Below are 144,179 nucleotides of genomic sequence, written 5' to 3' on the forward strand. Positions count from 1 at the left end.
ACAAAACACACTTTTCTCATGATGACCCGTAGTATAAGTGTCATTAGGCCCATAGGATCATTAAAAGACCTTAGAGGTCAACAAGTAAATCCCCTTCATTTTGCAAATGAGAAAATTGAAGACCAGGAAAGTGAAAAGACCTCTCAGGGTCACCCAAAGGATCATGTATCTAGAGAGCTAAGAAAATCACTGGAGGCCATCAAGTCCAGCCCCTTGATTTTACAGAGGAGGAAACTGAGGCACAGAGATGAAATTGCTTGCCTCAGATCACAAGCTACTAAGACAGGATTTGAATTGAGGTCTTTCAGACTCCAAGTACAATGCCCTATCCATTATGCCACTGCCTCAAGGAAATGGAGGCTCAGGGAGGACAAATGTCTTCACCCACAGTCCCCAAGGCAGTAAATATCAGTGCCAGCATTTAACTCCCGATCTCCTGACTCTAAGAAAAGCATACTTTCCCCTCCACCAGGCTGTCTCTTTATAAACATTCTCTAGCATGATAAGGGCATATTACCATTTGTAGTGTCAGCATTAAGCACTTTCTTGGGGAACAACAAAAACCAAACCAAACCAAAAAGAAAATGAATGGAAACCTCTTAAGAGGGGGAAAAGAAGCCTCCTCAAATTCTTGACTTTTTTATTTGTTTTCTTTTGCTTTAGAATGAAATCTTCAGAGATCTACCACCCAATCTGTATAGCCAAGGCTGGTTTGTAGCCGATCAATCAATTTTGACCTTCAGTTCAGACCTAAACTTTTTTCTACTCCATTCAAGCCATTTGAAAAATACTAAGAGAAAAGCAGTTCCTCAGGGAAGGAGAAGATAATGTATCTGCAGAGAACGGACTCTTTGTAGGTTTGCAAGGGGAGGCAGGGACGTAACAAATTGCACCTGTTCAAACCCATCAATTCAAAACAAGCATCTGGGAAACTTGACAAGAGCCTCGAATGCCCCTTATGTTCTGATAACTGCAAGGAGAAAGTATAATGTATAGAAAAGCATGCCCGTTGGATGAATTGAACCATAGGGTTAGTCTCTCCCTAGTGCTTAGAGGTTAACATCATCTTTGCTCAAAAGACTATTCTGAGCTCAATGGGAAGAAGAAATGGGAAGGACATTCAAGGATATACATGTTCCTGCATAGCTCCAGCTACCCAGGAGGGACACCCTTCCTAGATGAGTAGGGAGAAGTGCTGGAAGGGATTTCTGAGGTCGTCTAGTCTCGCCCCCTTTTTTGCAGATCAGGAAACTGAGGCCTAGAGAAGGAAAGGAACTTGCCCAAGGTCATAAAGAAGATCATAGATTTAGAGCTGGAAGGGTCCTCACGGGCCACCTAATCCCACCCATTTCAGACATGCCCTTCCTCTGGGCAAACGGCGTGTTACTATTATCACTCTTACGCTCCACCATGGTCACATATCTCTACTTTGCCACCAGGTACCACCATGGGCATTCAGCCTGGGCTGCATTGTCATGGCAAGGTCCCAGAGAATGTCTTTGTTGGTTCATCAGAGGCAGAAATAGAAGGGGTCATAGAGATCATCTATTCCAAGTCCCAATTTTGTACAGAGGAGAATAAAGATGCCTAGAGTGGGAAAGAGACTTGCCCAAGGTCACACATGGAGTAAAAAGCAGCACACCTAAAATAATGAAGGGAATAAGTGGCAAAGTCAACATTAAAACCTAGGTCCTCTTATCCCAATGCCATGACACTATCCACTGCACAACACTGCCTCAAGAATATGATTTAAGAAGGCCTCAGTGATCTGAGCTCACATCCTCTGACTGACAAGTCCAAGGCTCATATGCATAACAGACTTGTTATAAAATGTATATGAGATATCTTTAAAACATTTTGAAAACTTGAAAGTGCTATAGAAATGAGGGGGGGGGGGTAGACAGTATGATCTCTAAGGTCCCTTTCTGCCCTTAATCTATGATCATGAACTCTTAAGCAAATATAAGAAAATCCTGTTCTTATTTCTTTTCTTGGATCTTTCCACTTGGCATTGGCAACTTGGAACTTGGTTCCTTTTCTCATCAGGCCTCCTGATTCTCAATCTTGCTCCCATCTCATCCCCCCATCCCCATTTTCTCCCCCACCCTGGTGGGGATAAAGAAAAGAGGGCAAGTGGGATGGAAAAGGCCACAGCTAGATCCTTTCATATAGCTCTCTGCTGCCTTCTATTGACAGTGGTAGAAATACCAAGTCTTGACTAAAGGCAGTATGATAAGCTGTTGGAAGCCTCTCCTTGTGTCTTTCCATAATCTGTCAATCATAGGATGCAACACAGAATAGACCTTAGAGATCACCTAGATCACAGGCCTAATACTTAGGACCCAAGTCAATGGGGAACGGAATTCAGTTGCTATAGAAATATGATTCATTACTATTTTTATCCAAAGCCCATATACCTGCCCTGAATGAGCTAGTATTATTACAGGAACAACATAAAAAGGCAAAAAAACAGGAGGCAGTATATAAGAAAGAAGCCCAGCATAAGATGCATAAAAGGAAGTCCAAAGAAGGGGTGAGTTTATGAAGTCTAGTTGTTGGCCAATGTGTGGACCCACCTCTCCCTATTTAGTGTCCTGCTGAGAGGAAAGAATGGCCAAGGTGACTTGACAAGTCCTGGCTCTCTCATTTGCTGAGGGATTTCTCATCATACCAGGATCCAGAAGAGGTCCCCAAATTCAGAAGGCATTTGCCCAACGGAAGTGTAAGAAAAACAAGCTGGCATATGGGGCAGGTTCCACCGCGTAGATGCACTTGAGACAGTTTGCTCCTGCAGTATTCCCAGCTTCGTTCCCACTGTACATTGGTGACTGAGTTGCTAAATTCATCCAAGACCCTTCTTGAACTCAGAAAAAAAGCCTCAGGCAACAAATTTCACCTTCTTGCTAACGCAACATGAACCCTTCAAATGTGCCCTTTTAAAAACATTTCCTGTCTTTTCTCCTTGTGCCAGACACTAGGAGCAAAAAGGGGCTGGGGGATGGCTGGGGAAAGTGTTCTCTATGATAACTACAAATTTACTGAGAAGGGGCTGATCCCTACCCACTCCCCCTTCCCAGGCAAATGAATCGCCTGGGGCTACCCAATCTTTGTCAATTCCAGACTCTTGATTGACTTATGGATCTCCCCCAAGAAAACCATCCTCTCCCAATGATTCTCCACCTTACTTCTTATGTAAAGGGGTCCACCTATTCTAAGTAGTTTCTATTTAGTTAAGTAGTGTCTATACTTAACTCAGGAGCAGTTCTATGGTTTCTTTTGTCAAAGGTTCATTTACATTAAGTAGTTAAGTAGTTTCTGTAGTGACTCTGGAGGAGCCTTTTGGTTCCCTTTTGTTCTCTTACCCCATAAAAACCCTGTCCTCTGTTCTCATCTTTGGGTATTCCTAACTTCTTGCTTTGCCACACCAGGAGCTATAGTTCCTCTGCCCTGATTAAAGACCTTATTTTCTCCTATATTGTGTTATGGAGCCCATACACCAGAAGTTTTCTTAGGTAAATCAAAAGAACCTTCTCCTTGAGAAACTAAATCAAAGGACAGACACACCTAACCAGTGTGTGGCTGCTGCGTTTGTGTCTTGAAGGGGAGAGAGATGGCTTGAGAGATCCACAGCTGCCCCTCACCCCACTTCCCCCAGCCATCACCAGTGGGGGATGGTCCTCGCCCAATAAGGGAACTTTCCATAGTCAGAGGATCACCTCATCAGACCACTATCAGTCCTCTATAAAAGTATCTGTCTGTCTTCTACTCCAGGAGATAGGTATCTCAGAGAGCCATGCCTCTGTGCTATGCCTTTTCCCCACAAGAAGTCCAAGTACTTCTCTCTTGGTTTCCTTTCCCTAGCATCTAAATAAATTATTATTTTATTCTAATTGGATTTGTGTGTGCAAGAGGGTGCAATTCTTTAAAGAGGAATTCCTAAGAATCCCTATCCCAAACCCCCATCCAATTTCCCTGTAACACAATTGGCACCCAATATTGCAGGGTATGGGGAAATTCCTCTTTCCTCTTACCACACAAGACCTGAAGTTGGAACCTCCCTTTTGGGTTTCTTTTCTCCCTTTCCCACCTGACTTGACCTCTCATTTGAGTCACAGAGAGGTAGAGGCGGTCAGCTTTTGCAGTGACAGTAATGGGCAGCCTAGATATCTCCCTTGCCAAAAGCTCGGCCAGATGTCCAATCCACACTAGGACCCTCAGACTCCATGTTTCTGGGTAAGAACTTTCACGTTTGTGTGTCTATCCCTTGCCAGCGTTTGGCTCTTCCACGAGATGGGCAGCTGGTGTCTCCCTCCCTTGAGAAAGCTCAACCTAAAGTCTGAACCACATTCAGACCATTCTCCTTAGATAGGACAATACTTGGGGACACCCATGGGGCAGAAAGGGAGTGTTCTGAAAGGTTCATCTGGGGTGCATCCTAAGAGATTGGACTAAATTAGAACTTACAAATTTAAAAAAGAAATGCATGATCTATTATTGTAACACTGTGTGGCCAAAATATCAGTTGGAATCCCAAGAAAATTGGCCTTTACGTGGAACTTTTAATTATAATTCCATTTTGCAACTAGACAAGTTTAGCAGGCATGAAGGGAGATGGACAGAAGTCCCATATGTACTAGCCTTTATGACCTTAAGGGGCCAGGCAAAACTAACCGAGGCTAAGGAGGCTACCGACAACCCTAAGAAGCCTTCTTCTTCACAGGACCGCAATGATTTCTTAAATGACTTCCTCCTGCTGTTAGGAAATCACCAAAAGCAATTAGCTAACCTTTCTGACACACCCTCCTCCTCTGGGACCCCATCCCCTCGTGCTCCTCAGCCTCATTCCCTGCCTGTTCCTCCCTTCACCCCTTCTTCCCTGACTGCTTCTGTCCCTATGGGTCAACCACTGTCATACCACTCCATGACTGGGACTTCTCTTTGCCCTTCTCCTGTGCCCTTCACAGCCAAGCTTCTGACACACTTGGAGTGGACATCAGTACTCTTCTATATGCCCCACCCAACAGCTGTCTCCACAATTCATACAGCTGTACCCCTGTCACAATCTGGGGGGGCTCCAATACGTTCCCTATTCTCCTATTTTGTTCCGTTCAGCAACTGCTCCCATCTGCTTTCCCTAATCTGCAGTTGCCTATTTCTTCAACCCTGCTCAGTTTGAAGCAGTTACAGAAGAAGAATCTTCGCCCCTTTTCCTTATATAGAGAGAGAAGTGGGGATTGTTATAGGGCAAACCAAAGAACCTTCTTGAGAAACTAAACCAAAGGACAGACACACCTAAAGAGATAAATGGCACCAGATTGGGATTGAGCTAGCTCCAGGACCACCACCCTTCATTCCAGTCTCCTCCACTCCCAAGATCAGGTGTGACTGCTGCCTTTGTGGCATGAGGACAGAGATGGCTTGAGAGATCCAGAGCTGCCCCTCACCCAACTTCCCCCAGCCACCACCAGTGGGGGGTGGTCCTCCCCAATAAGTGAACTTTCTACAGTCAGATAATCACCCCCATCAGTCCTCTATAAGAGGATTTCCCTGTCTCCTGTTTGAGGAGATAGGTATCTCAGAGAGCCATGCCTCTGTGCCATGCCTTCTCCCCATGAGAAGAAGTCCAAGGATTTCTCTCTTGGTTTCCTTTCCCTAGAACCTAAATAAACTATTAGTCTAATTGGATTTGTGTGCAAGGGGGTATAATTATTATTTTTTTTTTTTAGTGAGGCAATTGGGGTTAAGTGACTTGCCTAGGGTCACACAGCTAGTAAGTGTTAAGTGTCTGAGGCCGGATTTGAACTCAGGTACTCCTGACTCCAGGGCCGGTGCTCTATCCACTGCGCCATCTAGCTGCCCCAGTATAATTATTTAAAGAGGAATTCCTAAGAACCCCTATCTCAAACCCTCACCCCATTTCCCCCATAAGAGATTATTTCCTTAATTTCCAGCTTAACATCTATTATTTGCTGTGGAAACAGTGTTTGAAGGCTCCCAGATCCTTGCAAACCCTGCAACTCAACTCTGTTTCAATGACCCAACAGAATCACTCAGAATTGCAGTCTGAAATGACCTCAGCGACCATCTAGTCAAGTTGACATTAGAACCAGAGTCCTCTGTACAACTCTCTTGACTAATAGGAATCCATTGTGATGTGGATCCCACTGCTTCACAGGACAGGCCACCCCACTTTGGGACAGTTCTAGTTATTGGTTATCTTTTCCTTAGCAACGAGGGTAGATTTGCTTCTTCACAACTCCCACCCATTGCTCCTAGTTCTACCCTGTGGGGCCAATAAGTGCAAGGCTAATGTTTTCTTCCTACCATAGTCCTCCAAATACTTGAAGACAGTGATCTTGAACACCCTGTCTTCTCTTCTCCAGACTGAATAGCCCTAGTTCCTCCAAATAATAAGATACATAGATACATGCATACATATATACATATATGAGATAGCCATGAATGCATGAATATATACATGTATGAGGGAAGGACGGAGGGAGAGGGAGGGACAGAGAGAGAAAGGGAGAAAGAGAGAAAGGGAGAAAGGGAGAAAGAGAGAAAGGGAGAAAGAGAGAAAGGGAGAAAGAGAGAAAAGGAGAAAGAGAGAAAAGGAGAAAGAGAGAAAAGGAGAAAGAGAAAAAGAAAAAGAATGGAGGAGAGGGGAAGAGGGGGAGGGGGAGGGGGAAGGAGAGAACAAGCTTTTATTGAGCTAAGATCTAGGGATACAAATAAAAGCAAGCAAGGCAGTCCCTCCCTTCATTGAGCTTATATTTTAATGGGAGACAATACCACATAAAGAGGAGCTATAAGGAGTGTAAACCTGGTATGAAGATGACTTCAGATAATCCAGGCCAAGCTTCTCATGGGCAACTTTGTCTCCAGGCCTCTTTCACCAACCCAGTCTGCCATTTCTGGATTCATTCCAATTTGTCCAGATCTTTCCTAAACTTTGCTATCCTGAGTGAATAAGATGGTACAGTTGATCTCTGACCAGGGCAGAGGCCAGACAGCAGGACTGTTGCCTCCTACATCCTGGACACCAAGCTTCTAGTAAGGAAGATCGCAGCAAAAGCACCACTTTCTCTTGGTTGGCTATTTTACCTTTCACCAGTGTTCTTCCAACACCGATCTATGGAAGTCATTAAATTTGTCAGTGTGCTTAGCTACTCACCCACAGATAACCCAGAATCATAGGTGATGGGCTCCTTTTGAATGCTAAAGGTCCGGCAAACAAGGGAAGCTTCCAAGCAACTTCTCCAAAGTTCCTGGGCCCACATAGCTGGGGGAAAAAAACACCTACTGGAAACAGGGCCTAAGATGGCCCTGTCTGACCTCTCAAGATTCTATTCCATCTGGAGATTTTTATATCAGGGGACACTGCCTTCCAGGTCCCCAGGGCAGTTGGGGTATGGCTCACTTTGACTTATGTATCTCATCTCAAGTGATACTTCATTAAAGCTGTCTTCCTCCTCAGATGACATTATATTTGCTTAAGAGCCCATGATCGGGGCATCTAGGTGGCACAGTGGATAGAGCACCAGCCCTGGATTCAGGAGGACCTGAGTTCAAATCCAGTCTCAGACCCTTGACACTTACTAGCTGCTAGCTGTGTGACCCTGAGCAAGTCACTTAACCCCAATTGCCTCACCAAAAAAAAAAAAAAGCCCATTGTTGTTTGTCCTTCATTCTCAAAGAGGACCATCACATCAGGAGGGGATGTCATGACTTTCAGTGAATTGGATTTAAGTGAGGGAAGGCTGTGCAAGGTCACCAGCCTCACTCTCTCCTCTGGAGCCATCTGAGTACAGTGGCAAGGTATATATCAGGACAACTGGAGATGGCCCCGGATGTTTAAAGCAATTTGGTTTAAGTGACTTGCCAGGGTCACACACTTAGTAAGTGTCTGAGGTGAGATTTGAACTCAGGTCCTCATGACTCTAGAGCCAGTGCTCTATCTACCGTGCCACCTAGCTTCCCCCAGAGCCCACAATGAGTGTAAAAGGGACCTTAGAGTCTTTCTAGTCCAACTTTTTCATTTTAAGACATGGAAATTGAGTCTCAGGAAAATGAAGGGACTTGCTCAAAATCACACAAAGGATCATTGATCTGTCACTGGAAGAGACCTCAGAGACCATCTAGTTCCACCCTTTTCATTTTACAGAGAAAGAAACTGAGAGCCAGAGAGGCTAAGTGCTTTTCCCAAGGTCACACAGGTAGTTAAGTGGCAGAGCTAGGATTCAAATGCTGGTCATTGGTCTTCAAGTCTCATTATCTTTACATTATACCATGCTGCCTAAATCATTGAAAGATTTTGTGTCGAGTCGAGTTCGACAGTTCTTCCTTCCCCTTTCCATGTATTGATTTCTCTATCACCTTCACAGTTAGTCTCCCATTTTCAGCCCTAGTAGAAAAAGATGGTACCTTTAGGAGGGAGTTTGTGTCGTTAACATCGATGTATCCTTTTGATTTATGCTCTGGAGAGTCTGTGTACCCTGAATGAGGAGCAAAAGTCTCACCTGGCTCCAGATTTTGCTCCCTCCCAGACTTGGCATTTTAGACAAATCTTTTTTCCTTTTCATCCTGGAAAGGGGAGTGACATCCCTTGCTTCATTTCAGTGCCTGGGAGGGATCAAAGCTCCCCCTGAAAAGAGGGGCCTTTGAGCTGCTAGCAAGGAGATGATTGATACATGGGGAAAATCTTCATTCTGTCAAAGCAGAACAGTCTTTGAAGAAGAAACAGAAAAAAACCCCACCTGGTCCCTGTCACAGCAAGGGGGTGAGCCCCCACTCAAAGAGAAAAGCCACCTTTCACCTCCAGCAGGACACAAGAGGTTCCAGAACAAGCCAGCATGAAATCAGTCCATCACAATATGGTTCTGTGTTTCCCAGAATAATTTAAGAGCTCCCAAATTCCATTTGAAATCGAATGTTGTGCATTTTAAAGCCAGACTCCTGACATTTGAAAATTCACTTTCTGGTTCATTCATATGTATTTGGGGGTCTTTTAAAAATGCACATTTGGATGCCACATGTAAATCTGTATCTGGAGACTTTTTTTTTATTTTTTGAGGAAAAAGTTGAGCTTGATACCTGACCAGGTTTACCCTCACAGCTCATCTGAGGTCTCAGTGAGCATTTGCGGAGTTGAACCTTTGCCAGGCCCTCAGCTGTTGCGTTTCCTAGTTTATTCCACCTGCTAAAACTGACATTTAGTTGGAAATAACTCACGTTCTTAGGAACAGACTTCATTCAGTCCCTTAAACTTCCTGCTTCCTCTTTGCCAGATATACAACTGAGCCCAAAGGTCCCCTTGGAGCCCACGCTCTGGGAACAGGAAGAGAGAGAAGGCTTTGCTATAAAAAGTATGATGGTGGCCGATGAGCATTTGCAAATGAATCCTAATCCACTTTGTAGGAATTACAAGATCATTGATTGAGCTAGAACGGGCCATGAAGGCCATTGAGTTCAGCCTCCTCTCCTCATTTAACAGAAGAGGAAACTGAGGTCCAGATATATCAGGTGATTTTTCCCAAGGTCACACTCATAGTAAGAAGCAGAATGGAGACTTGAACTCACTTCCTTTGATTCCAAATACATTGCTCTTTCCATTGTACTAGACTGTTTATCAGCCTCCATTAATCATGTAGATTTCCTCCATCCTTCCTCCAATGACAGTGACCCCACACACAGCATATCTTAACATATATCCACTTTCTGTATTCACTCTTCATCTGCAGCTCTGCCTGGTTTCAACTCCATGGAATAAGGTCTCCTGGAATGGGGTCCTCCCTGGTGTCTTTCCCCCCTCCCCCTTTCCAGCTATATGTGGTGTGTTGTCTTCTCTTCCCTCTCCCTTTAGAATCCTTGAGGTCAAGAACTAGCTTTCTCAGTATTTAGTACAGAGCCTAGCACATAGTGGCCACTTAATAAATGTTTATTGAATTGAATTGCTTACTATGCCCTTGGGTGTTGCTAAAACTGAAAAAACCCTCCTCAGTTTGTGACCAGTCTTCTGATAATAAGCCCCCTCTAGTTCAGATAAACTGGCTCCTAGCCACAGTCTCTTCCCCCAGACCACAAGCTGATAAACTTGTACACTCGGGTAAGACCTGATAGAACTTGGGACTCCACTGGCAGAGACTTTGAGAAGCCAGGGTTAACTCCCTTCCTTGAGGAGGCTTAGGGCATGAACATCTGTCAAGGCATTTTCCGAGAACAGCTCAGAAATAGAGACCTTGACACAAGTACCTGGTAAGGTTTCTTCAGGACACTAGCAAATCCACATAAGATTTAGAGCAAGTACATTCATTTCTTGTGATAAAATGCTGTTGTTGGTTTTTTAGGTGAGGCATGGGAACGGTGGTCATCTGGTCTGTCTCTATTGCGGAGAGGAGGTACAGACTGATACAAAACAGACATATCAGCTAATGGCCACTTTAGCAAAGAATTCACAGAGTTCATTTACAAAGGAAATGCTCCCACTGCATCTAAACTTATTATATTCAGAGGGTTCTAGACCTAGACTAAAAGGGAATTTAAATACCATTGAGTCTATCTTTTTCATTTTACAAATAAGGAAACTGAGGCCTAGGGAAGGGAAGTGACTTGCCCATGGTCACACATAGGATCATAGGTTTAGAGCTGGAAGGGAGTTCAGAGGCCAATCCAGTCCAATCAATAAATAAACATTTATTAAGCATCTACTATGTGCCAGGCACTCTGCTAAGGGCTGGGGATACAAAGAAAAGAAAAAAAAAACAGCCCCTGCCCTCAATGAGCTTACAGTCTAGTAGACAGAGCAGTGGACTTAGAGGCAAGAATACCAGAGCTCACATTCCACTTCAGAAACTTACTAATTCTCGGATTGTGGAGGACATTTGTGACCTCTCTGTGCCTCATTTTCCTCATCTGGTGGACTAAAATTCCAGCTTCTACAGGAAGCCTTCTCTAACCCTTCATTCCAGTGCCTTCCTTCTGCTTTGGACAGATCTGTTTTCACGTTGTCTCCCCTATTAGATTGGAAACTAGGCCATGCTGCCTCTCGACTGTGTTTCAGTCCTTCAGCGCAGATTGATTTTTTGCTGTTGCAAATGAATACTCAGAGTACGTGGAGGCCAGGGGTTCTTAAGCTTGGTTGTGTGCCCTGGCCCTCTTTGGCCATCAGTCTGCTAAAGCCTTTGGATCTTGTCTCAGAATAATATTCTTACTGCATAAAATACATAGGATTACAAAGAAAGCCAGTCATATTGAAACACGGTTATACACTATTGTATTTTCAATACAGTTAAAATATGTTTTTTAAAATAAGTTTACCAAACCCAGGTTAAGAATACCTGATTCCTAGTCCAATCAGTGACTGTGCAAGACTTTATAACACACTAGATAAAGAGTCATCTGTCCTTTGCTTGGATATCACTGGTGAGCCAGAATTCACCCATTCTTCTTTTATAGGAAGGTTCTCCTAATATTGGATTGAAATATACCTCTCTATAACTACCCCCCATTCTTCCCAGTTCTTCCTCTAGAGCTATACAGACCAAGTATAATCCCCTTTCCATAAGATAGCTCTTCAAATACTTAAAGATAGTCATCATGTTGCCTCCTAAGTCTTCTCTTCTTCAGGTTAAACATCTCCAGTTCTTTTCTCATAGTATCAAGGCCCTTTCTCCATCCTGCTGGTTCTCTCCATCTTATCAAGGTCTTTCTCAAAATGTGGTACTCAGAACATTTTTAAAATAGTCTTTATTGATATCCTTTGTTTTTTACATCTCTTAGGTTCCGGGGCAACTAGGTGGCACAGTGAATAAAGCACCAGCGCTGGATTCAGGAGTACCTGAGTTCAAATCCGGCCCCAGACACTTGACACTTACTAGCTGTGTGACCCTGGACAAGTAACTTGACCCTCATAGCACAGCAAAAAAAAAAAACCAACAAGACAAAACAAAACTGATCAACACAGACATCTCTTAGGTTTCCCTCCATATTTCTTCCCTTTTCTACTTCTAGAGCACCCTCCTTCATAATAAAGAATTTTCAAAATAAAACAAAGAAAAGGAAAAGAAAAACTGCAAAACCAATCCCTACATTAAATGCAATCTCTACATTATATACAATGTTCTATTATCTCCCTTATCCTTCCCCCAGACACACACACACACACACACACACACACACACACACACACACCTACCTTTAAAAAGGAGTAATATGAGGTATTTTCTTATAACTTTCTTTGGGGCCAAGTTTATTATCTGCAATTTCATAACATTGATTCTTGACTATATTATGGTCATTCCTTTCATTCATGTTGTAGTCATTGTGTGGATTGATTCTTTGGTTCTGTTGACTTCACTCTGTATCAGTTCTTGTAGGTCTTTCCATATTTCTCAGTATTCATCATACCCATCATTTCTTATAGCACAGTAATATCCCATTAAATTCATGAGCCACAACTTGTTGAGCCATTCCCTAATCAATGATCATCTTCTCCATTTCCAATTCTTGGCTGTCATACAAAGTGCTGTTGTAACTATGTTAGTCTACACAGAGACTTTTTTATCAGTTACTTCCTTGAGGTATGTGACCAGCTGTGCAATCTCTGGATCAATGGGTATGGCCATCTTAGCCATTTTATTTGCATAAAGCTAAAATCACATTAAATTTACACAAATTCATCATACATACAACTTTTTCAAGAACACCTCCAGAAGTGAGGTACATCTATCTGGGAGATTTAGAATGACCTGGCTCCTCTAGCAGCCAGAATTCCATGAATCCCCTTTCCCATGTCCACTTTCACGGCTCAACAGCATTGAGGTGCAACCAGAATTGATGCATGGAACCCATCCATGCCGATCTGCCATCCTCTTGAAAACCACCTAGTTGGTTTTCATTATTTTCCCCCAATGTTTCCAAGTAATTAATCCTCACTCTGGATTAACGACCTCTAAAATTTCCATACGGCTCGATTGTTCCCTCATTAAGCATTCTGCTGCTCTTGGAAAAACCAAGTTGGAGTTCAGGCGCCTGAGTATGAATACACTGGGCTTGGCAGAAACAAAGCTCTGAGGCTTTATCTCACAATGAGCACTTCTGGCCTCCCTGGAAGTCAATATAGCTTTTTATGCCAATATGTACAAAATTCATAATTTGGGGAACATTATTCCCTGGTTGGGAGATTTGATTTTTCACAGACAAAAGCACACAGGCCAATTAAAGGACCTGGAAGCACCTGTTGAGAAAAATAAGATTTGGGCTTTGTGTTTCCACCCTGACCTCAGGGAAAATCATTGCACATTTCGTGCTCTCCTTGATTTGCTTAAATGTTGTTTTCTAATGGCTTTGCCAGTACTTATGCTATTTTTCTTCTCAGAGCTCTGGAAAGTGAATTATTTTCCACTCACCCATACAGGATGGACAGGGTAATTGCTACCAAGCAGGTTAGGCCAGTGTCTGTACGGTCAGGTTTCAAAAGCAGAGGTTCTGATCATATCATATCACTCCTCTATTCAAAAACTGTCAGTGGCTCCCTATTGCCTGCCAAATAAAGTCCAAATGCCTCATTGTGGCATTCAAAGCTCCAACCTACCTTTCTAGCCTTAACCCATACAATTCAGTTTCACATACTCCATGTGCCCTCATGCTGTACTTTCCCATCTCTGTGTCTTTGCTCAGGGGGTAACCAATCTGTACGATGGACTGCTTCACAACATCCCCATCTGTTGACATCTTTTCCTTCATTCAAGGCCCAATTCAGGTTTCTGCTCAATTAATCTATTCTGACCACCTGCTCCTGGTGTACGCTGAATGTTGTTTTCCGGTCACTTCTTCAGTAACAAGGCTAGTCATTATAATTGTGCAGCATTGGAATCTTTGTTGTTGTTGTTCTATTTTTTATTGACCCCATTTTATATGTGAGGAAACTGAGGTTCAGAGAGGAGAAATGACTTGTTCAAGGTCATACATCTAGTACAAATATCTGACACTTCTATAGCCCTTTAAGGTTTACTAAACACATGCCAGTGAGGTATAGTGTAACAATTATTCTGTCCATTTTATAGATGAAGATACCATCACTTGAAGAAATTAGCGGAGTGATATACTAATATAGGAATATAGTGATAATAATAATATAGTGATATACTAATAAGGAATGGAGCTGGGATCAAACCGGATCTCCTGGGATCAAACCTGATTCCAAGTCCAGAAGAGCAGAAGGGTTATTCTGAATGTCAGTGGTCAGAATTTCTCATTTGAAGGAGTAGATACTTTTCCTAGAATTTTCCTATACTTATTTCAAGATACTAGATTCACTCTTGTCATGACTTTTGTTGTCAAATTAAGAGACAGCTTGGCATAATAGAAAGTGAGCTAGTCTTAGACTCAGGAGTCTTGGATATGAGTCTTGCCTCATAGATCTCAAACTGAAAGCAATCTCAGAAGTAATTTAGACCAGCCCCTTTATTCTACATCAGAAGAAACTGAGGCCCAGCCGGGTGAAGTCATTTCCCTAAGGTCACACAGCGAGGACATCACAAAGGAAAGATATGAACCCAGAACCTGAGCCCAAATCTAGCACTTTTTCCATTCTACTATGTTGTCTAATCTCAGTTTTCTCAACTGTAAAGGGCAAAGAATAACTTTTGTCCTATCTACCTCGTATGATTTTTGTGAGGAAAAATCTATTTTAACAAAAATCTATTTTAACTTTTAAAGCAGCACTTCTTTAAAAAGAAGAGGTATCATAAAAGAAAAAGAAGATATATACCTGACTCCAAGGAGTTTGGAATCAAATTCTCAATCATTTTCACCCTAGGGGTACTGGAAGCACAAATAGGTTTAATGTCTTGCCCTTGGTCACACAGTGGCCAATCTTTAGTGAAGGAGCTGGAACAAGAGCCCTCAGCCACTGGATTGCTTACTCTTCCTCTTCTCCATTTCCAAAAGTATCTGATCTGTTTACGCTCTGAACTTTATGTATGTATAGCCTCACTTCTTCCATCTGATGGCTACACTGTTTCATCCTCACAGAACACCATAATCACAAAGGTGAAAGGGACCTCAGCAGTATAAGACCATACCCAAGCAGGAACCCACTCTGTAATATCCTGAGCAAGTGGTTATCCACCCTTTGCTTCAACACTTCCAGTGAAGGGAAGATGAGGGAGCAGGGGAACTCACTTCCTTCTAAGGCAGATCCTTCTGCTTTGGGATGGCTCTCATTGGTAAGAAATCATTCCCTACTTTGAGCTGAAATCTTCCTTTTTGTGACTTCCATCCATTTTTCCTAGGTCTGCTCCCTGAAGCCAAGCAGAATAAAGTTAATCCCTCTTATATATAGTAACCCTCCTAATACTTGAAAAGAACAATCACATTGCTCATAAGTCTTCTCTTCTCCAAGATAAACATCCCCAGTTACTTAAACCACTTCTCATACTCTGTGACCTCTAGGTCTCTCACCATCTTGGTTACCCTCTAGCATATCAACATCCTTCCAAAAGTACAGCATTCAGAACTAATATTACAAAAGACAGAAGGGCTATCCTGGCCCTCTCATTGTGGACAGTACTGACATGGAATATTGATTTATTCAGCCTACCTCTAGCACAGGCTTTGGTCAATGTTGGGGTCAATGGGATATTATTTTTAAAGTTGGGTTGAGCTCCCAGGGAATTCTTTTATTCATGAAGCACATCTTACCTTGTACAAGCTTTTAAAGGAAGAAATTAGATTATTAGAACATGTTGCCCTTTATATTTTCTAGTTATAGTGAGCGTTTAGACACTTAGGAAGTTGCAAATTCAGAGAAGCCATTGTGGAAGTCAAAAAAATTGTGCAAGATTTTAAACCACTAGGTATGGATTCCCCAAGGATAAGGAAATTCTGCATGGAATGATGTAGAGCATTTTATAGACACAGCAGAGGGGCTTAGAAAGGAAGTATACCTACTTTACAATAGAATGTAAGCTCCCTGAGGGAAAGGGCTACTTTTCATTGCCTTTTTCCTCCCCTAGGACCTTACACAGAGCCTAGCCCAAAGGAAGTATTTAATAAACATGTTTTCCATCACACTGGATTCCTACTGCAGATTTATTCCTACAGTGGCATTTTGTCTGGTCTCTCTACATCCAGGTTCAGTGTCCCCCAGTTGACCCTGTAAGGACGACCACAGTCATGTTCCTGATGGACTGATGATTAAGTCACATCCCCACTCAAGAATTCAAACCCTCCCTCAGAGACTTACTGATTGTGTTAGCCTGGACAAGTCACTAAACCTGGCTCTGCCTCTGTTTCCTTATCAGTAAAATGAGGGGATTGAAAATAATGGCTTTACCTAATTTCCTTATTGAGAGGTAGCATGGCAAAGGAGAAAGAGCAGAACTTGGAAGCAGGAGAACTGTGTTTAGAGTTCAGCTCTGTCACTTAATACCTGTAGGACCTTGAATATGTCATTTAACCTCTCTGGACCACAGTTTTCTCATCTGTAAATCAGTCAGTCAATAAGCATTTATTAAATCCCTTCTATGTGCCAGGCACTGTGCTAAGAGCTAGGGGAAGAAAAAGAGGCCCTGCTCTCAAGAAACTGTAAAATGAAGAGATTGGACTAGATAACCTTTGAGATCCCTTCCAGTCAAGGATCTGGGACCCCACAGACATCTATGCTCAAGGCACCATCCTAGGTACTAAAGATGCAAAATCAAAACAAAAAGTTCTCTCGGGCCCCCAAGGAGAACATGCCCTCCAATAATGCTTGCAGGAATGTCTTATCAGGCTTCTTATGAGAATCTGGAATGAGAAAAAAGTGCAGATGTTGCCTTGTAACTATAAAGCTTTGGAAACGCCAGCTTTTGCTTTCTTCTTTTCATCCCTTCCTTGTTCTGACTCTCTGGTCCTCTTGGATACAGGATATATAGTTGGCTATTGACTACCCAGTACACACTGACTCTCAAAGCCTTGTCTGTATTGTGTCCAAGGCTGTGGAGAACAAGGTTTGCCCTAACTGGAACCCCACACAGCCCTTTGTTTTGTACCTTTTTGATTTAGTAGAAAGATTACTACTATATTTGGAGTGTGAATACCTAGGTCTGAAGGCTGACTCTGCTATGTACTAAATGGGGGAGTATACCTCCCCTTACTGTGTCTCTTAGAAGAAGCATAAAGCAGAAAGATCTATGCGCACCAATGGGATTTGCCACTGTGACAGATGACAACCAGCACAAAGTCCAAGTTGAAAGGAGACTTCCTGTGGATGGTAAAGTCTTCCAAATGCTCATGTCCGTATATGATATTGTACTGATTTCATCAAGCCTGAGGGCATTGTGGAGTCTCCTAAAAGAAATCTGTAGTTACTCAAAGGGTCTGACCTCACTATCTACATAAGAAATACCAAGTGGATGAAGAATATCTATTGCCCAGATAACAATATGTAGTTGAATAGACAATCTATTGAGTTTGTCCATCAGAATATTTAGACAGTACAAATAGAGAAGAAGTTGGGCACAGAGTTGAAGATGATGAGAGGAGTGGGCTGAATTGTCTTTGGGAACTCACATTAATAACCCCAAGCTTCCCATGACACCAAAGGCCCTTCTTTTAAAATCCACCATTCTACTGCTATTTTTCTGATAACAAGGTATAAAATACAAAATTCTCTGAAGAATTAAGAATAAACATCACACAGAGGACAATGGAAAGGCACATGATGGGGGTGAGTACCTGCAGAATATAGCCAACCAGGAATTCCAAAGCAGAACAAGCATAAATGATGTCATCAAGAAATTGAATGAAAGAAAAAAATAAGGACAGGTCATATGACAAGGGTGAAGGAGGACAGGTAGACAGTCAGCATGCTTTACTTGTACCTTTGTGATATCCACAGAAAGTAGAGAAGGTCTCTAGCACAGAGGTATCACACATGTGACCTCACATTCCTACGGCCCAATCTAGATTAAAATGGAATTGGGAACTAATTAACAAAATAAATAAAATGAAATAAAACATGGATAATATCACATTGTAAAACTAAAGTCAACATGCAGCCTGCAGGGATCCTTATATATAGGTTAGTGGCTCATGTCTCTACTTGATTAGGACCTCCTGTGATGAACTTACAGAAGGACATGGACAAGAGTATTGGGCTAGGCAGGAATGGATGCATCACTGGATGAAACTCCTGAATTCATAAGAACATAGATACATTCGGATATTATTATTGTTGTCACTCTAATTAAATACGAGATTTAATTACAACACTAAACACACTAAATACTAGTTCTCTTTGATTATCTCCAGTTTCTCCTATAGAGATCTTGTTTGGACATGACTGTTTGCATATTGTCTTCTCCATTAGACTAGAAACTCCTTGAGGTGGAAGGCGAGGCTTTCCCCAGAGCTTAGCCAAGTGAGTGTCTGGCAGAGTAGGTGCTTCATAAATGCTTTCTGACTTGCTAACTTGACTTGATAAGATACTGTCATTTGTGAGAGACTGGAGAGCCTTTCCAGAGGGGGTGGGGGGAGAGATCTCGAAAAGCAGGAACTATATTTTATCTAAACATCCCCCAGTGCCTACCATAGTGCCCTGCTGCTCACATTAGAGGCTAAATAAATGTTAGCTGAATTGAATGGATCCTCTTGCAACACAAAAACTGGGCCTTCTTTGAGACACTTCCCTCCTTCTTCACTACATGTATTTGTGTAGTGAATTAGACTATTTCCCAGTGAGGACAAGCTGGGCACGCAGGAGGCTAGCTCTTAAGCTACACCCTCCACACATTTTAAAATATATGGTAGCAAACCCCATAAGTCTTAGAGGGAAAGAACAGGGCATAAAAGTCACTCTCTGCTCTCAGGGACCTTCTGAGTAAGTGCTTCTTTAGACAACAGCCTTGTATATAAATTATATAGCCTTACACAGAGCCAGCCCCAAATCAGCAGGCCGGATGGCAGCTTTGTATGCATAACCTATCCTTCCCCAAAACACTAGCTGTTCGTTTGCAATGCCTCTTGTTGGTTTAATTACGTCCCTCAGTAGGTGGCCACAAAATCAGAATGGAAAAGAACACCACAAACCAGCACAACATTACAGAGGGGCAGGAGTAATATTTGCCAGGAGTTGGTTTTTACATAATCCAACTTGGAACATTCTGGTTAATAATATGCAACTTGGCATACCTCGCTAACAATCAGAAGAATAACAAGGATGAAATGATCGGTCATTTCTTGCTTCAGCTTGTACAGAGAGGTATAACTATTGTCAAAGAGATAATCTGGCTCCTGCCTCCCTTTCAGTTCTGAGGTTCTATGAGTCTTCTGTTGGTATGACTGAAGACTCTTCTCTAGCCTATACGAATAATTAGTAAATTCATTGTTTTTCTCTTTACATTTCTATTCCCAAAGCTAATTTTTTTTTTGTTTGCTGGCTCTGGTTTGGTGAAGGCCATTAACAATGTAAGTGTGTTTTCATTTCCACAGATGCCATTTGACTTTTACAGCAAAGAGGTCAAGCTCAACAAATATTCTTATGCACCAACACCTTTCATCAAAGCAGAGGGCATTGGTCCAGCAAACACAGGCTTCATCTGTAGAGCAGAAGTGTAAACAGGAGTGTGATTACTTGGCTAATTGTTCTTCTCCTGGCTTTGGGCATTAGCCAGTGCTTGGTTTTTAGACTGAAATACACCCAGCTGTACCTCCACACACATAAAGGTGGCCTCGTCTAGGTGGATGGGACAAGGATATTCATGTTCAAGGATGGTGTGAAAAACTGGTTGGCAAATTTCTCAGTGTAGGATACTGGTTACTTTCATATCTTCACACATTAAATTAAGATTTGATTCTTTTAAACTGTTGAACTAATGTGAAGTCAGTCCCTTTAACAATTTATAGCGTACACAACAGTCTTTTCAGCTAAATTATGCCACCACCGTCACCCAAATTATGACCCACAGGCAAGATTTAAATCAAGACAACTTTGGAATTGAAAGTCTGTTCCACTGAAGTGTCAAACTGCCAGTGTGAGTGTTCAGAAAGCAAAAGTTGCTTATCACCACCCAGCTGTCTTGGAGACCAGCGTGATCCATAATTGTATTTTGAGGTGATAAAACAGAAGCTCTGGAAATGAATGGAGCCAGCCTAAGGGGCGAGGTGAGCAGGTCAAGCAGAAATGCAAACCCAGCCTGGCTGGCCCTCTCTTACCAGCAAGGAGGATTCTCAGCCAGAGTCCTGGGTGCTTGGCTTCCTTCAATGGTTTAGCAGGCTGACAGGGTGTCCTGACATCTCAGCTGGGGCTTGAAGTCTCCTGGGTTCAAAAGAAAAAAAACGGTTTGAAGCCAGGCAGCCATCTGTAGGATAGCAAAGGAGGAAAAGATGAAGGAAGATAAAAAAGGGCTACAATGGTTGAGTCTCAGCATTGGAGATTTCGTTCTTAGGAGGAGGGTGGGGAAGTAGGTCATTTGTATAAACTCTTTTCTCTGGTCCCTTTGGCCTCCTCTCTTCTCCTTACTTTAAATTCTGTACTGCTACTTCCTATCTATGTGACCTTCAAAAGGTCATTTAGTATCCCACCCATCCCTCTCCTCTGACTCAATTTCCTCATCTGTAAAATGAGGGTGTAGAAATCAGTGTTCTTTTAAGTTCCTTTCTAGCTCTCACTTCTATCTTTGTTCCCTCTTTCTCTGTCTGCTTCTTTCCCTTTTTTTCTCACTGCCCCCGTCCCTCTCCAAAGAACATAGAACATATGGCTAGGAGTTCTTTGGGCCTGCTGGCTGTACTTATCCAAACAGAGGAAGACTAGAAAACCACAGTTGAGAAGGGATAACTATGTGGCCTAACAAGGTGACCCTAAACCGAGGAAATGGAAACAAGACAGGAATGCCCCATAGGGGCCTCTGCCTGGCACGTTCAGCATCATTCAGTTGCCTTGTTGGGGTGTCTCATTTCCCTCCTGTGGCCAGAGGGGGTGAAAAAGGTATCAGTTATAGATGGGTCAGTAGAAACAAACCAAAAAGCAAAGATCAAAGTGTTGAGACATAGCCCCAACAAGGACAAGTTCAGAGAAAAGGAGTGGTTTTGTCGAAAGAAGTGGTTCGGCTGAGTATGTCTACACAGAAAAATAGGAAATATCCAGAGAATTCACTAATCGATTCAGTTAAGAGTGACTAAATTTTGTCTATTGAATCAGAATTCATTGTGGCACAGTGAAAAGCACTGGAGTTAGAGTCTAGAGGACCTAGGTTCAAATCTCAGCTCTCTTTTTTTTTTCTTGGTCCCTAGGTAAACTTGAAAAAATAACATTTTCCTCGATGGACCTCATTGGTCAAACAAGAGCTTTGGTCTTGATGTCCCCAGGGCTCTCCTGTTGCTCTAAATCTCTGATTTCATGTCCTGGGTTTGAGCCCTGACTGCTGATTTTGAGTTGTGGAATCTTGGGGGAAGTTAATTCCGTGTGGGCTTTCGTCCTTATAAAGGAAATGGGGTTTGCCTAGATAATCTCAAAGGTCCCGTCTATGATCTTAGATTGGATGGATCTCAGCACATAGATAGATCCATGTCACACTGTATTTAAAAAAGAGAATTCTCCAGTATCAAAGGTGGTAAGAGATTCACGTTGAGACTGCTAGTCTCCTTCCCTCTTTCCATCTGCTCTTTAAAAAAGGGTCACGAAGCATCTATTTACTATAGTGTTTATTATATCATCACTGTGTGCCTTATCCCCGGATCAGACTTTAAGCCACTTGCCAGGAAGGAATGGGTCTTATCTAAAATTTGTTTTTACCCCATGCCTAGCATCAAGCTCTGTACATAGTAGGCGATTAATTGTACCTCCTCTGATACATCATGGTCATGTGGAGGTGAACTCTTTTTTGAGGCAATCAGGGTTAAGTAACTTGCTTAGGGTCACACAGCTCATAAGTATCTGAGGCTACATTGGAACTCGGATCCTCCTGACTCCAGGCTGCTGCTTTATCCACTGCACCACCAAGTTGTCCCTATGGAGGTGAACTCTTGAAGGCTATGCCAACAGTTTGTCCTACTGCACTGGAAAGGGTTCAGGTAAGGGTCCAATAATATCACCTGGCCAGCCTAGCCAAATTCAGAGAGGTTCACCACCAGATTAGCCAAACGATGATCATTTTTTTCAGCCATAGCAACTCTCAAACTCATCTGCCTTCCCTTACCATACCTTACTATGGTAAGGCTGAAATTATCATTGGTAAAAGGAATGTCCACATCTGAGAAGACATATATTCTTAAATTAGTAAGTATTGTTATCTGCATGGTCTAGTTCATAGTCTGGTTCTGTCTGCTGGATAGTGGAGAGGGTCTCCTCTTAAGCTAGTAGGACCATTAAGAGGTGGGATTACCTCCTTTCCCATACTCACAAGTACAGGGGTGCTGCAGTAAGTCAAGGACCAGGGTGGATACGACTGTGGAAAACATTTCAGTGGACCCCAAGATGTCATTTTCCCTGTTTCTGAGAGGAGGGTCCTTCAGGAAAAATCAATAAAACTCAATAATCTAAGGATCAAGAGGATTTTTTTTATTAGAAATTTTTTTTTTAAATCCTGACTCACTTTAGAGCTGATTAATAAGAAGGACATCAAAAATGGGGATAAGAAGAAGGCCAACTTCATAGGATCATTGTTGGAAGCAAATGAGATGTTTCGGGCCAAGAAGGCTGCCTGAACAAGAGGTAGATGGACTAGCTCCCACATCCCTACTCTAGCCAAACCATGAGGTTCAAACCAAACCAAATGATACTTAGTAAATCCGATTAAAATCTACAAGTGACTTATTCCACCCCAAGTGAAATGGGTAACCTGTAAGTGTCCATGTCCAGAGGAAACAAAAGTGGATGGCTACCTCAAGAAATCCCTGTGGTGGGACTCTCTGAAACTCTGAGTATGTCAGTGGACAGCAACCAGAAAGGCACTGCAGTGCTCAGATATACACTCCAGGCCCAAAGTCTCCTAGGCCCCTAACATTCTGTCCTGAGTCACCCAAAAGGGCTTTGAATATCCAGCACTCTGTACCTCAAAGATCCAAGGGACCCTAAGCCTAGAAGGTTGAGGTCAGTGTAAGAATCCAGATAATCCAGGAAGAGACCAAATGGGGGCTGATCAACCCACTCAAAAATACAGCAGGCTGTGGAGCCTGGCCAGGGCACAAAACTCCAATTTAGGAACTGCCTGTAAATCAAAGAAAATATCAACCAGTATAGATCAAGAGAGCCCCAAAAAGGAGTGAGAAGATAAAATGGACCTTTAATGATAGAAGATTTATAGGAATTTTTGATGAAAAGACCAGAGCTCAGTAGGAGAAATACAAATATGATAGTCCAGAAAAAGCTAGAAAGATAAATTTATTTAAGCAATTGGAAGGAGCTGTATGATGAAGTAGTGCTAACATTCTAACGGGAGAAAACTCCATTGTCCAGAATTTTAGTATCTTCAAAGGGAATTGAATGAGGTTAAACAAGAAAAATATAGGTGCTGGGAGTGGACTGGTTCTATTCTGATAGTTTCAAGGGCATAACAAGAAGGGAGGGCAAAAGGAATACACTAATATAGAAAGGAGGAAGGAAGGGGTAAAATTTGGTATTTCTCATAACTGGGGTACACGAAAAGAGTATAAAATATGGAGGAAAGGCTTTTCTCTGAAATAGACAAAGGATAGTTACACACAGAGATTGAAATATACATGCATACATATGTACATATATACACACATACATATATACATATCCCACCCTATTGTTTCCTTGTTGAGATAAGTGAGAGGATAATACTGGGGGTAAGAGGAAATGAGTCACAAGCAAAACAAATTTCCCAGTTCCAAAGTGAGAATAAAAAAAGGAAGGGACAAAAAGAAAAGAACTAGAATCTAACAGGGTTGCCACTGATGGCTTCTTAGACAACTGGGGAATGGCTGAACAAACTGTGGTGGGGATATCTTTGTTCCATAAGTAATTATTAAGACAATATCAGAGAATCCTGGGTAGTATGAATTGAGGTAGAGTGAAGGAAACAGAACCAGATGAACAATTTTGACTATAACACTATAAGGAAAACAACTTTGGAAGACTTCAGAACTCTTAGCAATGCAATGACCAACTATGATTCCAGAAAGGTGACGATGAAGCCTGTTACCTCCAAATAGAAAAATGTTGGACTCAAGATATAGGAAGAGAGGTCTACCTTTAGACATAGCCACTGTGTCTATTTGTTTTGTTTGGCTATGCTTATTTGTTACAAGGGGCTTTTACAAGAATTACAAGAATTCTCTTTCTTTCTTCCTTTCTTTCTTGTGTTTTATTGGGAATATATTTGGGAGAGGTTAGCAATAGTTATGCCAAAAAAGGCCAATGAAACAATTTTAAAATGCATAGAATAGAACAGAAAAAAAGTTTCGATAGAAACATAGACAAGTCAGCTAGTTTTGAAAGCAACATGTAGAATTTATTTTATATATTGATCTAGATCAATATTTAAAGCAGCAGCAAGAAGAGGTTCACTGTTTCATATGGGATCTTCCTGTTGCAGCACTCAGCTTTGTCTATGAAAATGCTCATTTAATTTTAGAATACAATAAAAGACAAAAAAGACTCAAAAGAGATGATATGAGAAAGGTGTCATAAAACTGAAAACCCTATAGAACTATGAGGTAGTTTTACATCTTATTTTCATCCTTCCACTAAATTACTCCTTTGATTCCTCACCATGGCTCAGAAGTGATCCTGGGGTTTTGAGGAGTATGGCAGAGAAGTCCGACCTTTGACAAGCCCCACCAGGCTACAAAGGCTTTGAGTACAATCTGGCAATGGCTCAGCCCATGTGTCTATCCTCTGAAAACCAGTCTCATTAAGTATGGAGAAGCAAGGGGATTCACTGGGAGAGGAACCACAACTCATGAAGACCTTTTACTAATATATGGAGGGGGTTGGGATCTTCTTCCTTGAAAGACTGAAAATAACAACAAAACATTCTAATCCTGACCATCTGGTCACTTGGACCAGAAGCCTTGAAGGGCTTATCTCCTTGATCTCCAAAACTTTGGCCCTGCAACCATGTCATTCTATTTGTCGAGTGCCTCCCACAGCCCATTATATCCCCAGTCACATTTCAATCTTCTCTCCAGTCATCTATGCACCTGACATACTGCATATTCCCTTCATCTCCTTCCATCCCTAACCATTTTCTACTTCTAGACTCATTATCAATTCAATGCTGCCATTACTACTCAAAGGGATATGTAAATTTCCTTCCCTGTGACTCCACTAACTATTCCTGAAACTTTCCAAACCAAAATGGGGGTCACTGAATTATAGGGTCATAGATTCAGAGCTGAAAAAGATAACAAGAACTGTCTTTGCTTTTGCCTGTATATCAAGCACTTACACAGTGCCTGGCACATAATGGTGCTTAATAAATGCTTATTCATTCATTCATTCAGTCAGTCATTCAGTCTCCTCAGCAAAGGAGGCCCAGCAAGAAGTTTCCTGTTATTGCAGCTGTATCCTACTGGTTAGCTTTTCACTTCTTGGGCTTTAAAGAAATCTGCAGGAAGGCATGTAGGTGTCCATTAGTGGCTGAACAAATTGTGCTATATGGCTGTAATGGAATATTATTGCACTGTGAGAAAGATTAAATATGAGGAATTCAAATTGAGAAGACCTGTATGAATTGATTCAAAGCAAAGTAAGCAGGACCACAGAATAATTTCTACAGTAGGACCATAGGACCATATTCTCATAGAGGCAGAGCTAGAAGGGACCTCAGACACCATCTAGTCCAACCCCTCATTTTACAGAGGACAAAACTGAGTCTCAGGGAGGGTAAAGGGAAAAGACTTGCCCCTGCTAACACATAGAACCACAGATCTGAAGATTAGATGCAAAAGACCTCAGAGGACATCTAGTCTAACCCCACCACCAATTTACCAGGGGAGAAAAGTAAGGCCCAATAAAGTAACTGCCAGAGGTCCCACAGGGAATAACATTAAAGGCAGGATTTGAATGTCCAGAGCCAATGTTCAATAATATTATAAAGCCAAATAACACTGATCGATGCAGTGAGCACACATGATTTCAGAGACCTGATGGGGAAGCATGCCTCAAGGGTCTCCATGAAAAAGTGATCGATAGGTGTAGAAGGAGTCATGCATTATCCCAGGGAGCCAATGTGTTGGCCTGTTTTGTTTAACTCTATTTCTTTTATTTGTTACAAAAAATGGTTATGAGTAAGGAGTCATTGAGGATAGACAATAATATGGAAAAGAACATTAATATAACATTAAAAATAAGAAATCTCTGGATGGAAGAAGAGGGAGGAGAGCTTTCTTGGGTCACCAGCGGATTAAAAAAAAATTTGTCATCTCTGGGACACTAAGATGGATTTCTCAGTGAAACCAATTCTTTTTAATTCCAAACCGTTCGAGTGACTTTGGGCCTCTGCAAGACACCATAATAATCATCCCTGTAATCGTGTTTTCCTTTCATACCCTATTAGCACCATCTAAGGAAAGGAAATAAGACTCATCGAAAGGTGTTACACAATCTGTACACAATTGTGAGTTGCTTTCAATATGTTGTGACAGATGAGGCCCAACACGTCTCAGCTCTACCCAACCTCATTCTCAGGAAAATGGCTGTGAAATGAAACATGACAAGGGGAAAGGAGCAAAGCAAAAAAAGATGCAGATAATTACTAGGCGGCTCCTTTCGGCTTTCTGTGTTTACAGACAATCCCAGAGCGGGAGAGCTGGAGCAAGAAGAAGGGTGGCTCACCTGCAACCAAGGGGACCCACTGGGAGCTGCTAAGCTCTGGTATAGGCTCCCTGGTTTACTGTTAGCAACAGGGACCATGACCTTCAGGAAATTCCTCTTCTCCTTCCTTCCCCCCACATGCACGTTAGGTGTCAACCCCACTCCTAGCCTATTTGCCATTTCCCAGACATGACACTCTAGCCTCTATGCCTTTGCATAAGCTGGGCTTATCCCCTTGCCTGGGATGCTCTACCCCTGCTCAATTCTACCTCTGGAAACCCTTAACTCCTTTCAAGGCTCAGTTCAGGCACAACCTCATATAACATGGCTTTCCTAATTTACCCCAATGCATCCCACTAATTTTGGAAAATATTTTGTATTACTGATATGATACTATTTTCCTTCATTGGAATATAAGCTTCTTAAGGGCAGGGTCTATTTTGTCTTTGTATTCCCAGTGCCTGGAGAGGAGGGAAAGAAGGAAGGAGAGAAAGAGTTTGTCAAACACTCAATGTTTCAAGCTCATTTAGTGGATATTTAATGGATGCTTGTTAAAATGAATTAAATGAAATTCCGTATTGAAGAATATTGTTTCTCAATTAATATAGAGGGACACCTGGGGGATATACAGAAACTGAATGCAACTATAGACAACTTGGCCCTTGAGGTATGTACAATAGAAAATACTGAGGCTTCAAAGGACCTTAGAACACTCAACATGTTATAGGGAAGAGCCCTTAGAACATGAAATGGCAGAGATGGGCCAGTGAAACCAATTCTTTTAGACCTTAGAGACCACATAGTCCAAGAGCACTGAATCTGGAGTCAGAGGACCCACATTTCAATCCTGTTTCTGCCACCTTGGAGATACCACTTAACCTTCCTAGGCCTCAATTTCCCCATCTGTTAAGCAAGAAAGTTGAACTAGCTGATCTTGAAGGTCCCTTCAAGCTCTCCATTCCCGGATTGTATCACAAAGCCTCATTTCCCCTACAATGTGGTCAGCAGCTTCTACTCACCAGGCAAATGCCATTTTTAATTACTTTAACCAGCCTTCAGAGATTCAAGGGAAGGAGAACTGGGATCTGCCCTAGCCCCAGTGAAAATGTCAATGCCATAGCCTTGAAGAAGTCATAATTCATAGAGTAAATCAATTATGAAGAGACCTGAGACTGGGCGAGGGGAGAAAGAGAGATACTAACTCATGGGAAGTTCTGGGTGATAAGGTCTGTGATACTTAGTCCTTGATAATCTGGTTGTCACAATATACATTTAATTCTACCAAGGAATTACTGGCTTGGACATACCTAGTTCATCATAGATATACAGAATGTCAGAGCTCCAAGGGATCTCTGAAAGCTTCTAGTCTGGAGCCTGGAATCAGGAAAGTCTTGAGTTCAAATTCAGACTTAGACACTTACTATCTGTGTGGCCCTGGGCAAATGACAACTTCTGTTTGACTAACCAATTTCTATTATACAATATGTAAGACAATGGCATGGATACGACTTGTAGAATCATAGAACATAAAAGTTAATCTAGTTCAACTTTCTAATTTTATTTAAAAAAGAAACTTAGGTAATATGAGCTGCACTAGAAGATACAATAATAATAAGCAAAGCCATAATTTGATCTCAGGTCTGTTGACTTGAAATTGGGTGCTCTTTCTACTATACCCAGTGGTATGCTAGTAAATGTTTAACAATCAGCTTTCTGGGGGGGAAATGTAAACATCTTACTTTTAAGTTTAATCTGCATTATTAAGGTTTTCTCCATCCCATTCTTAAATTTAGACAATCAACAAAATGACAGATCAAGCCTTGATTTGTAGCATTTTCTGACTTCTGTGGTATAAATACTCACACTGAATATTTAACAATCAGCTCTCTCAAGCCAGTCTGAGTTAGAGGGAGGGCAGGAGGAACTTGGAACAGAGCTGGAAAAGATCTTAGAACAAAGAATGCCAGAGATTGGAGGGACCTTAGAGAATATTGAGTCCAAACTCCTCATTTTGCAGATTGGAGAACTAAGGTCAAACAAAAGAAGAGACTTTCCCAAGGTCAGATATCAGGTTGATAACAGAGTTGCTTAAAGAAAAAAATACTAAATTGTCTGAAAATAATTTATTTTAAAATCACCTATCCTTATCTGAATCAAAGTACCTATTTTCTTTGTTAAACAGTGTTGGGATGATAGTTTAAATTCTTTCTTGCACCTGGAATAACTACTGCTTCTCCAATAATTAATATTTGCCATGGGCAAATTCTTTGATTATTAACCCTCAGATTTTCACCTTCTGCTCTGATTGGAAGGCGCATTTCTGATATAATACCACTGTGATTTTTTTTTTTGCAATGATCACAAAACTTCAGACTGTCATTAAGAGCCATAGCAAATCATCAACAGGGAACTAGAGTGATGCTTGATACCTCACAACAATACCAACACATTTGATCCCTTGGCATTCAACTTGAAATTCACAGAAAGAATGTTCTGATCATCACGAAGCCCAGTTATGACTCCAGAGGACTCTTAATGAAACAGGCCACCCACCTCCTAATAGAGAAAAGCAATGGACTTCAAATACAAATTGAGACATAATGGTTTTGGAAGTGACCATGCAAGAACTTGTTTTCTTGATTATGCACATTTCTTACAAGGTTTTTGTTTCCTTTTCTTGGGGACGGTGCTTTCTCAGCTGGAGGAGGGGTTGAAAGGAGAGGAAATAAATTTTCCTTTCAACAATTAAATTTTAAAAAAAGAAAATACTAATGGTAGTGACTCAAGAATCTCTGATTAATTAATCAAAAGACATTTATTAAGGGGGCTACTCCTTTCCAGGCACTGTAATCACTCTGATAAGTACCAAGAGAAGGATTTTAGACAATGCCATTGGAACATAAATATGAAGGAGATAGAGAAAAGGGAGGAAGCAGAGTCTTGGCATATTAGAATTCAAATCCTTAATTGTTTGGGGGCAGTTTGGTATATCGGAAAGAGAACTGGATTGGAAGTCAGAGAATCTGGGTTTGAATCCCAGCATTGCTACCTAGGATCATAGATCCAAAGATGGGAGAGAACCCAGAGCCATTAGTCTAAATGAGAAACTGAGTGAGGCCCAGAGAAGTTAAACAACTTGTCCTAGGTCACACAAGCAGTAAGTGGCAGAATCAGGATTTGAATTCTAGGTCCTTTCATTTGGACAAGCCTGTTGTCTTTGGGCCTCAGTTCCTTCTTCTGCAACATGAAGAGGTCAGACTAGATGATCTCGAAGGTCTCTCCCTGCTCAGGCATCCTGTGGTTCTACAAGCAATACGTTCTCCCAAAGAACGGGAGAATAAAAGAAATAGTAAAGAAGAGTCACAGAATAGAGGCCTAGTTCAAGGGGGATGGAAGCCCCCAGATAAAACTCCAGTTTGACCCTCTCTCCCTCTATGGACTTTTCATGTCCTGCAGGGAAAGGAGTGTGCTCCTATCTAGTCTTAGATATGCACTCAGGGTGGGGGGTCTAAGTCACATTTCCTCTGTGCTACATATGTCTTTGTCTAGTAATAATGACGTTCATAATGATGATGATCACTAGGACATGATGCAGAATACAGATTGAGAATCTGTGACTTTGAGAGGTGATGGCAGTCCAAAACATAAGGACATGCAAGAAAGGTTTAAACCAGTCATTCCTAACCTATGGTCCATGGATTGCCAAGGGTCGATCTGGGGTGAAAGGGGTCCATGAACTCGGATGGAATCTTGAATGCTTTCCATGCCTCTCATATCACACTATCGGGCAGTTAGCTGCCTATTCCACCAATGTGTATGTTCAGCCATTAGGACAGACCTTCCTAGTTCAGAACCAGAAAAACCTCCAGGGATTACAGTAGACACCTGGTTCAGCTCAGCCAAGAGACCCTCCTTGCCTGCTTCCATGGCAACAGTCCTCTGGCAGGATGTTAGAGGACTGTCTTTAAAGGCTGTAAGAGTTTTTTTTCACCTTGTATTTGTTTCTCCCCTTGCCTAAAAGTTGTCCAGTGACGAGAAATGCCCACATCTCTTAGTTTCTTAGTACAAAACCCCAAACTCTTTGGCATTTTGCAGGAAGATACCTGGGTTTGGCCAAAAGTTTGCTGGATTGTTTTTGTTCTGTGACCTCACCTTTTGCAAGAGATGTGTTCCTAAAGAGTTGCACCTGTAGAGGATTTGTGTCAATCAAATCATATTGTCAGGGAACTGTTGGAATTGAATCCTTCCAATCAATTTAACAAACATTTATTAAGCAGTATGATTAAAGGACCCAGAGGAAGGACCCCAGCTGGGCAGATGAATTCTCTGCTGGAGATTTATAGACAGATATAAGCATAGATCACACTGGTTGAGAAGACAGAGATGGATTGGGATACGGCTTTATGGAGAGAGAAGCCAACCCAAATGATATGATAATATTAAACTAGTGCCATAGTGTGATGAGGAATAAAGCCCCTACCCTCCAGAAGTTTCCCATCCAATATGGAGGCTAAGCTCTGTACACAAACAACTGTAGTTAGAATGGGATAAGTACCTGCGAGAGGGCAAATAGAGGAGGATGATAGATTCCAGGAGGGCAAGGACACTTCTAGCATCAGGGTTCAGGAAAGGATTCTTAAAGGTGACAGCTTATGTGGTCCTTAAAGGAAGAAACAAATTTCACCATAGAGATATTTGGATGGGAGGAGTCTATACCAGGCACTGGAGACAAGAGTAAAGGCACAGAGGTGGAAGAAGGCAGGATGGGATTGGAGGAGAAATCATGCTGAAATGGACACGGAGTCCAAATCACAGAATTGCTGAGTCAAAAAGGACCTAGGCAGTGATTTCATTTAATCTGAACCTAAAATAGACTCCCATCTATAATCGGCCAGACAAGGGATATTGATATGGAAAGATACCCTCCATATATTCCTAGAGTATTTCTAGTGAAGCACAGTTGTGCTGGAGATATCTCAGAGTAGCCAATTGTTAAATTTGGCAGTGTGAGAATTTTTATCTTGGAAATCATCAAAGGCAACAAATCTGAGCTTGATTTATTGCTTTGTCAATTGTCTAGACTTAAAGTGATAGAGGAATTGGTCATTATTCAGATAAAACTTAAAACTGTATTCTGTATACAATTTTTTTTTCCTGGAGAGCTACTTGTTAAACATTTGCCATCAAAAGCATAAGGGAGGGAGAATTTACTATCTCTTGAGGCAGCCTCTTCCACTTTGGGATAGCCATAAATTTTAAGAAGTTTTTCCTTTCATCAAACCTAAATCTGCCTTTTTGTAATTTCAATTCTTTCTCCTACTTCTGTCCTCTGGGGCCAAAGCAGAACAAAGCCAATCCCTCTTCCACCTGACAGCCCTTAAAATACTCCAAGAAAACTATCATTGCATTGCCCAGACTTCCTAAAAGTCTTTTCTTCTCTAGGCTAAAACCCCCCATTTCCCTCAACCAATTCTGATATGGCCTGGACTCAAGGCCCATCACTCTTTTGAATGCTATCAAGCTTGTCAATAATCATTCTAAAATGACCACCCAGAAGTGTACACAGTCCTCAGAGAGAAGACTGATGCCATTACCTGCTTAGTCTTTCATAGATGACTTTACTCTCTTAAATATGTCAAAAATGGAAAAGGAACTATATGCACAAACATTTATAACAGCTCTTTTTATGGTAGCAAAGAATTGGAAACTATCAACTGAGGAATGGCTGACAAAGTTGTGGTATATGATTATGATGGAATAATAATGTGCTGTAAAAAGTAACAAGCAGGATGGTTTCAGAAAAACATGGGAAGACTTATATGAACTGATGTAGTCAAATGAGTAGAACCAGGAGAACACTGTACACAGTAACAGCAATTTTCTAAGGATGATCAACAGTGAAAAACTTAGTTACTCTGACTCAAGACAATTCCGTTTATTGTTTTTTGTTGTTATTGTTGTTGTTTGTTTGTTTGTTTGTTTGCAGGGCAATGAGGGTTAAGTGACTTGCCCAGGGTCACACAGCTAGTAAGTGTCAAGTGTCTGAGGTCAAATTTGAACTCGGGTCCTCCTGAATCCAGGGCTGGTACTTTATCCACTGCGCCACCTAGCTGCCTCAACCCAAGACAATTCTGAAGGACTCATGATGAAAAATTCTGTCCACCTTCAGAGAGAGAACTGATGAATTTAAGGTGCAAATTGAAGTACAGTTTTTTTCACTTTTTTCTTGTTATTTAATTTTGCAACATGGCTAATATGAAAATATGTTTTATATGATTTCACATGTATAATTGATATATTGCTTGCCTTCTCAAAACACATTTATTAAGTCCTTACACTATATACAGGGTGGGCCAAAAGTCACAGTGTTTTAATAACTTTTTGAAAATTATTTTTCTTTATTTTTCACCATTGCTTGCCTTCTCAATGGGTGGGGGAGAGGCTGGAGGGAAGGATAAAATTTTGAACTCAATTTTTAAAAAATAAATGTTATAAATAAATAATAAAATGGGGAAAATTCAGATGCCCAAGTTTGCATTAGTTTTTTAAAAAATCAGCTACTACTTTTTGTGGTAGCAAAGAATTGGAAATTGAGGGGATGCCCATCAATTGGAGAATGGCTGAACAAGTTGTGGTATATGAATGCAATGGGATACTATTGTGCTGTAAGGAATGATAAGAAAATGGATTTCAGAAAAACCTGGAAGGACTCATAAATTGATGCTAAGTGAAATGAGCAGAACCAAGAGAACATTGTACACAGTATCAACAACATTTTGTGATGATCAGCTGTGATAGACTTAACTCTTCCCAGCAATACAATGATCTAAGACAATGCCAAAAGACTCATAGTAGAAAATGCTCTCCGCATTCAGAAAAAGAACTATGGGTTCTGAATGCAGACTGAAGCATACTATTTTCACTTTTGTTGTTGCTTTTTGGTTATTGTTCTCATTTATTCTTTCTTGCATTTTTTTTTCCTTTTGTTCTGCTTAATGTGGAAATATGTTTAACATGATAGTAATGTATAACCTATATCAGATTGCTTGCTGGCCTCGGTAGGGGCAAGGGAAGGGAGGGTGGGAGAAAAATTTGGAACTCAAAAAATATCTTTACATGAAATTGAGAAAAAATTAAAAATTAAAATAAAAAAAAATAATGTAAGAGGGAAAAAAGGATTGGTGGATAGGATTACCTTAGCCTATCAAATGAGATAATTTGTAAAACCTTAAAAAAATTCAGCTGCTATATCATAATGTTAGCTTGGATTAAGTTTGCAGTACCTTGAGCCCCTCCACAATTAGTTCTGTCTAGTCATGAATCTTCTACCTTGTACTCATGAAGTTAATTTTTTGTTCCTGTCTCTGCTACCAAACCAACCAATTAATCAATATACATTTATTAAATGCAACCTAATGTCAGGCACAGTGATAAGGACAAGGCAAAAAACCACCCCCTGTTCTCAAGGAGTTCACAGTCTAATGTGAAAGAAAACATGTAACTATGACCAAATAAGATATAGACAGAACAAATTAGAGATAATCAACAGAGGGAAGGTAGTAGTATTTAATATTATAACTATTATTTATTATATTGTTATAAACAAATCTTGTCTTTGGCACTAGGGATACAAATAAGGGCAAGATACAGCCGTTGCCCTCAAGGAGCTCACATTCACATAAAAAAACCCAGCACATACATAAAAAATATATGCTGTGGATTTGGACAGGGACAAGTCTCCAAAGCCCTTTTGAACAAAGTTAGATTTGATTTGAGTCTTAAAAGAAGCCAGGGGGTGCAGATAGGGCAGGGGATTGTTTGTCCTTCATTCTCAAAGAGGACCATGACATCAGAGTGATGTCATGACCGGCACTGAATTGGATTTAAGTGAGGGAGGGCTGTGCAAGGTCACCAGCCTTATTCTCTCCTCCAGAGCCATCTGGGTCCAGTGGCAAGATATATGACTAGAGATGGCCCTGGATGTTTAAGGCAACTGGGGTTAAGTGACTTGCCCAGGGTCACACAGCTAGTAAGTGTCCGAGGTGAGACTTAAACTCAGGTCCTTCCAATTCCAGGGCCAGTGCTCTATCCACTGCACCACCTAGCTGCCAGGGGCAGGGGATGGCAAAAAGAAAGGCCTAGAATCAAGAGATGTGCAAGGAACAGCAAGAAGGCCAGTGTTACTGGTTACATACTCTGTAGAAGGTGCAAGAAGACTGAAAAGATGGGAAGGGAGGCAGGCAATGAAAGGCTTGGATGCCAATCAGAGGATTTTATATTTAATTCTGGAGTTAATAGGGGACACAAGTGTTTATTGAGTAGGGAAGTCACATGGTCAGGCCTATATGTTAGCGAAACAACTTTAGCAGCTGAAAGGAGGATGGATTGGAGGGAGGCAGGGACACCAACCAACAGGCTATTACAGTGGTCTAAGTGTGAGGTGATGAGGCTTGCACCAGAATGGCTGCTATTTGGGTGGATATACATGTGGGATGTCATTGAAGGCAGAAAAGACAAGACCTGGATAGGTGGAGTGAGTGCAAGTGGGGAGTCAAGGATGACACTGAGGTGGCAAGCCTAGATGACTTGGAGAATGCTTGCTAACCCTCCTAACTCTGTATCATCTGCAAATCTTATATGCATGTTGTCTATGCCTTCATCTAAGTTACTGAGCAAAAGGTGGAACAGAAGCACAGATCCCTGAGCCCCTCCACTAGAGACTTCCTTCCAGATGAACATCAGACTCCTTGGATCTGACTAATTGACCAGTTCTAAATCTACTGAGTTATACTGTTATCTAACCTGTAGCTTTCCATTAAATAGCATGAGTGATTTTGTCACATGCTTTGTTAAAATATAAACTTGGAAGGATGTCTTGAGTGAAGTGTCTCAGGGAGAAGTCAGTCCATTATAATAATAGCATTCCCTTAACCTATCAGCCTAGTAACCCTGTCCAAAAAAGGAAATTAGATTAGTCTAACGTGATCTGCTCTTGATGAAGACATGCTGGGTTTTTGTGACCACTGTTTCCTTTCACAGATGTTCATTTGACTGTCTCTCTCTTTTCCCATTATAGCTAAAGCAAAGCAAAATGAAGCAAATGAATGACCAAGCCACAAAACCCGTTTTTGTTGTCCTTAGCTTTCCTTGACAGGCTTAGTTTATTCTAAGCTTTAGCACTCCTCACACAACTCTTATAAGACCATGCTGTGGGAGGATCAATAACCGCCATGGAGGCTAGACTAGTTTTTCTGTTTGCTTGTTTGTTTCTTTTCTGGTATTCTCTCCCCTCCTCCCCAAAGGTAGAGAAGCTATCGCTGAGACTTGATTTGTCTAGGGGGCTAAGATCATTGATGTGGCTTCCCAGTCACGTAGGGCATAGAATGCCAACGCATGAAGAGTTAATGCCCCTCAGCTTTGTCAGATGCTCCACTGTCATGGAGTTACCATGCCCAATACACTCTGCTGGGCAGACACATTTCTCTGTGGATACCAGAGGAATCATGTATACATGAACCTTGCTTAGTACCCTTTCCATGCTCTGTCCTCCTTTGATTAACTGTTGGTTGATCTACCAGTTCCCAAATATGAAAAACCAGATTTGCTTGAATCAGGGCCAATCTATAAGATATGACATACATGGTCCTCTTCATTCTCCATTACCTACCCTTGTTTCCATCTTGGAGATCAATCTTTTTTTTTTTTTTTTTTGAGACTGGGTAGCCCTATCTTAACCAGGCCAGAAGTGCAGGGACTGCTCATAAGCTGATCCCACTGCTAACTAGCACATTAGGGTTAGACCTTCCCCAACATGAGCCTGTTTGAGCCTCCTTAGGGAGCCTAGTAGCACCCCATTCTGGGGGAGAGAGGGCTCACCATATCAGGGCAAAAATTTGTGCAAACACCTGGTGATCTTAGGCCAAATGCAGCTCAGAATTCCTCAGCTCAAGTGATCCATCAGCCTCAGACTCCCCAGCAATGGGATTATAGGTGTGTGCCATCATGCATGGCTATAAAAGTCTTTTAAAACTCTAAGTTGCTTGGTGCATTCTCTGTGCATTTATATCACTCTTTAGATACATATGCGAACATGCACACACCACACTTTTTTTTTCTTAATTAGAATTGTTTGTCTTTGCATTTTCAGGATTTCATTCTGTAGAGCTTCTCCTGCATCCTGGGCTGACTTCTCCCTGAGACACTGCACTCAAGACTTCCTTCCAAGTGGACATCAAACTCCTTGAATCTGATCAATCATCCACATTTGAATCTACTGAGTTATACTGTTATCTAGCCTGCAGATTTCCATGAAATAGCATGACTGATTTTTTTCCTTTTGTAGGTTTTTGTCCATGGATTCCTACCCATCTCAAAAATGCCTTGAAATCTATTCTCCTGAAATTGAGGATTCACATCAGATTATGCCATCTTGCCTCCCAGATGGAGCTATCATTTCCCCCCAAGATTCCTGTCTTTTCTACTCCAGTTGGTGATAATCATATCCAGAAGAGAAGTTCCATTACATTGTTAATTCTTTCACCTTTTAGTGGCACATCAACAAATTATTAGGCAATCTGTTTTTGGAAAAGAGAGAGCACCAATGCATGTCCATATAATTGAAGTCTCCTACACTATAATATCATTCTTCTGGGACAAGCTTGTAATCAATTTCCCAAACTCCTCTTTTAGTTTCATTGGTGAGAGTGGATCATCTAGAACTGATCTTTGTTCAAGGACCAGGTCATTTTACCCACCCAATAGTTTCAACCTTCAAACTGCCTTGGAAGTCAAAGCTGGAACTAACAAGGAGTGGGGGCCAAGACTGCTACATATGCCAAAATCCTAGTGTGTACGTTTCCTGGGGGTGGGGTCATTTCCTCCAGACCAATTAGCCAACTCTCTGCTTGTATATCTCACTTGGCTTCTGTCCTGCCACCTCCCCAGGTTCAATGGCTGTTATGCCCTCTTTCATCTGCCTTCCCAATGGAATAGTGCCAATATCAGGACTTGGGTTTGGTCTAAATGAGGGTAGGAATCGGTTTATTCCCAGGGTTTTGGTAGGGTAGATCACTTTACTTTGAAGCTAATCTATAATCAATCTCATGTCTAAGTCCTTATCAGCAATCATTTGTTGACAATTCATATTCATATTACTTTGCCTGTAACTCAGCCTAATCCCTTTAAGTAACAAACCTAATGGGGACAGTCCAGGACCCTGAATGTGAGAGCCTTGGGAATAGTAACATTAAATAATGACATTAAAGAAGAGGTCTTACCATCTGTTTTGCTGCTGTACCCTTTGGACCATGGGACCTTTTCATCTGACTTGCAGCTGAAACCTCTAATATATGTTGTCTCTCCTGCCAGAATATTAGCTCCTTAACAACAGAGCCTGTCTTCCTTTTCTGTGTATATCCCCAATGCTTAGCACAGTGCTCTGCACAGAAGAGCTCAATAAATACTCTATTTGTTCATTCACTCCTTCACTTTGCTACAAGTTTTAAAGGAAGAATGTGAGTTGGCTTAGATGGGTACTTTGGGCTATTCCAAGGGGTGGGTAAAATGTTGCCTTTTCCCAGAATGCAGATGAAAGTGAAAAGAAGATGGGTTAGGACCAGAATGGAGATGTTAAACAAATGACCATCTCCTCCTAAGTCTGGTCTAAACACAGTGCCTTCACTATTTTGAAATGTTACAGATTTTCCAAAATAGTTTACATGCTCATATTGAAATGGAAATCCAGAAATGCATCTTGAAGCCAAATCCAAATGGTATTTTGATTGATGACCTGGGCCTCCATTCTCTTCCATTACTGCAGATAATTATGTACCGACTATATACTGATATCTTGTGGGAAGTCCCCAAACAGCTGGAAGGTCCCCCCAAAGCCTGCCATCTAATTAACACCCTGCTGTTTCTTCTTGCACTCCGCATAATCTAGCAATCCTGAACAAGAAAAAAGTTTGGGGCAAAAATTAGAGTGACCTAATTGATTAAGCAAAATCTTCAAGGAATTGAGGTAATCTAGGGAATCCAGTTTTCTGCTGAACCTTTAAATGGTTAATCTTAAAATCCTTCTGTTTTCTCCCTTTATCATTGCAAAACTTTCAAAAATGGCCACTTCCTTGCTTCAGTAAAGTGACACACTCCATAAGTTGCTTTTGCTATTTGTAGCAAATTCCTGCTACAGATTAGAATATGAGCAAATAACTTACATGTTGGGTCTCAGTTTCCTCCTCTGTCAAATAAGGGAATCGGACGAGATGGCCTCTCAGATCCCTTCTAATTCTAGGTATGTGGTCATAGAATGCCAGAGCTAGAAAAAGCTTTACAATCTTCCAGGCCAGGAGTTCTTATCCTTTTTCTTCATCATGGACCCTTTGGGCAATCTAGTGAAGCCTATGCATCCCTTCTTAGAATAACGTTTTGAATATATAAGATTACAAAGGAAATCAATCCTACTGAAATACAGTTGTTAAAGTAATTTAAAAGAAACAAAAACAGTTGATGGACTTGAAGTCAAGAACCCTCGAATTAATCCAACTTCTCTAGGCCAAACTGAGGCCCAGGGAGGGTTTGCTCAAGGTCATAGAAGCAGGAGGCATGAGAGGCAGGATTTGAACTCAGACCCCCTGACCCCAGAGCCAGTGCTCTTTCTAATGTGCCATCTTGCCTCCCAAACTTGCATCATGTATTTGAACCAAGATTATTAGTGTCTAAGCTCAATGCTCTATCATATCACAATATGACAAATACATTGACTCAATTCATTTCTGTGAAGAGCTAGCTTTCCCGTTGCAGAGATCAAATACCTTAGGGAAGGTAACCTGAGCCAGCCATGTTTACAATGGGAGAATAAGGAAGGAGCATGGAGAAGGCACTCTTGGCAATGGGTGCCAAGTACAGGAGGGTTGAAGAGAAAAACAGTCAAGAGCTTCATGACTTTCCCAGGGCCCAAGAGCCTAATTTTACTGCCTTCTTTTTTTTTTAATTCTAATAACTATATTTTGCATTCCAAATTCTCTCTTTCCAACCCCTCTCCCATCCATTAAGAAGTCAAGCAATATGATATATGTTATACATGTGAAGTCATGCAAAACATATTTCCATATTAACCATGTTGCAAGGGGAGCAAGAAAAATAAAAGTGGAAAAAATATGCTTCAATCTGCACTCAGAATTCATCAGAGGTGGATAGCATTTTTCATCACGAGTCATTTGGAATTATTGTGGATCATTGTATCAATCAGAATAGCAAAGTTTTTCACAGTTAATGAGTGTTACACCATTACTGTTACTTTGTACGATGTTCTCCTGGTTCTGCTTACAACACTTAGCATAAGTTCATATAAACCTTTTCAGGTTTTTCCTGCCTGTCACTTCTTATAGCACAATAATATTCCATCACATTCATATACCACAAATTGTTCAGTCATTCCCCAATTGATGGGCATCCCCTCAGTTTCCAATTATTTGCCACCACAAAAAGAGCTACTGTAAGTATTTTTGTACAACATATGAGTCCTTTTCCTTTTATCTCTTTTGCAGTACAGACCTATTAGCTGTATCACTGGGTCAAAGGGTATGCCGAGTTTTATAGCCCTTTGGGTATAGTTCCAAATGGTTCTTTAGAATGGATGGACCCAGTTCACAAATCTACCAACACTGCATGAGTGTACATGTTTTTTCAGTGTCCTATCCAGAATGTCATTTTCCTTTTCTGTCATGTTAGTCAGTCAGATAGGTGTGAGGTAGTACCTCAGAGTTGTTTTCTCCAACTATTAGTGATTTAGAACTTTTTTTCATGACTTTTGACAGCTTTGATCTCTTTTGAAAACTTCCTGTAAATATCCTTTGGCCATTTATCAATTAGGGAATGAGCCATTGCCTTCTACTCCTGTGGAAACTTCTTGGGAACTTTCCTTGTCTGGGTTTCTAGTCCTCCCCCTGCCACAGATTTGGGTGTAGGGCAAAGATTTATTATTACTAGCTAAGGGCCTGAATTTCAAGCCCTGGAGAGTATGGATTCCATATAAATTCACTTAGCAAACTTTGTGCAATGTAGATAGTAGATGTTTGATAAATGATTGCTGATTGATTGATTCCCATTGTGCAGCAATGGAAATTTACTCACAAGAGTTAAACAGAATGAGAAATTATTCCTTTAGACAGTTAATTTCTTATTCAGGATCATAAACTGCTTTTAAAACAATCCCACTCTTAAAGGTCAACTAGAATTAGCTTTATTTCATAGATGGAGATCCATGTATATTTTGTCCTAATTTTAATACTCTTAAAAGAGCAGAGAGAGTAGAGGAAAGAAAGGGGTTTTTCCCTTTATTTTCCTGAACTTTTCCTCTAGGGCCTTATCTTGTGTGGAGATAACCCTGAGCCCTCAAAGGTTATGTCAGTGGGGCACAGACATCACCAGAGCCTACAAAGTTAGAAAAGCTTTGGGGGGCTCCATATGTTTCTTCCAAAACTCCATGCCTCTTCTGGACTTCTTTGTTTCTGTCAAAAGCATCACCATCCTTCCAGTGATCCGGGGTCTCAACCTTAATGCCATTCTCAATTTCTCAATCACACTTAACCCCTTTTCATATCCAATCAGCTGCTAAATGCTGTCTTTTCGGCTTCTGCATCACTCCTTGCATCTGTCCTCTTCTCTCTACTCACACTTCCACCACTTTGTTTCAGACTCACACCATTGCTAACATAGGTGATTGCAACAGCCTCCTGACTCAAGTCACTTCTCTTGGCAATCCATCCTCCATAGGGCTGCCAAAGAGGTTCTTCTAAAGCATAATTCTGGCCATGTTTCTCTTCTGCTCAATGAATTCCAATGACTTTCTACTGGCTCCAGGATCAAATACAAACTCCTCTATCTAGCATCAGAAGCTCTTCACAACCTGCCTCTAAGCAACTTTTGTTGGTATACTACATATTACCCACCGTCAGTCACCCTCTCTACCATCTAGATCTCTTTTGAAAACTTCCTGTAAATATCCTTTGGCCATTTATCAATTAGGGAATCTCTCTGTTCTTCATATTCCATCTCCCACTTCCATACCTTTGTCCCCCACACCTGAAAGGCCCCCTCTCCTTACCTTTGCCCCTCAAAATCCCTTGCTTCCCTTCACAGGTAAGCCCAAGCACCACTTCCTATAAGAGTCCTTACAGCAGCTCCCCAGCTGCTAGTGCACTGCCTCCAGATTGCCTCACATTTACTTTGCAGATAATTTGATATACTCGCATGGCCACACACTGCTTCCCCCCAAATCACGGAAGTTCCCCAAGGGAAGAAACTTTTATTTTTGCCTTTGTATATTCATGTCCTCAGATAAAGACCTGGTCTCAAAGCCAGGAAGTGGTAGATTTAAAGTCCCACTTCTGACACACTAGCTATGTGACACTGGCCCCCAGTCTCTCAACACCCCAGCAATTCTCAAATATTTTATTTTTTCCAATTACATATAATGACAATTTAACATTTGTTTTTTATAATCTTGAGTTCCAGATTCTCAACTTCCCTCCCCTCTCACCGAGGAGGCAAGTGATTTGATATAGGTTAGATATGCACAGTCACGCCAAACCTATTTCCATACCCAACAATTCTCTATGCCTTGGAGCTGCAGTGAAATCACAGTTCCAGTACCAATCCCTATCATCAGCACCTAACACAGTACCTAGTACATAGTAGGCCCTTAATAAATGCCTTTTGATTGATTAGTGGGCTGGGGCAGGTGGCGAACCCACAGTCTGAAGACTAGCCTAGTTCCAGGGTAGACAATTTCTTTTCTTTTCTTTTTTTTTTTTGCGGGGCAATGAGGGTTAAGTGACTTGCCTAGGGTCACACAGCTAGTTTCAAGTGTCTGAGGCCGGATTTGAACTCAGATTCTCCTGAATCCAGAGATGGTGCTTTATCCACTGTGCCACCTAGCTGCCCCCAGGGCAGACAATTTCATTAGCAGGCCCAGCCAAGAGAGATGAGCACAATCCAAGGTGGAACAGGGGAGCCTGGGACAAACGTGCTCACAGATCTTAGAAGAGCTGAAGTTCTCATTGTGTTTCTCGGAACATGCCTCTAGCTTACAGCTTCCTCACACCTTTGTCGCCCCATCACCAGCTCCCTTCAGGGCGAGGGCTGCCTTCTTCCCTTGGTGTCAGAACATAACCAGGGAACAGCACTTCAGCAGCGGAAGAGTTCTGTCTGCCTCTGTGCTCCCCTGGGGCTGTGGGGGGAGAATGGGTTCTGGTGGGATTAGGTGGAGGGCAGTGGCCACCTGAGGCAGGTTGGCATGGCAACTCCCATGTGTTTTCCAGGCTCTCTTAGAAACTTCCCTTCTGAGTGAGCTTCCCCAGCTAGAAATTTCCCCTCATGTCCAAAGCAGGCCCAGCAACTCTCAGCAGAACAATGCCATTTTCCAGGGCACACATTTTCTGGGGTTTTACAAGAAACCCCCACGAGAGGTTATTTTTCTCACTCTGAACTCTAGCCAAAGCTGAATTTGGCATTAATACACAGAATAATGGAGTTCTCCATGGTCTGTCTCTCTGTGTCTGTGATTCTCTCCATTTGGCTAGTGCACTCCCCCCCGCCATTCTCTTTCCTCTCAACATGTCTCCCCTTCTCTCTCTCCCCTTCTCTCCCTTTGTATCTGCTTCTCTCTTCCATTCTCTTTCTTTCCTCCCCTACCTCTCTCAATCTTTCTCTCCTTCTCTCTCTCCCTTTCTTTCCCCATCTTTCTCCCCCATTTTCTTTCTTCCTCCCTCCTCCTCTCCCCTTCCTTCCCTCCCTCCTCCTTTCCCCCTCCTTCTCCCCTTCCCCCTCTCCCTTTCATTTCCCTCCCTCTCAGAAGGGGCTCATGCATATGTGTCAGTCTGCCTCTCATTCTGTCTCTATGTCATTGTTGTCTTTGAAATCAGAAGAATTGCATTAGAATCATGTCTCAATCACACTATCTAACCATAACAAGGCATTTCCCCTCTCTGAACTCCGATTTCCTCATCTGTAAAATGAAAAGATTCAACCCGATGACCCCTAAGTTCCCTTCCATCTCTATACCTACTGATCTGCATTGCTGTGTCTTGTCATCCCTGTCTTTCTGTTTTTCCATGCATGTTTGAGCATTTCTCCCTATTCTCCTATGCCTAGTCATCTTGCAATCCGTCCTTATCTTTCAGTGTGTCACCATGTTTACATTCTGGTCTCTTTGGGTCTCAGTGGTTCTCATTTCTGTGCAGGCCTCGGTGTATCTTTCTGCAGTTCTTGGTCAGCCTCTATTTCTCTGTGTGTGTTTCTCTTTGTACTTGTGTTAGTCTGTTTGTACACCAGGCTCCCTGTCACTCTGGGTGCGGATCTGCATGTGTTCATTTGCGTGCTTGTTCATTTCTCAGCATCTCTTTGTATGTGTGTCTGTGTGTTTCTCAGATCCTTTCCATCTTAATCTCTCTTTTTCTTCTGCTCTAGTCCTATGATGTCACCTTTGTAGGGAACTCCCACTGTGGAAAGTCACTCCATCACTGCAGATCAAAAGACCATAGGATCAAAACTAGCAGGGACATTCTAGTCTAACTCTCTCATTTTTACAGATGAAGAAACTGAGGCCCAAACGGCTTAAATAACTTGCTCGAGATCACCCAGGTAGTGACAGAAGTAGGATTCAAAACCACTTACTCTGCTTCCAAATGCAGGGCTCTTTCCAATGCTCCTCTCTGCACAAACTCATCTGTGCTTTCAGCCTTAGAGAGCCAATTGAGGCCCAGAGACATTAAGCAATTTATCCACAGTCACACAGTCAATTTGTGTCAGAGGCAGGTCCTGAGTCCAGATATTCTTGACTCCAAAGACAACTGTGACTCCACTATGCCATGCTGACTCTTTCCTAATGCTCCCCAATTCTCTCTTTGGCCCCCTCTCCACCCCAAAACAGAATTTTTAGAGGTCAGCATTTTGGAGTAATAGCCTCCTTTTCCTTTGAGGTCAAATCCAGATGCTCAATAATACTCATTGTTTTTGCTATGATCCTGTAGGAATTGATTAAGCTTTCCCAGAACCAGTTTAGCCAAGCAATCATAGCAATGAAGTACCTCATGTATCAAAACAACATGCTACATGTTATGGGAGGACACAGTGAACCTCTTCTGCAATGAGCTTATATGATCCTAGCTGGTGGTGGAGAGCATCCTCATTTAGGAAATGTTGCAAGATCAACATGCCACAGGAATATGACAGCTAATGCCAAGTAGCATCTCTGTAGACTAAGTAAGCAAATACTAGAAGGCTGTCAAATAGACGAACAGGTCAATGGGGTCAGTTGTAGAAGGCTTCCTAGGGGGAATGACTTTTGAGCTGAGTTCTTAAGGAAGGAGGCAAGCAGTGTAGACCACTGAACCCAACCTCTCAGTGCAGAAGTCCCTTCCATGGCAATCTTAACAGGCAGCCATCTAACCATTTCTTAAAGACCTTTTAGTGTTGGAGAGCTTACTATCTCCTGAGGCATATCTCTAATTGTTACCAATAAACCAGCTCCTTATATTGTATTAAATTCTACTTCCATGAAGCTTCCCTTGATGAGTCCTAGTTCTGCACTCGTGGAGCTAAAAAGAGTCTAATCCCTCTTTTGTATGACAAGCATTTAAATTTTTGAAGATAGTTACAGGGTAGAAGGACAAGAGAAGATAAAAAGTACATAGAAAGTTGGCATTGAGGACAGCCAGGTGGTACAGTGGATAAAGCACAGGCCCTGGATTCAGGAGGACCTGAGTTCAAATCTGGCCTCAGACATTTGACACTTACTAGCTGTGTGATCCTGGGCAAGTCACGTAACGCTCATTGCCCTGCAAACAATTTAAAAAATTTTAAAATAAATAAAGTTGGCCTCAAAGTCAGGAAAACCTAGGTTCAAACCTCAGCCCTGACACATACTGGCTGTGTGACACTTTCAGTAATCTAGAGGCAGCTAAGTACTGAAATGGATAGAGTGTTGGGCTGGGCTTGGAGTCAGGAAGACCTGAGTTCAATTCCAGTCTCAGATCCTTACACTGCTGGATAAATCACCTGATCTCTGTTTATTCGATTTCCTCAACTATAAAATGGGGCTAAGAACAACACCCACCTCCTAGGGTTGTTGTGAGGATCAAATGAGATCACATTTGTAAAGTGCTTAGCACAGTACCTGGCACATAGTAGGTCCTTTATAAATGCTTGTTTCCTTTCTCTCTAAGGTTATTAGTTTCCTTCCCTATGCTAAAGATATCCTGCATCTAATGTCCTTTCCTACAAGCTAAACATCAACGGAAAATAGGAATCATAAAGCTGGAGGTGAAAGGAGCCTTATAAGGTTATCTAGTCCTTTTATAGATGAGAAAACTGAGACCCAGAGAAGGGAAGTAACTGTCCCAAGGTCACAGAGGTAGTAAGTGGTAGAGTTAGGGTTTGAACCCAGGTCCAGTGGCCTCAAGTTTAGCAGTTCAAGTTGAGTGCTCTAGTCACTGGTGCTGGAAGCAACCTTAGAAATTATCTACTTCAACTCCTTTATTTGACAGAGAAGGAAACTGAGGCCTAAAGAGGCCAAAGGTGGAATTGCTAGGCAGTGCCAGAATCGAGCCTTAATCCTAGATCTCTAGACTCCTGAGACAATGTAGATAGCTTTTTCTAGGAGTTTCACTGTGAAAGGGAGAAGAGATGTGGGAAGGTAACTTGAGAGGGTTCAGGGACAAGTGAATGGGGCTTTTGTGGGAGGAAGCAATCAAGGTTAAGTGACTTGCCCAGGGTCACACAGCTAGAAAGTCTCAAGTGTCTGAGGCTAGATTTAAACTGTGGTCTAGGACCAGTGCTTTATCTGCTATGCTACCTATATGCCCCAGTGGTTTTTAAGGATAAGGGAAATCTAGGCATTGTTGTAGTACACAAGGAATAAAAAAGCAAACTAGTGGTTAAAGAGAGAGGGAAGATTGGAGGGGAGAAGGATGATCCAAGGATCAAGGCTAGGAAAAGACAGGAAGGGACAGGAATAAGGGAATAAGTAGAATGGGTGGTCTTGGCAAGTATAAAAATTCCAAGAGATTCTAAACAGAGGAGAGAATGAGAGACAATGCTAAGGAAGTTGAAGACCAATGAGGGGACGTTTTCCTCTGTGTGCCAAGCATCCAGTGTGCCAAGAGGAGGGAACAGCAGACATCATGAACAGTTACAGGAAGGACTTTGATATAGTCATGGATGTCTAATTATTAATCAGGGTTCCAGGCCATAGGGATCACAGAATTAGTGTTAGAAGGAAACTTACAGGTCATCTAGTCTCAGCTCCTCATTTGATTTGATGAAACCCAGGCCCTCAGGAATAAAACAAATAATCCAAGGTTGCACAAGAGTAAGTGGCATAAGTGTGATTTGAACCCAGATCTTTTGACTCCAAATCCAGGGCACTTTCTTTAGCACAATATGTCAGGAGATTTTCCCTCACCTTTATGGAGGACCACCTGGCTTTCCCCCTACCTGTCACAGGGCTCTGCCACCAGAGAAAGAATCTTGGGCTATGTGGACTACAGAATTGACCTGCAGCTCAATCTCATGCTTTTATGTATCACTGAGGACAGCAATCACACTGAAAAATGTAACCATGGATTGGGATTTGGTGTTGTTTCATCTTGTTCCAGCATGGAAAGTCCTCTAAGGTCCCTTTCTTCCTAAAAATGGGTGATTCTTTACTTCTCTAGACACGGACAGAGATTAGACCTATGATTTTATTACTATATAGAAGTCCCAGATGAGGAAATTCCTTCTACCCATGCAGGTTGGCAAGTTCTCTTCAACTTAGTCTTAAAAAGTTGCCTAGAACACTGATAGGCAAAGAGAATTGCTCATTAGGTATCAGGAGTAAGACTTGAACCTACATCTACCTGGCTTCAAGGCTGCCTCCCTATTCCCTACATAGCACCACTGCTCAATACCTTCTCTTGAACCTGTTCATTTTCAGGTGTCTTTCCACCTAAATGCAGCAAGCTGCAAACATTCCCAAGACACGACTGAAGAAGTAACTAGAGCTCGGACTTCCTACTTCCACTTTCAAGAACATAGACAGGGTACATCTTTTATAGAAAATATACCAAGTTCCCAGCCTCCTCAGTGGGGACTTTCTCTTCCATTCTATGCACTTGAAGACCTCAAAATCCAAATTCATTATTAAGTCAACCCTATCAGAGGAGACCAGGTGTGAGCCACTTGCTTATAGGGAAGACACACTCCTTTGCACACTCAACCCCCAATTCCATTTCTAAGTTCACCTTCATTCTAATTTAATTAATCACAAATGCATCATGTTTGACTTTGGCAGGCCCATTTAGAGGGCGGCAACTATCTTGGAGGGGGGGGGCGGGGAGAGGTGGAAGACGGCACCATTAATGACTTTCTTAAAAAGGAAAATTCGTTTGAAGAGTAATTGTTTTTTACACAGCTATTACTTTCTGCTTTTAAATCTTAATGTCTCATCTGGATGAGCCCCTTATCACTAGCCAACAGGGGGAAGGCAGTGTTTGTATTGGTATTTGCATTTATATGGTATTTTCATACACTGTATCTCTCGCTCTGACAGAGCCATGAATCACAGACCTGTAGCATCCTCTCCACATGCATGGCAGAAGGCAGCTCTCTTCCACATGCTCTACCGTGGTGAACTAATTCATCTTTCTTAGTTTTAATTCATAAGGAAGGGCATGTGCCCAAAAAAGCATTGTGGATATGCATTCTAAATAAGGTAGTATGGTATGATAATAGGCATGCCCAGACCCTAGAACCTAGGCTGGGTAAGGAAAGGGAAGGGCTGATGGAAATGTTCCCTTGGGTCACGCCCAGCTTACAACATGTATATGTATCATGGTAGCAGCATCTTCTGTTGTACTGGACCAGGGCCCTTTCATCTCTTACCATTCTGTGCATATTGTTTCATTGCCTCTGCCCTCTCCATTCGGCAAGACTCCATGTGTCCATATGTGTTCTGGTCCTTGTGTCCTGATATGAAATGGCCACTAATTTAAGTAGGAAAAGCACTGGATTTGGAGTCATGTAATCATAAATTTAGAACTGGAAGGGAATTAGATCTCACCAAGTGAGACAGATGAATACAGTAGAAAGAGTATGGACCATGGAGTCAGAAGACCTGGTTTTAAACCCCAGCTCTACCACTTAATGCCTATGTGACCCTGAACATGGGGCAAGTAGGTAATACAGTAGATAAAGTGCTGGACCTGGAGTCAGGAATACCCGAGTTTAAATCCGGCCTCTAACACTTACTAGCTGTATGACCCTGGGCAAGTTGCTTTACCCTGTTTGCCTCAGTTTCCTCACTTGGAAAAGGAGCTGGAGAAGGAATGGCAAACCTCTTCTATCTCTGTCAAGAAAACCCCAAATGGGGTCACAAAGAATCAGACATGACTGAAATGACTGAACAAGACAACTCTGGACAAATCAGTTAACCTGTCAGGGCCTCAATTCCCTTATCTGTGAATTTGGAACTTGAGGGGATTGGCCCACGTTACCTATGAGATCCCTTATCTACTATCGTGGTCTAAATACCCTGATCTTCTAGACCACTCGATATAAATGTATTAAGCACTTCCTATGTGCCTGGCACTGTGCTAGATGTGGAAGATATAGAAACAGAAATTAACAGCTTCTTCCCCCAAGGAAATCACATTCTATTTCTGAGGAAACCAAGATGCCCAGAGAGAAGTGACCTAGCCAGTCACTTAGAGAGTGTATTGTAGTTCAGCTGGTGTTTGAACCAGGGCCTTTGTTTTTAATCCCACCTCTGCAGCCAACTACTTCGGCAAGTCATTTCTTCTCCCCAGGCTTCCATTTCCTCATTGGTATTCCTCATTGTCCTTAAATCCAATGACTTACTCCTTCCCTTCACCTCAGTCACACATAGGGATAGCCACAGGTTGGATCTTATCATTACTAACAAGCATTCCACTTCCCTAATGAAAGACACTGGCATTCCCCATTTGACCAAACCTCCTACCAAGTCATCTCTCCTATGCCTCACCTCTCCTAAACCCAATCTTTACCCTCATGGAGACTTCTGATTTCTCCATACCTTGGCTCTTTTTCAGACTCCTACCCTTGATCTGATTTCACTTCTCTACTCTTCCAATCTTGTCCCTATGATTATCCAATTCAACTCTATACCATCTTCTGGTTCCCTTGTCATGTTGCTATTCATCCCATGCCAAACCTCAACCCTGGATTACTCCCAGCATCCACCTCCTTTATTACCACTAACAAGCTACTGAGCAGAGCTGAAGGAAGGCATATAACTATGATTACTGATAGATTCATATTATCTAATTAATATGAGCCCTCACTGCTTCAAAGTGATATGTTTATTCTTCTATAATTGATGCCCAATCTCCCCTCAAAAGCTTTTCCAAACCTTCCCTTCCATGTCAAGCCCACCTCATGTCTCTCAGCTGATAATCTTACTTCTTATTTTACTGAGAAAGCTGAGGCCATTCAATATGAACTGTCTCTTCGTCTCGCAACCCCCTGATGTCACCTCTCCCATTGTCTCTTCCTTTCCCAATTTCTGACAGTGAGGTATCTTTCTCTTTGCCAATGTCAACCCACCCCATATATTTCCTTGTTCCCATCTCCTCCCAACTCCAGTATCATTCCCTCCCTCTCTAATCCACCACCACTCCCCATCTATTGGGTCTTTCCTACTGCCATCAAACATATCCAAGTCCCCTCCCAACCCCACCCTTAAAAAAACTTCACTAGAGGACTCCTTGCCAAGATATCCATCTGAAAAAGAGGCAGGCCACCAAGCTCCTACCAAATAATGATCAAGAAATGCAAAAAGAAACTACAGTAAATTACTTTTTCCACCTCCAAACTGCCAATAAAGTTAGATAATGTGCCAGAAAAGCCAGCACAAGCACAGAATAGTCTTGCAGCATGAGCAGAGATGGCCAGGGACATTCATAGTCCACAAGGCTTTGTATCCAAGGTCACCGAGATTGAACAGCTTCCTTGAGAAAGCCCCAGAGTGGGGACAATGGAAGCCCAAGAAACTGCAACAGGCAATATACCACAGTGCTATAACACTCAAAATGAGATGGCTCAAGTCCAGGGGTTCTCCCTAATACTCTTTTCTAAGATGCCAGAGAAGGCCTTGAAGATTCAAAGTTTTGCTTTTCAAAGATCCAAGAGACAACTAGGTAGCACATTGGAGAGAGTGATGGACCTAGAATCAGGAAGACCTTACTCCAAATTTGACCTTAGACACTAACTAGCTATGTACAGACCCCAGACAAGTTATTTAACCTCTTTCTCCTTCAGTTTTCTCATCTGTAAAACTGAGATAATAACATCACCTACTATCCAAGGTTGCTCTGAGGATCACATGAGATAATATTTGTAAAGTGCTTAGCACACTGACACTTTTCCTTCCTTCTTTCCAAGGGAGCTAAATTCTAAAAGATATCAGTACAAGAACACAGAACATTCTTGGAGACACCAAACTCAGCAGTATACCCTGCCCAAGTGCCTAGCAAGGGGCAGATCATAGCCCTGACAGGAACTAAAGCTGGAGAAATGTGTAATAAACTAAAAATACTATCTAGTATCAAAACTTGTGGCATATTTAACTCCTTACCAATTTCAAGTAGCAACTCAAAGAAAAAAATGAATTTTCTACAAAGACTACATAAATACCTAGAAGAAATGAAGCAAGAACATAAAAAACTCCTGAGGAAAGAATAAGGAGAATAATTAACTTAGAAGAGAAAGTAATAAATAACACAAGAAATGGAATCCCTGAAAACTAGAATATACCAACCTATCTATAGTCACATAAGAATGCTCTGAATCGCTATTGATTAAAGAAATGCAAACAGATTGACATTTGCTAAGATGACAGAAAAGCAAATGTAAGAGGGGACGTGGAAAAATTGGGACACTAATGCACTGTTGGTGGAGTTGTGAACGAATCCAAACATTCTGAAGAATGATTTAGAATTATGCCCAAAGGGTAAAAGAATTGTACATAATCTTTGATCCAACAATACCATACTAGGTCTGTATCCCAAAGAGATCAAAAAAAAAAGGAAAAGGAAAAGGACCTACATGTAGAAGAATATTTATAACAGCTCTTTTTGTGATGGCAAAGAATTAAAAATCGAAGGAATGCCCAGCATTTGGGGAATGGCTGAACAAATTGTGGTATGTGATTGTGATGGAATACTATTGTATTATAAGAAAGGATGAGCAAGATGTTTTCAGAAAAACATGGAAGGACTTACATGAAGTGATGCAAAGTGAAGTTAGCAAAACCAGGAGAACATTGTACACAGTAACAGCAACATTGTGCAATGATCAACTATGAATAACTTAACTAATTTCAGCAAGACAATTCCAAAAGATTTATGACAAAAAATGCTATTCACCTCCAGAGAGAAAACTGATAGAGTATGAATGCTTAAATTTTTTCTTTATTTTTATGGGGGAGGGTTGTATGTGCTTTCTTTTACAACATGACTAATATGGAAATATGTTTTACATGACTATACATGTATAACCTATATCAAATTGCTTGCCTAAAGGGAGGGAGGGAGAGAATTTGGAACTCAATATTTTTAATGTAAAAATTGTTTTACATGTAATTGGGAAAAATAAAATATTTAAAGGAGAAAAAAGAGTGTGTGGGGGGGAGAAAGTGGTGATAGACACAAGGTATAGAAAGAGGCATATATTTTGAAATATGACTACTGCATAGATTTGTCTTGTTCAACTATGGATACTTTTTAAAAAATATTTCTTTTTTGATTTTTTGTTACTTTTTTAGTTCTGAGTTATCTCCCCTCCTCCCTCCCAACCCTGCATTAGAGAGGGCCAACATTTGATATAGACATATATGTAAAACCATACAATACTTACTTCCACACATCAGTTCTTTTTTTGTAAGTGGATAGCATTTTCCTTCATAAGTCCTTCATAGTTTATCTGAAGATTCATATTACTCATAATAGCTTAGTCTCTCACAGTTACTCTTTGAATAAAATTGTTGTTACTGTATACAATGTTCTCTTGGTTCTGCTCATTTCACTCTGCATTGTTTCATTCAAATCTTTACATGTGTTTCTAAAAATCAATCTGCTTGTCATTTCTTAAAGCGCAATAGTATTCCATAACAATCATATACCACAACTTATTCAGCCATTCCCCAATTGATGGGCATTTCCTCAGTTTTCAATTCTCTGCCACCACAAAGAAGATATAGGCTCATTTCCTTTTTCCCCTGATCATCTTAAGAAACAGAACTACTAGTCTATCACATAGTTTATAACTCTTTGGCCATAATTACATATTGCTCTCCAAAATGGTTGGATCAGTTTATAGTTCCACCAATAGTGTATTAAATTTTTCCATATCCGCTTAAACAATTTTCTCCTTCTATCATTTAGCCAATCTGATATGCATTTCTCTAATCAATAATGATTTAGAGCATTTTTTCATATAGCTTCTTCTAAAAACTGCCTGTTCATAGTCTTTGGCTATTTATCATGTTTTTATAAATTTGACTTAGTTCTCTTTATTTGAGATATGAAGCCTTGATCTGAGAAACTGTCTAAAAATGTTTCCCATCTAATCTTAGCTACATTGGTTTTATCTGTATGAAAAAAAAATTTTAACTTAATTTAATCAAACTTATTTATTTTGTATCCCATAATTTTCTCTATCTCTTATTTATTCATAAATTCTTCTCCTATCCATAAATCTGTTAGGTCATGTATCCATTTTGACTTTATCTAGGTAAAAATTGTAAGATATTAGCCTATACCTAGTTTCTGCCAGACTACATTCTAGTTTTCCCAGCAATTTTTACCAAATAATCAGCTCTTATACCCAAACTTAGATCTTTACATTTATCAAACACAAGATTACTATAATCATTTATTAATGTGTATTGTATGCCTACTCTATTCCACTGATCCACTATTATTTTCCTTGGCCAGTGCCAGATAGTTTTGATAATCACCACCTTATAAAATAGTTAAAGAGCTGATACTACTAGACTTCCTTCCTTTACACTTTTTATTAATTCTTTTGATATTCTTGACCTGTTGTCCTTTCAAATAAATGTTATTATTTTTTCTAGCTCAATAAAATACATTTTTGGTAGTTTAACTGGGATAACATTGAATAAGTAGATTAGTTTGGGTAGAATTGTCATTTTTATTATACAGTCTTAGCCAACCCAAGAACAATTAATATTATTAGATGTAATTTTTATTGCATTGTGATATGAAAAGGATGCATTTAATATTTCTGCTTTTCTATATTTGTTTATAAGGTTTTATATCCTAATAGATTACTGCTTTTGCCACATCCCACAAGTTTTGGTATGTTGTCTCATTATTATCATTCTCTTTAATAAAAGTATTTGTTTCTATGATTTTACTCATTTTAGTATCCAATTAGTTTTTAATCTGTTTCCATGGTTAATTTTTACTTTTGTCATTTATTTTTTTTGGTTACATTTACCTAGTTGTGAGAGAAGGTTAAAGTCCCCCACTTTTATAGTAATGATAACATTCTTAAGAGTTACAAGTATCTTTTTCCTATATAAGAAGTAAACAGTTTAACCTTATAAAATCCCTTATAATTAGTGTCCAATGTTTACCTTCTTATGTTTCTCCTGATACTTTTTTTTCTCAGTCAGATTTTCTGTTCAGTTATGGTCTTTTCCTCAAGAATGCCTGAAAGGCTTTCTTTCAGGTGATCGGTGGATTTTTTTCAATGTCTATTTTACCCTCTAGTTCTAGAATTTCAATGCATTATTCCTTAATTTCTTAAAGCATAATGTCTAGCCTCTTTTTTTAAATCATGACTTTAGGTAGTCCAACAATTCTTATATTATCTCTGTTTTCTAGGTCACTTTTTAAAAAATGAGATATTTCCTGTTCTCTTCAATTTTTCATACTTTTGATTTTGTTTTATTATTTATTGATGTCTTATGAAGTCATTAGTTTCCCCTTTCCCAATTCTAATTTTTAAGGAGTTATTTTCTTGGGTGAGTTGTTGTTTTTTTTCGGGGGGGAGGGCTCTTTTTCCAATTATTTGACTTTTTTCATAATTTTCTTGTGGTTTTTTTTTTTTTACATTTCTCATTCCTTTTTCCAATTTTCCCTCTACCTCTCTTATTTGATTTTTAAAGTCTTTTAAAAGTTCTTCCAAAAACGATTTTGGAGCTTGTGACCATTTAAAAATTTCCATTTAAAATTTTTCTTTTAAGTAAAAGTAGCTGTTTTAATTTCCCTATATTCTTCCAATTTTGAATCGAGGTCTTCTCTATTACTACAGGAGCCATTCATGCTTATTCATTTCTTTCTTATTTTTAGCTATTAACTTTGTGTTAGAGTGGGGCTCTAGTCCTGAGGTGTGAGAGCTAACGCCTCAGGCTTCTTTCAGCTTTCTCCCGAGCTGTTGTTTTCCGAGCTCTATCTGGGGGCCTTCGACGTCTTGGTTCTTCCAGTGTCCTAAAATGCAGGCCCAGTCGTTGTCAGCGCTCCTCGGCCTCCCTCATGCCTTGGTCCGTAATTGGCCTCGGGCACTCCTCTCTGCCCAGCCTCGGCCAGGGCCTACGGGCACAGCAAAGACTCTTGCTCCCTATGGTCTTTACAAAAGAAGACAGCCTCAACTCACCCTCTGCTACGGAACTGAAACCGTGCACTCTGCTCCCCTCAGAGTGACCACAGCCAGCTTCTCCCGCCTCTTTGGGCCGCTACACAACGGGCGCATGCTCACTCCTGCCCCCGGCCACAGGCTGGGTCCGTGTGGTCAGTACGCTTGCGCCAAGCGGCCCGCGCCAGCCCAGGACCCGGCTCAATCTTCTCCTGATTAGCCACCTGATTCTCATACAGTCCCAGGAGGGAAAGTTCCAGAAGCTGAGGCTGGGGGGGGGGGGGGCGCCCCAGGGCCTGTTGTTTGTTGATTCACGGGAATCTGCACTTCAATCAGCTCACCAGGAGGTCAGATCTTTATTCATATTCTCCAAAGTTGCCTTAGATTGGACCACTGCTTTACTTTTACTTTTAATTATTTCCGCCGCTCTAACATTCACTTTGAGACATTAATTTAAGCTGTTGCGGGTGGGAGAGTTTAGAAAAAAAAACCGGTAAATTTCCTGCCTTATTCTACCGTCTTCCCACAATTCCTATAGTTGTGGGTGTTTTTTTAACATGTGTTATTTTTTTTCCTTTCTTGCGCTAGTTTAATGGGGGGGGGGGAGGAGAGTTTTTGCAAAAGCAATATCCAATAAACACTCTGATCCTTTTTCTAAATGCGCGGAAAAGAGCAAAATCAAGTTCAGAAAGGAGCACAAGTAGGACAGTTTTGAAAGTCATGTAGAACTCTTGATACACTTTTTTTAAAAAAGCAAGCAGTGAGGGGCAGCTAGGTGGCGCAGTGGATAAAAGCACCGGCCCTGGATTCAGGAGGACCTGAGTTCAAATCCGGCCTCAGACACTTGACACTTACTAGCTGTGTGATCCTGGGCAAGTCACTTAACCCCCATTGCCCCGCGCAAAAAAAAAAAAAAAAAAAAAAAAAGCAAGGAGTGAGAAAAGGATATTTATGGGTTTATATAGAATCCTCTTTGGGGTTCTTCTGTGTATATGAAAATTCTCTCTTTTTTTTTTTTTGGTGTTGAATTTCAGGAAAAAAAATAAGCAAATAACCTTCATTAGACCCTGCTGGACCCTAAAACCATCTAACTATATCTCACCTCCTCACCTCCCTTTCTATAGTCAAACTCCTAGAAGTTGTCTCTAGTCACTTCCACTAACTCTCCTCTCATACACCCTTTAACCCTTTCCAATCTGGCCTCTTACCTCATCAATCAACTGAAACTACTGTCTGCAGTTACCAATGATCTCTTAATTGCTGGATCAGATGGTCTCTGTTCAGTATTCATTATTCTTGGCCTCCCTGCTGCATTTAACACTGTTGTGCATCCTTTTCCTGGATATTCTGTGACACTTTTCTCTCCTAGTTTTCCCTCCTAGCTCTCTGACCGCTCCTCAGTGTCCTTTGCTGGTTCATACATTGCCTAAACTGTAGGTGTTTCCCCCAGGGCTCTGTCCTGGGCCCTCATCATATTTCTCTACATTTTCTCTCATCTCCTTCCTCAGTCTTCTTGGGTTTCACCAACTTCTCTATGTAGATGACTCCTATCTCTATGCATACAGTCAAAGTTTCTCCTTAGAGAGTCTGTCCCACATCAACAATTGCCTATTGGGTATCCCAGACCCATCTTCAACACGTGTCCAAAATGAAACTCATTTTCTTTTTTCCTCTCTTCCCAAGTTCCCTGTTTTCACTGAGACATCATCTTACTTTCATTCTCCCAGATTCATCATCTTGGCCTTATCCTGGACCCCTCACTCTGCTTCACTTCACATATCCAATCAGTTGCTAACTCTTGTCATTTCTATCTCCATAACATCTTTCACTTTCCACCCCTTCTGTTCACACACCATCACCTACCATAACCCTCATCACCTCTAATGTAAGGTATTGACACAGCCTCCTAATTGGTCTCCCTGCCTCAAGTCTCCCTCCACTCCAATCTACCCTCTACCCTGCTGCCAAAGTGATTTTCCTAAAGCAAAAATCTAACCACATCACTCCCCTACTCAGGAAACTCCGAAGGCTCCCTATTGCCTCTAGAATAAAAAACTCCTTTGTTTTGTTTTCAAAGCCCTTTACAACCTTGCCTCGACCTATCTTTCCAACATAATTGTATATTACTCCCTCAACACACACACACACACACACACACACACACACACACACACACACACACACACACACACACACACACACACACACACATATCCCTCCACACTTTTGCACAGGCTGTGCCTTATTCCTATAATGAACTCTCTCCTTTCTCCTTCCTCCTCCCTCCTTTCCTCATAGAACTTTCTCCCTTTCTTTCAAGATACACCTCAAACACCACCTTCTGCACGAAGCGTTTGATGATCCCCCAACTGCTTGTGCCCTCCCTCTCAAACTACGTTGTATTTAACTGCTCGGCATTTCTTTGTGTTTATTATTTTATATTCATCCTGGATAAACTTATAAACGTCTTTGTTCTAAGACCTTGCTAGTAGGGACTGTTTTATTCCTTTCATTTGTGTTTAGAGCCCTAGCATCTAGAATAGTATCAAGCACATAGTAGGTACTATAAATATTTGTTGATCTGTAAAATGATGGTAGGGAGAGGAAACTAGATAATATCTAGTGTAAATTCCCATTCCTCTGTGAGTAAGAGGAGCAAAAACTTGCTTTCTAGCTTTAGAGACAGAGGCAGCCTGGGAAATAGGCTGATTCATCAGCAAGAGGCAGCAACTAAGAGCTGAACTCCAGCTCTAGGGCCTCTGTGGTAGATTTTTGGCCTCCAGGAAAGGATGTAAAATTAACTAGGTAAACAGCAACTTCATTCCTAATCCAGCTGGCCCCCTCCTCCCTGTCAGCACTAAACCCCGTCACTGCCTTCCCATCCAGAGGCACTATTAGCAATACCTGAGTGATCCAACTCCATCGCTGGAGCCTGGCCGGGAGGGGGGAGCTCTCCTGGCAAGATGGGGTGGACACAAACTTCCAGCGACTTGTTCAGGAGAGGCAACCCAGAAGGGACCACTAGGTTCAGTAAGTGTCGCAGAAATCGGAGGCCGTGATGGCAGAAAGGTCCAGCTGGAAGAGATAATGGGCTCTGTGGCAGGCCTGGGAAGTTCTTCAGTCTTTACTTTTAGCCAATTAAAATTAATTCCTTCAGCCTCCCAGCCTGGAAATCCCAAGTTCCCAGACATGTCAAGTTGTGGTTCAATTCAGAGACAGAGGCAATTCCTCAAGAAACCCAGGCCTGACACAATCAAATAAGCCTTGTCAAAGTCCAGCTAATCAAACTCTCCCCCCTCCCCCCAACTTAATCACATCAGCTTCTGAAGCTCAAACGAGACAGGATCCCATCAGGGGATTGGAGGCTCAGTCGATGCTGCCTCTTATTCAAATGAGCTCCCCCGGATTTGGGGAAAGCCAAGCGAGTTAATTAACCCAGCTGGTTGTAAGGCTGCTACAAGGAAGTTCACAACCCCTTTCTGAGCCTGGGTCATAGATGCCCGAGGCCATTTCTACCCACATCCCACCTCCATCAAAACTCTGGGTTGTATTTGGGGAGAGAAGAGTGAAAGCTGAAGTGCAAAAACAAAACAAAACCAGGGCGGAGAATAAAGAAGGACAAAGCTGAAAAATGAAGTTGGAAGGGGTGGGGCAAGAGAAGAGATAGGAATCAAGGGAGTGAAAGGAAATGGTGGGGAGCAGATGAGAACTCCTCCCCCACTGAACTGAATTTTTGAAGAAGCTGCCCAGAAGCAGTGTAACTTCTCTGCCCCCCAACATACTTTCTGCCGCGGTGCCCTTTGGCAATAAAATGCAACCCAAAGTGGGGCAAAAATGCTTCCAAGGGGGCTATTTTAAAGTGTAGTGAATGGAGTGCTGGGCTCGGGGGTCAGGAAGACCTCAGTTCAGATGCCATCCCAGACGTTTACTGGCTGTGTGACCCTGGGTAAGTCATTTAACCTGTTTGCCTCAGTTTCCTCATATGTAAAATGGGGGTAATAATAATAGCATCTGCGTCCCAGACTTGTTCCAAGGATTGACTGAGATAATATCTGCAGTGCTATCTAAATGTCAGCTATGATTAAAAAAAAATAAAATTGAAGGGGGCAGCTAGGTGGTGTAGTAGATAAAGCACCAGCCCTGGATTCAGGAGGACCCGAGTTCAAATACAGACTCAGATACTTGACATTTACTAGCCGTGTGGCCCTGGGCAAGTCACTTAATCCTCATTGCCCTGAAAAAAAATTGTATTATGTTTTTTATATCACCTATGTATGTATCTCCTCCAATCCCTGTCAGGGAGTCAAGTCTTATAGCAAAGAATTTAAAAGTTCAGCAAAACTAACCAGCACATTAAAAGTGTCCGGCTTTATCTGCAGTGTTCCACACCCCTAGGTCTCCCCTACCCCCATTTTCCAAATAAAGAATAAAGGGGGTTTTCCTATATCTTCTTCCGCCAAGCTTGGACATTCTCGTTTCTGTTCTTTTGTTGTTAATAGGAATGACTTTTTTTTAGAAGACAGCATCTGTTAGGAATGCCCTATACTCCAAAATACCCTGATTTAGAAACCAAAAAAAAAAAAAATCTAGAAGCAAGCTCAGCTGGCCCAATTCAGAGAAATATCATTAGATTGATTATCACTGTATAAACAGGCTTTCAAAGAAGTCTTAAGGGACAGAAATGGGGAGAGAAACATATGTGATTCTAGAGATTTCAGGAGAGAGACATAGGAATAGAGGACACAGTCCAGGGCATGGAGACAAAAGGACTTTGGACTCTGCTGGCACGGAGGGGAAGCCAGATCTTCAACTTGTCCTTAATTTCCAGCTTACCTCCCTAGACACTTTGGAGGGAGATTTTTCCAGTTGGGTGAGACTAGGGATTCTCTCTTGGTAAGAAATGAAATTTTATCTCACTTCCAGCTAAAGAGCCCATTCATGTGAGTGTGTTTTCTCGGGCGTATTCTCTGAGCGGTATTACATCTCCTATTTCTGTTTGTTACTTTGCTTGGATAAATGAGTTTAGTGAACTCGATTTTTGTATCACTAGTATTTATCAAGGAGGAACTAAACTGGCAAATGTAAGCTAAGGACTCCTCTCCCACTTGAGAGCTACCAAAGAAGTATCTTTCCTTTTATACCTCTAACCACCTCTTGGGGCAGCTGGGTGGTGCAGTGGCCCTAAAGTTGGGAGGACCTGAGTTCAAATGTCACCTCAGACACTTATTAGCTGTGTGACCCTGGGCTAGTCAGTTAACCCCAGTTGCCTTAAACATCTGGGGCCATCTCCAATCATCCTGATGTATATTTTGCCACTGGACCCAGATGGCTCTGCAGGAGAGAGTGAGGTTGGTGACCTTGCATAGCCCTCCTTTACTTAAATCTAATTGATTAATTAATTAAATCTAAAGACTTGCAGTGGCAAGTCATGTTGCCCCAATGTCATGGTCTTCTTCTAGAATGAAGGACAAACAACAACAGTAACTATCTCTAGCCCAGAGATATTTGAAGAGGGAGTACAGATCTAACTCTAGTCCCATGATCCCTGGGCTAGCATCTCCTTCTGCTCCCCAACTCCACCTAGCTTGCTGATGCTGATGATATAATCATAGCCCTTGGCTCTCCTCTCTGCAGAGGTGGGTCAGATTCCAGGGAAATCTTTCCATAACACCCACAATCTGAGCCTATACAATTAAATAATCCATGGGAATTGATATCTTACATGTGTTGGGGGGGTTGTCTGAGATGACATTAGAAAATCATCCCATAACCCATCAGGGGTACCCCTAGAACTGTAAGGAGGAAATGTAATTTGACTTCTTCTGAGAGACCTGATTCATCATCCTAAATGGGAGTTTAAATGAGGATCCTCAATTAGATCATAAAATTGGGAAGTGAGAGTCTGTAGCTCCCAGTTTCATTCAACCCAGAAGCCTTCATTTTTTTAAATCATAGAAATATTTTATTATTTTCTACTTACATGTAGAGATCATTTTCAACATTTGTTTGCATAAGATTCTGAGTTCCAATTTTTTCTCCCTCCCACCCCCTTCCCCAAGACAACAAGCAATCCGATATAGGTTATATATGTACAATCACATTAAACATATTTCTGCATTAGTCATGTTGTGAAAGAAGAATCAGAACACAAGGTAAAATCTCCAAAAAAGAAAAAACAAACAAAAAAGAGAAACAGTATGGTTCATTCTGCTTCTAGGTTCTATAATTATTTTTTTTTCTGGATGTGGAGAGCATTTTCCATCATGAGTTCTTTTGGAATTATCTTGGATCATTGTATCGCTGAGAAGAGTTAAGTCTATCATAGTTAATCCTCACACAGTCTTGCTGATACTGTGTACAATGTTCTCCTGGTTCTTCTCATTTCACTCAGCTTCAGTTCATGTAAATCTTTCCAGTTTTTTTCTGAAATCCACCTGCAAAATAATATTCCATTACATTCATATACCACAACTTGTTTAGCCATTCCCCAATTGATGGGTATCCCCTCAATATCCAATTCTTTACCACCCCAAAAAGAGCAGCTATAAATATTTTTGTACATGTGAGTCCTTTTCCCTTTTTTATGATCTTTTTTGGGATAAAGACCTAATAGTGGTATTGCTGAGTCAAAGGGTATGCACAGTTTTATAGCCCTTTGGGCATAGTTCCAAACTGCTCTCCATAATGGTTGGATCAGTTCACAGCTCCACCAACAATGCGTTAGTGTCCCAAGTTTTCCACGGCTTCTCCAAAATGTATTATTTTCCTTTTTTGTCATATTAGTCATTCTGATAGGTGTGAGGTGGTACCTCAGAGTTGTTACAATATGCATTTCTCTAATCAGTAGTGATTTAGAGCATTTTTTCATATAGCAATAGATAGCTTTGATTTCTTCATCTGAAAACTGCCTGTTCACATCCTTTGACTATTTCTCAATTAGGAAATTACTTGAATTCTTATAAATTTTATTTAGTTCCTGATATATTTTAGAAATGAGGCCTTTATCGTAAATACTGGCTGTAAAACTTGTTTTACAGCTTTCTACTTTCCTTCTAATTTGGGCTGCGTTGCTTCTGTTTGTACAAAACCTTTTTAATTTAATGTAATCAAAATCATCCATTTTTCATTTCATAATATTCTCTATCTCTTGTTTGGTCAAGCCTTCATTTTTAAAAGGAAGAAAATGAGGCCCAGAAGGAAGTAACTTCATATAATCTAGAGCTAGAAGGGAACCTTAGAGGTCATCTAGTCCAACATCTTAATTTTACAGAGGGAGAGACTGAGGCACAAGGAGGTGAAATGACTTGTCCGAGGTTACCTGCAGAGATGAGAAAAAGACCCAGGTCTTTGGATTCTGAATTCCAGTACCTCATGCCACTTCTCTAACTTGATATTACAGTTTCCTCATTGCTTGCTCCTCATACTTGTATGCCTATGGTGGTGTAAAAGCAACGTGACCCATGGCCCAGACCAGCACCTGTACATCTTTCCTTCTACCTACTCCACACACTACACAAAGATGGTGCCATGAACATGGAAGAAAGAAACTAAGGCAACACATTGGTTCCAATACATGATACCTTCCTCAAAACTCATTCCTCATCTATCTGTAACCAACTTCCCTTTCCACTGAACTCCTCTTTATGCTAAATAATTGGTGGGCTTCGTCTCCACTCAGACTTGTATATCATGTCCCTTCCTATTCTCTAGTACCCATGACCACCCCAGAACAATGTCAGTACTGTAAAGCAGACCCACAGCTGCAGAAGGAACTTTTCCTCCATCCTGCCAATGGTAGAACTTTGGTCTCTCTCTCTCTGCTGTCTGGGCCCACAGCACCCCAGTCTGACCCCAGCCAGTGTTCCCTCTGGCTTCTGCTTCATTCTAAGTCAATAAAGTTTTTATTAAGCACCTATAATGCACTAAGCAAGGTGTTAGGCACGAGAGATACAAAGACAATGTGGGACAATGGAAAGAGTGCTGAATATAGGATCAGAGAACCTGGGTTTAAATCCTAGGTATACTATTTACTACCTAGATGACAATTCACTCACTTGTAAAGTAAAAGAACCAGATTAAATAACCTCTGAGGAGGTCCTTACTAGCTCTAGATATATGAAGTCACTTCCCCTCCCTGAGCCTCAGTTTCCTCCTCTGTAAAAATGAGGGAGTTGGACTAGATGGCTTCTGCAGTTCCTGTGATCTTATGATAAAAATGAAACAGTCCCTGCCTTCAGGGAGCTTACACAGACCCAATGCCATATAAGCCAATTTTCCTCACTTAGTCCCTCATCAGCCAGTGTCTGATCTCCTAACCTCCAACCCTTCATCTAATAAATGTATGTTGTTGATAACAAGGGAGATCAGATGCAAACCCATGGCTTCTACTAGGCCATGACTAGACATGACATAGACCCAGACTGCACGGCCTATGATAGTGGGTCAATGGGGCCTAGTTTCCCCTTCCTGTAAGAGAAACAGCCTTACTATAGAATCCAAATGCTGATATATTTGTGTAAGCTCACAGCTCAATGGGGCTGCCTGAACCAGGAGAGGTGAAATGGGTTCAATGCATGCCAGGTCAGTACATGCTCATCAGCACCAACTAGACATAAATCATACAGGCTACCCCAAAAAATACCTGAAGCTCTGGGGATTCAGGTTGAGCTGAACAAACTATCAGCTCCCTTGCCCTCCTTGTCATCTGGCTTCTTAATTCCCCTATGGATTTCTTCTGCTCTGAATTCTCAATCCAGATCTGATTTCTCTGTTTACCTCATCTTTGAGATTTGGGGGCTCCAGAGACTCATGACACCAATCTCATGTAGATCTCAGTTTCCACCTGCTTTGTCTTCTACACAGATCCCAGATTCTCTACCACCCCCCCAGAGGTTTTCTAATCTGTAAGACATTTGAGCCCTGCCACTTCTAGCATGTGATATCACATTGAGAGAGACAGAGACAGTCAGAGACAGAGACAAAGACAGAAAGCCAGAGAGAGACAGACACAGAAAAAGACAGAAAGAAAAATAGACACTGAAACCCAAAGACAGGGAGACAGAGCAAGTATTTATTATTCATTGACTATATGTCAATAGGCACTGTCATAGGTGCTAGGGATACAGACACAAGCAAGACAGTTACAACCTTCAAAGAGCTTACATTCTAATTCGTATATAAAGGGGGCCTGGAAAGGGGAGAGGAGGAGTGGTTTGGAGTTGGTGGTCAGGAAGGGAAATTGAGTACTGGTTCCACCAGACAAGGAAAGATTCAAATTCATCTACAGAGCCCAGGATGGTTCCAAGGGGCATAATCCAAGGCTCCTATGTTGGGGAGGATGCGTGAGTGATGGCTGAAGTGGAGGAGGCATTGCTTGTAGCTGGTAGCTGGGAAGTTCATGCTTTAAAAATCAAATCGCATTTAAAATTCTCTGGAGGAGGCTTCCTATTTTATAGGCCCCATGAAGTGAATCCTTTTACCAATTGTCAGCTAATAATAACAGTTCACTGTTATAATAAGAGTACTTTAAAGATGATGAAGCAATTTACAAACCTTATTTTATTGGAGCCTCATAACAGTCCTTCGAGAGAGGCTCTCTAAGCATTATTTTACAAATGAGGAAACTGAGACTCAGAAAGTTTAGATGATGTACCCAGGGCCATACAACTAGAAAGTGTCAGAGGCCAGCGTGAGAACCAGATCCTCCTAACTCCCATCCTTCTTCAGTAGGAATCATCACCACTTCCTTCATTCACAGGTTCAGCTAAATGGTCAGTTTGGAGGACAGGGGGGAATTGTTCATGAAGGGGCATTTCCATAAGCGTAGGTGCTCCATCTGCCCTGGGGTCAGACACTGGAGCCCTTCCAAGTGTGCTCTTTATACCAAATAAGGCTTCCCCTTCAGTTCCGCACATCATTCCTCTCCATGGAGGCCCTTAGGCTGGCTCACTCTTACCCTTTTTTCCAGGGTCAACTGCAGACCTCCACTGACAGGAGAACTACTCCAAGACTACCACATGCCTCCAAAATTCTCCTCGCCCAAATGATATTCCATGGAGACTGCAATTCCCACATTAGAATCACTCTTTGGCCATTGTCTCTAGAAGGCCCCTGTTCAAATCAGATACCTTATTGGGAGGCAGAAAGTCATAGAACTGATGTGGTGTTGTGTCAAGAGTAATGGATTTAGAGTCAGAAGGTGGCATCATTGCTCTGCTACTCACTATGTACACAACATATAGCAAGTCATTGAGTCCTCTGGGAACCATTTTCTTCCTCTATAAAATGTTATGAGTTCCAGTGCTGGCATTTTATTTTTACAGATTAGGACTCAGAAAAGGGAAATGAGCTATCAAGGTCACACTGGGATTCTGTGACAAAAATCGGGCTCAAACACAGGTCTCCTGATTCCCACTCCTGACTCCACATACTTTCCTTCCCACCTGGCTACATGAGCTATTTCTTGAATGTGGAATGATTGCTCAAAGTTATCTAGGATATAAACACAACAGAACCCTAAAAAGCTGGGACCTAGAACCCCAAAATGGGATTGGGAGAGCGAAGGAGGGAGTATGTGGGGCTGAGGGCAGGGGTAGGCCTGGAGGTGGCATCACAACCAGTGACAAATCAGTATGCCTCTCCCCCCTCCCCTCTTCCCCGAATTCCTGTTACTGTCAAGGGTACCATTAACCACCTCATCAATAAGGTTTGTAATGTCCGTCCAGGTCATCTTAGACTGATCCCTCTATTACCAAGTCTTGTCATTTCTACCATCATCATACTTTTCCTATATGTCTCCTAGTCACACAATTGCTACTCTAGTGCAGGCCCTCATCACCTCAAACCTGAACTATTGGAATAAATTTCCATTTGATCTCCCTGCCTCAAGTCTTTCCCCACTCCAGTGCCACTTGGCTACCAGAAGGCTCTTCCTAAACTATAGGTCTTACCATCTCCCCACATACACATACACACGTACATACCCTCACTCAATAAACTTCAATGACTCCCTATTACTCCAGGATCAGTCAGGAAGTCAGTCAACTCAGATTCATTAAGCACCTACTATGTTCCAGGCCCTGTGTTAACCCTCAGGATACAAAAAAAAGGCAAAAGACACCCCTGCTCTCAAGGAGCCCACAGTCAAATGGGAAGACAACATGCAAACAAATAAGATATAGAAATGATAAATTGGAGATAATCAGTATAGGGAAGGACACTAGCATCAAGGGGCATCGGGAAAGGTTTCTTGTAGATGGGGTTTTAAGAAGGACTCAAAGGAAGTCAGGAAATCCTGGAGGTAGAAATGAAGAGGAAATAACTCTAGGCATGAAGTACAGTGAATGAAAATGCCCAGTGTCTAGAGACAGGGTGTCTTGTGCAAGGAAAAGAAAGAGGGCCAGAGGCATTGGAGCAAAGAGGATGGAGGATGCAGATTTTATACTTGATCTTAGAGGTGACAGGGAAGCTGCTGAAAAATATAAACTCTAAAATCTAGATTCACTGGCACAAAAAAAACCCTCCATCTCCCATCTCCATGCATTTGTACTAAAAGCGCCCTTTACCTGGAATGCTTTCTCTCCTCAACTTTACCTCCTGGCTTCCTTCAAGACTCAACTCCAATCCCACTTTCTCCCAGATGCCTTTTCCCATCTCCTCCCATCCCACTGCTGCTAGTGGCCTCCCTCTGAGACTGCCTTCCATTTACTCTGTATAGGTCTTGCAGGTACCTAGTTATTTTTATTTATTTGGGGGGGGCAGGGCAACAGGGGTTAAGTGACTTGCCCAGGGTCACACAGCTAGTAAGTGTCAAGTGTCTGAGGCTGGATTTGAACTCAGGTCCTCCTGAATCCAGGGCTGGTGCTCTATCCACTGCGCCACCTAGCTGCCCTGCTACCTAGTTATTTATGTTTTCCTCATTAGAATGTGACCTGCTTGAGGGAAGGGACTATTTTTATCTATCTTTATATCCCCATTGCTTAGTTCAGTGCTTAGCACATAGTAGGCACTACTTGACTGTCTTGGGCAAGTCACTTCAGTTTCCTCTTCTGCAAAATGAGGAGGTTGAAACAGATAGCCTCTGGGTCTGTCCCTTCCCCTCCTAGCTCTGTTATGCCGCTGTAAAACCACTAATCAGTTTCCTACATTTCCAGCTTGCTCTTCTTTGGGTCAGCTCATTGTCTCCCTGTAGTGTCTGTTCAAGATGTATGTACTGATGGACCAGCTGGACGGGCTGCCCATCCAACTGCATGTCACAGCCTGGGTCATAAGCATTTTTCCTTTACTTGGCTTTTATCATGGGGGTGTTGAAAGGCCAATCTCAAAGATCTATATGGCCCTTCAAAAGCTCAGGCCCCTCAAAAGATCAGGCATTCAAGGGCATTACGTCATCCATCAATGGGACCATATGGATCACTTTACCATCTATTCAGAATCATTTCTCCACTTCAGCTCTGCTCTGGATGTACTCTATGGCCATAATATGAGCCCCACACAAAAGGGAAGTAGGAAACCCCAAGAGCAAAGCTTGCATACTTCCCAGCAGCTCACAATCCAGGTCCCAAGTAGACCAAAGACCAACCCAGCCTGAAGTCACCCCTCTAATCAAAGGTCCCTCTAAGTTTCTCCCTCTGTCCTTTAATGGCAAGCTCTAATTGAGCTGGAATCTTTCCCATTCCTTTTAGCCTTCCCAGTTAATCAATCTTTCCACCACTCTGGAGATTAAATAATTATTTGAACCCAACTTTATTAAATAATACAAATTCAGCTCATTGGTAATGAAAATAATCATAAGTCACTGGAGGAAGATGAGAGATCTGACCTTTTAATTAAAGATCAGCGGTCGCTAGCAACAGTGAGCAAGAATCACAAAAGCAACATGACCTTTGAATATCTCCATGACAAATGTAAATGGAGAAAGTTGGCAGCATTCTATGTATTTTTTGATCTCTCAGCATATAGTCTAGAGGGTAACTAAGTCACCAGGAGTCTGGGTAGGACAATGGAATTGTTCTACAATGAATGGTGATGGCAGGGAAGAAAACCTACCCCATAAGCCACTGAATTCTTTCTGAAACAGCCACCCCTGGATATAAGGGAACCGCTTGGATTTTCCTAGCATTGAAGTTACTGAGGGATCATTTGGCATTGAATGGCTGGCCTGTGCTCCGTTGCTCATTGCATAGAAACCAAATCGAAAGTCACAGCATGAAATGTTACCCAAAGCACCACCAATGGCACACTCACAGGATCACAGATCCAGAGCTGGAAGGGATACTAGAGGCCATCTATTCCAGCCCTTTCATTTTACAAAGGAGGAAACTGAGGCCCAGAGAGAAGAAGAGAAATGGCCACGGTCACACAGAGCTCCAAGGTCACACATGGAATCCTAGAGCTAGAGCCAGAAGGGACCTCAGAGGCCATTTAGTCCAATGTCCTCATTTTATAGCTGAGGAAACCGAGGCCCAAGGAGAGAAAGGGACTTGTCCAAGGTCACATGTATTAAGTGTCAGAGCTGGGATTTGTAGTTAGGTCATCCGACTCCAGACCCAACACTCTTTCTGCTATATCACACCGCCTCTCACTAAATACAGACAATAAGCAGCCCCTCCTTTGTTTTCTGCAGTCACATTTGATGTCCCAGATTGGCTTTGGAATTGCCAGACCCAAGATCTAGAAGCTGTTTCAGCCCTCCTGGGCACACCACTTGAAGATGCCCCATATAACCAATGCCAGTGTTTTTTTATGGGTGAGGAGTAGCACGTACTTGTCAATTTCACAACACATTTTTGGGGGTGAGGTAATTGGGGTTCAGTGACTCACCCAGGGTCACACAGCTAAGTAAGTGTCAAGGGTCTGAATCCGGATTTGAACTCAGGTCCTCCTGACTCCAGTGCTGGGGCTTTATCCACTGCACCACCTAGCTGCCCCCATTGGGCACATTTTTGCCCCATCTCTCATTTCGGCTTGTCAATGATGTGATATACACATCGAAGCCAAGTCTGTGGAAGAAAATAATGATTAATAATGGATTTCTAGGAAAGATCCAAACATCAGTCTAGTTTCTCTCTCCCCTTGACCCCAGAAAGTTTAGTTCAGGGCCTGGAATGAGCCCAAGGGAACACAAGGAATGCAGATTGATTCTTTTGTTTAGCCAGGGGAAGAAGCACACCTAGACATTGGAATTTGCCCTTTTTGAATACTCTTAATTAATTTTTTTTGGCAGGGCCATGAGGGTTAAGTGACTTGCCCAGGGTCACACAGTTAGTAAGTGTCAAGAGTCTGAGGCCAGATTTGAACTCAGGTCCTCCTGAATCCAGGGCCGTTGCTTTATCCACTGTGCCACCTAGCTGCCCCCCTTTTTGTATACTCTTTAGACCATCCTCAAGTCATATCAACCAATGGAACTAAATGATGCTATAACCAATAAGTTTAGATCCATGTATGGTGACCCCCACCCTCTACCAAAAGAGCATAAAAAGCCTTGACCACAAGAGGTGCTCGCTCTCTCTCTCGCTCTCTCTCTCTCTCTCTCTCTCTCTCTCTCTTTCTATCTCTCTCTCTCTCTCTCTCTCTCTCTCTTGCTCGCTCGCTCGCTCTCTCTTTCTCTGCTGGTCTTCTTGGCTCCAAATGCTGTATCTTAGGGGTATGTAATTATTTAGGCCAATAGGGCTGAGGCTAGTTGGGAAGCTAGGGAGACACGTGGTCAATACATTACTAACATGTAATGTTAATTAATAATAAATACTTACTGCCCCAAAGGGTGCAATAGCCATGAATATAGAAGTAACAATAAATTTAGAAAGTACAGTTTAGCACAACAATCTGAAAAGTGCATCTGAAGTAATAGCAATCCGTCATTTATCAAGGCTTACTAGCTATCAGGTAGTGTATGATACTAAGTACAAAAGACAAAAACAGTTCTTAGGGGGATGTTCTAAGGGGAGGAGACAATATGCAAATACCTAGATCCATGTAAGACATATACAAAAAGAGAAAGGCCCAGCAACCTGTAGTTAAATATCTCTGCCCTTTCTGAGAAAAACAACGCTGGGCATTAGTCAGCCCTACCCTTTAAGCTAAAAAGCTCAAAAGACAGAGGGAGATAAGATGTGCCTCTCAGCCACCAGAAAGAGAAACACAATCTCTGGGTCAGAGATGGGGGGGCCAAAATAGCAATATTGGGGGGCATCTGGGTGGTGCAGTGGATAGAGCACCGGCCCTGGATTCAGGAAGACCTGAGTTCAAATCTGGCCTCAGACACTTGACACTTACTAGCTGTGTGACCCTGGGCAAGTCACTTAACCCCAATTGCCTCACCAAAAAAAAAAAAAAAGAAGAAGAATAGCAATGTCGGGGTTTTATTGCTTGGGTGAGTCTTTGAGTCAGAAACAAGCTAGCTACAGTGAGAAGCAGTAAAAAGCTTCAGGCAGCCAGGACACAGCAGGGAGAAGCACCAACTATATTCTATACCTTCATGCCTTGACGAGGTGTCCAGGCCCAGGCCCAGAACTCATTTATCTAGGGACCATACCTACTGGAAAATGTCACTTAGGAAATAGCTTGTATTATCTACATTCCTGGGCCCGTCTGCAGCACTCAGGAAGCTTTGGGGGAGTGGGTAGGCAGGAGGGGAGTGACTAATCAACTGAACTCTATATCTTTCCTGGAACTCTTAGGTTCAAAGAGTACCTAGATGCTCCATGGGGGCAGCCCGGGTCTTGGAGAAACTGAGAGCAAGAGCAGATGGCAAAATCATTCATCAAAGAGAAGGTAAGCTACATCCGAGCTGGGCTAACACACAAATGAGCCCATCAGGTCTGGGGCCATGCAAAATATGACCATAGCAAATTTTGCATCATACTCTATCCCTCAAGAGGTCCTTTGACTCATCTACGCTTTCCCACCCATTCTGCAGAAGTGCAATACTGAGAACAATCCATCTCCTAGGTCAGCTTTAGTGCAAAGGACAGATTTGGGGGGAGGGACACCCCGGCAGGAAGAAATACAATCTGGGGCATGTGATGTTATACTTTCAGCTCTTCTACCAGAATATTCCAGCTACCAGAATATTAATAACAGCTGTCATAGTTAAGCTAATTATGAATTCCAGAATTTCCCTTTGTTCACCACATTTCCTTTCCTGGCTCATAAACCTCACAGATCCATAGCTGGAAAGGACCACAGAGGTCATCTAATCCAAAGCTTCTTGAAATGTGGGTTGCAACCCCATGTGGGATTGAGTAACTGAATGTGGGGGTTGCGAAAAATTTGGCCACAATTAAAGGTTATGTATACCTATTCTATATATCCACATACCCAGGGGTTGTGTAAAAATTTCTCAGGCAAAAAGGCATCACAAGTGGAAAAAGTTTAAGAAGCTCTAATGTAGTCCAATGTCCTCATATTACAGAAGAGGAAACTGAGGCCCAGGAAGCAAAGTGACTTGGCCAAGAACATAGAGGTCGTAAGGACTAGAACCTAGATTTGAACCCCTATCCTATGACCCCACTGCAGTGACATGCTAATTACTAGGCATGGGCAAGTTGCTTCACCATCCTAGGCCTCAGTTTCTCCATCTGTAAACTATGAACAATGTGCCTTGCACTCAGAAGCAACCTAATAAAGCATTGCTCTTGGAGTCCAAAAGACATGGCTTCAAATTCTGACTCTGACACTTGCTAGCTATATGATCTTGCACATGTCACCTACCATCTATGGCCCTCAGACAACCTTCTAGGACTTAGCTACTGGGTCACAGATGGGGTTTTGATCTGCCCATGAAAACAAAATCAGAGAATCTCCCATACCCCTCATACTGCTCCTTCATGGCATTGTGGGAAGGACCTAATGAAGTCACATTAGATTCTTCCAGATGCAGCAAAGCTTTGGAACGAGGGCCAATAGGATACAACGTCATGTGTGTCCCCATGTTTGGAGGCAAAGGATCAGGGTTCAAACTCCAGCTCAGTCACATGATGCCCATGTGACGTTGGATGTTATCCATTACTACTGAAGGCCTCGGTTGCTTCCTTTGTACAAGATGCCCATGAGGTCCCTGGTAGCTTTAAAGCTCCTCTTCTATGACCCTTTGGCATGCATTCAGATGGCATATTTGCAGAGGATTGCTGCTCACCATAGTTCAGAAAAAAGGGGATTCAGTTGGAGACCTTTTCGCCCAAGCCAGAACTTTTTTTTTCCCATCAGCAAGCCAGTGGGTTTATTGATTACCGTAGAAGGGCACGAGAGAATCGTCACGTGGATAAACTATCACTGACTCCACCAGGACATTGGGAAAAGGAAAGCACAGGATGCTTGCTCCCTCTCAGAAAATACTCCATTAATCCAATGTGATCTCATTGACTTAGTATCCAAACTCTAGAGCTGGAAGGGACCTCTGAGGCCCTTCATTTTACAGAGGAGGAAACTGAGTCCCGAGAAGAGGAAGGGACTTGCCTAAGGTCACACAGGTAGTATTTGACAGAGGCAGGATTTGAACTCAGGACATCTAATTCCAGAGCTAATGCTCTTCCAGGACAGGACACTGAAAGGTGAGAATTACAATGGCCTCACCTTGAGCATTGTAAAATTGTAAAGTATATTGTGAGCATTTCTGCCAATTTCCCTGCAGTTACTATGCTGGACACTAGGGGACATATCAAATATCATGCTGTCCGGGCCACATGACAGTGAGTCCAGAGCCAAGACCAGACCCAGAACCTAACTCTGGCACCCAGGCCACCCTGCCTGCTAGCCAAAGGAAGGACCAATCAGACTAAAGAGAGTTGGGAGGGAGAGGCGAACCCTCTACCTCTGAGTGTGTTGCCTCCTCCAAATGGAGAATACACAAAGCTCTGCCACTCGCTGCCTGTGTGATCTTTGGCAAGGTACTCCCTTAGATTCCTCAACTGTAAAATGTTGGGATTAGACTCAGTGACCTCCAAGGTCCCTGCCAGCTCTAAGACTAGGATCCTGACTTGGCTTCAAATCTAGTTTCTGTCATTTATGAGCTGAGTGACCTTGGACAGTGACTTAACCTCTCTGGGCCTCAGTTTCCTCTTCTGTCAAATGAGGGAGTTGGGCTATATGAGCAGCTCTGATAGTATGAGTGAGGGATTCAGGCTCTCTCTCTGGCCCTCACGTCTCATCTTCCCCCTCCCCTTTCCTGTCTTCCTCTCCTCTGCAAGATTCAGTTAGACTCACCTTGCTTAGTCCAGTGGTGCAATATTTGGTCTTTAGAGCCCCCTCCCTCTCGGCCCCCCCCCAGCTTCCCAAACAATGCAACCCCAACAGGCTGTTTTTGAGCTACTTTGCAAGCTTTTATTGTAGAAGGCTGGCTTGGGAGGGGTGAAGTAGAGAGAACAATGCCTGTCCTCCCCACCCCGAACAGCTTTGACCTTGCTCAACAGACTTGATCTAGCTCACCCTGCAGTCCCAGAAAGCCTTCCCTGACACTTTCCCACATTTGTTTCCCTTTCACAGCCTCCCCCAGGCCCCCCTCGAGTCTCAAACCGGAGATAATCTGCAGATCAATGAGGGCCCATGTCAAACTCTTACTAAGCCGTGTTTTCCCAGCTGGGGGTAAATTCTGCTGGCCTGTATGTAAAACTTCCTAATTAGAAATGTCAAGTCTCTGTTTAAATAGCAAGGAGCTGGGACTGAGGGAGAAGCAAGGTGGGGGGGGGGAGGCTGAGAGGGAAATTAACTCTTCCCTCTCTTCATTTCCTGACTTCCAGCACCCAAAGCAGAGCCCCTTGGGGTAAAGGATCATGGAGATGTGTGCCAGACCATGGAAACTATTAGCATCATAGCTGACATTTCCATAGTACTTGAAGATTTGCAAAATCTATTCTATACATCATCTCTAGGTAGCACAGGGGTTAGAGTGCAAGGAAGACCTGAAATGACACCTGGTCACAGACACTAGTTGTGTAACTCTGGGAAAGTCACTTCACCTGTTTGCCTCAGTTTCCTCATCTGTAAAATGGGTTTAATAAGAGCATCTACTGGGGCAGCTAGGTGGTGCAGTGGATGGAGCAGCGGCCCTAGATTCAGGAGGACCCGAGTTCAAATCCGGTCTCAGACACTTAACACTTACTAGCTGTGTGACCCTGGGCAAGTCACTTAACCCCAATTGCCTCACACAAAAAAAGAGCATCTACCTCCCAGGGCTGTTGTAAGGGTCAAATGAGATAATATTTGTAAAGTACTTAGCACCACTGTGCTAAGAAGTAAACTCTATGTAAATATTAACATAGCAAACACAATAAATGCTACATAAATGTTAACTATTAACTACTATTATTTCATTTGATCCACATGAAAACCATGGGAGATAAGGTCCTATGATTATCCCTATTCACAGATGAGAGTTTAAGTGACTTACCCAGGGGCACACAGCTAGTAAGTGTCTGAGGAAAGACTGGAACTCAGGTCTTCCTGATTCTGGGCCCAGCATTTCTATTCACAACGTCTTTTCCACTCTCCTCTTTTAAGGATGGAAGAAATCACCACGCAGAAAAGAATCATAGGATCACAGATTTAGAAGTAGAAGGCATCCTAGAGGCCAAGTAGTCAAAGTTCCTTATTTTACAGAGGGGGAAACTGAGGCCCAGAGAAGTGCAGTGATGGTTACAATGGCAGACCTGAGATTCCAATTGAGGGATCTTGATTCTCAAACCAGTGTTCCTTCCAATGTCCTGTGTCCTTGTTTATTTGTAAAAGTATGCAAAGGAGAAGATATTGAAGTAAGCAGGAGAGGGTCAAGGCCAGTCATATAGGTGGACCAAACAGACCCATGGGATATGATTAGAGTGAATCCAAAGAAGACTGAGCATTGGTGGGAAGAACACCAGATCTGGAGCCTGGTTACCCAGGTCAGGATCCCAGCTCTGATACTTGACTGTATAATCATGGACAAGTCCTTTCCCTTCTATGGGTCTCTGCTTCCTGATCTGTGAAATAAAGGAGGTGGACCAGATGACCTCTAAGGCCCCATTTCAGCTCTACATCCTATGATCTGGGGGGAGGGGCAGGACTGAGAGGTTCTTCTGCCCCAAAATAGCTCCCTTAAAAACTGCACCTTATGGGGCAGTTAGGTGGTGCAGTGGATAGAGCACCGGCCCTCGAGTCAGGAGTACCTGAGTTCAAATCCGGCCTCAGACATTTAACACTTACTAGCTGTGTGACCCTGGGCAAGTCACTTAACCCCAATTGCCTCACTAAAAAAATTTAAAAATTAAAAAAAAACTGCACCTTGAATTAAGACTATAAGAATTTAGAGCTGAAAGGGAGGAATCCTCAATCTATTCATTTTCCAGAGGAGGAAACTAAGGACTTCAAAGCTGTATTCCCAAAGCCATATAGATAATGAGTATTGGATTTGAATCTAGGTCTTATGACCTCAAAACTACTTTGCACAGACTACCAAAAAGTCAAATTGTTACCTGAGAGCATTCCACATGAATAAATAATGATTCCCATTTCCTAGAAGAGCCATCTTCCACCCAACTCTCACAGTGACACTTCTAAAGCCCACGTCTGACATGTCACTCCTCTGCTCAAGAAGCTCCATATAACAGCTTCCAGTTCTTATCTTTATATTAAAAGTGACGTCACGGGGCAGCTAGGTGGTGCAGTGGATAGAGCACTGGCCCTGGATTCAGAAGAACCTGAGTTCAAATCCGGCCTCAGACAATTGATACTTGCTAGCTGTGTGACCCTGGGCAAGTCACTTAACCCTCATTGCCCTACAAAAAAAAGGGAGCTCCCCCATGTAAAGAAGCAGGAGCTTCTTGTAGAGAGAAAGAAAAGACATCACTCTCTGAAGTCACTGTCTTGAGGCTGTTGCCAACCAGTCCAGAGAAAGAGGAGGCCAGGAAATGAAATATGAATTCCCAACCCCTATGAAGCCCCTGATTCTAGGTGGTGGCAGATCTCCTGGTTTTCGACTTCCCTGCTCTTTGAGAAAAAAAGTCTGCAAGTATTTCACAAGCTCAGAAAGCCTCAGGGTCTCTCCTCTCTGTGGCTCTTACCTCTCCAAGTGATTGCCAGGCAAAAAGGCAAAGTGTGATTTTTTTAAATGCCCCATCCTTTGATGACTCACCACTCGAGTTTCTGATGAAGTGAGGCCTTAAGAGAAATGTTACCCGTTGGCCAAGCTGGGATTGACAAGTAACTCTTGATAAGCCTAGCGAAGTTTTTCTCTCCCACTTCAGATTCTTCCAGAAGATCAAGGAGATCCTACCAGTTGAACTTGCCAGATTCTAATTCAGCAACAACATCTATCATAATGAGGTCTGTGCCCCTCAAACCAGGCCCAAGCAGCTGTCCTGATAAGCTCCTGGTTACAACAGATGATCCTAGGCATAATCAGTTGGGAGACCCCAAAAAGAGGTTTGTCTTACTGGGTCTCAACTGTGTCTCTCCCTGATCAACCTAATTTCATTATTCTGAAATAACCACAAGAAGGTGGAGACCCTTCCTAACCCCAACACCAGTATTATAAAATGAACTATGAATTGAGTGTCTAGGGACCCATTTTGAATCTTGGTTGCACCGCTAACTGGCTGTGTAACCTTGGGACACACATTTCCCCAGTCTAGACTTCATTTTCACCCCTTGTAATATGAGGGATCATAGATTTCAAGCTGGAAAGGACCTGAAACATAATCAAGCCCAGTGAGTCAGTTAGTCAGCAAGCATATATCAAGTGCTTCCTATGTAATCAGGCACTGTGCTAAGCTCCAGGGATTCAAAGAAGGGGGAAAAAATACTCCCTGTCCTCGAGGACCATACATTCTTTTTTAACCTCTTTACTCTTTATCTTTATCCCTGAAATGTTATAATTATGGGTTAAATTTATTCTTTCAATAAGCACTTATTAAATACCTATTATATCCAAAACCAAATCCTTGGCCGCAAGAAACTTAAATTCTACTATAAGAAAAAAAAATGTAGGATCATACATTCTAATGGTGGGGACAACATGTAAATAATTAGGTATGTATAAGATATATATCAAGCATATGGAAGGTAATTTAAGGGACGACACTAACATTTGGGGGATAGAAGGTGGTAGAGGGGAAAGGCCCATGGTGGAAGGTGGGACTTGAGCTGAGTTTGGAAGAAAGCCAGGGCAAAAGGCAGAGTTATGGCGGGGAAGAGCAGAGCAATCCAGGCCAGGGCAAAGGCCCAGAGATGAGAGATGGAGTGTTGTGCTTTGTGCCCAAGGAATGGCTAGCAGGCCACTGTAGCCAGATCACAGAAAGAAAAGAAGGAAGTAAAGTGTGAGAAGACTGGAAAGGTAAGAAGGGGCCAGTTTAGGAGGAGTTTGAAATGCCAGACAAAGGAATCTGTATTTGATCCTGGAGGTAATAGAGAACTAATAGGTAAAAGCTTAATAGGAATTTTACACATGAAGAACCTGAGGCCCAGAAAGAGTAAGTGACTTACCCAAGGTCAAATAAGATTATACACATAGAGCTAGAACAGGTATCATAATTATCCACCATCATCAATTATCATCATCATTCATCGTATCTAGCACTTATATAGCACTTCAAGGTTTGCAAAATGTTTTACAAATATTCTCACTCTCTCTCTCTCTCTCTCTCTCTCTCTCTCTCTCTCTCTCTCTCACTCTCACTCACTCACAGAGGTAATTGGGGTTAAGTGACTTGTCCAGGGTCACACAGCTAGTGTCAGGTGTCTGAAGCCATATTTGAACTCAGTTTCACCTGACTCCAGGCTGGTGATCTATTCACTGTGACCCTTCAAATTTATCTCCTTTGATGCTCATAACAATTCTGGGATATAGGTGCTCTTATTATCTCCATTTTACAGATGAGGAAACTGAGGCAGAAAGATGTTCATTGACATACGTATCCAGGGTCACACGGTTAAGATGCTGGATATGAAATTGTCTTTCTGATTCCCAGTCTGGTATTCTCTCCACTGTAGCTCCTAGCTGCCTGTTATGAGAGATCATTAAGGCCAACCTTCTCATTTGGCAGATGAGAGAATTGAAGCTCAGGGAAGCTGATTGACTTACCCAGTGTCACTCAACTAGGAAATACCAAGCCAGCCAGCTCTTCCAGATGTCCTGTCCAGCATACCGTCCAGTTCTCACCCCTACAAGTGCAGAGAGGGGAGGAGGTTGAATTAAAGAGTTCTAAGAGCCTTACAAGCCTGTGATCCACTTCCTCAGAATTACCACTCATCATTCTTGTGATTTTAGAGAATAATAGCTTCCATTTCAGTAGTAGTTTAAAATTTCCAAAGCCCTTGACCCAAAACAACACACGGAGGGAGGTTGGATGGATATTATCATTCTCACAGTTAGCCACGAACTCCAGAGCTACCTTTAAAGTCTAATGATAAGTTCAAAAATGTATGGGTAGAAGGACCTTAAGGGAAACCACAGGCTAGAAAAACCTTTCCCCTCTCTCCCCTGCCAGAAGTAATGGGTTAGTCCCTGGGTGGGACTAAGCAGACTGATCTACCCTAGACCAGCTGGAGTCCAGAGTTATCTTCTCATGGTAGCTCTAATTTCTCTAGGGCATAGAAGGGGTTCTGAAGCTGAGGTCTATGAACTTTGTTTTTTTAATAACATCATGATAACATATTTCTATATAACTCATGTTCTTGGAAATCCTATAGATTTTATTTTCTGCATTTAAAAACATGATTCTGAGAAAGAGGTCCATTCACAGCTTTCACCAAATAACCACAAGGGTCCTGGACACAAAAAGGGTTAAGAACCTCTGCTCTAGGATCTTAAGGATTACATAGGGTTTTTCTTGCAATGTTTCTAAGGAAGGGGCAGTGAGGTGGTACGGTGGATAGAGCACTGGCCCTGAAGTTGGGAGGACCTGAGTTCAAATGTCACTTCAGGGGCAGCTAGGTGGCACAGTGGATAAAGCACCAGCCCTGAATTAAGAAGGACCGGAGTTCAAATCTGACCTCGTACACTTGACACTTAGTAGCTGTGTGACCCTGGGCAAGTCACTTAACCCTCATTGCTCCACAAAACAAAACAAAACAAACAAACAATGAAATCTTACCTCAGACACTTTCTAGCTGTGTGACCCTGGGCAAGTCACTTAACCCCAATTGCCTCAAACATCCAGGGCCATCTCCAGTTGTTCTGACATATATCTTTCCACTGGACCCATATGGCTCTGGAGGAGAGGATGAGGTTGATTGCCTTGCACAGCCCTCCCTCACTTAAATCCAATTCACTGCAAGTCATGACATCACTTCCCCAACAATTTCTAAGGGAAAAGAAAAAAAATCCACAACTCTTTGTTGACAATGACTACATTCTATAAGAGTAATTCTTCCCATAAGGACACAGGGCTGTCCTAGCTAGGGTTCAGAGCTCATTAAGAAGACAAAAGAATTTTATAAGCAAATGCAGTTGACTGAGACATGTATTTTCAATAATTTAATGACAATTTCATACTTTAAAAGGTGGATGAAGCAACAAAGGGGAATTGCTGCTGAAAATGAAATGATTGGATGGGGGGTGGGGAAGAAGGAGGAACCAGTCCAGCTGAGGATTGGTGATAGAGAAGGGGAATGCCAAGCATAGTCTGCCATGCTCCCTCAATTTTGGGGAGTATGGATTTCCAGGAGCTCAGGGGAAGGAGAGGTGTGACCCCGTGGATCAAAATTCTGCTGGAAAATTATCCCACAAAGTACAGGAAATGCTCAAGAATGATCTTCTGGAGATATAAAGACAAGGGGTCAGAGATGAGACTGAGAATTTGCTTTCCTGAGACAGAGAGAACAAATTCAATTCACCTCAAGAAGTGTTGATTAAATGCCTACTGGGTGCCAGTGTCTGCTATGAGCAAGACATATTTTTCTGGCTATTTCTATTACATCTTTTCAAAGCCTCATGGGAAGGTCATTTCAGATGACTCTTTTCACTTCAGGATAGCACTGCCATTTTTTTGTTAAACTATATGTCACCATAAAGAAGGTTAGTGCTTTCAATGACCACTTTAACCATTTTCTGCTCCGAAATAGCATGACAGTGTAGGAATAGCAATGGCTTTAGATTCAAAAGTCCCGTGTTTGAATCCTGGCTCTGCTGTATCATCATGACCATCATGACCATCACCACCGACACCACCACCAGCACCATCATCATTGCATGGCCTTGGCCATGTTGTTTCACCTTTTGGGACCTCATTTTTCTTCTCTCTAAAGTGAAGATAATACATTTTTGTTGTTCAGTTGTTTTCAGTTGTGTCTGACTCTTCACGACCCCATTGGGGCTTTTCTTGGCAAGGATCCTAGAGTGGGTTGCCATTTTCTTCTCCAACTCATTTTACAGATGAAGAAACGGAGACAAACAGGGTGAAGTGACTTGCCCAGAATCACACAGCTAGTAAGAGGCCAGAATTGAACTCAGGAAGATGAGTCTCCCTGATTCTAGGCCCTGTGTTCTATCCACTACAGCACCACCTGGCTGTCTCTAAGTTCTCTTCAAATGCTAAATCCTATAAGCTTCATTTTACAGACAAGGAAACTGAGGTTTAGAGCAGTTAACTCACTTACCCAGGTTCACACAACTAGGGACAAAGCCATGACTTGATGTATGTCTTTTAACTCTAATTCCACTGTGCTTTCTACTATACTATGAAGAACAAAATTAGAATGAAAAGTAGAGAAGAAAAAGCTTTGGACTTAGAACCAGAAGTTCTTATCCAAGATCTACCATGAACTGAAGATGATTTTGCTCCAGTCTCTTTTCCTTTCTAGTTTGCGGCTACTTCCTCTGTAAAAGGGACAAGGTGATCTCTGAGGTCCTCTTGAGCTCCAAATTGAATGAGTAAATGAGAAAAAATAAATTAATGCACTTACTATGTGCCAAGCACTATGCTAAGAGATGGGACTACAAATAGAAAAATCTCAAACACTGACCCATAAAAACACATAAAAAAGTTCATTTGGCAGTACAGGTATAAAGTTCCAGAAATCCTATGGGCAAAAAAAGAAAGAAAGAAATCCTGTGGGCAGATGGCAAAGTCCAGGGATACTTAGGTTATATCAGTAGATCAGATGGCTGGGCTAGGAACTCTGGAGAGTTTTGGGGAAGATCAGATAGTTAGTAATGGGGAATCATAATATGCAATGGCAGGGCTGAAGGTAAGGCCTGAGGTTGGTGACTCCCATTTCATCCAAATGATGTGAGCAGTTAAGCAGCCCAGATGGATTCTGGGTAGGTTAGTGTAGAGGAAGGGTAACAAAAACAGATAAAAAATGATAGTGTACGCCCCCAGTAAGCCATCTTCACCATCTCCAGGCCTATTTTGATGAATTACAACCCTTATCTTTTTTTTTGGCAGGGCAATGAGGGTTAAGTGACTTGCCCAGGGTCACACAGATAGTAAGTGTCAAGTGTCTGAGGTCAGATTTGAACTCAGATCCTTCTGAATTCAGGGCTGCTGCTTAATCCACTGTGCCACCTAGCTGCCCCTCCAACCCTTATCTTTTGGGGTTTTTTTGTTTTTTGGGGTTTTTTTTGTTTTTGGTGAGGCAATTGGGTTTAAGTGACTTGCCCAGGTCACACAGCTAGTGTCAAGTGTCTGAGGCTGCATTTGAACTCAGGTCCTCCTGAATCCAGGGCCGGTGCTCTATCCACTGTGCCACCTAGCTGCCCCCAACCCTTATCTTTTACAGGAAAATGAAGCCTGGCAAGGGGAATGGACTTGCAAAAGGACATTCAGCTAGTTAATGATAGAGTCAGGCCTCCATTGCTCTTTCTTCTCCATAGCCAATCCCAAGGAATGAGCCTGTGTCTCTGATTTTGGCAGTGTAGGGGAACGTCATCCCTCAGTCTCAGTTTGCTTAACCATAAAGTGGGGTAATCATTCTTGACGTAACAACTTCACAGGGGGTGTTGCAAGGAAAGGGATTAAATCAATATAGTGGCTGCTGAAGTCGATTTGACTAGGATCTTCCTTAAAAGAAAAGGTAAAAACACCTTATTCTAAGCTCAGAATAAAGGAGTCAGGAAAATCCGAGCTTCCCCAACATTTATCAGTAGCCAACAGTTGAGCCCCTATCATGCACCTCCATCTTCAAAGACGTTGCTTGCCTGCCCCACTCCTGACTCTTTAGTACCTTCCCTGGCTTTTTCAGGCAAAGGAATGAAAGACAAATGGAGATTTCAAGGTTGAAACTTAAGTATGAAGCTGCTCAGTGGAGCCATGGGGTGTGTGGGGGTGCTCTTTCGGTTGGATCCATCTGATGGCAAGGGACCTGCCTTTGACCTTACTTGTTCAGATGATAGACCTGCCCCAGGCAGCCCAGAGCACAGCCACGGTGGAGTTCAAAATTCCATGGAGAATCCCATTTGATATTTCTTCCAGAGCCTTCAAGGTAGATCTCCCTTGAAGGGAGATGAATTTTTCATTCTCAAAACAAATAGGCACTGCCCTATACTTCAGTGTGTATTAAGGGTTTCAGAAGAATGTAAGGGTTTACATTGAAATGACCAGATCTAGACTGGGGAGGAACATTAGAGCTCACTGAAGTTCAACTCCTTATTTTATTGGTGAAGAAACTAAGACCCAGAGAAGTTAGGTGACCTGCCCAAGATCACTCAGAGGAACCTAGATCTAGAGTTGGAAGCGACCTCAGAAACCATGTCATCCAACCATCTTCTTTTATAGAAAAGGAAACTGAGGCTACAAGAGGAGAAATGACTTGCCCAGGGTCACATGTATGATAAATAGTAGAGACAGGATTTGAATCCAGGTTTTCTGACTCCATATCGAGTGCTCTTTCCACTGAACAGTCATAGTATGGTAATAAGTAGTACGGAAAGAGCTCCAAAGTTGAAGGAAGTCCCCCGTTCCAACCCAACTAGCTTAGTGACCCTGGGACAATCACTTAAGTTGTCTGAACCTCAGTAAAATGGGATGACAACATTTGCACTAACTCCCTCACAGGGCTGTTGTGTGAAAATTTCACAGTAAATCTTAATGTGCTGGAGAAATGAGAACTAGTTCAATATAGGATGAGGTCAAAGAGTCAAGAATTTCCTCAAGGACTTTGATAAAGGCAAGCTTGTCCAATTTGCAGAGGACACGGCACTGGGTGGGATCGCTAATATGCTGGCTGATATATCTGGGATCCAAGAAGATCTCAATAGGCTTGAACAATGGACTAAATCTAATACAATGACATTTAAGAGGGATAAATGTCAAGCACTACACTTGGGCTTTAGAAAAATCAATTTCAAAAGTATCAGATGACAGATGCCTGAACCCTGACCACTCAGAGACCATTACAAGACACCAAAAGGCAGAGCTTATCAGAGCAGAGTGGAATCTCTCCATCCCCCTCCAAACTTAGATAGAACTCCACCCATCTGGATCATACCAGCATCTCTCTTTCCCCATGGTGCATCCAGTGGACCCTGGGTCTTGCTGTTGGCTCTGTGACTGTACCTTAAGGACCATTTGACCTTTCCATCTGCCCTGCAGATGAAACTTTCTTTAAGCACTGTGCCTCCCAATTAGAATGTGGGCTTAGTGAGAATAAGGACTATCTCGCCCTGATATTTGTATCCCTGGCACATAGTGAGCATTTAATAAATGTTTTCCCATTCCATTCAAGACAAGATGGAAGGGGCAGCTAGGTGGCGCAGTGGATAGAGCACTGGCCCTGGAGTCAGGAGTACCTGAGTTCAAATCCAGCCTCAGACACTTAACACTTACTAGCTGTGTGACCCTGGGCAAGTCACTTAACCCCAATTGCCTCACTTAAAGAAAAAAAAAGACAAGATGGAGGTATGGTTAGATGCTAGCTCCCATAAAAAAAGATCTGGGGGCTTTAGTGGACTTCAAGCTTGATATAAGTCAATAGTGAGACATGATCACCAGAAACACCAAAGTAAAACCTAGGCACTGGGTGAGGCAGAGGGATCAAAAAAGGGGAAGAATTCCATTGCATTTTGCCCTGGTTAGGCTATATCTGGAGGATGGTGCTTTTACTTGGGGCCACATTTTAGGAAAAATATAAGTAAGCCAGCATATGCCTGAAAGAGGGCAAACAGGATGGTCCAAAGACCACATCTTTAGAAATAGGTCTTGGAGATCATTGAATCTAGTGCCATTACTCCCTGCTGCCTTCTACATGCCATAGGAGTAGCGGCTGGGGGGTCCATCAGTACAAAGGCTCTGTGACTGAAGGCTGAATGCCACCTACTGTGAATAGTTAGCCAGACAATAGGGCATGGGAAGGGGAGCCATATGAAATAAGACTGCAAGGTATTACTAAGATTATAGGACCATCATATGAGAGCTGAAAGAGACTTTAGCAGTTATCCAGTATAATTCCCTCATTTCCTCAGTACACAGGATCATAGATTGAGAGTAGGAAAAGACCTTAGAAGCTACTGAGTCCAATCCCCTGATTTTGCAAATGAGTGACTTGCCCCAAGTTACACTAAGAGAAAGATTATAGAAGGGTGCAAATAACTGAGCATTTTCTATTTTATTCTAGAGGCAATAGAAAGTCTTTGAGATTCCATAGGGTGGTTTGGCTAGAATGCAGAGCAAGTACATATGCCATGAGTCTGGAAAAGTAAGCTGGAGCTGGACCCTAGAGGACTTTAAATGACAACTAAAGAAATCTATCTTTTATCTTAGAGGCAATAGGGAACCACCAGAGCTTCTTGAGCAGTTGAGTGACATAGTCATACCTGCACTATAGAAATGTCAATTTGGCAACTGAATAAAGAAAGGAGTAGAGAGGAAAGAGACTAGAGGCAGGAAGACCAATTAGGAGGCTATTGAAATAATCCAGGTGAGATGTGATGAGTGAGCAGAAGCTATATGAGTCTAGAAAATAATCCTCATCATAATAACTAATATTTATATAATGTCAACTATGTGCTAAGCACTGTCGGTGCCTTTTTTGGGTGGAGCAGTGAGGGTTAAGTGACTTGCCCAGGGTCACACAGCTGGTAAGTGTCAAGTGTCTGAGGCCAGATTTGAACTCAGGTCCTCCTGAATCCAGGGCCTGTGCATTATCCATTGAGCTACCTAGCTGCCCCCTGTAGGTGCTTTTTACAAATATTATCTCATTTGACAATGACCACAATGACCCTGAGAGATGAGGAATTATCACCCCCATTTTACAGATGAGGAAACAGAGGCAAATAGGGTGAAGTGACTTGTCCAGGGTCACACAGCTAGTAAGTGTCTGAGGTCAAATTTGAACTCAGATCTTCCTGATTCTAGGCCTTGGGTTTCGTATACACTATGGTGCCACCTAGCTGAGAACGGTATGGATGTGAGATGCTGTGGAAGTCAAATAAATGAAACTTGGAAAGAGTCATGATTGTGAACTTGGATTATAGAAAGGATGATGGTGCCATTAATGGAAGGAAAATGGGGAAGTTTGGAGTGGGAAGTGAGTTTGGAGGGAAATATGATGAGTTCCATTTTGGATACTGTTGTTTAGTCATTTTTCAGTCTTATCTGACTCTCTGTGACCCCATTTGGAGTTTTCTTGGCAGAGATACTGGCGTGGTTTCCATTTCCTTCTCCAGATCATTTTACAGATGAGGAAATAGAGGGTGAAGTGACTGGCCCAAGGTCACACAGCTGGTGTTTGAGACTGGAATCTCCCTGACTCCAGGCCCAGTACTTTATCCATTGCATCACCTAGCTGCCCCATTTGGGACATTGCTCTCTCATTATTCTCTAATGAATGAGTTTAGTCTCCCTAGCCTGTAGCATATGCCTCAAGATCCAGACATACTGAGAGCCCTATCATGTTACCGAGGAGGCAGTGGACACCAAGAGAGGGGAAGTGACTTGCCCAAAGTCACCCTAGTATCAAACATCTGAATCATTATTTAAACCCAGCTCTACTGATACTAAATCCTAAACTCTAGCCACTTTACCATACTGCTGAATATAGTTTATAATCATAAGCATAGTAGCTAGCATTTATATAACGCTTTAAGTGTTTTTGAACTTTGCAGAGTGCTTTATATGTGTTAAGGTATTCAATCCTTGCAACAATCTCTGAGGTAGGTGCTATTACCCTCATTTTACAGATGAAAAACCTGAAACACAGAGAGGTTAAGTGACTTTGCTCAAAGTATCTGAGGCAGGATTTGAACTCAAGTCTTCCTGACTACCTTTCTTTGTATCCCCACTATGTTTAGCATAGTCCTTGGTACATAGTAAGGTACTTAATAAATGTTAGTTGACTGACTGATAGATTGTGCCCCATCCAACTGCACCACCTAGTGCTCACTGTTTGATTTTTTACTTTCTTCTCAGGGGCAGAGGAGAGAAGGAAAACTCGAATAACTTATCTAAATCCAAATAAATGTCCAGGTTTCAGGAAAGCAACTCATTGAGTGGCTCTAAGACCAACTTTTTTCTTTTCCTCTCTGAATTCCAGACCCATCCTGTGCCAGATGGGATGCTTATAATCCCAAACATTGTCTAGAAAGAGTAGCTTTGACTCCTGTGGCTCCATGAAGGCTGTGAATGTGATGGTGACTCAGTGATGAGATGAGGCCAAAGGCTTTTTGCCTCTAATGAGAAATCTAATGATGGAACTCTGAGCTTTCCCTTTGTTTATCTTATCCTCCAGCAGCAGAAAGAATATCCCATTACCAAGTAAGGGCAAGGTAGAATAATAAGAGCTCACATTTATGTAATACTTTTAAGAGTTGCACTGAGCTTTACATACATCATCTCATCTGATACAACCACCTTGTGGAACGTCCTATTATTATCCCCATTTTATAGATGAAGAAACTGAGGCACAGAAAGGTTAAGGGCAAGTGGCCAGGGTCACACAGCCAATAAGTGTATGAGGTGGGATTTGAACCCAGGTCTTACAGACTGAAAGTTCAGTTCTCTTTCCACTACTCAGCACTACTCTTTGAGAAAAGAGCAGGGGTTGAATGAGTGCACAGAGTCCCAAAGGAGGAAAATAAGTGGCTCAAAGTCACACAGGTAGCAAATAACAGAATCAAAATATGCAGCCAGGTTCTCTGGCTCCAAATTAAAGACTATGAACTAGGAGCAAGGAAGACAAGATCTAGAGGTTCTCTCCCTGAATGGGAATTTCCTTAAAGAATTGAGATGGCAGGGGCAGCTAGGTGGCACAGTGGATAAAGCACCAGCCCTGGATTCAGGAGGTCCTGAGTTCAAATCCAGCCTCAGACACTTGACACATACTAGCTGTGTGACCCTGGGCAAGTCACTTAACCCTCATTGCCCCACCAAAAAACAAAAAAACAAACAAAAAAAAGAATCGAGATGGCAAAGCAAGCAGCCCCTAAGTGTACATTCATCAGTATTACTGATAAAAGTCAGGCAGGAACCCAGAAAAAAAGTCCATCTTTCCCTTTGTCCAGCCCCAACAGATTTTTCACACCCTCCTTAATGTGTAGACAGGTGACTTCCCCTTTTCAGTAAGTTTTTTTTCATCAGGACTCTAAGTCATCATAAATTACTGCTTCCCTCCCTCAGGCCAGAAGAATGGAAGAACCCTCTGGAACAAGAGATGGCTTGGGGTAGGTGGTGTTTTCATTATTGAATGAAAAGGAGATGACTTCAGAGCCTTTGAAAATGTGCTTCCTTGTGATGGAATACAATTGTGCTGTAAGAAATGATGAGCAGCAGGGAGGCTAGGTGGTGCAGTGGATAAAGCACAGGCCCTGGATTCAGGAGGACCTGAGTTTAAATCCAGCCTCACATACTTGACACTTACTAGCTGGGTGACCCTGGGCAAGTCATTTAACCCTCATTGCCCCACCAAAAAAATGATGAGCAGAATGCTTTCAGAAAAAAACTGGAAAGACTTACATGAACAGATGCAAAGTGAAGTGAGCAGAACCAGGAGAACATTGTATACAGTATCAACAGTATTGTACAGTGATCAATTGTGAATGACAGCTATGGTCAGCAATACAATGATCTAAGACTATTCTGAAGGACTTATGATGAAAAATCCTATCCACCCCCAGAGAGAAGGAACTGATAAAGTCTGAATGCAGATCAAAGCATACTTTTTTAACTTAATTTATTTTCTTGGTTTTTTTTTGGCCTGTGTTTTCTTTCAAAATATGACTAATATGCAAATATATTTTGCATAATTGCACATGTATAATCTACATCAAATTGCTTGCCTTCCCAAGGAAGAAGGAGGGAAGGGAGCAAAGGAGAGAATTCAGAACTCAAAATTTTAATAAATGAATGTTAAAAATTGTTTATACATGTAATTGGGAAAAATATTATTCAAAAAAGAAAGAAAATGTGCTTCCTTTAGGAAGCCAACTCCTTATTTATGGACAGAAGTAACTAAAATGTGATGAGGTATGATCAATGATTCAATCAATCAACAAGCATTGTTCCTATCCAAAACATACCATAAGCCTTTGTAGTAGAAAGTATCTTCTATTTGGAGCCAGAAGATCTGGGATCAAATCTTGACTTACCTATGCAAGCTTGAGTAAAACTCTTGCCTTCTTCGGGCCTCAATTTCCTTCTCTGCAAAATGAGCAGGCTCAATTAAGTAGTCTAGAAGGTCTCACATAACTCTAAATTCTACAGTCCAAATTTATTTCTAGAGAACAAATGATGAAACACATCTTTTAATTGGAAGATGAGGGACTATGGGCATAGAATGCTGTATACACTGCCATATGAAGTTGCTAGTCAGTTACTTTTCGTTTGTTACAAGGGAGAGTTCGATTGAAAGAGGGCAATATACTTGAAATTGGTTTTGGATTGGGGCGGGGGGAATCATTAAGCAATTAAACAAATCCAATAGGCTTCTGTCCAAACTTGTGTCCATGGGGAGAAAGGTCACAACCAATTGGAAGGTATCGGGGGAGATTCCTAAGGAATGGGATCAAAAAAGACACAAAGGTCATAGAATCAACAATTGAAAGCTAGAAAAGACCTCAGCAGTCATCTAGTCAAAACCCCTCATTTTACAGATGAGAAATCAAAGGTATTGTTACCCAAGGTCACATGGGATAAATAGCAGAGCTAGGATTTGAACACAGCTCCTCCAAATCCAGTGGGGTTACCTGGGCATCCTATCTATGTACAAGCTGGCTGTCCAGATGAAATGTGAGTTCCTTAAGAGCAGAGACTGTTTCATTTTTCTCTCATGTCCCTAGCAATTAGCAAAGTACATAGTAGGTGCTGAATGCCTGTTGATGGACTAACAGAGAGTAGAACAATTTGACTTGAGTGTGTGGTTACATGAAGTAATGCTGGAAAGATATGGTGATGCCAGACTATGGAGGGCCTTAAACACAACTAGAGGCAGCTAGATAATGGGTAGATCACTGGGCCTGGAGTCAGAAGGACTTGAGTTCAAATCCAGTCTCAGACACAGGATGAGTAACCCTGAGCAAGTCACTTAATGTATCTGTCTCAGTTTCCCCAACTGTAAAAAATAGGAATAACAAAGGCACATACCTCCCAGGGTTGTCATGAAGACCAAATGGGATAATATTTATAAAAGCATGTAGTAAGCATTTAAGAAATGCTTTTTTCTTTCTCCCATCTCTACCACTCCTAAATTGTCCCTATTTTGCTTCCTTGAATGGAAAGAGGATTGCACATTTGAAATTATTTTTAAGACACAGTCATTTCCCCAGATTAGCTTTTCCTAATAGAGTTATCTCTTAAATATATTTTGCTTCAAATAAATCAAGTCCATTATAAACTGAGAAGGATGCAATGGACCATTTTCCCAGTTACCATTGGGCTGCTCTGCACTTATCCAAGTGAGGCCTAGTTTGCCTTCCCCAGAAATTCTACCTGGTGGTATCATGACCATCTTCTGAGTCTCTTTGCTCAATACCACATTATAAGGGCAGCTAGGTGGCGCAGTGGATAAAGCGCCAGCCCTGGATTCAGGAGGACCTGAGTTCAAATCCGGCCTCAGACACTTGATACTTACTAGCTGTGTGACCCTGGGAAGTCACTTAACCCTCATTGCCTCGCAAAAAAACCAAAACAAAACAAATCAATACCACATTATAAACATGGGCAAAGATAGAAGGAGAAATGGTACTCTGATACTGGTTTCCACGTTGTAGCAACAACATCTAGGCCATTCTGGCTTGTTGCATCTTCTAGTAATAAGACTAGTTCAAATCCTATCTATCACTTAAGTGCCCTCCATTCAACAGACTGGTGAAATCAGGCTGTTCTTGCTGTTGCTCTATGACCTCATTTGGGGTTTTCTTGGCAAAGATACTGGAGGAGTTTGTCCTTTCCTTCTCCAGCTCACTTTACAGATGAGGAAACTGAGGCAAACAGGTGAAGTAACTTGCCCAGAGTCACACAGCTAGGAAGTATCTGAGGCCAGATTTGAACTCAGGAAGATGAGACTTCCTGACTCCAGGCCCAGTACTCTATCCATTGTGCCACCTAGTTGCCCTAGGCTGTTACTAACAGGTTATTAACTCTACTTGACAGAGGGAGAAATTGAGACTAAGTGAGAGAAAGTGATTGGCTTAAGGTTACACAGGGAGAAAACATCAGAGCTGGGATCTAAATCTAGGTCTTCTGAGTCTGAATCCAGTACTCCTTCTTTGAGAGACAAGTGTGGTACAATGTATAGAGCCCTGAACTTGGAGTCATCAAGACCTGGGTTTGAACCCTACATGTTTACTCACTGTGTAATCCTGAGCAAAATACATTTAATCTTTCTGAGCCTCTATTTCTTCATCTGTAAAATGGGAGCAATAAGAGCACAAGGTCATTAGGAGGATCACATGAGATAGTACCTGTAAAGCACTTTGCCAACGTGAAAGGACACTTATTCTTCCTACTTTAGCAGGCCACCCCTGGGACTACACAGCTGCTTATACTTCTTGGTTTTGGTCCTATCCTGGGGTTTCATTAGAGTAGGGTATCATTGGGGAGAAAACTCCTTCTACCAACATGGATTGGCATTTTCTCTGAATTTTGTTATAGGCAAAGAGAATTGTCTGGGGCCCTAAAAGGAGGTCCACAGTCATACAACCAGCATGTGTCAGAGGTAAGACCTGAGCCCTGACGATTGGAATTCTGAGGCTGGCTTTCTCTCCACTGAGCTGCAATATGTTATAGCTCCTCTAACCTTCTTACACAAAGGATTATAGATTTAAAGATAGAAGGTACCTTAAAGGTCATCTAGTTCAAGCCCCTCAATTCACAGAGAAGGACACTGAGACCAGAGAAGTTAAGTGACTTCTGATCATAGATCTAAAGCTGGCAGGGACTGCAGAAGCCACCTCTTCATCTTAGCAAGAAACAGGCCCAGAGAGGTTGTTACTAAAAGTCTTAGATCTAGAACTGCACAGTACCTGAGGGGTCATCTAATCCAACCCCTTCATTTTACAGAGAAGGAAGCTGAGGTCCAGGAAGGTGACTTGTCCAAGGTCATGCAAGTAGTAATTATCTTTGGCGGGATTTGAACCCAGGTCCTCTGCTGCCAGAGCTGGTGTTCTTTCCAATGCAAGTGATACTTCCCATTGGGGTATTCCATTCATCAAGCAACATGTTTGCTGTATCAGGCAACAAGCGATCTGTCTGTGACCATTTGCAAGGGCCATACAGGAGAATGAGGAATATTTTTGAAGAGATACCTTCTCCCCTGTCCAGGAGGACACTGAGCTGGTGATGATAAGGAGGGAACTTAAACAATGACCGACATGCAACAAGGCCTTGACCCACTCGGGGGAGAAGGAGCCCATTATTCCAAGTTTTCAAGATTCAATCGCATCTTTTGTTTACATACTTTGAATAGCCCAAGGTCCGGAGTTCCAGGGGGAGTCTAGAAGACTAGAAGTCGATCTTATCCATTCTGTACATGTCAGCTTTGAAAAGTTCAGTATCACCTAGGGAAATTCCTGGGCAGGCACACAGCTACTACCTGGGTAGTTTTGCTAAGGTGAAAGGGCCCACACACTGAAGGGAGCTTCTAGACAGGGCCTGAAGAGGTTGATCGATTTCACACCCAGTTAACAGACATCAATTAAGTACCAGGTGTGTGCAGAACACAGCAGCAGATCCCATGGCAGATACAAACTGTAGATAGGACAGTAGCTCCCAACAGCGCTGATGCCAAATACCTGCCCATCTTCCTAGACTTCCAGAATGGACATTGGATGTGCAGCCAGGACTTGCAAACTGAAAACTGAGCTTTACCATTTACAGCTGGGTGACTTCATCATAGCATATTGGTTCCTCTCTCTGACCCTCAGTTTCCTCCTCTGCAAAATAAGAATGCTGATGCTCATCACATGGTTGTTTGGAGGGAAACTGTTAACAAAGTTATATTGAAATGTCAGGTGTTAAGATTATATTATCTTCTTCTGGGGGTAGCTAGGTGGCACTGTAGTGGATAAAACACTGGCCCTGGACTCAGGAAGACCTGAGTTCAGATCCGACCTCAGACACTTGACACTTACCAGCTGTGTGACCTTGGGCAAGTCACTTAGCCCTCATTGCCCTGCCAAAAACAAACAAAAAAATTATCTTCTTCCCTTCTCCCCACCCCCTCCTTAGAGGTGTATCTAGTCTCTGTGTCCTGACAAGTCCCATTACCACTTAATCCCTAGTTATGACAATATCTGTTTTACAGCAAAAAGTCCACCCTCCAATTAATGTTAGCATTAGCTACCCAGGTCTGGATAATGTTAAGCCAAATAAAGAAGAAACTGGAGGGGGCAGCTAGGTGGTGCTATAGTAGATAAAACATAGGCCCTGGATTCAAGAGGACCTGAGTTCAAATCTGGCCTCAGATACTTGACACTTACCAGCTGTGTGACCCTGGGCAAGTCACTTAACCCCCATTGCCCCGCAAAAACAAAAGAAGGAGGAGGAGGAAGAAGGAAGAAGAAATTGTAAAGGTTTGCTCCAGAATTGGGTTTCTAGAAGTACCAATCACATCCTCAAAGTGATCAATCCTGCTGATCTTTTGTCACTCTAATTAATTTCCAATATCATTAAGAATTTCTGCTTGCTCTCCTGAGATCTGGCATTAGTCAATATCATCAGCCCACATAGAATGAGAAGAACCTCAAATAAGCTCACCCAAATGAGATACTAGATGCTAGCATTTGCTAGAGTTGAGACAAGGTTTGAAAACAGGACCTGTCCTAGGGCACACAGCACGTTAGTGTCAGCATCAGAAATAAATTGTCTCCTAATTCCAAGTTCAGTAAGCTTTCCACTTTACTGCAGTGACCCCATTAGGCAGAGTTTGGACCTCAGCCATCGTATTGTTTGGATGGTGTAAACATGGCCACATACCCATGTGCACTCTTCGCTGGTTGCTGACAATGTGAGGGCTTAGCCAATGGAGCTAAAGTATAGTGATATGCATAACCTTTCCCTTGGTTGTTATCGGCAGAACACATTGGCCGTTGCTATGGTGGTTGGGTCATCCTGTCACCAGGCATCACATTTTTAATGTTCATGTTTGATTAAAAAAAAGAAAAGATGTACCATCATTCAGCCTACAGGGACCAATGTTCTGTTTATCTTCCCCACCCCCAACCCCGAATATGTTAGAGTTACTGCTTCCTCAATACAGGGCTATCTACCTCCCTGCAAGAGAAGAGAAATTCTGTGGAGCATGCCCATTAAGGTTAAACGGGTTAGAAGCAAAAGGTTTCCTTGGGTCAGCAATCGTTCTTATGATTTAATTGACATCTGGACTTTTGTCTGTGTACCTTCCGTTAGATATTTTCAAGGTCAGAAGAAGCCCTGAGTGGAAATGAGTGATGATTTTCAAGTACACATAAGCTGTGTTAGGCTTGCTTTGCACATGACCTTGGCAGCTCAGTGCCCCCCCCCCACCCCCCCCACACATACACATTGAGATCACATTCTCCCTAGTCCATACTGTATATAGTCAACTCTGCCTGAAGGCTTGAAGAAGTTTGAAAAATGATGTTTCATTTTTTGATGCTGCCTTGAAGGCCAAGTTCTCATTCGGTGGGGAAGATTTTTCCCTGGAGGTTGAGTAAGCTGCCCACATGCTTGGTGCAAGTTTTTTGGAACTTAGATGTAACTTAATGAACACATAACAGGGTCACACACATTTATTAATTATTTACTATGTTCTAGGATCTGGGAGTTACAAAATGATGAATGATACATTTCTTGAATTCAAGGGTCATATGTTCTGTACTAGAAAGGGCAATGGATTTTGAATCAGAAGACCTGTGTTCAAATTCTGGCCCCTCCACTTCTTAGCTATGGAACCTTGAGCAAGTCACTTCCCTTCCCTGGGTCTTAGCTTCCTCCTCAGTAAAATAAAGGGCCTAGATTACCTCTAGATTTCCTTCCAACTTGAAATCTGTTCTATGCCAACATGAAACATGAAGAAGGGCATACAGGACACAAAGGAGAGACTGATGGCCAAGGAGAGAGCCACGCAAATGACAATGGTAGGAGGGGAAGGAAAGAATCAGAGAAGGCTTCATGGAAGAGGTAGCCCCTGAGCTAGGCTTTGAAGGAAGAGAATTTGAACAGTTCTGTTCAGATGAGGTGGAGGGCCATGGTTTGGGGAGGAAAATTGTCCATCCTACAATAAGAGAGACTGAGACAGAGCTCTGTGTCAATGGCACTTTATTAAAGGTCCATGGTCCCCTTTAATGAAGTAGACCCCAGATCTTCATTGCAATCTGACATGACCCCTTCTTCCAGGGTCTTGTCTTTCTTTCATGTTCTATTTTATTTTTTAAATAATAAACATTTTATTTAAAGTTTTGAGTTCCAAATTCTAACCCTCCTTCCCTCCCTCCCCTCTCCCCTCTCTAATGAGGCAAGCAATCAGGTATAGGTTATCCACGTGCAATTATGTAAAACATTACCATATTAGTCATTTTGTATAAGAAAACTCAAATGGGGGTAGCTAGGTGGAACAGTGGATAAAGCACCAACCCTGGATTCAGGAGGATCTGTGTTCAAATCCAGCCTCAGACACTTGACACGTACTAGCTGTATGACCCTGAGCAAGTCACTTGACCCTCATTGCCCTGAAAAAAAAACAAATAAAAAAATGAAAGAAATAAAGTGAAAAATATCATGCTTAAGTCTGTGTTCAATCAATACCAGTTCCTTCTTTGGAGGTTGATAGTATGCTTCATCATTAGTCCTTTGGGATTGTTTTGGATCATTGTATTGCTGAGAATAGCTAAGTTATTCATAGTTCTTCATCAAACAATATTGCTGTCTCTGTGCACAACATTCTCCTGGTTCTGCTCACTTCACTCTGCATCAGTTGATACAAATATTTCTAGGCCTTTCTGAAATCATCCTACTTGTCATTTCTTACAGCACAATAATATTCCATCCCCATCATATACCACAGCTTGTTCAGCCATTCCCCAATTGATGGGCATCCCTTTGATTTCCATTTCCTAGCCACAGATTTATTACCTGGGCATTCTAAAGCAGTATACAAAGCACGAAATTCCATTGGTTGGCATCTGATGCATAAGCCCAAATAAGCAAAAATGGTATGTCAGCCAGGTCACACACAGGTTGGGTGAAGCAGGGAGTATCTTTGCTAACTAGATGGTCATGAGATGGTCACTTGTTCATGTTGGATAAGAGAGAGTGGTCTCAAGGTATAAAAAAGTTGGAGGACTTTCCATGTAATTGAGTCACCTCCACCACACTGGACTTGGTCACCATGACAAGATAAAACAAGGATGGAGGGCCCCTAGTTAGCTTCCTAGGATTAAACTTACAACCTGCAGTTCACAGCTCTGGGGCCCAACATATAGACAGAACTTATAATCACTACTCCTATGGAACTATATCAAATTGATTACTACTGATTGGAATAGAGTAGGGGTCCCAATAAATTATTTATTATTATTTCTCACAATGGTTTGGGGTATGGGGACAGAGGTGGGGTGGAGTAGTTTGAGAACCAGGAAGAGCTAGTTGGCAAGTTTGGTTCAAATACAAAGGGTGTCAAGTAAGATAAGGATGAAAAGGTTCAAATCTCAGTTCTTATAGGCTGTGTGACCTTAGGCAAGTCACCTCTCCTCTCTGAGCCTCAGGATCCCAAGCTGTAAAATAAATATCATCTTACTAGTACTATATATCTTACAGAGGTGTCCCAAGGAAAGTGCTCTATAAACCTAAAAGTGTTGTTGAAATTTATTCTGAACAAAGGTTATTGGTTTTGCCTTCTGTGTCCATCCATTATTGCCTCTGCCGGCTACATGACCTTGGTGGCATTTTTCCTTTAGGATTTGTTAACTAACTCTAGTTAGTAATTTGAGGGTAAAAGAGGGATGCTCCTCAGTCTCTATCAGGGGAGACCAAATGTCTGGAGTGAGCAAAGAATTGGAGTGAAGAGAAGATCCCCCAGTGATGATCTGGGCTAGAGGGAAGAGAGTAATTAGGTTAGAGTAAAAGCAAAGTGTTTCAGGTCCTCAAAAGACTGGAACTCAAAAGGATAAAGATGATGTGGGTGGCAGAGGAAGAGGAAAGGCAACTCCATGCAAGAAAGGGAGAGGGGAGACTTGGCTAAGACTCTGGCCAAGGGAGTCTATGCAAACACTACTGGACAGAGGCATATGGACCAGCCAGGATGCTCTGTAATCCTAGGCACACCAAGAAGCTGCAGTAGCTAACCTATAAACAACACTGTAAGGATTAAAGGTTGAAGAGACCCTGGAGGTCGAAATGGTTCCCCAGAAGAGGAGACTGAGGTCCCAAGAAAGGAAGTGACTGCCTTACTCATTGTCCCCTAGTGAGTAGCAGAACTGGGATGTCAGTGTGGGACTTCTAACTGTAGATCTAAGGCTTTTAGCCTTCCCATCTCTACTAGAAATGTGTTTATTCTCTTACACACTTCTCTCATTGTCTAATTGTTTGTGTACAAGTCTTATGCGGTCCTTCCCCCCAATTATATCTTTGTGAATAAGTTAATTTGTCATATTTTGTGTCCCCAAAGTCCAACACAAACATGAAAACTCCTTTCACTGACGTATGGTAGATAATAATGGATCTTTGTACTAAATTGGGTGCAGTCTGTTTGGACACACCCACATACAAAAGAAGACTGCCTTAAGAATGGTATACACAATGACTACAATAATGCAAATGAAAAGAACAATACAATAAAATTGATGGCTGTGTAATTATAATGGATAATAGTGGCCCTAGCCAATTCAAGAGGAAATGGATCTTCCTCTTCTCCTTGTCCAGGTGGAAGACTATGGGGGTGGAGGATTGCATACACTCTTAGATGTGACTGTGTTTGGATCTGCGTGCCTGTCTTTCTTTGTTACAAGGGAAGGCTCACTTTGGGGGTGGGGAGAGGGGCAATATCCAGAAATTGCAGTAACATAAAACAAGGTGTCACAACTTTTAACACTGCCTGAGGCTAAGAGGGTTAGTATATGACAAAGGCCTTTGAATACCTGTTCCATTCCAAGTTCTGCTTTGAGCCTCCATCTCCTTTTCTAGAAAATGGGACTGATAACCCCTGTACTACCCAACTCCTAAAGATCAAATGATGTTAGTCATATCCCATAAAGCACTATCTGTCTCCTTATCTGTCATTACTGTGGCCACTACCTGACTACTGGTTATGATGGGGGGAGAGGGAGTGATGATTCCTACCTTCTGTCACAGAGCCTCTTGGCCCTCCATGGGAGGTGGTACTATAGATGGTATCACAGTAGAAGCAAAGGCAGAAAACCACCTCCTGGCTCTGGGCTTGGTGACAGCTCCAAGCTCACTTGTTTCAGAAGGCTGTTGGCCCCAATCCCTGATGCCATGGCCGATGGCTGGGGGGCAGAGGCACCAGGAGTTGGTTGTGCTTCTTAGCATCCTGGATCTTTTCCCAGATGGTTCCTTCCACCTCATGACTGAAGACTGCTCAAACTCGTGGGGAGACTTATGGCATTCTATATGGGCCACCTGTACCATGGCTCATCAGAGTTGTAGGGCATCCCCCTGTAGCCCCAATCCCACCCCCAAAATGTTAACTTTACCAAACCAAGCAATGCTTGGTGCATACTAAGTGCCATATGTTTATATATTCAGATGGTTAGGTAGCATAGTGGATAGAGCACTGGACTTGGAGTCAGAAAGACCTGAGCTCAAATCCAGCCTTAGATACTTAATAGTGGTGTGACCCTGGGCAAGTCACTTAACTTCTTTTTTTTTTTTCATTTTCAGTAAAATTTTGTTAAAGATCATTGAAATCACCAGATATAGAGACTGGGTTGCTAGATAGCTTTCTGGTGAGTATATCTAAAAGATATACAGATACATATATATATATACACATATATACTTATATATCTACATATATACACATATGTACATATATGATTTTTATATTTAGAAATTTTTATTAGCTACCCTTTTGTTCCTTTTTTGAATAAGAAACATTTTAATTTAAAGTTTTGAGTTCCAAATTCTATCCCTTTTTCCCTCCTTCCCCTCCCCCCTCCTTGAGGCAGTAAGCCATCAGATATAGGTTATACAAGTCACTTAACTTCTGTTAGCCTCAATTATCTCATCTATAAAATGGGTATGATAATAGTACCTTCTTATTACTCTTTTTTTTATTTGCAGGGCAATGGGGGTTAAGTGACTTGCCCAGGGTCACACGGCTAGTAAGTGTCTGAGGCCGGATTTGAACTCAGGTACTCCTGAATCCAGGGCCAGTGCTTTATCCACTGCGCCACCTAGCTGCCCCAATAGTACCTTCTTTACATGGTAGTTGAGAGGATCAAATGAAATATGTATAAAGTACTTTGCATACTTCAAGCACTAACACTATAATAGCTACTACCTACAATTATCGCCATACTTACTACTATTGTCAACGCATCCATCCATCCATCCATCCATTCATTCATTCAAGGAGGTAAATGAAACCTCAGGGGAGTGGGATACTCCCAAGGGGTAGGAGGCCACACTAAGTCTGGCCTAGCCTTGCTTGCTCAGGATGACTCAGTGATAGTGGGAATGAAAATGATTGAGGATGTTGGAAGTGTCTGGTCATGCTAATTTTCTCCAAATAGGACTCCAGACCTAGAGTTATTGGAATACTCAGAGGCCAACTAGTCCAACCCCCTCATTTTTGAGAGGAGAGAACAGACCCAGGGAGGGGAGGGGACTTGTTCAAGGTCACACATAGGCTCCTAGTTCTTTTTTTTTTTTAAGTGAGGCAATTGGGGTTAAGTGACTTGCCCAGGGTCACACAGCTGGTAAGTGTTAAGTGTCTGAGGCCAGATTTGAACTCAAGTACTCCAGACTCCAGGGCCAGTGCTCTATCCACTGTGCCACCTACCTGCCCCTAGGCTCCTAGTTCTAAGGGATGGCAGGGTCCTCAGAGGCCATCCAGTCCAACCCCCTTGTTTAGCAGAGGAGGAAACTGAGACCCAAGGAGGGGAAAGGACTTGTCCAAGGTCACAAAAGTATTTAGCGTCAGAGATAAGATTTGAACCCAAGTTCTCTGACTCTAAGATAGTAGTGTACTTTAGAGGAAGTATCATGTAATAAAATGAGATGACGTATGTAAAGGAAAGGCTATTGCCAGAGGTGACAAACTTTGGTTTCACTCCAGTTAGTACAAACCCACGTGGAGATCAGCTTATGCAGCTTACTGAATGGCTGCTGCCTAGGACATCCTTTGAGTTCCCTTCCATGCTACAGAAAACTTAGAAGTCATCTAGGTTGGGACAGTGCTGGGGCAATGGTCATGAGATTTCTTCCTTTCACTGATGTAGTCCCTCCAAATAAGGCCTCCCCGCCCATCCCCATCAGAACTAAGGTCACCACCAACCTCCTAGTTGCCTCCTTGTAGAAGCCTCCTGAACAAACCAATCCTTATCCCAAATGCCGAAAGTTACAGGTGTGTAGTACCGCAGAGGTGGGCAGCTAGGTGGTGCTGCAGTGCATAGACCGCCAGACCTGAAGTCAGGAAGACTCATCTTCTGGAGTTCAAATCTGGCCTCAGACACTTACTGCTGTGTGATCCTGGGCAAGTCACTTCACCCTGTTTGTTTCAGTTTCCTCCTCTGTAAAATGAGCTGGAGAAGGAAATGGCAAACCGCTCTGATACCTTTGCCAAGAAAACCCCAAATGGGGTCACAAAGATTGAACAACAAAGTACACTGGAAAGAGCACTGGCCTTAGAGTCAGAGGAACTGGGTTCAAATCCTGACTCTCATGTTTAACTACTTTTTTGACCTTGGGAAAATCATTTTGACTCTCTGTGCCTCAGTTTCTTCCTCTGTAAAAAGAAAAGGTTGGAATAGATGGCTTCTGAGGTCCCTTCCAGCTCTATAGCAAGCCCTTTAAATTGTCTGCCTCAATGTCCTCCCCTGTTTGTCCCTTCCACCTCTAGACCTACAATCCCATGCTTTGACTTCAGGAACCCAAGTCATCAGCCACAGCTACAACTTATCAATAAAGGTAACCCACAGATAAAGAACCAAATTCATTCATATTTATTTGAAGCTGAATTCTTTGGTAGCATCTTACAAAGTCTAACTTACACAGATAAAGAACCAAACTCATCTCTATTTGTTTTAAGCTGAATCCTTGGGAGCAACTCACATAGTGAACTGGAGGCTAGGGATAGGTATGGAAACTTAACTTTTCATTTCATTAATACAGAGACCTCTAGGGATGTGGTATCCTATATAAGTAAAATTATAGCTCTAAAGGATAATTAAGGCTTTTTTCCAGGGTTGTGGCATGAGGGAATTGTTTGGGGGAGGGCAGGGGAAGGGTTAAACTATTTCTTCCCCATGCTGGTCTGGGGACTGCCATGTGTGCACTTCATGTTCTCCAGGTCTTCCATCAATTCTCCAGGTTCTTGATCCACTCTTGTCTACTCAGGCATCTTCCGTTTTGCTCTTGTCATTGGCTCCTTGGTTGTTCCCAACATCCCCTAGACAAAAAACAACAACAACAACAACAACAACGACAACAACAACAACATAGCAAAGCTTCTTTTCACTGCCCCCAAACTCTCCAAATGTTTGGTTTACATGCACTGTCTTTCTTAGCCATTGACTCCATTCTTAACCCCCTACTCCCTCAGAGGCAGCCTTGCACATAGAGTTCCATAAGTGGGTTGAATCAAAGTAACTCCTCTTTCCTCCCTCCTCTGTCCTCCTCCTTCCACATGCCTTCTTCTTCCCTCTCTACAATAACCCTAATCCTCTCAGAGGAATATATAAGGAGTGGGAAGCCAGATGGGGAGATGGGAGAGGGAAAATGGGGAAAGGAACCAAGGAGGAGAACCGGAAGAGCTAGAGGAGAAAAGATGGAGCAAGGCAGAAAGGGATTTTTCTAACTGAAGCACAGAGGCATCTGCTTGTTAAAAAAAACAAATCAGGTTTCCTGGCCTCCTTCTTAAGGACCAAGCATGTGGCTCCAGAGGCCTGCCTTCCCTGTGCAAGGTGGGAAAGAAGACTTTGTGTCTGAGGAGCTGCTGGGGGAGAGGGGAGGCAGCGCTGAGAGATGGCTGCAGCTGCTGCTGCTGAACTCAAGGTCTGGAACGGGGAGGTGGCCCAGCTCTCCAGAAGCCTTCTCCAGGCATGTCACCTATGCTTCCAGCCTTCCATTTCTCTTCCTCCTTGCCTTCTGAGGGTTTGCTTGGGGACTGGAGCTTCTTACAGTGGCAAAGAGCTAAAAGCTTAAGAGCTGTTGCCCTCAGGGGCAGCTGGGTGGTACAGTGGATAAAGCACTGGCCCTGGATTCAGGAGGACCTGAGTTCTAATCTGGCCTCAGACACTTGACACTTACTAGCTGTGTGACCCTGGGCAAGTCACTTAACCCCAAGTGCCTCAAAAAAAAAAGAGTTGTTGCCCTTCTTGAGCATTGAGGAAACCTCTGGAGTCTGGGGGGAGGGGGAGCCACCCTCATCTTACACACACATACACCCCATTTCCTGTTCAGGTTGTATTTAGCCACACAAGACTAGTCTATCCTAGAAGCCCGTAATGGTTGCCTGCTTCAAGGTGTAATGAGATGAATCCTAAATAGGCACAAAAATCCCACCTCTGACACCAGTGAACTCTGTGACCTTGGGCAAGTCCCTTCCCTTCCCTGGGCTTCAGTATCCTCCTCTGTAAAAGGAAGGAAGCTAAAGTTGGACTAGGTAGCACTTGAGGGCCCTTCCAGCTCTCGATCTAAGATCCTATGTGTGACCCTGGGGACATCACTTCACTTCCATGGGCCTCAGTGCCCTCATCTGTAAAAAGATAGGGCTTAGACTCAGCTTATAAAGTCCCTCCTGTCACTAATATTTTAGGGTTTGTTCCATTGGAAGCAAATCCAATGCTTTATTTAGATGACATAACAATCTTTCTTCTCCACAGATTTGGTCACGTAGCCCCTTATTCTGCCAACTTTTGTTGCCTACTGATTAAAGTCAAATCCCTTTGATTGGCATTCAAGCCCCCTCCCTTGTCTGATGCCACCCTGCCTTTCCAGTGTAATCTCATGTTACTCCTTTCCATGCATCCTATGCCCCAGCCAAGCTGGACTTCTCACATCTCCCTGCCATTTTCTTTGAAATCCAACTCAAGATGCTTCTTCCTCTGGGAAGCCTTCCCATGCCTCCCTAGTTGTTAATGACCACCCCACTCTGACCTCACCCAGCACTTTGTTTTACCCCTCTCTAATGCTTTTCACTGGAATCATATATTAGTAGAGCCAAGGAGATCAAGGAGTAGATCCACCCCTTCTCCCATCATTCTACAGCTGGAGAAATTGAGAGCCTAAGTAGGGAAGTGACTTTTCTAAAGTCTAACTGAGGAAGTTAGTCACAGAACAGAGACTTCCACATGGGGCTCGGCCATTTCTACCGTGCCAATTTTGAACACTTGTTCAAAAATGACTCTCCCTCTCTGGGTTATTGCTTTCAGGTGCACAGTGCCCTCTTACGGTTTCCAGCTTTCCAGGGGCCTCCCCATGGTGATCCTCCCCTACACTTACCCTTCCTCAGGGTGCCCTGTTGACCTAGAGCACATATTATGAACCTTATCTGTGTCATTAGCCCCTTTGGCTATCTGGTGGAACCCCCTTCTCAGAATAATGCATACATATCTAGGATTACAAAGGAAATCAATTATAGTGAAATACAGTTTATATTTATTTATTTGACAGGGCAGTGAGGGTTAAGTGACTTGCCCAGAGTCACACAGCTAGTAAATGTCAAGTCTCTGAGGCTGGATTTGAACTCAGATCCTCCCGAATCCAGGGCCGGTGCTTTATCCACTGTGCCACCTAGCTGCCCCTAAAAATATTTTTAAAAGGTCCCAGGCCCCCAGGTGAAGAAGCCCTCCTCTAGATTTTTGCCAATCTACTTTTTCCATTGCAGTGGCACCTACCCTAAGGCATTCACTAGGCCCTTTAATGCCCTGACCCAGAGGAGTGACTGGAGATGTCAATTCAGGCACAGAGGCAGGTCAGATGGGGGAAAGAGAGACTCAGGGGCATGTGAGCCTTGAAAAACCCAGGAAGTCACAGTGTGCCTCCATCAGATTGTCCGCCAACATTTAGCGCCAGCCCTAGCTACATCCTGCAAAGGATGATAGGATTGTGAAATTGGAAAACTAAAACTCCCCCTTCATTCCCATACCTTTCAACATACACACCAGAGGTCTTCTAGCAAAACTGAGTGACCACTTGGCATGGATGTTCTAGAAGGCCCTCTTGTCCTGCTGTGCACAAAGTCTCTGAACCTAGATTTCTTTTAACACTGGTATGGGTTGGACTCTAAGGGCTCTTTCAACTCTGCAATTCCGTGATTCTTTGCTAGTACTTTCCAGAGCTCCTGTTTCACTAGCAGAGCCTTCAAGAACCCAGGATACCCTCCATGCCACAATGAAGTCTATTACAAGATGCCAAATAATCATGTCATTCTCCTGCTCAATAAGCTGCAGCGGTTCTCTATTACCTCTAGAATCAAATACACACTCTTTTGTTGGGCATCTAAAGTCCTTCACAACCTGGTTCTAATTTGCTTTTCTAGCCTTATTATACATCACTTTGCTTCATTTACTCTGCAGTCCAGCCAAAATGATCTCCTTGCTATTCCTCATGTTATGGGAATACAGTGGTGTTATGGGGTTAGGACTATTTTAAGTTTAAACTGGCCAGCTTCCTTGAGAAGACAGACACACCTTCAAGCAAGAGAGATGAGCCTATTAGGCATGGCTTCTGCCCAAGTGGCACCTGGGGGACAGAGATGACTCGAGAGATCAGAGTCACCTTTCACTCAACTTCTCCCTGCCCACCCACCCCCAGTGGGGGATGTTCCACCCTCAGGTGATCACCCCCAGTAAGGGAACTTTCCACAGTCAGATGATCACCCCATCTGTCCTTCCACCATCCGTCCTCTATAGAAGTTGGTTTTTTCCTTTCTCCTGCTCGAGGAATAGGTATCTCAGAGAATCATCCAAGGACTTCTCTCTTGGTTTCCTTTCTCTAGCGCCTGAATAAAATATTATTTTGTTCTAATTGGATCTGTGTATAAGAGGGTGTAATTAATTTTTGGGGGGTGAGGAAATTGGGGTTAAGTGACTTGCCCAGGGTCACACAGCTAGTAAGTGTTAAGTGTCTGAGTCCGGACTTGAACTCAGGTCCTCCTGACTCCAGGGCCTGTACTTTATCCACTGTACCACCTAGCTGCCCCCCGAGGGTGTAATTGTTTAAAGAGGAATTCCTAAGGACCCCCACATCACCAATTTCCCTGTGAAGGATCACTGGAGTGCCACACCCCTAACCCCTACAATGTGGAAGGGATAACTGTGCTACCTCCTACACCTTTGCTGATCCCACCTCAGCTGCTAGTGCTTCCCCATTGAAATCACCTTGAATCTACTTTGTACATATTTTGAATATTCTTAAAAGGGTTCATGCTCTTCTCACCCCCCAAAAAGGATGGAAACCCCTTGGGTATAGGAACTGTTTCATATTTGTCTCTGTCTCCCCAGCACTCAGCACTGTGCCTGTGACCCATAGTAGGCGATTAATAAATGTAAGTTAAAAAAAAAGAAAAAAAAAAGAAAAGAGGGCAGCTAGGTGGCACAGAGGATAAAGCACAGGCTCTGGATTCAGGAAGACCTAAATTCAAATCCAGGCTCAGACACTTGACACTTACTAGCTGTGTGACCCTGAGCAAGTCACTTAACCCTCATTGCCCCACAAAAAAAAAGAATAAATGTAAATTGATAGATTGATTGATCAGAGGATGAGTTTCCAAGCTTAAGTAAATGGGGCTGGAAGCTCATTTCCTGTTCTCATGACAATGGATGGAACTCCAGCTACTGCCCCCTTCTAATCCAAACTGTTAGTTTATTTGAAAAAAAAGCAATCCCTATCTCACGTATGTCTTTGTAAACCCTCCCAGGCCCTGCCTAGCTGGTGTCTGGGTAATTAAGATAACACACAGCCCAGCTGCATTCCCCTGAGGCCCCATGGAAATAGCCTACATTAACCCCAACACTCTAGTCTCACTCCCCATAGGGAATCTGAGCATTGCACTGGATGGCTTCTCTGACTAGAAAGAAAGGAACGGATGATCAAAGCCAACCCATGCTGGATTCTCCATTTTGAAACATTCTCTAGAAGGGAACAGAAAAGGACCCGTGCTCAGAGGAGCATTTTCACATGGTCTTTCCAATCCTCTGAATCTTTTCCATCAAAAGCCAGAGGAGAGACAGAGGTGCTAAGCACTGGTGTGCACTTGGACCAAGCATATACCTTTAAGGAAAGCTCTGTTAGGGTACAAAGTGGGAAAGGGACATGGAGCCATGCCGTATGCTGCCATGACGTTTCTATTGGTCTTATGAGGTTTAAAGTAGAAATGTGGTTTAGGGATTAGCATATGTGCCTGGGAGTTAGAAAGCCCAGAGTCCTTATCCCACCTTCTGATCCTAGCTGGTTTTTGTGACTGTGGATTTCTCAGGGCAGCTAGGTGGCGATGCAGTGGAGAGAGGGCAGGCACTGGAGTCAGGAGGACCTGAGTTCAAATCCAACCTCAGACACTTACTAGCTGTGTGACCCTGGCCAAGTCACTTAAACCTGTTCGTCTCAGTTTCCTCATCTGTAAAATGAGCTGGAGAAAGAAATGGCAAAACCACTCCAATATCTTTGCCAAGAAACCCCCAAATGGGGTCACCAACAGTCAGACATGACTGAAAAATAACTGAACAAATGGGTCTCTCATCTGTAAGATGCAAGAATGAGCTCTTAGGGCCCTTCTAGCTTTCAGCATTCTACACCTAAATCCCTATTTATCTCTTTAAAATATTATTGATATTCTTCTTTTAAAAGGACACACAGCTAGAAAATAGCAGTCAGAATTAGAACTCAACAATAGAAGGCAAGGACTGTGGCTTGTTGTTATTGTTTGATCTTTGTTACCCCCATTACCTATCATAGCACCTTGCCCATAGTAGGCACTTGTTGGATTGGAATGGTAACTTGGCCCTCAGACTCACAAGATCAAAGAATCTGAGAGTTAGAAAGGAATTTGGTAACCATCTAGCCCATCATTCCCAAAAGAACTCCCCACTCTAACCCACAAACAAGTGAACATCTATTGAGACTGTTGGTATCAAGTGGATGGAATCAAGGACAAGACCCCCTCCCACCCCAGCACTAGCTTCTGGTTCCCCCAGAACACCTCAGTAAAGATTTGCCAAATGGACTACACTGAGTCATGAGGTCCCAGCCTGCTCTGGTGGAGGTGGTTGGGTGCCAGGGGCCATTTGGATGTTGGCAGAGAGGTGACATGTGTGGCAATGGGAAGATCCCTTCTCTGTTAAATAAAGAGAATGAATAAGACAATCTCTAAGGCTCCCTCCTTCTTCGCTATCCTGTGCACTAAATTCTCTTTTGAAAAAGTTTTCCTGATGCCCTTTTTATGACCATCAGAATCACTTCCCTATGGCATTTCCCTTTCTGCTGCCCCTAGTCCAGTAGAACCCTCCTTTGTAACCAAGTTGAGATAAGCAAAACAAATCAGCATATTGGCCATGTCTGTTCTTCAGCTGTAGCCCACCACCCCTGTGACAAGAGTGGGGCATGCATCAGCATCAGTCCCTCATGACATCAGAGTGAGAACTAGCCTTCACGTCATTCTATACACTTAGTCTTGAACATCCCAAGACCCTAAAGAGTAAATCAGGAAAGCCACCAGCCAGCCCAAGGAGAAGTTCCTAACTTCACAACCCTCATCTTTCCAAGCAAGTGCAATGAAAGAAGAAAGAAAAAAGGACTCCAGAGGACTTCCCCACTCAGGGCTCTACAAAGGTTCCTCTTGGCTAACAAGATAGGCTCCAAATATCTTCGCTTGGCATTTAAGGACCTTCATAGGCTGTCACTAACCCTATCTCCCAGTGCTCCCCAAAATGGACTCACAAGACTGGTCTACTGACTTTCTCCTCCCAATGCACAGTATTCTCATTCCATTTTGTATTCCTTCCTATGCATGTTTTCTTCAGCTGTTCATCATGCCTGGAATTCCCCTTCCCTCCCCAGTTCCCTTCCAAATCCTCCCTAGCCTTCAAATACCACCATAGACTACCCATGTTCTTAACCTGAGGCCTGTGAACTTATTTTTAAAAATATTTTCATAACTGTATATCAATATAATTGGTTTACTTTATAATTTTATACATTTTATCTTGTGCCTTTAAAAACACTATTCTGAGAAGGGATCCAGGATATCTGCCGACCTTGGTCTCCAGAAGGCCCTCTCTGACCCCTTCAGGCTCCACCTAGAGAACGTGTCTGTGTCTCCCATTTGGAAACAAGATAATAATGACAAGAACAATACCACCATCAATAATGACAAACATTTCTGTGGCACTGTAAGATTTGCAAAGTCATGTCCTTGCAATAGCCTCATGGGGGAGACAGTCTAAGTATCCAACCCCAATGCTTGTTGAAATCTAAGCAACAGGCATTCTTTGTTGACTTACTTGGTCTTTCCTGTGGGACAGGAAAGGTCATCTCCCCCCCCTCCCCCACTTTGAGCTGATTACAAATTTCTTACAGAATGCTCTTCAATGTCCTAGGACTTGAACGAAGAAGTACAATGCTATTGTCAAACCTGAAGGTTTGACCTCATCACCCACAAGGAATCCCCCAACACGGACTCTGAATTGGATCTCCTCCATCGCCACAGGAAACATCTCTGGCGAGATGATCACAGGATTATTGAAAAGGATTATCTCTGCTGGATCTTTCAAAGAATTTGAAATAGTATTGATGCATGACTGGGAGACATTCATCATTTAGGATTTTAGAGTAGCAAATAAAGCAGTTAACATTCTTTCAAAGGACCCCCTACTTATATCAAAGTTTAAAAACCAGGTTATTTGTAATACATTTGGAAAATACTGTCACATATGTTGACCACTGCAGAGGACTTAGAACTAAAAAAGTAGCCAACACATACAAAAGCATTAGTTGTTACCACGGCTGCTGCTGTTGGACGGAGGGGTGGGGAAATGGACCAGTGGACCCATGGATAAGCTCTACTGGGATGGGGCAGTGTTGAAGGAAAGCAAGGGGAGACAAACTCAAAGGTTAAGGGGAGAGGTAAGCAGCTTGTTCAGGTTTAACTCAGTAAACTATTGTTTAAAATAATCAAGATTCAGCCAAAATAAAGCTTTATAACACAAAAAGCCATACCTTGAATCGCATCCAAATGAACCATCTGCCAGTACAAACTAGAGAGTATGATTCCTGAATACACTGAATACTAAGTTAGACATAGCTGTGGAAAAGCCTTTAATCACCAGCAATAAATACACAATTCATCTATCAACTTCTGTACACATAAGTAAGGGAAAGAAGAGAAATGACTCCATATTCATTGGTGGAAAGGGGTTTTGTTTGGCTGTTGCTGTTATTGTTGTTACTAGTTTGTTTTGTTTTGTTTTTCCAGGGCAATGAGGGTTAAGTGACTTGTCCAGGGTCACACAGCTAGTAGGTGTCGTGTCTGAGGCTGGATTTGAACTCAGGTCCTCCTGAATCCAGGGCCGGTGCTTTATCCACTGTGCCACCTAGCAGCCCCTTGTTGTTACTGTTTTTCAAGAAATGGGTTATTAGTTGAGTCTTGGATGCAGAGGGGGAAAAGAAGTTACCAGAAGCACTGATAACAGCCCAGGCACAAAAATGGTGATGATGATATGACATTAACCTGGCAATGGTCTAATGATTTTTGCTAAATTGGTATTTTGGGCCAAGCTTCAACCTGGTTGAAAATATTTTGTAAATGGGGGCAGCTAGGTGGCACAGTGGATAAAGTACCGGCCCTGGGTTCAGGAGGACCTGAGATCAAATCCAGCCTCAGACATGACACCTACTAGCTGTGTGACCCTGGACAAGTCACTTAACCCTCATTGCCCCATTAAAAAAAAAGAAAGAAAAGGAAAATATTTTGTAAAAACATAAACCACACTCAATTCATTCACAGAACGCTTTTCAATTCCCAGGCAACCAATGAAAAAATTTCCTAAACTCCCCCCAGTTTGTCAGCTTGGACATTAGCCCAGAAGGCACCTCCAAAGATAAACCTTTACAATGGAGCAATTCTGCGTCTTTAAAGACGTGTGTTAATTAAGTACTCAGCCTGCTCCATAATGTTACTAGAGATGCCCACAGCATTTCTAAGAAGTGTCAGAAATTATTATAAAATTACCAAAATACAGAGAAATTAATAGCTGGTGGCTAGAAGGGCAGGTTGCATTTTAAAATTTGGGAAATATCCATTTTAATGTAAATAGGGATAAAATACTTGATCTTGTATCTTTCTGCTAATTCCCTATGTCTATTGGATAACAGACTTTTATTACAGATATTTGATGGAAAGATTTTCCCAATCCCCAATTGGAATTTTCCCTCCCCAAATCAAAACACTGGCTTTGTTCTTGTAACAAGCTTCTAAATGTTAAGTAGTAAAAAATACCGATTTTATCATTTTATGATCTCCTTTATCCCTTATTTGGCCAAGAATTTTTCCTCTAGGGGGCAGCTAGGTAGCACAGTGGATAAAGCACCAGGCCTGGATTCAGGAGGACCTGAGTTCAAATGTGACCTCAGACACTTGATACTAGCAGTGCGACTCTGGGCAAATCACTTAACCCTCATTGCCCCGCAAAATAAAATAAAATAAAGAAATTTTTCTCCTAGCCATAGTTGTAGAATTCACTTTTTCCTATTCTGCTCCAATTTTTTAAATGATAAGGCTTTTTATATTTAAGTCATGCGGCCTATTGAGGTATATGATGTGAAATGCTAATTTAAGCCTATTTTCTGCCAGTCAGGGAATTTTAAATTGAAAGACTTATGGTATCTTCTGAATGGAACATTAAATAATATTCATATTTCTCAGCACAACTTGGTACCCTTTACAAAAACATACCATGTGCCTAGGGCACAGAAAGGTTATAAATAAATGTTGAAAAGCAGGAATACTAAATTTATCCTGTACTGTTCACAACCCAATAAAACCAGTAATTAACAAAGGGAAAATAAGCAAAAGATAAAAACTGAAGTAGAGACTTAATAACACTAATATATCTTGGTGGATTGCTTCCCAGATAGTTTATGCATTTTGTAGTTATTTTGAATGGAATTTCTCATTGGCATTTCCTGCTCTTTTTTGTTTTTGCTAAATAGAAATGCTGACAATATGGGGGATTTATTTTGTAACCTGCTACTCACCTGAAGCTATTAATCATATCAATTAAGTTTTTTCTTTATCCTCTACAGTTTCTTGAGGAAATTATCACATCATCTCTAAACAGGTCTAATTTTGTCTTCTCTTTGACTCCACATTCTAAGGTCCCTTCTGCCCCTAACAACGAGAAGCATTCTATAGTGGTCAGACTCTTGTACTTGAGATCAGGAGAGACCCAAGTCCAAGTTCAAATGTTGATCTTACCTGTATACTTTTATTTCTCCCCTCTTATTGCTATTTCTAGAAGTTGAAATCAAATAATAGTGAGAAGGGACATCCTTGCTTCACCCTTGTATTTATGAGTAAAGTTTCTTGTGTTTCTCCAATGCAAAAAATGCTAACTTTTGGTTTTTGATAAATATTTTTGTCATATTTAATAGGGAGCATACCATGACTATCCCTTATAGGGTTTTGGCATAAATGAGTAATGTATTTTGTCAAAGAATTTTTCTGTATCTGTTGCTATAATTATGTGTTTTCATCAGTTTTTTTGTTTGTTTTTTCGTTTTTTAGTGAGGCAATTGGGGTTAAGTGACTTGCCCAGGGTCACACAGCTAGTAAGTATTAAGTGTCTGAGGCCGGATTTGAGGTACTTCTGACTCCAGGGCCAGTGTTCTATCCACTGTGCCACCTAGCTGCCCCTAGTTTTGTTTTTAATGTGACTAATTATATTGATAAACATTTTTCTAATGGCAAACTATCCTTGCATGCCTCCTATAAATCCAACTTGGTCCCAGTGGATAATTTTTTATTAAATTGGATAAAGTACCGGCCCTGGATTCAAGAGGACCTGAGTTCAATTCCAGCCTCAGACACTTGACACTTACTAGCTGTGTGACCCTGGGCAAGTCACTTAACCCTCATTGCCCCTCAAGAAAAGGAAAAAAATACCCAATATTCACAGAGACACACATGAATGAAAAATATTTTAAAGTATTACTTTCTCAGCTAGAAAAGCCATCAGTTTCTACTCCAGATATCCAACCCTCTCGAAGAGCCCTGAGCCATAAATATAACATGATATTACTCTCATCTCTTTAACCCTATAAACATTTTCCCCACAATAACCTAGTTAGATAGTGAAAAGACAAGAGTTATAATTCCCATTTTTCAAAGAATGAAAATGAGGCTCAAAGTTGGGAAGTGACTTGCCCAAGGTCACACAGCTGGTAAGTGTTTTACTGATGCCTAATAGGCTCATAGATTTAGGGTTGGAAAGGACCTTAGAGGTCATCTAGGGCCAACACTCATTTTACTGATCAGGAAACTAAAGTCCAGAGGGGCTTAATGTAACTCACGAAATTAGAAAGTAAGGCAGAATTTGAACTCAGGGTCTCTGACTTTAAAGCCAGTCTAAAACTGCTTCAAAGTAGGGTCTTTCAACTTCAAGAGGCACAATAGTGCACAGAGGGCTGGGCCTAGAGACAGTAAGACCTGAGTTGAAATCTGGTCCAAGACACTTCCTAGTTGTATGACATTGGGTAAGTCACTTCACCTCTGTTTGCCTCAGTTTCCTTATCTATCAAATGGGGATAACAATAATATCACCTACCTCGTGGGATTGTTGTGAGGATCAAATGAGATTATATTTGTATGATACCTAGCACAGTGTACGGTACATGGTAGGCACTTAGTAAATGTTCCTTCTTTCCCTCCCTTCAAGTCTAGTGTTCATTTGTACTGTTTTACTACACCTTGTCCACTATATTATAGTTGCCATCCCTTCTCCCCCTCCTCTGTTCCATTCTCTCAGGGCCCTGCCCTCTTTACTTTCCAAAGTTACAGCAGACAGTTATCTCAATGATTATGTGTTCAGAGCTGAAAAGAGGTGAATGGTTTACCCCTCTTAGGGAGGCTAGACAGTTCTGTAACCACGGGAAAGAATTTTACAGGTATAATAATAGTTCTCATCACAGAACATCAGAGCTGAAGGAAATAGACTTTAGAGATCAGAGTCCCTTCTCCTTGTTTGTTGTTGTTGTTCAGTTGTATCTGACTCTTGGCGACCCCATCTGGGATTTTCTTGGCAAAGATACTGGGGTGTTTTGCCATTTCCTTCTCCAGCTCATTTCACAGATGCGGAAACTGAGGCAAACAGGCTTAAGTGACACATCCAGGATCACAAAGGGAAAGTGTCTGAACTCACATTTGAACTCAGGTCTTTCTGACTGCAGGCCTGTCATTCTAGCCACTGCAGTGCCACCTAGCTGTCCTATCTTCTTGTTACCAATTGAGGAAAATAACTTCTAGAGAGGGTAAGAGACTTGCCCAAGACCACATAGTAAGTTTATGGCAAAGCTGGCTCTAGAGCTGCTTTTCTGTCTATTATTTTATTGTAAAGGGCCTTAGATTGGGAGTCTTGGTACCTGACCTACTGAGGAGGTAGGGCGGGGCCTCAGAGATGGCCGGGTGGGGTTAAGGCTGAGGATCACAGAACACCAAAGCTGGAACTGGCTTCAGAGACTATCTAATCTAGTTCAAATCCCTCATTTTACATAGGAGGAAACTGAGGCCCAGGGAAGGAAATGAACTTGCCCAAGGTTCCAGAGATAGTAACGGATTCTAGAGTACCCAAGTCTTTTGATTCCCAATCCAGTAGTCCTTTTCTTTTCTTTTTGTTTTCACACAATCAAGGCAACATTTATTCATTAAAAAGATTTGTTCACAGTTGACAACAAGGTTAAGCCAGAGGGGACTCAAGGATGAAACTGGAATGAGGACAATAAATGAAAGATGGGGAAAACTTGCAAAGATTTTGATAACAAATCTTTTTGCCATCAAAAATGTTCAGACAGTCCCAGATGTGCTTCTGGGGAAGTGGGAATATCACTGAAGAAAACAAAGATGGGGGAAACAGCTGGACCAGACCAAGAAGACACAGAGGAGATACGTTCTGGGGAGACACAACTATGAGGGCATCAAGGGACCCCTATTCAAAGTATGTCAAGGACAAAAGACCAAGAGCATCACCAAAAACAAACCCAACCTCTCCCACCTTATTAGAGGCAGCTAGGTAGCACAGCGGATAGAGTATTAGGCTTGGAGTCAGAAAGACCTGGCTTCAAATCCTGCCTTAGACACTTACTGGCTACATTACCTGGGATGTATCATTTACCCTCTCTCAGCTTCACTTTCCTCATCTGTAAAATGAGATGCTTGAAATCAATTGTCTCTAAGGCCCCTTCCTGCTCTAAATCCAGGACCCTATTGTTTCCCGCCCAAAAGAGAACATCATTAACCCATAAGCCCAATTTCCCATATATGTAAAGTAAAAATATCTCTATACATAATGAGATTAAGAAGGGTATGACAACTGTATTACAAAGGAACAGGCAGACTTTCCAAAGTGACATTCCACATAAGGCCAAGTCATTACTACATCACAACTGACTGCAAGCTGAAAACAATACAAAATGTCAGGGGCAGCTAGGTGGCACAGTGGATAGAGCACCGGACCTGGATTCGGGAGGACCCAAGTTCAAATGCAGCCTCAGACACTTAACACTTACTAGCTGTGTGATCCTGGGCAAATCACTTAATCCTTATTGCCCCACAAAAAAAAATGTCACTCTGCTCATTGTTTGCTTATTTAAAAGGTGAAAATGAGCCAAATGCTACCTGAAAGACTCTCTCTCAACAAGTTTTCTCCCATATACTTAGACAGAATTCGTTAAAAGATCCAACAGAGATAACTTTGTTTGACAACCCTCTGATCATTCATAACAAGTGAGGTATAAAATGAGGAAAATATGCTCACCAAAGGTGTCTGCTACCATCATGGAGGACAACCAGCAGGGAGGGATTCCCTATAGAAGGGAAAGGCCTTCAACTCTTCCTGCTTCCAGATGACATGCTCACTATATCAAGTTCTGGAATCCTAAATGAGATCCAATCTCTAAAAATTTTAACCTAATTATCTATACGGAAAAAAAGACAAGTGGATGAAGAATGCCTACTGCCAACACCACAGGACTTGTTCACTGGTATACATAAATGCATACACACATATGCATATCTATATACATCTCTCTCTCTCTCTCTCTCTCTATATATATATATATGTGTGTGTGTGTGTGTGGTATATATTTATATATTTGTAAATATATACTTATATATATACACATATATCTGTAGATATATATATATATGTGTGTGTGTGTGTGTATCTACATGGATAAAGATATAGATAAAGGTACAGATATAGATACAGTTAGAGATAGAGAGATGGAGATGGAGATGGATCTTGGACAGACTCTACAAACAGATTATGTATTAAGTCTGGTATTGAACAAGAGGAAACCCAGCTAACTTGCCTTCAGGAAATTGCAAAGTTCTTTTTAGAACTCCAAGTTCCTTGCTGAAACCAAATTCAAGCTTTTAAATACCAATCTGTTGTATGGTTCTGAATCATGGAACACTACAGGCACTAAAGCAGGGGTTCTTAACTTAGGGTCCATGAACTCATTTTATTTGTTTTGTTTTTAATATTTTTGATAAGTAGATTGCAAGAGAATCGGTTTCCGTTGTAACCCTGTGTTTTTCATTAGCTGTATTTACAAATAGAATCCTGAGAAGGGGTCCACAACACAAAACCGGGTTAAGGACCCCTGATCTAAAGAACAGAAGTGAATGTTTACCCAAAGAGTGCTAGGGAGGTACACAGTGGGCACAAACAGGCCATAACCCATTATAAACCAGGAGTTATGAAACATTAGTGGTATAAGAGATGTTATCAAAGGGATCTATTAGCTGAAAAGATAAAAAAAAGAGGTAGGTATGTGGTGAGAAGGTTCCCCAACACTTTAGGTAGGCCCCTGGTAAAAAAAAAAAAAAAAAACCCAAGTGAGAACATGTACTTTGCTAATAAGCACAGAATAGGTGGGTGCAGATTCATTGTAATCTGCATCCTATGAGGGACATGAATTTTAGACAAATCACAGACCCATTTGTGTATTAAAGGATAAAGAAGTTAACTAAAAAAGTTTAAATTGACCTTAAAATCCCGGGGAAGACACAAAGATTCTCATCTTCCCTCAGCTGTTCTCCAGGGAGAGGAGCAGGAGCCTTGAGTAGACAGTTAGTTTGAAGATGCTAAAAGCTAGAAAATGGTGCTGTTCTTATTCCTGATTTCATGACAGGTTTTGGAAAACACATGAAGCAATAGGCTTATGGGGAACCAAGGTTCAAGTCTTTTTGGTAAGTTTCTCTATCTTAGCCTTCACACCTACCCTGCCCCTAAATCTCTTCCCTATCCCATTTATGAAAAAGTTTATGACCAGGCAAATCTATTTTTGAAAATCTTGATAGACTCAACCATCATGGGAGGAATCTTACCCCTAAGTATTTTCTTAGAATGCTCAGAACTTACATTGCTGCCTGATGGAGCCAAGTGGGCACCGCTAGTGCTTGGGCCATCAGATGGCGCCTTGTCTTGGGCATGGCTGTGACCACTGTCAAGGGAGTTTCTGCTGCTCAAGGCATACTGGAGAGGCTTGATGCTGGCATTTTGGAGAACCACCGTTCCTTCCACTCTCAATATCTGTCTTCCTGAAATATCAGAAGGAGACCTGGACACAGGGTTAATAAATACCATCTTGGTCCGTCGGCCTTTGGGTCTTCTGGCATGAGCCAATCGGATTGAATTGGTTAAGTGGCGAAGCCGCATCTCCCGAGCATCATGGAGGCGAAGGTACATCTCACGCCAGGACTCAAATTCTTTTGGCAGTTCTCTTCTAAAATCTCGAGAGCAGTGAACTTTCCACAGGTTGTCAGAGTCCTCCAGGAATATAGGATTGTAGTCCTCGATTCTATAGAGCTGCTCGGGGGAACACTTCTCAAAAACTGGTGTCAGAATATTATAGGGCACTTGTCCAACTTCATAGATTAAGTCTATATTCTTCTCGAGGACCCTAATGCATTGTTCATACAGGGATAACACCCTTGGTGCGGAAGAATTTCTAAAGCCTGAGTATACGTTCATTTTGGAAGTAACCCTACCTACAGGTAATTCAGCTACTGTGTTCTCTTGGGTGGCGGAGGGTACTTGTTTTTGTGGATAAAAGTGGGCATTCGCTTCACCAGAAGAAAGAGGACAATAAACAGGCTGCACTGACAGAAGAGGCTGACAAATGACCTTAACTGATGATGAAACTGACCTTGAGGAGAGGGCTGGTAATGCTGGAATCACACGAGAGCTCTTTGGGGTATTGGCTGAACCAGCTCTAGCCTGGTGCTTCTTTGGCTGGCTAGAATTTTCCTTGGGTAGTTCTTTACTGGTGCTTTTAATGGCAGGTTTAATACTGTTCGGCTTCAGGTGGCCCTCCTTTCTGCTACCAGAAGTTGGAATTTTAGCCACCCTTCCTTTCTTAGGCTGGTCATAGACAAGGTATGATTCAAAGGACATCATGTGCTGTTCAAAGCCATCTTCCTCCTCTGACTCTTGAATTCCTTGAATTTTGGAGGGTGTTGTGTTTGCATTAAGGGGCTTCATTCTCTTCTCCTGTATCTTTAACTTGTTAGAAACTTCTTTATCTTTTACTTCTGGAGTTAATTCTCCTTTCTCTGTCTCTCCATGCAAGCTGTCCACCCTTAGCTTGGACTTTTCTACTTTTGTTTTCTGAGCATCCTTGCCTTTTGGTTTATTAATGGATTTGTCAGGAGCTATATCTGAAGGAGGGCCAGATTTCGTCTTGCCACTGTTGCCCTCTGTTTTCTTCTCTCTCTTGGGAGCACTGGGCACTGCCTGTTTCTCTTTGGGTCTGATTTTAGAGGATGGATTTGAATCCTCTTCTCTGGAAGCAACCTTAGGTAGCTTTTCTTGGCTCAACTCAAAGCTCTTCCCTTTCCCCTTGTCACTCAACTGAGATTTTTTTTTCTCAGAAGACTTGTGACCTCTGCACTGATGATGCTGGCGATGGACAGCCACTTTGACTTCAGGTTTCACACGACGTCTCTTTGGGTTGCCTCCTTCTTTGTCCTCAATAACCTGACTATGCCTTTTGTGGGGCTTCTGGGCTGGCCTGAGCTGATCTGACGGTTTTTCTTGGGTTTTGCCATAGTCCATGAACACTTGTTGAGGGTTTGTGGAAGCCTGAGATGACAGAACATGATACTTGTTTGATAATTCACAGTCCGAAGACCGCAAGAATGAAAACTGGTTCCCAGACCTCTTCCCAATCTCCCCTGCTTTTTTCTCCACTTTGACATCCCCTCCAGTCCCCACTTTTCTTGTTTCCCCCTCTCCTCTTGTCCCCACTTCTCCTGTCTCCTCTTTTCCTCTCGTCCCTATTTTTCCTGTCTCCCCTTTCTCTCGATTCTCTCTCGATTCCCCTTTTGCCATCTCCTTTCTGGTCTCCCCTTTTCTTGTATCCCCTCCTCCTTTCTGCATTTTGCCGGTGATGGCCTCTCTTCTGTCATTTTCACTTGCTCTTGCCTCTGCACAGGGTGAGCCTTTAAGGCTTTTATCAAGTTTTCGGTATTTCTTTGTCCCGCCCTCTGGACTGCGATCATCCCCCCCTACCTCCTTTTCCTTGGGCAACGAGTCCCGGGTGCGTTTTCTGGAGAGTCGTCCCTCAGACAACTGCGTCCGCCGCTCCTGCGTCCGCCGCTCCGGCTCATTAGTCTGGGCAGCGGTTTTCGGCACCGGCACGAGTTTCTTCCATTGGGCCACTAGGCCTCTGGCCATGGCTGCGACTCGCTCATATTTCCGCAAGGCATTCACGGTTTTCCCCACGCCAGTCCCCACGAGAATGTCCAGTGTGATTGGTAAACGAGAGAGACTCTTCAAGTGTTTTAGTAGTTTGGGGGGCGTGGGGCTTCGTACGAGCTGGGCCTGTAGGCGCCCCACTACCTCAAACAGCGAAGAGTTAAGCGAGTCCGCCATTACTCTCCCGCTCCGCTACCGGAACTGGGGTGCATGGCACGTTCAGTGGCATCCCCAAGAGGCAGGAAGAGGCAGAAGAGGAATGACGTTTGGGAAAGGGTGGGGAATGAGATATCAAGTGTGAGGGAGGGGAAAACAGGTGGAAGGGGATATTAAGAGGGAATGGGGCATTGAGGGGAAAACGTAGTCATGAAAAAAAAACCAAGAGAGAAATGAGTGAAAGGGTGACGTGTAGAGGAGATGGACACCAGAGAGGGAGGAGGAAAAGGAGAGGGGATAGAGGAAGAAGGGACAAATCATTGGGGGTCATGGAAGAGAGAAGCGGCCAGATGAAAGGGGGAGGGGAAAGAGAAGGGTAGACAAAGTGGGTAGGAAAGGGAGAAGGAAAGAGAAGGGTAGAGAAATGGAGTGGGTGGGCACAAAACTGGGATGGGGAGGAAAGAGATTTGGGGGAGCCAAAGAGGGGAAGGAAAAGAGGCAGGGAAGTATAGAGGTACCTGATGGTGGGAGGGGGAAAGAAATAGTATGGGAAGGATAAAGGTGGGCCTCTTTCCCCCTTTATTTCCCACCCTTTTTTTGAGGAGGCAATGAGGGTTAAGTGGCTTACACAGCTAGTAAGTGTCAAGTGTCTGAGGTGGGATTTGAACTCAGATTTTCCTGAATCCAGGGACAGTGCTTTAACCACTGCACCACCTAGCTGTCCCCTATTTCCCACCCTTTTAATGGAAGGCAGGAGAGCAAATAGAAGGGGAAGAGGGAAAGGAGTCAAGATGAGGGAGCAGGGAGATAGGGGAACGGGTGGGGAGTAGAACCAAGGGAAGATGGAGGCGAAGGAAATGGAAGAGAAAGTTTAAAGGATAAGAAGGGGAGGAAAGAAAAGGACCAAAAGGAGTGTGGGGAAAAAAGGAGTGAGGAAATGGGAGGGAAGAGGACAGAGACTAGAGGAGGCAGGGAGTGAGGGGGTGGGACTACCCTAAGAAGGGGAAGGGGGGGTGGGAAAGGAAAATAAGAAAGGGGTTAGGCCCATCCCTCCAGCTCCCTGTATATCTTGCTGACTGAATGACTCTTCTTTCCAATACGCAAAAATGTCTAGACTCCAGTCTGGCTTCTGCAAAGGCACCATAGACTTTGACATGGTTAAGAAGTTCTCTGATACAGTAGATGGGGGAGACAGGGCCCTGTTGATTGTTTATGACCAAAAGCTTCCTCCATAACCCACTCCTGGAAGTCACTGACTAGCATCCTTCCTTCCCCTCTTCTGAGGATAGGGAGCTGGAGCTGGAAGAGACCACAGATAAGGCTTGGCCCAGCTGAGGAAGCTCAAGGGTAAAGGACTTGCCCAAAGTCATGTCCAGTGCAGAGTTTGAACTGAGGGCATAGATCATAAGATCATAGCTCTCTATAGCCAAAAGGGACCTCACAGGCCATCTAGTCCAACCCTCTCATTTTACAGAGGAGGAAACTGAGGCCCAAGGAGGTTAAATGATTTCTCCAAGGTCACACATAGTAAACATCAGAGGCAGGGTTTGAACTCAGTTCCTTTAAATCCAGCACCAGCTTTCTTTCCACTGATGAGCTCTCTGTCCTGACAACAGCTATGAAGCCATATCATCCTTCCTTGGGGGAGTAGCCACTGCTTCCTCCTTAGATGGTACACCTATATACTCTCCTGACAGAGCTCTGTCCACATGACTTGGCACTGAGCATTCAGCATCCCTTCCTCTCTCATCCCATTCTCCTCCCCTCCAGCCTCCTGACCCTAGCAAGGGCTCCCTTCTGCTAGAATTCTGATTCTTTTTCTTCATTTTCTCATTGAACCCCTTCTTCCAAATTTTTTCAAGGAACACTTTGTTTTCCCCAATAACTTCGAGTGATGAGGTATTCCAGGCATTCCTCCCCCCCACTTTGAGGGAGGGAAAAACTCCTCAGAATCCTATATATAAAAAACAGCAAGACAGGGTAGAATTTGGGTACCTGGAGCAAAGTGGGATAGTGAGAAGGGAGAGAGTAGGCAGATGGTGGGAGCTTACTAGAGATGTGTCTGCTACTTGTCCTTCCTTCTCAAAGAGGATCATGACATCGGGTGATATCCTGACTTGCATAGACTTGGATTTATGTGAGGGAGGGCTGTGCAAGATCACCAGTTTCTCCCTCCCTCCTCAACTCTGCTTACTGACCACCAGGGCTTTCTTCAAATCCCAACTAAAATCCTATCTTTTAGAGGAAGTCTTTCTCCACCCCTCTTAATTCTGGTTCCTTCCTCCTGCTAATTATTTCCTATTTATCCTTTATGTAGTTTGTTTTGTACATATTTATTTGCAAGTTGTTTCCACCTTTAGATTGTAAGCTCCTGGAGGGCAGGGACTGTCTTTTGCCTCTTTCTGCATCTCTAGCACTTAGCATAGTGCCTAACAACTGGTAGGCTCTTAATAACTATTGACTGACTGATTGATTGCTTTGGTAAGAGGGGGTTTCTTCATTCAGGACTTCTCAATGACCCCAAAGATCCAATCCATTATCACTGTCCTCCATCCAGAAACATTTTGCAGGGAGATGTGGAATAGCATGAGGCAATAGAAAGACTATTGGATTTGAACCTCAAAGACCAGATCTCAAATCCTTGCTCTGCCACTTACTAACTGTGTGACCTTAGACAAATCACCCTCCCTCTCTGGGCCTCCATTTCCCCTACTATAATATGAATGGCTTGAATTTGATGACCCCTAAGTTTCCTTTCAGCTCCAGGCCCTATGAAATCATTGTAGTTTGCTGCAAGTCTCATACTCCACTGCCCTGTCAAACCCTGGAGTCAGCCCTGGCTCTCTTACTGCCTTTTCTCAGAAAGATCAGGTGGGATTTTAGATCTCAAGTTTTTGAAAGGACTGCTTTACACATCCACTTCCAAGCTCCTGTGTAGGGGCTATCATTATTGTTGTCATCGCTGTTATTGATGAATATAACTAACAGTAATAGTTCAAATAGCTGTAAGGTCGTCCAAGGACATTCCCAGAAATAGGCCAGGGTCCTGATTCTAGAATCAGATAATCAGGAGCTCTGCCACTCAGTAGCTGTGTGACCTTGAAGAAATTGCTACCTCTCTCTGGGCCCGCTCTGTACCACAAGAACATTGGACAAGATGACCTCTAAGATCTCATCTAGCTTCAACGTTCTGCCACTTGATGGAGTGCATGTGTTTTTATTCCAGTTTTACAGATGAGGAATGTAAAGGGCCCCAAAAGAGAACATGACTCATCAAAGGTCACGGAGTTAACAATTACAATAGCTGACATTGATGTAGTATTCAAAGGTTTATAAAGCCTTAGTATCCTTGAGCTCAAGTTCAAAGGGACCTCAGAGGCTACGGAGTCCCACTTCATTTTACAGAGGAGAAAACTGAGGCACAGAGCAGTAAATTAATGTGCCCAAGGTCACACAAAAGAATCATAGATGGAGAGCTTGGAAGAGACCTCAGAGGTCATGTAGTTCAACTTGCTCATTTAAGTTTTATTCAACTAACATTTATTTTTCTCTCCCTCTGACCTTCCTGCCCTGGTTAGGAAAAAAAAAAGAAAACAAAAGTTTATAAATATCCACATTCAAACCAAATAATTTCCCTCAGTGGCCATGTCCCACTCTGCATCTTGAGTCCATCACCTTTCTTTCTTCTTCTTTTTTTGTTTTGTTTTTTTTTTTTTTGCAGGGCAATGAGGGTTAAGTGACTTCCCCAGGGTCACACAGCTAGTATGTGTCAAGTGTCTGAGGCCACATTTGAACTCAGGTCCTCCTGAATCCAGGGCATCACCTTTCAAGAGGAGAGTAGCATGCTTTATCATTGGTCCTCTGGAATCATGGGTCAGTCACTGCAATGATCATTCTTTCTTTCTTTCTTTCTTTTTTAAATCTTTCAATTTCCTGCCATGGAGGATTTTTTTAGAAATAGTTTTTATTTATTTCATTAAATATTTCCCAATTAAATTTAAATGTTTTAAACATTTATTTTTGAAAATGTTGAGTTCCAAAGTCACTTTCTCCCTCCTACCCTTCTTACCTTACCCCTTGAGAAGGCAAGCAATATGATATTAATTATACATGTGAAGTCCTGCAAAACACATTTCTATATTAGCTAAAAAAGTTTAGTTTTTCATGACTAATGTAGAAATATATTTAACATTATTGTACATATATAGGTTACTATAGCAGATTTCTTGCTGTCTTGGGTGGGGGGGAGAAAATTTTGGAACTCAAAATCTTACAAAAACGAATATTGAGAGGGGCAGTTAAGTGGCTCAGAGGATGAAGCACCAGCCCTGGATGCAAGAGTTCAATCTGACCTCAGACACTCGACACTTACTCGCTGTATGACCCTGGGCAAGTCATTTAACCCTTGTTGCCCCACAAAAACAAAACAAAAAACAAACAAAGAATTACACCCAATCCTTGGACTTCTCATGGGGAGATAAGTATGGAACAAAGCACGTGGCTCTGAGGTACCAATCTCCTTGAGCAGGAGACTGGCAGGTACTTTTATAGGGGGCTGATGGGGGTGGACCATCTGCCTGTGGAAAGTTCCTTTAGTGAGGAAGGACCATCCCCCACTGGCGGTGGCTAGAGGAATTGGGTGAGGGGTTGGGGATCTTTCTTCAGGACAGGAAGGCCGCAGCCACACCCAAATTTATCTCCTCAGGGATAAGGGAGATCAGAATGAAGGGTGGGGATCCTGAAGCTAGCTCAGTCCGATTTGGTTCCGCTTATCTGTCCTCTAGTTTAGTTTCTCAAGGAGAAGATTCCTCAAGGTGCCCCAGAGAACTTCTGGGCAACTTTGGGCCCACAACAATATGATTAATTAAATGATTAATTAAAATGATTGTTTTCCTAATGGTAGCCACCCTTGCATTTCTGGTATAAATATGACTTGGTCATAAATGAATGATTTCTTGGATGAATTGTTATAGTAACTTTGATTGAATCATTTAAAATTTTTGAATTGATATTCATTAATCATATTAGTCTATAGTTCTCCTTCTTTGCTTTATCCTTCCCTGTTTTAGGCATCAGGATTCATATTTCTAATAAAAATAATCTGATAGAGTGCTTTCTTTTTCAATTTCAAAAATAATTTGTGTCATCATTAATTTTTCTTTAAAAGTTTGGAAGAATTATCCTATAAATGCATTAAGATCAGGAACAGACTAGACAAGGGAAAATCAGAAACATTGGAACTCAATAATCTTTTCTTTGATAAAGTGGAAAATACAAATTCCGTAGGAACAAGCTCCCTATTGGATAAGAATTACTAGGAAAACTGATAATCAATTCAATAGAAATTAGGCTTGCAATCTGGATATTAAGCATGTCAGAAGAGAAGCAAATCATATCACTTTCATTGTGTGTTTGTTCAACATCTATCACTTTGTGGGGGGCAACTGGGGCAATGAAGGTTAAGTAACTTTCCCAGGGTCACACAGCTAGTAAGTGTCAAGTGTCTGAGGCGGAATTTGAACTCAGGTCCTCCTGAATCCAGGGCTGGTGCTTTATCCACTGTCCCACAATATATCATTTTTTTTTTTCATTTCTCACAAGGCTACATTCTAGACTTCTCCATCATGTCCCAGAAACCTCTTGATCCTTGAAGCTCCCTTCAGTATCCTGGCATTCACACCTCAGAAGTACCCACCATTCCTGAGATCCATCCCTCTAATTGGCTAGCTCTTCCCAGAACCTCCAGTTGAGGAAGGTACCTGGGCCAGCCATCTCTTCACTTCTCATGAGGCTGCAATCTGTACTTCTGGCTACCTTGTACTACATCCCTTTTCTAACTTCCTTTATGTCTGCTTGTCCCATTAGAATGTAAATTCCTTGAGGGCAGGGACTATCTTGTTTTTGCTTGGTTTTGTCTTCTCAGCCCTTAACATAGTGCCTAGCACACAGGAAGAGCTTAATCAATGCTTTGTTGATTGACTTGGCTGACTACTTACAAAGTTGTACCTTTTTCAGACTCTGATAGTGTAGTGTAAAGGAAATGGGAAGAAATGTGTTTTGCTCCTTAGGAAAACTCAAATCAGCTTGATGGAGTTAGCTCCTGGCTGGGCAAATTATGAGCTGGCCCCAGGGGCAGCCTTTAAGAACACAAACAATTCTCCCAGGAGGAGACCCTTCTCCCAGCAGAGAGCAGATCTAGAGGGGCCAGCTGTATGATGACTATAAGCTGGGGAGAGAAGAGTCCCAGGGCCCCAACCTGGCCTGCTGAAATACTAGAAGAACATACCATAGAAAAGAGACTTGAACTGATGGTGGAAAATGCTCTCCACATCCAGAAAAAAGCACTGTGGAATCTGAATGCAGACTGAAGCATGCTATTTTCACTTTTGTTGTTGCTTTTTGTTATTGTTCTTGTTTATTCATTTTTTTCCTGATCCTTCTCTTACAAGCATGACTAATGTGGAAATATGTTTAACGTGATTGTAATGTATAACCTAGATCAGATTGCTTGCTGGCTTTGGGAGGGGGGAGAAAAATTTGAAACTCAAAAAACATCTTGGGGGCAGCTAGGTGGCGCAGTGGATAGAGCACTGGCCCTGGAGTCAGGAGGACCTGGGTTCAAATCCGACCTCAGACACTTAACACTTACTAGCTGTGTGACCCTGGGCAAGTCACTTAACCCCAATTGCCTCACTAAAACAAAACAAAAACATCTCTACATGTAATTGGGGGGAAATTAAAATTAAAAAAATTTTAAATAAAAAAGAGACTTGACATTGGGGTCCTGTAGCGTCAGAGGTGTGTGTTGCCTTGGCTATGTATGTTCTGTATACATTTGCTTCTTTATTTGTTCACTCTGTGTATGGATGTGCTCACTCCTCCCACTGACATTGTGTATGTTTGTGGGAGAGTTGGTTGTTGTTGTTGAGTTGTTTCATTCGTGTCTGACTCTTCATGACCCGATTTGGGGTTTTCTTGGCAAAGATCCTGGAGTGGTTTGCCATTTCCTTCTTCAGCTCATTTTACACATGAGGAAACTGAGGCAAACAGAGTTAAGAGACTTACCCAGGGTCAACACAGCTACTAAGTGTCTGAGGCTGGATTTGAACTCAGGAATAGAAGTCTTCCTGACTCCAGGCCTAGAATTCTATCCACTGTGTCACCTGGCTGTGGGAGATCTTGGCTTAGGTTTATTGGGGGAAGAGCAAGTTTCGTTTCCACTATTTATGCTATATACTTTCTTTTCTTTTTGGTGAGGCAATTGGGGTTAAGTGACTTGCCCAGGGTCACACAGCTAGTAAGTATCAAGTGTCTGAGGCCAGATTTGAACTCAGGTCCTCCTGAATCCAGGGCCAGTGCTCTATCTACTGTGCCACATAGCCGCCCCTATGCTATACAATTTCAATAGATACCTTTGCCTTGAAGCAATTGGGCCCCTCTGGTTGAGTATTAAAAGTGAACTCATCATTGGGAATTTGTGAACTTGAGTTTGGAAACCACAGACCCTCAGAGCTCCTTGAATGCTGGTCATTGGTCACCTGGGAGTCCGACCTATAAATGTGAGTTGGGGAGAATGCTTGGCTCATTTGAGTCTCCCAATAGCCTAGTACGGCCCATACTACAGTTATTATCGTTCCCATTTTGCAGATGCAAAAATCGAGACAGAGAGAAGAAAAATGATCAAGTCCATACCATTAAGAAATGGTGGAGCCAAATCCAGATGTCCCCTGACTCCAGGGCCTGTGCTGTCCCCATGCTCCCACCCTGAGCCTTAGCAATATGCTCCCTCATTCTTGCAGCCTGTATAGTTGCCATCTTAGTATATTTTTTGCTAGTTTCCATCTCATCAATTCTTCTCCTTGACCCTGCTCTGAATCATTGTCCTCTAATGTCAGCCCTTGAATTTCCCCAGAGTGAGCAATTTCCTCCTAGGCTGCAAACATCTCCTAATTAATGACCACTGCGGCCTCATTAATGCTCAATGCATGAGACAATGAATGATCACTCACGAACCCAGGGAGCCAGCTGATGTGTCAGTGACCTGGCCAGGCTTTTGACCAGCCTCAGCAAGGAAGTAAGGTCATCACTGACCTGGCCCTCAGAGTCAAGACTCATCTTAGGCCAGGATGCTACTTAACAGGGTCCACATCTATTTAATGGGACTCAATTGCTGGGCAATCAGGGGCATGTGGATATAGAGTAGAAGAAATCCTTTGGACATGGGTTTTCTCCTCTGAAAAGGTCCTTAGAACCTGTCTAGTGCAAGTTTTTCATTTTATAGATGGAGAAACTGAGCATCATAGAGCAGAAGTGATTTGTTCAAGGTCACACAGGTAGCCGAGATGGGATTTGATGACAGATCCCCTGACTCCAAAGTCTTTCCATTATCCTACACTATAGACCAGCCATGTTTTTAGAGAAGAAGGTTAGACAGCTAAGTGCTATAGGGGATAGAGTGCCAGGCCTATAGTCAGGAAGACATTGAGTTCAAACCTGGCCTCTGACATTTACTAGCTGTGTGACCCTGGGAAAGTCACTTCACCATGTTTGCCTCAGTTTTCTCATCTGTATAATGAGCTTGAGAAGGAAACAGCAAAGCACTCCAAGTATCTTTGCCAGTTTGGGGACAAAAGGGGAGTAATAAGCAAAGGTTTCTTGGAGAAGATGGTTTTTGTGTTGGGCTATATCTATGGCAAGTAGACCTTCTTGCATCTATATTGTGTTGGTGTTTTTTTTTTGGTTTAGGTTTTTTTTTGGGGGGGGGCAATGGGGATTAAGTGGCTTGCCCAGGGTCACACAGCTATTAAGTGTCAAGTGTCTGAGGTCTGATTTGAACTCAGGTACTCCTGAATCCAGGGCCTGTGCTTTATCCACTGTGCCACCTAGCTGCCCCCTCTAATTTAATTTAATAGAAAAGGGAACTGAGGATCAAAGAGGGAACAAGACTTAAAGAACAACAGATGATCAGGGCTGGAAGGGTCCTCAAAAGATCCTCTAGTCCATGTGCTGTTACCCTTTTGTATGCAACCCCCTTAGGCAGGCTGTTAAAGCCTGATGACCCTTTCTCAGAATCATGTATACATTACAAATGTATAAAATAAAAGACAAAATTTCAAAAGAAACAGATTATGTTGAAATAGTTATTAAAATATGAAAAAAAAAAACAAGTTAACAGACCTTGAGCAAAGTACCCCTGCTCCAGTCCAACCAGCGGCTCCAGAGTCCGAAAGGTTCCATCTCACTAAGACTTATTACTTAAGTAAATTTCTGCAAGTCACCTCCCTGGGCCTCAGCTTTTTCCTCTGTACCATGAGGAGATTGAACCTCTGAGGTTCCTTCTGGCCCTGGATCTAGGATCTTGTTCATGACCCTGGGATACTGGGCCTCATCCCTCTGTAAAATGAAGAGGTTACACTAAATTGCCTCCTTGGTCTCTAGATTTATGATCCTCAGTGAGTGGCGGTTTTCTCATGTGTAAAATGAAGGGTTTGGACTCAGTTGAGCGCTAAGTTCCCCTTAAGCTCTAGATTTAATGTTTTAGGATGAAGGAATAGATAAGAGAGAGACTGTCCAAGGGACCCAGGGTTTAGCCACTTACTTGGATTATGGAAAGAGAGATGTCAATATTACTGAGGTTTTGCACTTGGATGGTTAGGGAGTTGATGGTACGGTACAATCATCAGTCAGAAGGATGAGCAGGTTTACTGGGATTTGCTGCGGGGGTGGGAGATGGGAGGAAAACTCCATTTTGAACGAGAGGGTTAGAAATGTGGAACTATGACTCAGGACAGAGTTAAGAGCTGGAGATGGGAATCTGGGAGTCAAAGAGGGTTGAAACTGCGGGAATAAAGGATGTTACCCCAGAAGAGAAGGGACTGAAGCAGGCTGGTGAAAGAACTCTGGGGAATGCCAGCCCTGTAAGAGAGAAGGAAGAGGTTTCATCTAGGAACTGGCAGGAAGAGAATAATGCCTGCAGGTGTCCAAGGGTAGGAAGATTTTCCAAAGGAGGGGGCAGGGAATGGATCTGACAAAAAAGCAGGCATGGATGACAAGGCCTAGAAATAGCCTCGAGATAGGGAAATTGAGAGGCCATGTGTGACCTTCATGAAAGCAGTTTCAATAAGGAGGCTGAAAGCCAGATTGTGAAGGGTTAAAAGTGAGATGAGGTAGAGCAGCAAATATGGACTAGTTTTCTGAGAAGTCTAGTGAAGGAAGAGAGGAAGAGAGGATGGTAACTCATATGGCTGACAGGGTCACATGGTCATAGGTCTAGAGCTGGATGGAAGAGTCTTCAGAGATAAGCTATCTATGCCAACTGAGGCCCAGGGAGTGGAAGGTGACTTAAGGTCACATCTAGTGCTGGATGGAAGGAAGTTCAGAGGTCATCTAGTCCAACCCCCTTCATTTTACAGAGGAAGAAACTGAGGCCCAGGGAGGGGAAGGGATTTACTTAAGGTTCACACACAGATTCTTCAATCTCGAGCTGGTAGGAATCTCAGAGGCCCTCAGAGGCCTAATCTCTTCATTGTACAGAGGTGGAAACTGAGACCCAGGGAGAAGAAGTGACTTGCTAAAATTCATGAAGATAGTATCAGAGACAAGATAAGAGTTTCCACCTTTAGTATTTCTCTTCAAGGATGTGGCCTGAACATGTTTGTATGCAGAAAGCAAAAAATCAACAAACATATATATTAAGCATTTACGGTGTTCCAGGTATGGTGCTTAGTGAGAGGAAGTTAGAGAAGGAGGGCAGATGGGTATAAGGTGTTGACAAGGAAGAAGTGGATCTTCTTACCTCCTCAGCCCACTGAGCTGTTCACTTAGGAATTAGGCAGCCCCAATAATCAGAAGCCTAAGCAGCTCCCTCCTCCTCCTCCCAATGCCCTTTACCCAGGCTCAGTCCTCAGTCCCCTGTAAACCCAGTTTTTCTCCAGAACAATACTTACTTGTTGGTCACTCCTTAGAAGCCAACAAGTGTGAATTACTAGAAAGTCATCACTAGAGAAAGATTAAAAATGTGTAGGAATTGAGGCTGTAGCAAGTGTTCTTCATGAACATTTGACATTTTTCAAATTACCTCTTGAAAAGTGCGTTTAAAAAAGGAGAATCAATGAGGACAACTTCACTGCTCTGGCGCTCATATCCACAAAGCAGCTCAAATCTCCCCCCTCCGTCTTCCACATTCAGACTTAAGAATTTTCCACTTTCCAACAATGTAGAAGCTGCTCAGTGTCTCTCATCCCATTGACTCTCCTGAATTTCCCTCTAATCTGGTGTGTACGGGAGAGTTGTTCAATGACTATAGGATCAATGGTAGAATAAGAGACTAGAGGGGCTGGGGAGAAGGAGATAGATGGTGATCTAAACCAATAATGCAGTTTGGGCTTTGTGTTTGGTTTTGGGGGTTTTTTTGGGGGGGGGAGGTTGGAGATTGGGTCTCCCTATCTTACTGAGGCTGGAAATACAAGGGCCACCCATGAGCCTGATCCCAGTAATGACTGGCACAGAAGCTTTAACTCAGCTTGTCAAATAGGAATTTTTATAATATTTATTGTGAGGATCGAAGGAAGTAAAATTGGCAAATGCTTTAGCACAACCCCTGGAACACAATAGGTTCTTAATAAATGCCTATTCCTTTTCCTTTCCCCCACCCCTCTTTGGCAGCCTGATCACCCTCTGATTCAGGGAGTTCACCATATTCATGTCAGACTGAGGGTAAACTCCAGATCAGCTTTAGCCTTATTGTAGCTCAGAACTCCCAAACTCAAGCAATCCACCAGCCTGAGTCTCCCAAACAGCAAGGACTACAGGAGCGGGCCATGATTCCAGGCCAAGTCATGGACCACAGGCTTCAGGAAATTGGAATTGAAGGTCACCCAACAGGCAATGGAGAGGAAAGTCATGGGCATGAGGAAGCTGTAACACATCACCAGTGAAGAAGTGCACAAGAAGAGCAGTGAGGAAGCTATGAGGCACTGGAGTTCAAATCCTAGCTACTTCTGATGTTTATTACTTGTATGATCTAGAGGCAAGTCACTTCACTCCTCCCTGGACCTAAGTTGCCTCCTCTGTAAAATGAAGGCATTGGACTAGATGACCTCTGAGGTCCCTTCTAACTTTAGATCTAGGGTGCTATGCATGACCTTGGGAAACTCATATCTCTCTGGGCCTCAATTTCCTCTTAGAGTTGGATTTGATGGCCTTTGATCCTTTCTGGCTCTAGAGCTAGGATCCAGTGATAATGTGGGGCTTCCTCATCAGAGCCCACCCAGGGCACTGAGAGGCAAAGGGTTAAGTGTAGCCTATAGCTACTGTAGAAACAGGTAGCAGACAGCTAGGTGACACAGAAGCTTGATCATTGGGCCTGGAGTTAGGAAGATCTGAGTTCAAATCCCACCTCAAACACTTAACTAGCCTTATAACCCTGAGCAAGCTACTTCACTCCTGCTTGTCTCCATTTCCACCATAAAGTGGGGATAATAATAGCACCTGCTCCACAGGATTGTTATGAGGATCAGATGAGATAATATTTCTAAATCACTTAGCACAGTGCCTTGTACAAAGTAGGTGCTATATGGAGGAGGAAGAGGAGAGGAGGTTAACCCCTGACTGAAGAGGATTTGCCAGCAGTCCTTAAGAGAGCTATCTAGGAAAATAGCATGGGCAGGCAGGATAATATCCAATCTGTGTGGGAGCTAAGGCTACTAGTGTGTATCATGGCCTAGAACAGAGAAAAGGGCGAAACCAAGGTATTTTCAGAGTCCTGTGGTAGTCTGGAAGCAGTTGGGGAGCCCAGTCAACTATGACGGGAAGAGATGACTAAAGCAACCTGGGCCAGTCCAATGAGGGAACCGAGGTCACGTGAGCTATAGGAGCATAGACCTAGATCTGGAAGATACCATGGACCAGACCAGTAATCAGGCCCCATTCGACTATGACCACTCCTAGGCCTTCAAGGAATGTTGCTTCTGCAACCCTGCATCTCAAAAGCCTTAACGTTTTTCCAAGTAGTCTGCCTAATCTTATGGCTACCCTTGGCTATCCTCATTCTCCTGTTCCTCTACTGCCCTGTCAAATATGCATGCCTAGTTAGCCTCAGGTAATGGGGCAGCTGGGTGGTGCAGTGGCCAGAGTGCTAGGCCTAGATCAGGAAGACCTGAATTCAAATGTGACATCAGATACTTCCTAGCTAGGTGACCCTGGGCAAGTCACTTCACCCTGTTTGCCTCAGTTTCCTCACCTGTCAAATGAGCTGGAGAAGGAAATAGAAAACCACTCCAAGTATCTTTGCCTAGAAAACCCCCAATGGGGTCAAGAAGAGTCAGACCCAAATGAAAATGACTTAACACCAAGCAACATATTAGGATTAATGTTCTACTCTCCAATCTATTTAATGTAAGCCTGAGCCACAGGGCCCAGGATAAACCACTTGAGATAAATAAGAGCTCCATGACTAGCCCCAGAAATAAAGCAGTTCTTAGTCCCCTGAATCAGTTGGGCTGGGGACAGATGCCTCCCAAGGAGCGGAGGTATCACTCCTTGGTAGACCCAGCCCAAAGTGATAGATTCCCCCAGTGCATCATTTGTCGATCCATTAGGATGAGCAGGCCTGGGCGGTTGCTAGGATACCATGAATCAGGCAAGGAAATGAAACATAATGGTGGGTGCCAAAAGGCAGGCGCTAGCCTGTTTCTCTGGCTCTGTAGTGGGCCCCTCACTTATTAGCGGCATGATTAGTATCATTTTCAGCCGCTTGCGCCTCTCTCCCTCCTGGATGCGAGGCCGTTATTGCATTTCAATTGGTAAACAGTGTTTGTGATTCATATTTTTTCCAAGAGTAATTGAATTTCAGAAAGTTGAGCCTCGTAATTGCTACCAAGGAATCTATTAATGAGAAAGAAAGTGGTTGGTGTTCGTGTGTGTTTTCCCCCAGACTATTAAATGGGAACTTCAATCTGGGAATGAAATCACCCTCCATTGATTTCCAGTGTCTTTTGCCATCATCCGGATAGCGCTTTCAAAGAGTTTTATGAATGAGATTTGTAGCCAAGGTAATTGTGGTGGCAAAAGCAGATGAGGGAAGGGAAGCTCTCTAGCTGCCATTTTCTTGATGTTATAATCTAACCACCTCTGTCTGTAGTCCCAGATCTTTGAAATGGAAGAGAAGAGGATTTTGTTTGACTTAGAAATAAATGATTTCTTGACTTAGAACAAGGAAGACCTGGGATCTCATCTTGTTTTAGACACTTACTAGTTGAGTGACCCTGGGCAAGTCACTTCCCCTCTCCAGGCCTCAATCTCCTCATTTGTAAAATGAGAGAGTTGGACTATGGGGCCTCTGAGGTTTCTTTCAGCCCTCAGTCTATGAGCCCATGGTCATAAGAGAGGACATTCCACATCCCATCACTTGGTGGGGGGGCAACATTTCATTTTGTGATGGTAATAACATAAATGAAAAACCCAGCCCAAAATTTAGGGGGAAACCATGTTGTGTCCCTGACAATCAACGTAGCCTTGACACTAACTAGTTATGTAACCACAGGCAAATCATTTCAGCCCTGGGAGCCTCAGTTTCTTCACTAATGGAATAAGGCTGTTAATACTTTTACTACCACCTACTTCAAAGGGTTGTTATAAAGCAAGAGCTTGGTAAACTTTAAAAGCCTTATGAAATAGAATTATTATTATTATTATTAAGACTGGCAGGCAGGTATAAGATAAGGAGCCCTGATCAACAGAACATGGAGCTGGGGCAGCTAGGTGGTGCTACATTGGATAAAATACTGGCCCTGGAGTCAGAAGGACCTGAGTTCAAATTCAGCCTCAGACACCTACTAGCTGTGTAACCCTAGGTGAGTCACTTAACCTCAATTGCCTCCAAAATAGAGAGAGAAAAAAATCATGGAGTCTAGTCCTGGCTCTGCCACTTACTGTCAGGAGTCCTTTCACTCATCTTACCTTAGTTTCCTTATCTGTCAAATTGCCTGGCCTGCCCTAACATGACTACAAGGGCATTGTGAAGCTCTAATGTATGTGAAATGGCTTTACAAATTCCCCAAGCTCCAAGGAAAGAAAGCCACAGCAGCTGCAGAGATGAACTTTGATCAGATGGTAGAGTAGATGTGAAATGAATGCTTCACATTGTACAATCTATGGCTTAGAGATCACGTAGATAGTGAGAAACATGTTCTTCAGTCACTAACTCCAGCAAGACACCAGAGAATGGAATAAAAGAGAGAAAACTTCCTGGATCAGTTTCAGCAGATTAATGAGGATGTGCCCATGAAGGTAGGGACAGGAAAGCTTAATCTCCCACGGATGCCCACATTGGTCATGTTATCAGGGTCCCATGACCTCTGACTGTCACAATCCCATAACTTTTAATACAAGAATGCCCCAAATCATAGAATAGGGCTCAGAAGGCAATGGCAAAGATGTAGCTTTTACTGATTTTACAGCACAGGGTTGTTATTGCCCAATTGTTGGAAATTCTCAGTGCCCAAGACCTTGGGCAATTCACAGTATGGACAAAGAGAAGACAGCAGAACACCAACAGACATCTGGGTAGTGACTCAAGTAACCAGACTCTGGAAAGCTACACTCTAATTAGAGGCTTTACCTGGCTTTCTTGTTCTCTCTTCTGTCAACACAGTCAGCTCTGTGGTTTTGAAGGCCATTTTACAAACAGCCAAGAAACCTGAGCTAGCTTTGCTTTCATAAGCTGGCTATGGTTGCCTTGGAGTGGGAGAAAGGCTAGTGCCCTTATCAAGGTTATTGGCAACATTTCCTGCCTTCCTGGCCCCACAGACAAATTGCCCTGCCTTCCTGATTGTGGTAACTTTGGCTTTGTAATGTTGGTTCCCAACAGAATGCAAAGAACAGAATCTGATTATCAGTTACCCAGTATGCAACAGATAGAGGGGTGTGAAAAATGTCTTTGCAGGATCACATGACAAATGAGGAGCTCCACAGAAGGTCAGGATGCCAGATGTTTAGGGGCCATATATCATGAGGAAAGATGTTGGGTGGGTTGCACCACTGGGAGAGAACTCAACAGTAATGATCTATGTCTCCAATTCAGCCAAGAGTACCCTATCTGACTATGTCAGCTGAACTCAATTCTCCTCTTCCTAAAAGGTAGGTCCCACATAGGATATAACAAAAGGAGAGGAGGAATGGATTTCTGATGCAGCCAACCAACATGACCACAATGGACTTTAGGTATACCCAAGATCCCTTCCTTTTGTAGGAGTTCTCTGTGTCTCACTGAGGTGTCTACTCAGTTTAATAATATGCTTTGCAAACCTCAAAGCACTATATAAATGCTAATTGTTGTGGTGGTGATGGTGGTGGTTATAGAATATGCTTGGGGAGGAGCAAGTATTCTGTGTTCTCTGAGAGAAATCACCTCTGCATCTAGAATCATGGGAATGAGTAGCCAGTGAAGAGACTGGTGCCATCAGACTCAGCCTCAGAGACTCTAAAGTGCTTTCAAACCGGCCTTTCTGTTCTTCATATCTGACTATTCATTTCCATCTCTGTGTTATTGTACTAGCCAACCCCCATGCCTGGAATTCACTCTGTCCCTCCATCCACATGACATAATCCCTCTCTTTCTTCAATATGCAGCTCAAACATCACCTTTGACATGTTAGAAGTGTGTTAAAATTTCATCTTGTCCTGGTCTCCCTGACCACCACCCCACCTTTGAGTCAGTATAGTAAGTAAGTTTTAGCAAGAAATAAGATTGAAAAAGGAAATCTGGAAGTCAGGTACAAATTGTCTCAAAAATCAAAGGAGGGGCAGCTAGGTGGCGCAGTGGATAGAGCACCGGCCCTGGAGTCAAGAGTACCCGAGTTCAAATCCGGCCTCAGACACTTAACACTTACTAGCTGTATGACCCTGGGCAAGTCACTTAACCCCAATTGCCTCACTAAAAAAAAAATCAAAGGAGCATAATTTACAAATTGGATCATATATTAACTAAAATCCTGGTAATAGGTGCTAAGTCAGGGGAAACCATCTAGGTGCTATTTTTCAAGGCTTCTGGTCCTGTGATATGTAAATTATAGACAAAATACAGAACTCCACCATTCCAGACCAGCAGAACATCCAAAACGTGATAGTAAATTTGAGATGATGACTTTGAAGTTTTAACAATAACTCTGAGATGATTTAGATGTTAATTGGGGCAGCTAGGTGGTACAGTGGATAGAGTGCTAGGCCTGGAGTCAGGAAGACCTGAGCTCAAATTCGGCCTCAGATACTTCCCAGCTGTGTGGTCCCGGGCAAGTCACTTTACCCTGTTGGCCTCAGTTTCCTCATTTATAAAATGATCTGGAGAAGGAAATGGCAGACCATTCCAGTATCTTTGCCAAGAAAACCCCAAAATAGGTTCACAAAGAGTCAGACATGATTGAACAACAACAAAGATATGTTAATTACCTAACCTCTAGGTAGCACAGATAGGAGTTGGACTGTTTTCTCCAAAAACCCTATAAAAATGAGATCTCAAACTCACCCCCCAAACCTTCTTCCATCTCCATTGGGTCCATGCTGCCAAGGGCTCCCAACTCTAATCCACAGTTACACGAGTTATATTATCATCTTCTTTCCCTCCCCAGAGGATCTGCCTCCCTTCACCATCATGTCCCCCTGTTTCCATGCTGCTGTCTGCCTCTGTACCACTTTTTGCCACTTGTCACTGTCGTTATGGGCTTTTTGGCCTCATACCATCTGTGTTTAAAGGGTGGTTGCCACCTGTTTCCTATCACTAATCAGTTCAACAGGCAATACTCCAGTAACTGCAGGGAGCTAAGGCCAGTGGTTAAGTAGCAGTTTCCTGATATTAGAATATGGCAACTTTTTAAACTTTCTTTATTTTTCTTGAGGTTTTTTTGGTCTATGTTTTCTTTCACAGTATGACTAATATGGAAATATGTTTTGCATGACTTCACATGTATAATTTATATCAAATTGCTTGCCTTCTCAAGAAGGGAGGAAAGGAGGAAGGGAGGGAGGGAGAGAATACTGAACTCAAAAATATTTTTTAAATGTTAAAAAAAATTGTTTTTATATGTATTTAGAAAAAATAAAATATAAAAATTTTTCAAAAGAAAAAAGACTATAGCTAGATAATTACAGACAGAGCCAAGATACCTAAGAGCTAAGTAGAACCAGGAATAATTTTGGAATTCAGGAAGTCACAACAACATTATCAGGGAGCTAGGAGTGGTGAAAGGCTAGCAGTGGGGAATCCCAAGAAATGTTAATCAATTAATTAATTACAAGAATTTATTAAGTGATTACTGTGTGCCAAGCACTGTGCTACAATCAAGGAGTCAGCAAGTAGTTGTACCTAAGCTATGCATCTCTGGAGTCACAAAGGGAAATCATGGCATTGGCAATCAAGAATATACTCTTGTACTAGCTGTGTGACCTTGGGCAAGTCCCTTCTCCTCCTTGGGTCTCGGTGTCCCCCTCTGTAGAATGAATAGGTTGGATGAGATGACCTCTGAGGCCTCTTCCAGCTCTAGATCTATGAGCTTGTGTTACCTTGGGCAAGTAATTTACCTGACTCTCAGTTTCCTCTTTCATAAAATAAGAAAGTTGAACTACGTGGCCTCTAAGGCCTCTTCTAACTTTAAACCTATGATCCTCGGAGACAGAGTTGTTCACTTTAGCAAGAAGAAGACATGGAAGCTGTGGTAGCATCTGAGCTGGTCAAGGGAGATGTGAGAAAGCAGAAGCACAGGCCAAGACTAAGGCTAGAACCTAAGTTAAAGGTGTGGAAGAAGAGGACCAAGGAGAACTGGGATAGTGATGAGTAAGGAGAACTGAGTGGGAGGGGGTGTTCCTCATGATGGAAAGGATGTTCAACAATGTCAAATATTACAAAAAGGTCCAATAGGGTAAGGCCTGGCAAGAGGCCATGGGCTTTAGCCTTTGAAAGAATAGTTTCTTCTCAGTGATGAGAAACAGATGTCAGATTAGAAAGACTTGAGAGCGAGAAAGGAGAGAGAGGAAGCCTGCTCCTTCAAAAAATGAAAATATTAGTACTAAAGGGAAGGAACGAGATTAGAGGGTACTTTAGGAGAGTAGCCAGGTTGTGAAGGATAATGTTTGAGGATTGTCTAGTTCTGCATGTATAGAGACAGAAGGGAAGGAGCCAATATAGAGGGGAGAAATTGGGAACATACCAGAGAGATAAAGGGATAGCTCTAATGTAGTAAGGGCTGAGAGGTGGCAGGAGGGGGTACAGGTAGATTAAAAGCATGAATGGGGATGTTAGCTTTGGCAAGGGACATCCTATCATTTTACAAGTGAGCAAACTGAGGCCTAGAGATGATACCCAAAGACACACATATACTCCATCATAGTTTTATAGTTTAAAAAAAATAAAAACAAACCAGAAACAATAACTCAGATTTTTATAAGGGAAAAGGAAAGAATATTTAATTTAGCACCCAGGAGAAACCTTCTTTCAGGTCGTGTCTCCAGTGCTTACTATTTGACCCTGTACAAGTTGCATTATCACTCTGAGCCTCATTTTCCCCATCTGCAAAGTAGTGAAAGGGAATCTGGGTGGTATAGTGGATAGAACACTGGGCTGGGAATCAGGAAGACTCATCTTCCTGAGTTCAAATCTGGCCTCAGAAAATTACTAGCTATGTTACCCTAGGCAAGTCACTTAACCCTGTTTACCTCAGTTTCCTCATGTGTAAAATGAGCTGGAGAAGGAAATAGCCAACCACTCCAGTGTCTCTGCCAAGAAAACCCCAAATCAGGTTATAGAGAAACAACTCAGCAACAACAAAGGAGTGAAAATACAGAGCGCCAATTTGTAAGATCAAATAAGCACTCTTGCAAACAGAAAAGGGCTACATTCATGTCCATTCCATTACAAAGTAATGCCCTAGGGGCAGCTAGGTGGCGCAGTGGATAGAGCACCGGCCCTGGATTCAGGAGGACCTGAGTTCAAATCCGACATCAGACACTTGACACTTAACTAGCTGTGTGACCCTGGGCAAATCACTTAACCCCAATTGCCTCACCCAAAAACAAAAACATAAGTAATGCCCTCCAAAACAGCCCAGTTTTCCTCATGTTTAGAGATGAGGAAACGGGTTCAGAGAGGTTAGATGATTTGCCTGTGGCCACACAGTTCGTAGGGGCAGTGCTGTGCATTGGATGCCAAGTCCAGCACTCACCCCACCCTAGGCCACAGCTAGTATTTGTACATTCTGCAGAAGAGGCTGATAAGATGACCCAACTCTAGAAAAGCACACAGCTTCACCAAACACTCTGTACTCTGAGTTTTCCTGGTGTCCTCTCCTGCAGAATGTTTGAGCTGGGCCCCTTCTATGGGGCAACAACAAAAGCACAAACTATTCAAGCTGGAAGGAGCCTTCAAGGTCAGTGCTTGAACCTTCCATGCCAGGCCTGTGGGCCATCAAACCTCACAAGCCTTGGCCACTCCCTCAATATGAGTCCATTGCTCTTAGCTTGTCTTCCCACCTAATGTTTACTTATTTCCTGAAGCCAGGACCCCAGATGAGAGGAAGTTGCCCATTTCTCCTACTGTGGCACCCAGTTCCCTCACATGGCCTGCGGGCCATGCCACAGACCAAGGGGACTCGCGTGGCAGCCAGCCTCCTAGGATTAGCACCATCTGCTTGGGGACATTGCTGGTCTGGAACTTCTTAGTTTGCCGGAGCCCTCCTTCCGAGGCAACTTTGAAGTCAGATAAGATGATGTGTAAATAGCAAATGACAGCTGGCATTTGGCTAGCGTCCTTCCTTGTAAATCCATTAAGAAATTCATTTAATACTTCAAGAATTTTCCCTTCCTCTTTGATCATGCTTTCCATTTCATCCTATAATGAGCCAACTTCCGCTTTGCCTGAGCTGCTTTTTACACTTCTGAGAAACTCTGTTTGAGTCGACTTGAAGGAAGCTGCACATCTTTCAGGAGTCCTTTTTTACCTTCTGTCCCTAGCTTCACCAACCTGCTACTCTCTTCACCCTCCTCCAGTGGGGAAAATTGAGACCAGGGCCATGTTATGAGGAAAGGACTAATGCACTGAATATTAGACCTAGAAGGAGGTAGACCTCTTTGGGGGTGGGGTAGAGGGAGAAGATTAGAAACGGGGAAACAAGACGTATAAGATTGGACCTCTTTTATCCAAAAAGGACTAAAGCTCAGAGTAGAAGCCATGGTCCAGGGGCATCTAGGTGGCGCAGTGGCACCGGCCCTGGATTCAGGAGGACCTGAGTTCAAATCCGGCCTCAGACACTTCATACTTACTAGCTGTGTGACCCTGGGCAAGTCACTTAACCCCAATTGCCTCACCAAAAAAAAAAAAAGAAGCAATGGTCCACTGTTATCTGGAAAGGAATATAACAAGTTACATCAGAGCTCAAATAGGTGGGCTCTTTGTATCGCAAATGTACTGAAAGATGTGATATTGACCCTTGAAGGGGTGGGCCTCTTTTATTGGTCATTATTAAAGAAGTAAAACTAGAGGGGCAGCTAGGTGGCGCAGTAGAGAAAGCTCTGGCCCTGGATTCAGGATTACCTGAGTTCAAATCCGGCCTCAGACACTTGACACTTACTAGCTGTGTGACCCTGGGCAAGTCACTTAACCCCCATAGCCCTGCAAAAAAAAAAAAAAAAAGAAGTAGAACTAGAAAGAGTGATCTTTTATCTGAAAGGAGGAATGAAACAGGGAATATAAGAGATAGAAGGGATAGACTTCCTTTATACCAAAAGGATTATGGAGATAGATAGATAGATAGATAGATAGATAGATAGATAGATAGATAGATAGATAGATAGATAGATAGATAGATAGAGGATGGATAGATGGATGGATAGATGATAGATGAAGCCATAGATAGGCATGCATTGATATGTATGTACTTGTGTATATGTATACACATATGTATGCATATGTATAGATATGCATATCTACATATATATGGATATATAAACCATGGAGTATAAGAGTAGAAAGCAAGGGGTTCTCTTCTCTTTTAGGACTAAAACACAGAAAACAAGCCCCTGGAAGAGTTTGCTATCTTTTTTCCTTTAGTGTAAAACTCAGAAAAATATAGTGGTTTCCTACAGTAGATTAGGCCTTTTTTTTTTTTTTGGCATGGCAATGAGGGTTAAGTGACTTGCCCAGGGTCACACAGCTAGTAAGTGTCAAGTGTCTGAGGCTGGATCTGAACTCAGGTCCTCCTGGATACAGGGTCAGTGCTTTATCCACTGAGCCACCTAGCTGCCCAGATCAGGCCTTTTTTAGTGGGAAAGTACCAAAGCTCACAGACGTGGACCCAGAATGGGTAGGCTTCTTTTATCCAGAACGGACAAAAGCATAGAGTAAAAGGGCTGTGAGGGGTACAACCCTTATTGGGGAAAAACTAAAGAAAAGAAAATTGGAGCTGGAAGGGGTAGGTCTCTTACTGACAAAGCCATAAATCATAAAGGATAAGAACAGGAACCATTGGCCTCTTTTATTGGGAAAGAACTAAAGCATGGAGAAAGGACTAAATCAGAAGGGATTTGAGTTGTAAGGGGTGAGCCTCTTTATTGGTTAGAAGTAAAGTACATAAAACCAACCCTACATGGGTTTGGAAACTGCTTTTATCACCAAGCAACAGATCTGGTAAAGTTGAACACCTTGGGATGGATATATGCTCATTCAAACAATATTAGAACAGAGGGTTAGGACAGGCCTAAAACAAGGGAAACTTTTAATAAGATGGATGAGTCTAAAGCACAAAATATAAAAACAAAAAGTGATAGGGATCTTTGATATGTTTTGCCTAAAATATAAAGTATTAAAAGGAGACTGGTCAGATCTATTTATCCTGAATTGATGTCACTTTCAGTGGGGAAAGTACTTCTGAGACTGAGACCTAGAATAGCGTTTTGGAATCTCACGACACAGCAACACAGCCTAAGAGTCAAAGGGGTAGGCCCCTTAATTGCTGAGACTAAGACCAGGAGAAGTAGTTCTTAGAGAATTGGAATGGAAAGAGGGGAAGTTCTTTTATCCTTTGAGTCTTTTTTTTTGCGGGGCAGTGAGGATTAAGTGATTTGCCCAGGTGTCAAGTGTCTAAGGCTGGATTTGAACTCAGGTCTTCCTGAATCCAGGGCCAGTGCTTTATCAAATGTGCCACCTAGCTGCCCCCTGTCCTTTGAGTCTTAAAGCAAGGTTCAGCAAACTATTTTTGTAAAGGGCCAGATCAAAAATATTTTAGGCTCTGCAAGCCATGGGGCAAAATCTAGTTTATTATGTAGGTATTTATGTAACAAGAGAGAAAACAGTTTTTGATGAAATCTAAACTATAATAAGAATAATTGAATAAAATTTTTGTTACATAGGTCTAATAAAAAGAATGGGATTCTTTTTGGGGGGAGAATTAGCATTTTGCTTAATTGGGGTTCGAAGTTAAGTGTCCCGGGGGCAGGTAGGTGGCACAGGGGATAAAGCACCGGCCCTGGATTCAGGAAGACCTGAGTTCAAATCCAGCCTCAGACACTTGACACTTACTAGCTGTGTGACCCTGGACAAGTCACTTAACCCCCACTGCCCCACAAAAACAAAGTTGTGTCCCCTCTCAAAGTTGATTACAAATGTTCATCTATTCATGCTGCTCTGTAATGAGATTTTATATATTTCATCATTGAAAATGTCTTTTCACACAGCTAGGTACTGCCAAATACTGATCTCAGTCCATGAGCATTTGATTTTAATTGAGCATATTCATCACTTAGAAGACATTTATATAACTCTATTACATTCTTCTCTTGATATTGCTTTTTGGTATGACATTACATTGCAGATTAATCACCAATTCTTCAAGGATTAGACCAAAAGGTGAAAGGATTCTAGACTCTTCTAAGGATACTTTTTTGTATTCTTCCATCCTAATCAATGAATCTTGAGTTCTAAGTCTCTATGATTTAAGTACCTTTGCAATGAAAGAAGGTTACCTTTTTCATTTCTATTTCTCTTGGTCTTAGTCCCAGTCATTAAGAGACCAACCCCCTGTCCAGTTCTTAGGCTGTTGTTGAAGTGCTTTCAATATAAAGAGGTCCCTAAACCCTGTTCTAGTTACAAATCTCTGTGATTAAGTACTTTCCCAATTGAAAAAAGCATCAATTCAGGATAAACAGACCCACCCAATCTCCTGTAAACACTTAGTGTTTTAGTTCTAAATTGCAGACTAATCACTTCCACTTGAAGGTTAGGCAGGAGTTCCTCTATTGCATAGTTAAATGAGTTTCGAAATAAGGAAGTTTCTTTTGCACTCATACTGAGGTCTGTAAAACACTGCTTGAACTGTAGTTTGAGCTCAGAAAATATATTCACTGTAAATTTGTATAAGAATGGAGATTTTGCTTCTTGTTTTAACTTTTGATAGCCCAGGAGGTGTAGAAAGCAGCTTGATATTACTTGTGGAATTGACTTTACTACAGTATAACTTTCACACATAAGCACTGTTTTGCCTTATAATTTTAAGTTGAATTAATTAAGAAACATTATTGGGCAGCTAGGTGGCACAGTAGATAAAGCGCCAGCCCTGGATTCAGGAAGACCCGAGTTTAAATCCAGCCACTTACTGGCTGTGTGACCCTGGGCAAGTCACTTAACCCTCATTGCCCCACAAAAAAAGAAAAAAAGAAAGAAACATTATCAAGTCTGCAGCAAAAGATATTTTTCAAAGCCATTCAGTGTTTGATAATACTGAGGGTGGTTCTCATTAAGCTCAAAAAATATCATAATAACCTTTTTTCTTCTTTTCTTATTCTGACATGATGGGCATGCCCTGGTAATCAAAAATTAAAGAAAATATTATGGCACAGTACCCAAACGCATAGCACTCACAACGATGTCCAATTATGACTGCATTATTGTGATTTTTGGTGTATCATACTGCAGTGAGAAGCAATGAGAGCAGCACAGGAGGTCTCTGTCCCAAATACTCAACTCTGCCTTGTACTACAAAAGCAGCCATAGGCAACATTTCAACAAATGAGCGTGGCTGTGATCCAATAAAGCTTTATTTATGAACATTGAACTTTGAATTTTAT

The 144,179-nt window shown here is 42.5% G+C and overlaps 1 protein-coding gene across 1 annotated transcript; it reads right to left on the bottom strand.

Moving 5' to 3' along the window:
* Positions 1-58,474: 58,474 nt before the first annotated feature.
* Positions 58,475-119,096, bottom strand: LOC122733938 (elongin-A-like). Its single transcript, XM_043974638.1, has 4 exons — positions 118,106-119,096; positions 117,370-117,880; positions 116,583-117,123; positions 58,475-58,522 (listed from the first exon to the last, which is right to left on the bottom strand). The coding sequence occupies exons 1-4, from the start codon at positions 119,094-119,096 to the stop codon at positions 58,475-58,477; spliced, it is 2,091 nt and encodes a 696-aa protein (XP_043830573.1).
* Positions 119,097-144,179: the final 25,083 nt, after the last annotated feature.

This window comes from Dromiciops gliroides, chromosome X (assembly GCF_019393635.1).
Source record: "Dromiciops gliroides isolate mDroGli1 chromosome X, mDroGli1.pri, whole genome shotgun sequence".
In the NCBI taxonomy this organism is placed as follows: domain Eukaryota; kingdom Metazoa; phylum Chordata; class Mammalia; order Microbiotheria; family Microbiotheriidae; genus Dromiciops; species Dromiciops gliroides.

Bases quoted from the DNA above. Each gene is read 5' to 3' on its own strand.
- LOC122733938 (XM_043974638.1), bottom strand. From the start codon at position 119,096: ATGGCGGACTCGCTTAACTCTTCGCTGTTTGAGGTAGTGGGGCGCCTA. The intron at 117,881-118,105 runs GTCACAAGTCTT...GCCCTCCTTCAG, and splicing joins CCAGCATCATCAGTGCAGAG to ATATAGCTCCTGACAAATCC. The intron at 117,124-117,369 runs GTCAGTTTCATC...ACAATGCATTAG, and splicing joins TTACCAGCCCTCTCCTCAAG to GGTCCTCGAGAAGAATATAG.